Raw genomic sequence first — 123,909 nt, forward strand, 5'->3', positions numbered from 1 at the left:
AGATACTAAAGTATATTATATCTCCATCAGAGGAGTGAAGAGGGATTAACTTGGTTGGAAAATGGATGCGGTACCAGACTGGGAGTTTAAAAAATGGAATCTACAACAAGCCACTGTTAACCTTAATATAAGTAATCTGAAGTCAACCCTGAATTTGGGTGATAGTTAGACAAACCATAATATTGTACAACTATTCTCAGTGTACAGTGTACAGTGTCAGTGCAGTTGTTACTTTAATTATATTTCTAACAGGTTCATCCAGTTGGTCAGTGAGCTTTTTGCAAATAGATTCATTACGTTGAGAGGCGCCTCATTTTGGATAGTGAGATAATGTCTGTGGAATCTGAAGCCATTTATAGGAGGACGCTCTCTTGCATTTCATGAGTCTTACTTCAAATTCTAAGTCAATATGTATCAGAATGTATTATTATTGAAATTGTCACTGGTTGAATTTACAGACTTCCTATCTATTGCATTATACCAAATAGAATCTTATGAGTGAAACACTGCAAAAATTGAAAACTCTGTTCCTAAGGAGATTAGTATATCTGTATACTTCCACTAAACGTACTCAGTAATCTTCTCATCTGTATGAACAGTCTTGTTCCGTATGTGTTTGTATATTGCAGATATTAGCACCCCTTGCAGCCTAAGTCGTTCAGTGATTATTTCATCTGTACTCATCCTTTTTCTATTCAAAAGCCGATCCAGTACTTCTCATGCTGTACCTCGCTTTCTAATAGTCAGCCTCCAGAACATATTTTTGCTACAAGTGTTTCTGTCCTTCCAGAAAGACAGTTGTAAAGGTGTCAGTTAGTAGTGCCTGGCAACCATCTTTATCCTCATTTGACTTTTGTAGATCTCTTCAATACCTGCACATCAGTTGTGGGATTCAAATTTTTTTACTACCGGTTCTGTGGGCGTGGCTTGTGGGCATGGTCATGTGACTGGGTGGGTATGGCTTTTTCGTTGCTTTTTTGCTGCCCCCCCCCCCATTTTTGGGAGCTTCCTAGCTTCAGAGGAGGCTCTGGAGGGGCGTTTTTGCTCCCCTAAGGCTCCTCTGAGGCTCAGGAAGGAAAAAAACAGAGCATGGGAGGAGCACGCAGCACCCCTCCAAGCTCCGTTTTGGGAGCTTCCTAGCCTCAACGGAGCCTCTGGGGGGGAATTTTTGCTCCCCCAAGGTTCCTCTGGGGCTCTGGAAGGCAAAAAATGGAGGGTGGGGGGGCTGAGTTCCTCCCTCCATTTTTTGCTTTCCTGGGCCTCAGCAAGGGGAATCCCAGCACAGCTGATCTTATCTACAGCTGATTATCGTGAGGGAAAAAAAAGAAATACCTTAGGCGAATGTCAGGTGGGCGGGGAGCAAGCATCGGGCGGACGGGCAACCGGATCAGGGCGTGGCCAGCCAGAACTTACTACCGGTTCGGCGACCCATGCCAAATTTTTGCTACCTACACCAAATTCTTGCCCGATCTGGTGCCAACCGGCTGATTACCATCACTGCTGCATATATTCCTACTATAAGTGTAAATTTTCCTGTGACTTACCTGATCTTTTAAAAACATTTTTCCCTGTTTTTCATTGTGTTGTAACATTCTTAAAAATACTAAAAATAACATTTTTTCCTGGAAAACTATACCAACAAACCATTGTCCAGCCCAAATCTTCTGGAAATTCAAGGTTTCATATTCCAGGTTTCATTTCAATCACCTATTACTTACTCTGGAGTTTGAATTGAGAAACCTCAATGTTTTCTGACAAATTAAAAATGGATATATTTCAGTTATTTCATAATAGTGTGAGACAGATCCTTAACAGTATCATTGCTATTCCAATTCTTAATGTGGTTTTATGCCATGAATCATTTCTCCAATTACTAATTATTTCTCAGGAAACCTGACCTATTTATACCATCTAAATTCTCTTATTCCTAAACATCAAATTTAGAACGGTTTATTTTATTTTGACAATTTTAGGTTTTCCTTGGTTCAGAATCATAACAGATTGGGGAAGGCCTGTGGAATATAGATAAATACTTCTCATATTTCATCTCCCAGTTGTACTGGTCCTCATAAAATGTGGATATGCTCTTCCAATATGAGCACTGACTACATATCCTTATGGCTTCCGTTTGGCCATATCAACTTCCAAGTATATGAAAGTTCAACATCTTTTCCCAATAAACCTTAAAATATTCCAAGTTTACTGGTAAGGATGACTTGACTAGGAGCTCTCAGTCTTGCCAGCATTATACTCAATGAAGATACTGGGTCCTCCCAAAATTGCAAATGTTAACACATAGTCAGGTTTCATTGGTTGAAGACGGTCCTCCTGTTTGGATAACGATAGGCAACTACCATCCACCCCTCCTTTCTTTTCTTTGAGTATTATTCTAACTTTTATAGAATTCAGAAGGCAAATACTTTGGAGGGCAGACTGTTATTTTATCCTATTGAGCAAATGCTACAACTTTGACGTTATAGGGCTAGCCAGCAGCATATTGAATTACTATTAAGCTGCTGAATCCAACTTCCTTAAATAGTTTTGTTGATTTATAAAGCTTTCATCGTTGTATGTAAAAGATTATGTGGAAGAAGTTTTGCTCTTGGCAAAGATTCTAATAGGGCCGCTCAGTAATGACTGAATTTACTAGGCATTTTAGATGGCTCAGTTGAGTCTACAAAAATCCTGTAAGTTTGTTGCAGATTCTTTGAGAACTTCACAAACCAACAAGTTAAAAGTGCAATAAAACATATCTTGACTGTTGAGGAATGATTCTATAGGGACATGACAAAACAATATTCAGATGGAAAAATAATCCACATAACATGTAAGCATTAAAATAAATGAGCCACATTTAGTAGACATACACCGTTTTATAAGACACACACAGTATTCATTAAAATCATACCAAAATTAGAGCATTCATAACTAAAACGAATAAGCACATTGTTTAATATTAATGGCAATACTTAGAATAAAAGTTCTCTAGACATTGCAACCAATTATTTAAAAATTATAGACATCCTCCAGAAATAAAATCAAGTCTACAAAATATAATCCAGTTTCCTAGTATCATTTGATTGCTGATTTTATCCTATGACTATCATTAAGTGTTGTACATTATGATTCTTGATTCTTAACGAATGTATCTTTTCTTTTATGTATACTGAGAGTATTTACACCAAGACAAATTCCTTGTATGTCCAATCACACTTGACCAATAAAGTATTCAATTCAATTCTCCAACCATGTGATGGTTCCATCTACCATTCCACTTCAAAAGTTTTTCTCCTAAAAGGAAAAGAACATTGCCTGCCTTTTTAAATACAAAGTGCTGCCATAATACTTTATAAAATCTGAGCCTTGTTCATAATTGAGATTGTGGGACATCTTTTTGCTCATTTCTCCCCCTTGTTTTCATTGGATGGGTATTCAGAAATTGAAATCATACAAGACTCCCCTTAGAAGCAGTCATGGTTCTGGCTATCAAAAGATCAGAATCTTGCAGCACAAATAAGAGTCGCAACACCACTTAGGGTTATAAAAATAAACACCAGGTATGCCTGTATTGGCATATCTGATTTGACCTGATGGATGTCTATTTTTGTTTGAAACATATAAGTTAAAGTACTCTTGTTAGTGAAATGTTGGAAAGGCGCCATTTGAAAAAAGAGCTATAAAAGCCACAAAATTGGACTTTTTGTTAAATAAGGTTTACTGCCATGTTTTTATTTAAAAGTCTCCCTTTACTTCTTTACTATGCATTTACACTGTGTAATTCGGGATATAACATGTATATTCTCTAAGGCAAGGACGGAAGTACACTTAGGTTTCGATTATGATAAAGTGATAATTTTATTAACGACATAATTTATCTCAGTGAGTAGCACCGCACCAACCAACTGCATTTACAGACAGTTACTCATCATTCAGTACAATTCCACATTACAACATGCTAAAATAGCAGATTCTTTCGCCGGGAAGGAATCGTTCCGGCCTCCCCCTGCAGGTATCAGCGGTATTTACTTGCTCGGGTCCTTTTGCGCGGGTGCCTTAGAATCCCCAGCCGTGTTACACAGCTCCTCCGAAGTCCGTCCCGCTGACCGCACCTCGGTTATGGTTGCCATGACGTCGCGAGGTCCGTAGCTTTGGCTTCGCTGCTGCTGCCGCGTGTAGCTCACCCGTACTCGGCCAAGCACGACTGCGCGAGAGGGCCGTGGGCTTTGGCTAATTGTAGCGCGGGCCCCGGTCACGTGTTGTAGCGCTCGGGGCCGCGCCTCTACCCCTCCTCCCCAGTTGGGCCAAGCCAGGCTCGGGCGCGCGCACTGAGGTCCGAATGTTGTGAGTAAAATGCGCCGTTCGTTACACCCCGGCGGCGCAGGCGGTTCTTAAAGGACCAGAGACCTGGGGTCGCCGGCGCCTCCTTGGACCTCCCCGGCTCTGGGGGCAACTCGGAGGAGGCTGGAGCTCTGTGCGAGCGCGAAGGAAAACAAAGAAGCAACCGGAAACAGCCGTGGGGGGCGCGGGCACGGGGCTGGGAGCCGGCGCCCAGGAACCACGGCAAGAAGGAGGGCTTATGTGGGGTGTAGCTGCACCCAGAGAAGGCAGGCAGGCAGGCAGGTAGGTCGGAGCGAAGAGGGCTCTCGTCGCCTGCATTCACAGCTGCGAGCAGGAGATGCGCGGGGAGGGAGGGAAGGAGGGAGGGGCGCACCGCTTGGACTGCGAAGCTTAACGGTCCTCCGGATGGTTAAGGCCCTTTCAAGCCATCATGAAAAGCGCGTTTTCAAAATGCAATTTGGGTGGTGCTAAAAATGCAATTCGGTTTCTGCTAAAGAAGGTTATGGGTGATGCTGCTGGGGGAGGGTCAAGTGGGCCGGCACTGCAAACTGCGGCTTCCCGACAACAAAAATGCAGTCCGGGGCATTTCCTCCTCCTCCTCCTCGATTGTCACTTGCACCTGGATCGCCTTGGATCGTCTCCTGACCTTTGAGAACAAAAAGCCGAGAGAAATTCCCAGAAAACCGCCTTCTCCTCATGGACCAGAGTGGGGTGGGAAAAGAAAATGCGGGCGACTCCCGGGTTGAAAATGAACGGCCGCTACCTGATCGAAATCGGGTCCGGCGTTTTGCAGCAAACGCAGAGCAATCAAAGTGCGGGATTTATTCCGATTGGCAGTGACCGATTTCGAGACTGAAAATCGGCTGGTGGGGATCTGAGTCGCCGGTTTGTGTTGTGAAACAAATGTCTGAAGGTGACTTGTGAATGCAAAGGACGTGGAGGGAACAGGAACCAGAGTGGTGGTAATAGCTCTTGGTGGGGTCATGGTTGGAAGTAGCTTTCAGGCACTGCCTCCTTTTCTGTCTTGACCAGATGGCTGGGGGGGTCCTTTTTCAGCGTTCATGGCCATGGTGGTTTCCTGTCATGAGTTTCTCTAAAGCTGCTACTGCTTTTCCTTTGCTGCTGCTCTCCAGATGACTTTGACTTGAACTTCAAGAAGTCCAGATAGTATGGCATTGGGGGGTGGTGTGTGATTATGGGAGGCGTGTTCTGAATGAAGGAGCATGCATGTGGGAGATGCAACCTTATCCGGTGTTGTATTTCAAGATGCCAGTTCTGTGACAGTTCTATGAGAACGACCTCTTGAACAGAGCCAGTCTCGTTTTTTGATTCTCCCAAAGTTTGCAAACTTCTCTTCTTACCTGGAAACACAATGCAGGTTGTTCCACAAGAGGGGAACATTTTTCTTCCTTGGTTTCTCCAAATGGATACAGAACTTGAATGGTTTGAATTGAAATGGAGGAGGGATGCAGGAAGTGTGGGCGAAGTTATAGGTTTGGTTTTAGAAAGGAGAGCAAATAAAGTGGGAAATCTCTACAAGAGGAGAAAAATCTTAATATTGCTTTGAAGATTTTATTGGCACTGGTGCTGTTGTTTACTCTAAAAAATTACAGGAGAATATGAGAAGAAACTGGTAGTAACTGGTCTACTGATAATTTCTCACTGATCTACTACTCAGAAAATATGCCTCCTAGATGAATTCATGGATTTTGTACATCTTGATATATCTTGGGAGCAGTAATGAGATTCAATTTTTTTTTTACTACTGGTTCTGTGTGTGTGGCTTGGTGGGTGTTGGCAGGGGAAGGATACTGTAGAATCTCCAGTTAGAGATGGTATTTGCTGGTTCTCTGAACTACTCAAAATTTCTACCGGTTCTCCAGAACTGGTCAGAACCTGCTGAATACCACCTCTGCTTGGGACCCCCTTTTCTTCCTTCCTCTTTGTCTTGTTTCTCTATTTAACTTGGAATGTTTATGCAAAATTCAAAGCATGTCATAGTGACATGCTTCACAAGAAATTTTGGAGAGATGGGGAAGACTCATTATGAGAATTCCCCAATATGTGTACTGCCATGATGATTTGGTTTTTCCTTTTAAAACTACCATTTTATAGGAAGCACAATATTGTTTTCTGTGGCATGCTTGGTGAGGCCTAAAGACAAATATGCATTATATATGTTAGTTGATTGCCAGCCTGTACAGTTAGAGGTCGCGGAACTCATGAGATTTAACGTAATGGAACAGCTAGAAGACTTGGATGATGTCTGAGGAGATACTTGGCTTAGGTGCAGGAAGCTTTCCCCAATCTGTATTTGGATTTCTGTTCCCACAATTCCCAGATAGCTTTCCTTTGAGAATCATGATCCCAGTATACCTGGAGGGCTCCAGGTTGAAAAAAGCTCTTTCACTATAATGCCCTATTATGTTATTCTGAAGATTTTTGCCAGTTGACATAGCAGTGCTGATCAGTGAAAATAATTGCTTTATTGTGTCAGTTAACTCCACTTGAAATGGAAAGCTTTTATAGCAATGGCTAGCCAAGGAATGATTAGATGAATTGACACATTGTTAGTTGCCAGACAGTTTTTATTTGCCATTAGTAGATGCAGTAGAGTAGATAGTTAAGATAATGCCTTCTTCTAACATTTAGGTCTCCTGCTGAGTGTCCAATGATAAAATTATGTGGGTCAGGATCAGTGTGATTGCTATTCCACTCTAAATAGAAAAGTATCTTGGCCTGTTCAGATCTTTTCTTTTGCATTTATATGTGAAATTTAATGTAGAGAAAAGTAAAATCTTACACTTGGGCAAGAAAAAGCAAAACTACACATATAGATTGAGAGAAATCAGACTTAATAGCAGTAACTGTGAGAGGGATTTTGGAGACTTAGTGGGCAACCAGTTACCCTGTTTCCCCAAAAATATGACCCACCCTGAAAGTAAGTCCTAGCTTGATTTCTACATATGCCCCCAATATAAGCCCTACCCTCAAAATGAGCTCTAATTAAAATCCTACCCACTCCAGGTAGTGCACAGGTAAAAAGCTAGGGTGGGGATGGGGGGGGTGGAGCTGCCCTACTACTTACCTTTGGACGGTTGTAGCCAGGCCTCGCACGCCCCAATTCCTGCCTTTCTGGCCCATTTCTTCTGCAGCTAGCAAGGCTTCCCTGAAGGCCTGTGTAGCTGATAACAAAACTCAGGATCGATCTGGAGCTCTGTTGTCGGCTGCAGAGATCTTCAGAAAAGCCTTGTTGGCTGAAGAAGTAGTAGTTCCTGAAGGCCTCTGACAATGAAAAGGAGGCTGAGGACGACGTACACAAGGGAGGTTAATCAGTGGACGACATCCCCCCAAAATAAGACCTGGTGCCTTTTTGGTGGCAAAAAAATAGAAGACAGGGTCTTATTTTGGGGGAACCACGGTAAATATGAGTCAACAATGTGCAGCGGCAGCCCAAAAGCCAATGCAATCCCCTAAGTTGCATTAATGGAGGGATTCAGTCAAAATCAAGTGAGGTACTAATACCATTTATAAAGCCTTAGTAAGATCACACCTAGAATACTGCATCCAGTTTTGGTCATCACACTATAAAAAGATATTGATACTCTAGAAAGTGTGCAGAGAAGAGCAACAAAGATGATTAGGGACTGGAAGCTAAAATATATAAAGAATGGTTACAGGAACTAGGCATGGTTAGTCTAGTGAAGAGAGGGACTAGGGGAGACATAGCAGTGTTCCGAGGCTGTCAACCTATTTTCCAAAACCGATCAAGTAGAGATTCAACCTAGAAATAAAGAGAAATTTTCTGACAGTGAGAACAATCAACCAATGGTACATCTTGCCTTCAGAAGTTGTGGGAGCTTCATCACTGAAGCATCATCACATACATACATTTAAAGAATTTAAATTGAAACTGCTGGATTTTTCATTCAAAAAACCCCAAATTTTCTTTAACATCACATCTGTTCTTGGAATCAAATTGTTTTTAACTTCATCATCTGTTCTTCCAGCCTAGAAAATTTAGAAGCAATAAAATAAATTAGGAGCCAGTTAGAGTCTAATCTCTATGTGTATCTGTTCAAATCAGTGTTGACTCCTAATGACAGACTGGAGAAGTCCTTGTAGCTTTCTTATTAAGTTTTTTGCATTGTTCTGACTTCTAGGGCTGAAAAGCTGTGAGTGCTCATGGTCATGCTGCTGACTTTGTATGTAAGGTGAGACTAGAACTCATAGTCTCCTAATTACTAAGCTATTGCCTTAACTGCTATACCAGATTGGCTCTCCAGATTATTATCTCATTTGTTGAAAATGGTTGAAAATACTAGAGAAAAATAGACGTACCTAGCCATGCAGAAAATTGTCTTGGCTTTTACCAAGATATTTTCTTATGAATATTCCATCCTTTTTGGTGAGTATTAAAAAGCATACCACCTTTATAATAGACACTGTATACCTGGATTTTCAGAAATCCGATGTTGAACAAAAATTCCCTCACCAAAACCCCTGAGGATAGGTGTTCTCATAGAGTGGAAACTAGCTACAAAAAAGGAAATAAGATTACAGATAATTCTCATACTAGGCAAGATATGCAAAATGGATTCATGTTTGGATCTGTTTTTTTAAAATTTGTCTCTAAAATACATCAAGATGAGAATTAAATTGTGAATTCATCAGTTTTGCCCATGACACTAAAAAGGGGAGATTGGGAAGAATTCCTAAAGGCTTCTTCTAATTGTGTGAATAGGCTTCAAAATATTAAATGTGCTTCAGGATCAACAAATGCAAACTGGTCTTGCTGACATAAAAGATCCAAGTTTCACCTATAACTTAACACAGTCTTAACAGGTAGTAACTGATAAAGAGATTGTCATGCCCCTGTTGGAGTCTGAATCTGAGGAGGACGAACAGCTGACAGGGAGCGGGAGTGGGGCTACATTGGCTGTGGAGGAAACTGGGGGGAAGGGCAAAGTCGGGCTGTGCAGAGCAGGGGAGAGGTAGAACAAGGGAGAGGAAGTTCAGAGGAAGACCCAGGCCCCCACCCCCTCTCCCTCCTAGGGCATGCAGGGAAGAACAGAGAAGAGAGCAGCGTGGCTTATGGGGGAGGAAAGGGCCTTGATTCCCTTCACTAGGCACACCTGGGAAGAGTTTAAAGGAGAGGCAGCTGAGAGCTGCGTTTGCTAGGAACAAACATGAGTTTATCTTGTGTTGACTGTGGTTATCTGCGTTCCTGGCATCCTCCCAACTGGTTTGATTTATTGCCATGCTATTTCCCTTCTGGAACTTCTTATCTTGCACTGCCGGATTAATTACCTCATCTTGCCTTGATTGGACTTATAGGTAAAGTTTTCTGTTGTCAACGTTTTGGATTTGAATCTTTGCAGCCAAAGGCTGTTCCTGGGAGAGTTTTTCTCCAGACCAGAAGGTAACCAGGACCTTGGGAGCAAAGTTTGGAGCTAATAAAGGGATTCCTACTTATTATCTGGCTGTGTTGCCTTCGTGCCACACCCCAGGTCATCACAGAGATTTCGGAGTCATGAGGAATAGTTTGAGGAAACTATCAATCCTCTATGCAGGTGCTGTTAAAAAAGATCAAATTTGATGGTTGGAATTATTAATTTGAAAATAAAACTGCCAATATAACAATGTTCTTGCACAAATCTTAAATGAATCTACAGTTGTAATATTGTGTATGGTTCTGATCATCACACATTATGAAAAGAGGCAAAAGCAAATAATTTATTAAGGATTATTACTTATTAAGATGAAGACTGTCTCCTGTTCAGGAAAATCTGTAGCAACTCAATCTTTTGATAGTGCTAGAATTTGAGTGAATATCTAATGAATAAATGCAGGATAATGCAGGAATCACGGAATTAAATGGGTTCTTTTTACACAATGCATGGTTAAAATATAGAATTCACTGCTAGAAGTTGTAATGGTATTTAATTTGAGTAGTTTTTTTTAAAGAAAATCAGGCTATAATATTGCTATTTATTACCTATCATAGGCAACCTTCCCTAAACTGATTGCTGGGTAGTGGCTTTAGAATGTTAGCATATTCTTACTTTTTAAAAAAGAGACTCTGGATGATTTTAATCACAAGTAAAAAGGCTTGATTTAAATCAACTCGATTTAAATCATAATTTTTAAACAGCAACTGTCATCTCTGTCCCACAACGGCTCCTCCTCTGAGCCGCTGTTGACTCACCGACAGTCCCATTCACTTTAATGGTATGGCTGGTGATACAACAAGGTGAGAGACGTGGCGGGCAGCAGGTGAATGGATGCCTGCCAGCAGGCGCTGCCATGATGGATCTGAAATGACAGGTGCTCTTTAAATGTAAGGCGGCGTTCTTGCTGGTAATTACAATCTTTAATATTACTTGCATACAAAACGAAGGCTTCCTATTTAGCTTGCAGAACATGGATTCACTGAATTAGTTGTAAATTTTGCAGAATATACAGCCTCATACTATATAACTAAGCTCCATTTCATGCAGAATAAACTAAATTATTAATGTATCTTAAATAGAAAACTATCTTTAGATAGATTTTTTACTCAATTTTTTTATTAAAATAAATTTGATAAAAATAAAAAAATCTGATTTAAATTAAAACATCCAATTATTTTTACTTTTTTTTAAAAAAATCTATTTTTATCCACCCTGCTTTCTTTGCTAATTTTATTATATAGTCAAACATGATCAATGAATTGTTTTGTTGGGTCTGGACATTCATAGTTTAATTCTCTTTCAGTCACAGGTTTTCTTGGCCCATTTGCTGTCTTATATTTTTAAGTTATGTGTCTTGGTTGTCCTGAGGATTAAGCTGGAGTGCTCTGAACTTCTTAAAAAAAAGGAAGAGATAAAATTGGATTCACAACTAGATTTAATTAAGAGTCATAGAAGAGAATGAAAGATAGGAAACAGAAAAGGCAGAGAAATGAACAAGCAAGTCAAAATTATTATGAGTTACTTATCCCTGAGAACTTTTAAGTGGGGACCACGTAATATGAAAAGAGTCGTAGTCTTATCACTGAAAATGTGGAGATTTTTTTCACCTCTTGCTGTTGTGTTGCAGTCTGCCAGTGATGTCCTGCTAGCATAACTCTTCTAGAGGTTGTTCTGATTTAAAACGTAGAACTCTTTTTATTTCAGAGTTTGTGTTCAATAGCTGTTTAATCACTTTTTGCAGATCCCAAAGAACCAGTGTGGAACTGCGTTTGGAGTGTGAGATCCAGCATCACCTTTTGCCTTGTGAACATCCCCAATGCGACCATGGGAACTGGCAGTGAATAGGTGGCCTCCTGTCCCATTTGACCAGCAACAATTCCCAGGGGAGAGCTGTGGCAGTCTAGCACACCTCAGGAGAAGGTACAGTGCTTCATATCTTTTAATTAATGTTGATAATCAGTGCAAACTAGCATTCCCCCTATGGCCTTCAGGGTATGCGGAGGCTTGGTGTGCCTCCTGAAAACATGTCACAGAGATTGTGTTGCATGACTACAGATGACACCTCTAGTTTTTAAAGAATTCATATGTGGTTTAAAATAGCAACACTCAATTCCATATTAAAATAAATGTCATTTTTGTCTCAATACTTTTTTAAAAAATAAAGTTTTATTGAGTTTTAACAAAACAAATAAAACATCTTATTTGAGTACAGCATGGTTCCGGGTTATCACATTTCCATACAGACACAATTTCATATGCATATTCATCTTATGTATTCAACTTCATATCTTATTACTCTTTTTCCAACTTCTCACTATTTCTCCCTTTACTTCTCTTAATTTTCTTTTATGGTTATCTCATTTTTTTCTTATTCAATTGTATTTCTTTTACCTAAATTTCTATATCTTTTTATTCATTGTACTTATACTTTGATCTGTCTTGATTACAATTTCATATGTTCTCTTCCAACATTCTTTTTTTAAAAAACAAACTTTATTAATTATACAACTAAAATGTCAAACAAACAAATACACAACACACAGAAAAAAAAGAAAAAGGAAAAAAAAAGATTTAAAAAAACCTAGCAATTCTATTATCGACAGTCTATGGTTCCTTGTTTGTTATCAATATTGATGATATATTTACAAATACATCTTATTGCGAATGTGTAATTACTTCCTCTTTTACATTTTACATTATATTCTAATATATTTTCTATTTTTGTTCTATCCATACATACCAGCATTCCCAGCTTCTATAGTATTCTGATGTTTCTTTTTCCTTAAGTGCTAAGGTTAACTTATCCATCTCTGTACAGGCTGTTATTTTCTGAATGACCATTTCCTCTGTCTTTCCAACATTCTTAAGAAGCAAAATTCCCCCTATGATTTCCAATAGAAGCGCAACACCTTTAAATCTTATTGTTATTATCATATGGAATCTCATTAAACTTTGAATTTGTGCATTCTAAAATTATAACATTCAAATTTCTAATATCTATTTTATATCATGTAGATCTCATCATTCAGACTCTGCTTGATCACTTAGTAATGTCCGTCCGTATTAGCTTCTCTGCATGAAGTGGTTTTTTCTCTTCCACTTCTGAGATACTTTTGGATTTCCCAGCCTAGTCAGTAGCTCTAAGATTTCTTCACAATTCCCCATGTCAGTATTAAATAGGTCCACATCTTCCTCTCTCCGGTTGTTTTGAAATAATCTCTGTTCAACTTGCTGTGACTGCCTTCTATATAACAAAGCCAATATAGCACTTGTTCAGTTTCTTGTTAAAAAGTTTTATAGATCTTCAACAAGAAATCTTATAAACTTAGGACAGGTTATTACAGTTTCATTACTATTGATGTGGGACAGATATCAGAAATGGTATGGATGTCCATGGATGAACCCTTCCTAGTAAGCTTGTTTGATGACTATAGCTACTTCTAGATAATGAGACAATTTTGCCTAGTTGCTTGGAATCTCATCATGTCCTGAAGATTATCCATGAAATGGAATGCTTTGTACATTTCTTCTCCTGGTATTATCAGAAATGGTTGGAAATAAAAATTTTCCTCCATGGTATAACATTCATAGTAAGCTTCTGTTTGATGACCATGTCTACTTCTAGTTTAGGGATGTCAAACTCAATTTCATTTAGGGCCACATCAGCATTGTGGCTGCCCTCAGAAAGGGCGTGGTAGGGACGGGCATGGCTGGGTGGTAACAGGCATCTGGGTGGGCATGGCCAGGCTGCGCATGGCCTAGCTCGACACAGCCGTAACTCCTCAGTCCACACAGCACAAGTAGGTCCGATTGATGAGACTGCCAGGCTGACCCTCAAGTCTAGGCAAATGAGACGTGGTAGAGGAGGCATGCGATCCAGCCTGCCAGATGCGCTGCGTGGCTGCGTGGCTACCTGCTCCATCACAGCTGTAGTGGCCGCAAACAAGACAGAAAATGGGACAGAGCAAGTGGGCAGGCGGGTGGGCCAGATAACATGCGTTCCCCCACGCCACTGCCACCACCTGCTGCTTGGAGGGCCAACCCAGTATCGCAGTGTCCCGCTCCCACCTGTGCTGTGCAGACTGAGGAGACCCAGAGCACACTGGCCAGTGCGCTGCTGTTGCTGTACGCTATTGGCCTCCATGCACTCGCTGCTTCTTGTGCATATGCCCACTTGCTGCCTCCTGTGTGTGCACTGGGTGAGCTGTGGTCAGGCAGCAGGGGCTGCCCCGCAGGCCAAATCTGGGTCCATTGCAGGCCTTGTGTTTAACATATCTGTTCTAGATAATGAGATGGTTTTGTACAGTTGCTTAGAAACTTGTCATGTCCAGAAGATTATCTGTGAAATGGAATGAGATTGCAGGAATTTGTGCATTTCTTGTCCTGACATTTTTTCTCTGCAGAGTGAAGGAATGACACATAGCAGAATTCTGTCAGTTATGGTACAGAATCAATGTATTCGAATGCATTAATTACATTTATGGCCTAATTTAAATTTAAAATGTGATGCCTGAAATCCATGAAATCAGCATGAAGGCATTATTTACACTTTTTAAAAGTATGCATCAGAATTCAGCATATTTTTGATAAAAAGCTGAAGTGACCAGAGTGGGGGTAGTGAAATTATAACCAGAATAATGTGCACTCAGTACCTTAGATATTATGGGAAAAGCCACCCAGGCCCTGTAAAATCTGTATTCTTTTAGCAGTGAATCTGGAGTTGTGTGATTCCTATAATTGTGGGAATATTGTTCCTATGGCAACATGTACATGGCTGCTCCTGGAATTCTGAAACTTCCAGCAAGTCCCAAGCATTTGATTTTTGACTTTCCGTTTAGGCTTCTGCCCTCTTAATCTTGCTTGTCCTATGCTTGGTAAGACAGCATCAAACAGTCCTCACAAGGGTAGGTCTCTTTAAGAATCCATTGGTTTGCAGATATTGCGATCAGACACTTCCGTGGTAGCCAATGATTATGAGAGCTGTAATTCAACAACCGCATTTGAAGAAGCTTGTGCTTCTCATCTCTGCTCCAATACCCTATAGACTAAATTTTTTTCACACAAATATGTTTCTGACCTTGCGATCAGAAATGTGTTGACTGATAGTGATTAAGTCTCTTTACTGGCTGGCACCATCTTTCAGGAAGCTGGCAGCATACAGTTGTTGTACACTGGATTATGAATATGTGTTGGTTTAGCTGCGTTAAACTGCCAACAACATCAAACATTTTTTTAAAAAAAACTAGAGATCGTTTCTCTAGCAGCCTGAATCTCTTGCCTTTAGCACGCTTGACAAGAGTTCATTTTCTAAAACACACAGGAAAAGATTTAATATTTTTTAGACTGTGCAGTTAATGCTCCATCCTTTTTAGACAAATGGAATAACATGGGGGAAATATTTTCAAGAAAAAAAAAAGAATGATTCCAGCTTCTGCTGCTGTTTGCTTTTGAGCCTAGTGTCTGAAATATAAACCTTTCATGGGCATTGTCTATACATAAAAGGAAAACAAGTAAATGACTATCTAAGCAACGTATATGGAATAAAGATAAAAAGTACTGCTTTCAGGGAAAGTAACAAAGCACCCTGGAGATGGATTGTTATTAGGACACTTTAGCTTGTTAAAGAATAGTGAAATGCAGGATATACAGTTTACAAATGGAAAAAAAACTGGACTGTTGATCACTAGAGGAAGCTAGTGTGGTTGTTTAGACTCAGGAATATGCATGGCAATTTGGGAAGAGAGATTTTCTCAATTTTTGGATCGTGAACACCTAGCTTGAATTGTTTATGATTCTGTGTTGTTATCTAAAACTTTTGTCACCAGGCTGTTATAAATCTCCACTGGATTAAAATCTGTTCGGGACTTCCGGTGGTGACGTCTCTGCAGTGCAGAGGGAAAAGGATGATGTCCGTCCTTAAACTCTGGTTTCTTCATGATTGGGGACCCTTTGAAGGTGCAGAGAGCCACGCAAAACAGAGGGGAAGCCTGAGGATGGTGAGGTGGAAGGCGACCACCCGCCACAACAAAAGGATCCCTTTTTAACCTGGTGCGACAAGCATCCTGTCATGTCATTCTGACATGGTGGACTCGAGGCCATGACAAGCCACAGCAGACAAGGAAGAAAAGACACTATCAACAGACAGTGACATTCTAACTGTCGAGAAATTCCCAGTTTTGCAATGTGTTGAACTGTCAAAGTAAGTAAATCCCAGAAGATTTGGTAAACAAGCTCCGAGAGGGGGATGTAACCCCGAAAATTCTAGTGGCAATTTGAAAGGAAGAGCTGTAATTTATAGAACTAAAAACCGAAAGAGCGGAAGAAAATTGAAGTTTAGAGTGATGGAGAGAGGTACACCAAAGTGGATGGAAAGGAGCAAGAAAGAGTGAAAGTGAGAGTGGGAGAGTGGAAGGCACCAGTCGAAAGAGAGGCGAAAGAAGAAACCCATGACCTGAAATTCACCGAAAGTAACAGAGTAATGGCAGGTTGATCTGAGCCTGAAGGAGAATGGAAGGATCCGGAACAGATTGAAAGCTGAAGGAGAGAGGATCAGAGGAGGTGGCAAGATGGTGAAATAGGTGGTGAGGACGGCATGTGGCAGGGACGACTTGCAGGGAGCGGTGGAGAGAAAGGTGGCTGTTTTTGGTGTCCCAGAGATTAATGAGAAAAGTGGACAGAAAGAGAGTGTGAGAGAACGGAGAAGTTAAACTTAGAAGGATGTGGACTATACGAGACTTGGGCAACAATGAACAATAAATCAGAAATACTGGCAGAGATGGAGTTGGCAGTGAAGGCAACACTATCAGGGGTCTGTGCCTAAATCTGATGCTAAGACTATTTAAGGAGTGGTTATAGAATTAACTTGATTATTATAGTGATTGTTGTGATTGTTTTGTTCATATTACTTATAGTACACTGCTCAAAAAAATAAAGGGAACACAAAAATAAGACATCCTAGATCTGAATGAATGAAATATTCTCATTAAATACTTTGTTCATTACATAGTTGAATGTGCTGACAACAAAATCACACAAAAATTATCAATGGAAATCAGATTTAGCAACCTATGGAGGTCTGGATTTGGAGTTACACTCAAAATTAAAGTGGAAAAAAACACTACAGGCTGATCCAACTTTGATGTAATGTCCATAAAACAAGTCAAAATGAGGCTCAGTAGTGTGTGTGGCCTCCACGTGCCTGGATGACCTCCCTACAATGCTTGGGCATGCTCCTGATGAGGTGGCAGATGGTCTCCTGAGGGATCTCCTCCCACACCTGGACTAAAACATCCCCCAACTCCTGGACAACGTGGTGCAATGTGGCGTTGGTAGATGGAGCAAGACATGATGTCCCAGATATGCTCAATTGGATTCAGGTCTGTGGAACGGGCGTGCCAGTCCATAGTATCAATGCCTTCGTCTTGCAGGAACTACTGACACACTCCAGCTACATGAGGTCTAGCATTGCTTGCATTAGGAGGAACCCAGGGCCAATCGCACCAGCATATGGTCTCACAAGGGGTCTGAGGATCTAATCTCAGTACCTAATGGCAGTCAGGCTACCTCTGGTGAGCACATGGAGGGCTGTGCGGCCCCCTAAAGAAATACCACCCCATACCATTAATGACCCATTGCCAAACCGGTCATGCTGGAGGATGTTGCAGGCAGCAAAACGTTCTCACGGCGTCTCCAGACCCTGTCACATCTGTCACATGTGCTCAGTGTGAACCTGCTTTCATCTGTGAAGAGCACAGGGTGCCAGTGGCAAATTTGCCAATCTTGGTGTTCTCTGGCAAATGCCAAACATCCTGCACGGTGTTGGGCTGTAAGCACAACCCCCACCTGTGGACGTTGGGCCCCCATACCACTCTCATGGAGCCTGTTTCTGACCATTTGAGCAGCCACATGCACATTTGTGGCCCACTGGAGGTCATTTTGCAGGGCTCTGGCAGTGCTCCTCCTGTCTCTCCTTGCACAAAGGCGGAGGTAGCGGTCCTGATGCTGGGTTGTTGCCCTCCTACGGCCTCCTCCACGTCCCCTGATGTACTGGCCTGTCTCCTGGTAGCGCCTCCATGCTCTGGACACTACGCTGACAGACACAGCAAACTTTCTTGCCACAGCTCGCGTTGCTGTGCCATCCTGGATGAGCTGCACTACCTGAGCCATTTGTGTGGGTTGTAGACTTCGTCTCATGCTACCACTAGAGTGAAAGCACCGCCAGCATTCAAAAGTGACCAATCCATCAGCCAGACAGCATAGGAACTGAGAAGTGGTCTGTGGTCACCACCTGCAGAACCACTTCTTTATTGGGGATGTCTTGCTAACTGCCTATGCTTTCCACCTGTTGTCTATTCCATTTGCACAACAGCATGTGAAATTGATTGTTAATCAATGTTGCTACCTAATTGGACAGTGTGATTTCACAGAAGTGTGATTGACTTGGAGTTACATTGTGTTGTTCAAGTGTTCCCTTTATTTTTTTGAGCAGTGTATTTATATAATTTATATTTATAGTATTTTTACAGACTACTGATTGAATTATATTTAAGGTACAGTTAAAGTATATTTAATATTTATAGCATTATATTAATAATATCAATTATATACTATATTATAGCTAATTTAGATGAATTATTATTATATTGCAGAAAGTAATAATATTGACTGTATGGTTCATAGAAATAGAAATAGAATAGATAAGTGCCTAAGATAGTGAATATCATATTACGGACGGATAAAGGGGGAATAGTTATTAATTAAGGATAATTGATTTACGGTCCAATCTAATTCAACCTAATTCAAGATATTAAGACATAGAATCAATAAGGTAGAACTATAAAAATTATCACTATTAGCAATAAAACTGTTGGTGGTAATTTGGAAAAGTATCTATAGAATCTTAGGGGAACAGAACAAAATCTTAAAGGTAAAATCTCCACTTTTCTATTACTTAGTGTGCATGTGAGTGAGTGTGTACAGAGAGGAACAAAGAGACAGATACATAAGAAGAAATAAGAGATAAATGAAGGAAATTTAACAAACATTAAAACATCTAAAAAGAAGAGAGATCACAAAAAAACATGGTTTTGAGTTCTGACTTTTTTATACATTTGCTAATTGGTGATACAGAATTTGTAAATACTGAGGTGCCCTAAAAGCCATTTAGGCTCTGATATTGTACCACGCTGCGTACTGTGTTGTTTGTGTGGGTTATTGTTAATTGTAAGACAAAACAAGCCTTTCGGGAGCAGAGCTGGGGGAAATCCATTGTTAAGGGAATAGAATGTTGAGTTCATGAGTGGAAGAGTCCTTGATTGAGGATGGCATTTTCAGTATCTCTATATTGCAATTTCCTTCTTAGGACTGACCTCGGGCTATACTGTACCATGAGGGGAGTAAGAAGGCTTCTATTCTTTGATTTAGATCAAGTATGTCCAAGGTCCAGCACCGGACAGCTAGTAAATAAAATAAAAAAGGAAGTTCTTTATTTATATACATTATATTATGTATTTTATACATGGCCCCTCAAAAATTGTTCTTTATTCAATGTGGCCTAGGCAAGCTAAAAGGTTGCACATCTATGGTTTAGATCAGGTTGGGGAACTATGGCTCTTTTAGGAACTGTGGACTTCAATTCTCAGAATTCCTGAGCCCACCATGTTGAAGTCCACAAGTCATAATGTGACCATAGTTCCCCACCTCTGGTTTAGATGAAACTGCAGGGAGTTTTGTCTGGGAGCACGGAAGATCAGTTTCGGCTTCAAAAGATTAGGCAAAGAGAGGAGCTGGGTTTGACCATGGTCACTTGGAAAAGGCAGAAGGGCAAGGGTTCAGCCTCGTTCTGAGACCTTCATGGTCTCAGAATTTTTTAATTTTAAATACATTTTATTTGTACTTGGACTGTGAAGTTCTGTAAAACAGTTTGTAACAGAACAAAACTGTGGGGTTTTGGGGTCTGATTTTACCTATTGTGGCTCTCTCTTCATTACTATGTACTCCATCCATTCTCCAAAGCTATTCTTTTCCTTCAATATATTATTACTCCAAATCTATTTTATTTTTTTAAAACAATGTAGTTCCCATGTGCTATTTTTCTGAGAGTTCTAGTTTAAAATGGCATGAAAACTTATATTCACAAGAATCTCTTTAAAACTTCCTTACATTTTCTTGCATCTATATCTGTCATTTGAATAGGGAAGGAGTTTATGAATATGACTTTCATGGCTATCCATCATTTATTTCCTTTAATGACAGGAATTATTGATCCTTGCAGTACTTAAATGTGTACCAGTGTTATGAACAACTATAGTTTTAAAATAAATGTTTCAATTGGCGTTCCTGTAAAGATCAGAACATTTGGCGGGGCCCAGCTAATCTTGATGGATCTTGAAAAAAAGCTAAATTGAACCTGATTAATACTTGGATGGAAGACCATCAAAAAAGAAACACTATAGAATAGAATAAGATGTTTTTTAAAAAGTCCAAGGTCCAGAAGAAAGAAGTGGCAAATCACTTTTATGTTTTTTGCCAAAATGTTTTTTTAAAACATCTTTACAAGGTACTTTATGATTTATTGTATGTTTATTTTACTTCAATGTAAATTGTACTGTTTGCAATATACAGAATTGTAGTGCTTGTTGTAATTCTCATTTGAAGATGTTCTTCCATGCCGTGCCAAGCCTCAGTAATGTCTCAGCAGACATGAAATGCCATAGAAGTAGGGGAGGAATTTTTCCACAAAAAACTTTACCTAATGTCAGAAATGGAGAGAAAACTACCCATGAAAGCCAGAGCATTCTGCTGAGGTGAGGAGATCCCCAAATACAACAAAAAGGAAGGATTAACTATCTCGAATATGAAACTGCTCATCCTGTCCAGGGCCTGGTTGTTTCGTAAGATCACATTTATTGCTGAGAATGGCTGTCCTTGGAAAGCAGGAATCATGTTTCTTTAAAAAATTTATCACAATAAAAAGGCAACAGAGAATTGTGCGCAATGTAAATTTACTCATATGCCGTGTTTTATGTCTTTATTATGCCTCTGAAGTACTATATAAAATACATATGTTTTCTCGGTGTAGTGGCTAAATAAATGCTAAATTTCATTAGCAACAAAAACTTCTATCTTACAAGCATGGGAGTTTATGTTTATCACAGAATGTCAATATGCCCTCTTATCAAGCTGCCCAACATAACCAGAAGAAAAATATATGACATAAGGAACATATTGTGCAAGCCAAAGAGAGAAAACTAATTTACAAACTTATCCATATAGACCCAGAAGAAATGGGATGGTAAAGGGAAAAACTCAAATGGTAAAAGTAAAAATAGAACACAGAGGAAATTTTGTTTGTTGCAATGTATTCAAGAAATAACTTCCAGAAAAATAGAGCATTAATGAAGTACTTCTGAAGCAGTGGAAATTTGGAGTTAAATTTTTACTCACTGCGGGATTAGAATATTGGCTACCAGTTTGTTAGGTTTCCAGGAATGCTAGAGATGACAGTTAACTCTTATTAAAGTAAAGAAGCCTGGAAGGTTCCTGAAAGGACATTCAGCTCCTGGCTCCTCCTATTTCTCAAGCAAAGCTTTGAGAATTTGGGTATCACCCTAAAGCATGGGTGTCAAACTCAAGGCCTGTGGGCCGTAACTGGAAACCGTGAAAGACCGGCCTGCAGTGCCTCTGCCAGCAAAAACAGCTCAGGAGGGCTGCACACAGTGACCCTTTTCACTGGCAGAGGGTTACAGGAAGCAGTCACAGCTGAAAATGGAGACAGGGGGTCCATGCAGCCCCCCCCGAGCTCCATTTCTCTGACAGAATATTAACAAAACGAACTACTAGCAAAAGTGGATCCTTCCCCCAGCCCGGTCCAAATCACCACAGATGCCCCTGATATGAGTGACGTCGAGCTTTGCCATGCTCATCTGGACATGCTCCCTCAAGGTCAAACACAACCCTGATGTGGCCCTCAAGGAATTGAACTTTGACTCTCCCTGCCCTAGAACATCAGTATGATTGCAAGGCCACTCCAACAAGACCATGAATGAAATGCAAGCACATTGTACCCACAGTTAGTTCACACTTCCTTAATCCAATCTTTGAGTAAGGTAACCTAGCACAAAAACTGACTGAGCTTCTGCATCTTTAATAGCTGGGTACAAGAGAGAAGAACACAGAACAGTTCGCTAGGCAAGCCTACTTGTTGAAAAGTCAGTGTATTTCATTAAGGGACAAAAGGGGCAGGAATGCAGGCTTTTTTGCATCTGGCTATCCTTGTCACGCGTCAGCCTACACTTCCTAGTTAAGAAATTAACTAGTAATGCTTTGATGTATTGCATACTGAAAGAAAAATTTTACAGAACTGGAACAAAACAAACAGAGGATCTGGCATGGTCACATATACTTGGTGCTGATGGGATCTTTTCAAACTGTTGATGAACATTGTCAAGCCTAGGAACTCCTAGGGTTAGGCAGAAGGATGAAAAGGTCAGAAGGATGAAACGGTATTCCAGCTAGGCATGGACTCTGGTCTGCTATAAAACTACTATGGACATTTATTTATGGTATCATAGAAAAGACTGATCTAGCCTGCTAGGTGCAGATGCTAACTGATCTGTGCTGGAATCTAGTTCCTTATGCAGCTAACTAATGAATTTGAGAGAGAGGAGGTGCAATACTTTATTTGTGGTATAAAAGAAGTACACCTCTAGAATCTGTGAGACAGTTCCTCGACTGAAAATAACAATCCTACACACTATTTTACACCTCATCTTTCTAAAATGCCTGAACAACATGCCATTTCTCATTACTTTTAATTAAAATGTTATTGTTAAATAAAAGCAAGCAAACTTTAAATATGGATTAGGAACAATAATGGTTTGAGACTGGGTACAACAAGTTAGTGTTAATTTAATGTTTATTATTATAGCTGTCATAGGAAAATAGTCTTTCTCACAATATACTGAAGTGAGAAAATAAGTAAATGGAAACAAGAGGTAGTCATATACACTACAAAATATTTAATAAAATAGAATAGGAAATTCAATTTTTCTAAAAATTGAGATAATATAATGCTGCATATTTTTTCCTGGAAAGTATCTACATGGTGAAATCTAAATTCACAAAAATTTGATTTGAACCTTTAACAATTACCAGAATGACAGGGCCTGCGAAAGGAAGAGTTTCAGATCCAAGAAATCCACATTTCTGCTCTGAAACCACACTTTATCCCTGACCTGTTTCTTTTCTAGAAGAGAGTTCCCTATGGTGTTTTACTTTCTCTATACTTAGAAAAACTGAAGGATTGTTTGGCTTCTAAGAAGATAATACAAAGACTGAAGGATTAATTTACTTAGTGACCATAAATCAAATAATCAAATAATCAAAAAATCAAATAATCAATTGAATCAGAACAAATCCAAGTATCAAAACAATAATAGCAATATAAACAGGAATAGAAAATTCCTAAAATGATTTCTCACTTTAGTATATTGTGAGAAAGACTAATAGGATACTTTAAGAATGACACTGGAACAGGCTAAAGGTCTTGTCTAGTCTAGTACTGTTTTCAACTGGGATCAATTTCCTTAAGAATAAATGGGAGATGATATAAATGTCACTTATCGTTTTCCTTCAACATCCATTGATCACGGATATACTACCTCAAGATCAAGGTGGCTTCATATAGCCATAGACTTATCTTCTATAAAGACGCTTCAATATACTAAAACAATCACTTAAGATAATAGCTATCATGTTTTATATTAAATAACAGATGGTAGAAAACACTGTCCTGAATTTGTTTAAAGTAAATTCTATTAAAGTACATAATTATTAAAATACATAAAGATGAACTACTATAAGGTGGGATGGGGTGGAGAAGTTACAATCAGGCACCTTCAACACGTGTGCTGGATAATATAATCTAAGCCATAGAAATATTAGCAATTCTGTTGGAAGAATAGAATTTTTCAGAATAGAATATTGGCCAAGTGTGATTGGACACACAAGGAATTTGTCTTGGTGTAAATACTCTCAGTATACATAAAGAAAAGGTACATTTGTTAAGAATCAAGAATCATAATGTACAACACTTAATGATAGTCATAGGGTACAATCAACAATCATATCATACTAGGAAACAGTCAAGTGGGAGGGGATGGGTGATAAGGGGTGGTGAGAAGATTAACAGTAATAGTAGTGTACACTTTGTAAATAGTTGAACAGTGTTGAGGGAATTATTTGTTTAGCAGAGTGATGGCTTTCGGGGAAAAACCTATTCTTGTGTCTAGTTGTTCTGGTGTGCAGTGCTCTATAGCGTCGTTTTGAGGGAAGGAGTTGAAACAGTTTATGTCCAGGATGTGAGGGGTCTGTAAATACATAGAATTAGGGAAGGCTGATTTGGATCTCTATGACTAAAGATAAATGTGGTTTTGAAATGATGCAGAAAGCTTACTTTGAAAAAAATATGTTGGATTAAATCAGCATCAGGAATTAAAAGAGAATATTGTACATGCTAGTATTTATTGATTGAAATATATGCATCTAATCTCCCCAATAAAGCAACGTCATGGATTGTATGGCTAGTATACTTGTTGCCAATATGTTTATGTTACAAGTGCTCCTTAAGAACTTCAGCTCATGTTGTAACAGCGGTGAGGATTATATTCGCACAACATTCGAAAAATGAAGAAACACCATGAGGTGAAGAGATAATTAAGAAGATACTAGACTGCAGAAATTGATAGATTTACATTGAAAATTAAGCAGAAAGGCACAGGATAGTTAGCTAGTTTACTTTATTGTCATTGCACCTCGTACAATGAAATCAAACACCATCTTCAGTGTACATCATGACCATGAAAATAAACAAACACACATCCTTCACACTCCACACATTGAACCTAAAACCCCCAACACGGCACCAACACTGCACTATACAGTAGAATTCAAAAGAGCTATTGCCCTAGGATAGAAGCTGTTTTTCAGCCTATTTGTGCTTGTTTTTATTGTTCTGTATCGTCTGCCAGATGGAAAAAGTTCAAAAAAAGGCTGCCCAGGATGAGATGGATCTTTGACAATGTTTTGAACTTTCTTAAGGTAGCGGGAGCTATAAAGCTCTTCCAAAGAGGGGAGAGGGCAACCAATGATCTTCTGGGCAATACTATCAAACATGGAATTTATTCTACCAGTGGTTGGAAAAAGGTGGTGGAGATTAAGAATATAATGAGTATTGTTAAGCAAATTAAATACCCAGAAAACACTATGTTTCTTTAGCACTAAGAAATGTAATTAATAAAAAATCAATAAAAAAGAACCTCTGCTCTTTTACAAGCAAGAATCCATACAAGATCTACAGTAACTCAGGCAGGCCTACCACAAACTCGGCATACAGTACATACCATCCATTGACCCTGAAGGATTTTGCAAGTTAGCACTTGCCCTTTATGCAGAGTGTATTTCTTAGAGGGGTGAGGAGCCATGGTCCCCTTCATGTTGTAGTAGGGCTGCCTAGGGTCATTCTCATCCAACTTTCCCTAAGCACAGCTCTGACGGATAACCAACAGCTCTCAAGTCTTACCTTGAATTGTGCAGGCTCATGGGGCATTGCCCAGTTCTGTTGCTGGTGATGGAGGTCTGAGTGCTTTATGCAGACTTTGGCTCCTGTTATAAATTAACTGATCAATCATTAACTGAAATGAGTAGATAGAAAAATTCAAATCTCCTTCCTTGAAAAACCTTCCTTTTTCAGAATTTGTCAGTGCTGAAGTCTTATTTATGCATTAAATTGTCCTTTATGATTGGGAAGGGAAGCTTGAAACTCCTGAGACTACATGACTTCCACTCCTATTCTTATGGTGACGATTTCTCTATTTTTGCACAATGTATGCTCTGTGTCCTCCTTTCTGGTTAGTCTGACCACCATGAGACACTGAGTGCTCGGTTTCATCTTTTATTGGGACTCTTATTTGAGGTTCAGATCCTGTACCTGGAATTGAACTCACAGACCTCTGCACTTCAGACGACTACATACAAAGCATTCCTTAAGAGCTATCCAGGTTCTGGCCCTCAGTGGTTGTAGAAGGAATGTATAGAAGTGCCATCAGAAAGGTATACATGTAGTTAACAACTATTTGTTTAGTTACCATTCAAAGTTAGAACTGAAAAAAGTGACATGACCATTTTTCACATTTATGTTGTAGCATCACCATGGTCAAGTGATAAAAATCTGTACACTTGGCAACTGGTATGTGTTTATGACAGTTTCATTAAACCATTATATACAAAATTCTTTGCCTACTGGATCATACAGTGCTTCACATACTCATTCTCGAAGTTCAATTTTAATAACAATTTATTAACCTTAGCAATAATATATTCATCATTACCACAGAATAGTTTCCAATTCATTTTTTGCAAAAGCAAATCCATAACTTTTTAAAAAATCTAATTTAAACCTTTCTTTGAATTGTAAATGGGCAAACCAATGGCAAACATCTCCTTCTAATTCCAACTATTCTTTAGATTTGATTATAGGATCCCCATAACTGAAAAAGATTATTTGACTATAAGTCCATTAATCTTGGTTTCACCGCAATTTCTTTTCTTAAATAGCTTCCTGGCGTGACACCCAAAGAGGCATTTTTTCAGAAAACACTTCATATTTATTCCAAATTCTTAGGATGGCATGTCTAATAAAGTTGTTGAAATCAACATTTAGTTTAACCTTAGAAAATTGCTAGGTGCTTTGTGTCATCCTATCTTAAATGGGAGGGAGGGAATGGCATATTTGCCAAGAGCAGTCACTGCAGCGGGAGAATTATCCAAAATGAAGTCCCACTGTCAAGCAAAAGAGGAGGAGAAAAAGGTGCATGCACTTTTTACCACCATAAGTGAGAAGCTTCCACAAAAACACTTTGGAAGGCAAGACACAGTTAGTCTAATTTCAAAGGTCATTGCAAGGAATCAGTATAGATTCCCCAAGGACTGCAGTCTGTCCATTCCTTATTGTGGGGTTATGGAGAGAAAGAGAACAGGGTATCAGAAAGTATACCAGATATTCCAAAATATAAAGAATATATGGCTTCAACCTCTCTTGGTTCTGACCATCCCCTTAGTGCTTGCTACCTTCACCACTGCCATGGGATGCAGCTTTCAGATGATTATGGCTGACAAAATGTTGTCTTCCACAGACTTGACTTTCTCTGTGTCACCAAGTCTTTTTTCTGCCTGCCTTACTTCCTCTCCCTTTCTTTTCATTGCACATGAGCTCCCAAGAAGAAGATGAATCACTGGCTTCCTTGGTTATTTCAAACATAACCACCTGAAGTACAGTATATTTCACAGGATTGCCTTTCCAGCTGAAATGCAGCTTCTTACACAGTGCAGGTTGCTATTGATGGGCAAAACCAACTCTTATTTTCAAGTGTTTCCATCCTTTTGTCTGCTCTATAGCAATAGCATTTAGGTACTGCTTCACAGTACTTTACAATCCTCTCTAAGCACTTTACAGAGTCAGCATATTGCCCCCAACAATCAGGATCCTCATTTTACCGACCTCGGAAGGATGGAAGGCTGAGTCAACCTTGGGCCTGGTAAAATTAGAACTGCCAAATTGCAATCAACAGGCAGTCAGCAGAAGTAGCCTGCAGTACTGCATTCTAACCTCTGCACCACCTAGCTTTCCTTAGTCCCCCCCTTTGGCAGCTGCACCCTTTCTCTGACTACTATTAATAGACTCCGCCACCCATCCCAAATGATGGCCTTCTCTGCCAGTGCAGCACTTTCACATTTCCTGTTTTTTTCACCTGCTGTCTCCTCCTCTTCCTTCACTGTGCCCTTAAGCCCTCATTTAAATTTTTTAATATGACTGTAAATTATAGATGGCGTATAAACCATTTTGATTTTTTAAAAAAATCTGTTGCCCTTTCCTATAGGTGTGTGGAAAGAGACTGTCAATAACTCTCGTTTTCCTTGTAAGAGGATCTACAGCATGTACCCAAACACAGTTTTTCTTGTCACAGCACAGGTCAAAGGATGTCAAGGTGACATCTCTACCTGTAGAATTGACTGGAAAAATGACTACCTTAGCCCAGACTTCTGTGTTTCTGCCTCATGGTTCTTCTCAGCCATTGGCCTTGAACTCTGAGCCTCCCCTAGGCCAGAGACACCAGCAAAGTGGCAAGGCAGATTTCCTCAATTTGCTGGTTTGTTATGCTTTTGACTACATGCTGAAGTAACTGACAAGAGGATTTGTCAGGCGGGGCCTTGTCCTGTTGTGCAGTGGCGGCAGGGGGGCGTTTAGCATAGCTTCCCCAGTGACCTACTTTCAGGAACAAATGCAGATTGTGCAGTTTCCATTCAGGCATAAATTGAAGGAGGCGTGAGCAAATGAGGGGATGATGAATGTATATTCCTAGCTTCTAATCACTAATATTCTAGCATGATATTAGCCACACATCAAACCAAATAAGATTCCTTAGAAGTTTGGATTTCCTTTTGCCTTACTGTAGAAGTTGCAAAGCCTTACAAAGTGAATAAGTAAATCATAATGAAATTTAAAAAGACTGCTAAACATATAATGGCTAAAGTAAAAACGAGCCTTAGGCTGCAATGTCTGCTTATGTAGGTGGAAACAACCCTGCTTTTGAGTGACATGACTACTGCTCCGCTAGTTATTTTAAGATGAGGAGCAAACACATTATGATACTTGACTATGATTAATAAGTTTTTTTAAAAAAAAAATTGGTTTGGTTTTGGTTTTAAATATCAAAGGGCTATTTTCTTCCATTTCTTAATCCAAGTGGGAAAGGCTTCAAATTCTTCCAGCTATTGTAGGCCTTCTTTTCCCTAACCACAACATGTTGGCAGAGCCTAACATTATCTGGAATCTTTTTGTCATAATGTCTAAGCTTGTGTGACACAATTCCCAACCTGTTCGAATGGCATCTTTATTATTTCCTTCTGAGCAGTTTTGTGATGTTTTTGTTTCTTATTCTGTCACTATGGGAAAGAATGTGAGGTGAGAAAGTTATATACTGTTGTTCCTCTTGACGAACCTTTCATCTTCACCTTTGATGGGGTAGCTCATTGGAGGGAAATAGGAAATTGTCCCTACTGTTATCATTCAGGCTTGGAAGATTGACCATTTATTTTTTTTGACACACTTCATGCCCAGCTAAGCTATAGCAGAGTTGGGAAGACTGCTCTTTAAAAATCTGCAAACAAAAAAGAAACACCTATGTTTGCTCTGACAAGTTACTAAGGGTGTTAAATCAGTGTTCTTTCCACTGGAAAGGCAGAGGTTTTTTTTCAACATTAAAAGGTGAGGATAGCTATTAAGGACATCTTTTAAGTATTCTTAAGGATGAGAAAGGAGACCAAAGCATTTACAAGAGTCAAAGAGTTCCAGAATTCCAGAGCAGCCGAGAGATCCAAAAGCAAGACCAGCCTTCACATTGGTACATAATTAACAAGGTACACCTGGCTGCCAAAGGCCATGTCTTGTTTTCCATTATTTCTCTGAGGTTGATTGAGTTTCCTGTGTTTGTCCTTCTGCACTGCACATTCCCTTGGAGAGAGTGAAAAATCAGGTGATGAAGTGAAAAACTGTTTTGAAAGTGAGTGAAGTGGGCAAAAGAAGGAGTCCTCAGCAGGGTGAACGGAATGAAAGATAAAAGCTATGATGTGATCTGAGATGCAACTGAAGCTAGGAAGGAGAGTTTTAAACACTTGTACGTGAATGAAAGGGATCTGTCAAGGAATGGAATAGAAAAATACATAAAATGTTAGTATCCAAGTAAAAATGATGACAATAAAGTCTTAGTTGGCTGCATGTGTACTGCAGTTGGAGAAATATTAAAATGTGATTGGTGCAAAAGCAAAGTCCATTGGGGAAGCCAACAGAAAATCAGAAGCTGCAATCTCTTGAGGTTCCTACTGAACCAGAGTCTGCTGGAACAGCTAGTGTTGAGCAGCATGGTTATGTGATGTCATGCTTCACAACTGCATTCCTTGCAATGGAAATACTGGTCCCAATTACTGTTGTTCAGTGATTTATATGATAATTCGTATAACTGGGACACTGTTTACTAAAGACTTGGAAATGGAGAAATTTTGATATGCAAATGCTGGTGGAAAAATAGTGGGTAGTACGTGGATTGATAGAAAGAATATTTATAGAAAAAAAGTGAAAATGTCTATATACTGTAAAAGTATCCTTCAACCTCCTTTATTATATAGAAATAAAAGCTGGAGAAGTATAACAGTAAGTTGAATGCAGTGGGAATGGAAACTTAAGATGTGCATGTGGTGAGAAATAGGCTCAAGAATGAAGGGATGCTGAGTTAATGTGGGTGGAATACAAAAGTGAGGGACCAGTATGAAAAAAGTAGGTGGAGGTTATTTGGTCATACAAAGAGAAGGAGCAAGCATTGAATTACAGAACAGATTAAGTATCGATTATGTGCCACCAAGGCTTTTTTGACTCCTAATCATATAGATTTTCTCCATGACCATCTATTCTTTTAGGTCTTCCCATAGGGCACCATAACTGATTGTCTTCTTCTGCTTTTTCCTTCTACCATTCTCAGCATTAGAATGACCTAAATCTTCATTTAATGGGTCTGAAGGTAGGATAATTTGAACCAGGTCATTTCTGCTTCTAGCGAAAATTCTGGATTGATTTGTTCAATAATCCATATTTTTTTTACTATCCATAATATTCCCAGGTGTCTTCTCTAACACTAAAGTTCAAATGTCAATACTTTTCCAATCCTGCTTCTTCAAAAATCCAACTTGAGCTTCCAGATAATATCATAGGTAAATAGCTTTGCTTTCACAGTTCTGGTCTTTGTAGGCATAAAGGTATGACATTTGAATACAGGGTAGGTCTTGATTAATACAGATAATGAATCCCACGAAAGGGTAGCATTATTCAAATCTGTACTACAAGCAAGTGATATATCCATGGAAAATATGGTAATTGGTTCCAGCTTGACATAAATAGGCAATGAAAAATTGTAAACATAAATTTTATACATATATGAATAAAATATGAAAGTTAAGGGTAAAAGGAATATATATATTTAATTTAAATTTATGGTTTACAAAGTTACAGTATTGTTATAGAAAGCAAAATAAAATTTAAAACATCAACCATAGAGCCAGGCATTCCATCATCTTATTCCGTAGCCATAGTGTGGCTATGACCACGTTCAGGTTGTTCAATTACATCAATTTTTTGCTCTAATGTAATAATAAGCCTCTTTTTATGAAACTTGTCTGGATTCAGTTTCAATCTGCTAACTAGAGAAGGCTACAGTCTAGTCCAGGCAGGGAGAAATGCGGGAGTTAAGTAGACCTATTGGAAGGATGGGAAAAGGGAAGCAACCTTGGATTGCTTGGTAACAGGATAATATTCTGCTTCACTATCACTCACAGCCTCCGTCCGCAATCAGCTGCATAGCTGGACCTCTCAGAAAATGTTCACCAAACAGCTTGTTTGAGGAGCTTCACATTAAATGGGGCAAGTTGCCAGATTGGAGAGAGCCAACAGCTGTTTGGCAGGCAGAGGGAAAGGGGGCTGCCAAGGTTTTGAGACACTGGACTCGCCGGCCTTATCACTCAGCTCCTTGTTTCAACTGATGCATGCTCCTGTTTAATGTGCTCCATAAAGTGGGCCAGATGACCCGCCTGTCAGAACTGACCACCTCCCCAAGCCTCCTTCCTGTACCTACATCACTGTTGTAATTGGTGGCAGATGGTTTCTGACTGGCTGATGACACTCCTAATGAGGGAGAACAGCAAAACCAACAGCTTTGCTCGACCCTGTCCTTCACATATAAACTCAGGACACACCACCATTTGGTGGCAAGCCAAAACAGAGACAATGGGGAAAGCACATATTATGCCTGTAGTTTCCCCTCAAATCAAGAACAGGTTTGCATTTTTACTCAGCAGCAGAAATAGGCAGGCCCTTGGAGTCTGCTGCATGTACCAGAGGGAGGGGAGAGCTGATTTGCACAATTATCTTGCAGCCCTAAGACTTCTTGCTTCTTCTGGAGAAGGTAATATAGTTCCTCACCTCACACCCATTTTTCCACCCGTAGATCATCCTTTTATGAAACAACTGAAAAATTACTGCTAGGAACACTGCTCTTAAAAACCAGATGGAGGACACCACTAGAATCTTGATTGGAGTGGAGATGTTGCACTACATAAGCATATTTAAGTGAGAGCGATTTCATAAGCCTGTTGACTTCTCTCTCCTCAGTTTAAGGACCACATGAAGTGTCTTTTTATAAGCATTGCAGGCTTGTCTGCCTGCTTGAGTTCTCTCTCTTAAGCACGGGATGTCCAGTCTGGATCCAGAAGAAAATCTATGCCAGTTACGAGTTTGAGAGGTGCTTGTTCTTGGCTCATTACTGGCACTATGGTGTGAGGTTCTCTATGCGGCCCAAAGGACCCAACCCAAGCCTTTGGAGCAATACGGTCTTTTGCTTGATCCTCGTGCTCTCTTCTGTAGGTGCAGTTGAAGCCAGTGAGAAAAGATTGTGTTCCCCTTCTCACTTCCTCTACCTCTAACGTGCCTGTGTTGTGCAGCTGTAATGTAACTAAGATGAACCCCTGGCAGGCTCTTTTGTCTTGCAGGGAGGGGTTGGGGTTCAAACGGAGATGTTTATTTTCAGTCTAAATTCTTCCCTTCCACTCCCCACTCTGTATGATCCAATCACTTTAATGTTGGTTGATTACTTAAAACACCATAGGTTAAAAAAAGTGAGAGATCTGCTTTGCAGACTGGTTGTACTGCAGAGGCTGCCTGCGTACTTAAGGCCATCAAAGAATATTCACGCCATGACTATCTGGGTGGAAGGCTCTTCCTGGCTTTAGGAGAAGCAGCTGCATTTGTTGTTTGGGTGTGGGAACTTAGGCAGTGGTAGAAAGCAATTGGCTGTGACTGCTAGCCTCAAGTATTCCTCCTCTGTTGTGTTCCACAAACCTCCTTAACAACAATTGTGAAACGGGCCCCTGCTTTTGTGGGGCCTTCAGTGTAAAATGCCCCCCCACACCCCCTACGCATGTGTGCACAATCCCCTGCTTCCCCTCCCTTACTTGCACTGCGCCTCACAGCTGGAAAACAGGAAGTGAAAAAATGGGCCTAGTTTTCAGCCTGAAAAGCCCGCAGAAGCCTTCCTGAAGCCTCTGGGAGGCTGAAAAAGGCCTCAAACCGGCCAAAAATCAGCTGTGAGGCACGCACATGCGCAGTAAGGTAAGTTTGCCTGCAGCTTGCGTGCCAGCACAAATGGCTCTGTGTGCCACCTGTGGCACGCGTGCCATAGGTTCGCCATCATGGCCCTATACCATTTCAGATAGGTGGTTGTCCAGTCTTTTCTTAAAAACCTCCAATAATGGGGCATCTACAACATCTGAATGCAAGCTGTTCTACTGGTTACTTGTCCTTACAAGTAACCAGTAGAAATTTCTCTTAATTCCAAGTTGCTTTTCTCCTTGATTAGTTTCCATCCATTGCTTGTCTTGCCTTCTGGTGCTTTGGAAAATAAATTGACCCCCTCTTCTTTGTGGCAGCACCTCAAATACTGGAAAATTACTATTGTGTCACGCCTAATCCTTCTTTCCTTTAGACTGGCCATACCAATTTCTGCAACCATTTTTCATCATACGTTTTTGTCTGTAAGCTTTTAATCATCTTAGTTGCTCTTCTTTGCACTTTTTCTAAAATCTCAACATCTTTTTTATAACATAGTGACCAAAACTGGATGCAGTATTCCAGGTGTGGTCTTAGTAAGGATTTATCAAGCAATACTAATAGTTCACGTGGTTTTGATTATGTTTCTGTTGATACAACCAAAGATTGCATTAGCTTTTTTTGGCTGGTGCCGCACACTGCTGGCTCATGTTTAAGGTCAGTGGATGCCAACAAAGTTTTTGTACCCCAATGTCTTTGGAGGTGTTTGAAGGGGGTTGATGCGTATTCAGGGTGTTAGAGTGACTTATGAATTGTGTCCTTTTGCAATTTGAAAAAGATTTGGCTTTCTTGATTTTGCCTGGTACAGGAGATGGGATGGATGATGACAGAACAAAGGCTTTGATTCTGTCAGTTAAGGCTGTACAGAGATTCAGCCTCCATTTTTTTTTTGTCTAGGCCCACTTACCCAACCGCTTTTATTCTGTATTTTGCTTAGCTCCACCCTTCGTGTGCATTCTTTTTTAACATGGCTTGTGTCTTTTTGAAAACAAGGCATATACAAATGTAGGGAGTATGGCATGAGTTTTGAGATAATACAAGATGGGTGACAATTTATAGATAAGGTAACATATTCTGTGACTTGATTAATTGAATGTCTTTTGAATATTGAAAAGTTTCCAACTTTGGCAGGGCAGCATATAAACCAGCATTTGTCAAATTCAACAACTTTAAGATGGGACAATTTCAAATCCCAGAATTCCTCAGCCAGCCATGTTGTATAGGAATTTGGAGAGTTGAAATCCATCCATCTTAAAATTGCCAAGGTTGAGAAACACTGATTTAGACCGTGTCCCATTAATATGGCTACATCTATGAAAATAAATTGCAGCACAAATGTGTATGTGTATGTAGATATTATAATTTTGTCATATCTTACAGAAACAATATGAAAAGAAATCCTGTTTGGGCTCACTGAAATTAAATTCCAAGTCATGAATGTTATATAATTTCATCTACAAAGACGTTCAGTGGGCAGGAGCCGCGGTAGAAAAGGCTTTTCTTCTGGATTTAAATTTAGATGTGATCTGTGACTTTATTGTTTTGGTAACACTAATTTCCTCTTTGAGTTGTAACTATTTTTCTCCTTCGGTATGCCCATTCAGAATAAAAAGAGTTGACAATGGAAAAGCTTGTGAACCAGATCCACAAAATGATTTGTGATTAAGAATCCTGCTGTACATGATTTTATTACAACACAATTGGGTGACTACAGCAGAGAGAGTCAGATGGGAGTTAAGGCACAAAGCTAGAAACGAGGAGGATTCTAATTCTAATGATTCTAATCATCTGCAGAAAGGCAGCTGAGTGACTTTGAGCTAGTCACTTTCTCTCGGCTCGGAAAGCTGGCAATGGCATACCAGTTCTGAAAATCTTGTCAAGACAACTGCAGGGACTAGTCTAGGCAGTTGAGTGTCAAGACTGATTTGAAGGTGCACACACACATGCACATACACAACACCAAAGTAAACCTTGTAATGCATTTGATGTCAAGGAGTTGTAACTGTGAACCAAATAAATGAGATGGGGAGGAGAGGCGCATGCAGTCTAAAGACTACCTACAACCCAGGTGGGCTTTCCACACACGCATACTCCCTTCACATGGTGAATGAGTGCCTTATTTTCACCATATAAAGGCTCTTCTCTGATGCTATCCTAAAGACAACGTTACCAGCCTGAGGCCAAATCCTTTCTCAGGCACTTGGTAGCTATTTTTAAACTAAATAAGAAATATATTTTCCCAGTCCCCAATAAAATGGACTGCGAACAAGTGATGCTACTGCTCCTTGTGATGAAGTGAAGTCATCAACTTGGTGCCCTCCAAATTGCAATCGCCAAAGTTGCCAGCCAGCATGTCTAGAGGTTGCATTGGCTGGGATTTTCAGGAACTGCAATTTCACCATAACTGGAAGGCATCAATTTAGGTGATTTGCTTTGATATTTTGTAGAACAAATATATGTCTGTATCCTTACATTCATAATTTGTAGCAAACAAATGAATGCTTTCTATAAGGATATCAATGGAGAGATGATGGAACTGTTGAGGTCTTTGTTTGCATGTTGTTTTATAGTACTTTTTTAAACAGTTATGGTATTTAATGATTTTTGTTATCCTTTTCTACTGATGATCAAGTAAAGAACAACAGCTGCAAATCTGTTCTTTTCCACCTTTACTCAGAGGCTGGATTTCAAATTTGTGGTGTCTTTCTAGTATCATGCCTGTAATTACTAAATAATACATTTTATTTTCTAACAGCAGCTAAAATATGAATAATTTCAAAAGCTATTTTGAGCTTTTCTGTAAAGTTTTTGGCTATTAATTTCAAGATGATCTTCTGAAATGCAAAATTTTTAGATCTTCAGTAGTTATGAAGTGATGTGTTTTGGCTTTTTGTTTCACAAACTATTTTATCTGGATTAGAGCATATACCACAATAGGATTTGCTTGGTTTATGGCTTAATTTATGTGCTAACTAATATGATTTATTCAGTAAATTGTAACAATGAAAAGTGTGAATATGGCCTTTTTTCTTCATGTAGCTTTGAGCATCGATTTAATTCATAATTTATTAAGTGTTTATCCTGCAATAAAACAGTCTTTTAAGTGCTATTTGACTTAATTTTGTCTATGTATGTATATTTGAATATTACTGCTTTTTAAAAATTAAGAAAATGGTGCTTTAAGGAAAGCATACATCAATTATCCATTTATGTATCTAAATCTTATCATTAAAGGATGTGGAATAGACAGCAATATTTCCGTTCTAATTCTTAATGCTAAGACAGCCTCTGTCACATTGGTTGTGGAATAGGGTTTGTTAGTGATTTAGGTTAAATTCCAAAAAGGTGCTTCAGAGTACATAGAGGCGTTCTGTTCACATTTTTACACACTTTAAAGGACCTTTTCAGAACTGAATTCAAACTAATGCATTGATCTATTGTGCAACTATTAGTTTCTGTCCAGTTTAAGGAAGTAGATTATATATAACAGTTTCTAGCTCTTTTGTAAAATAAGGTCTAACTACTAAGTATGATTGTGATCCAGGTGTTGCAGAGGAAGCTACTTCTCTTTTCCAATTCCACTAGGTGAGGTAGTAAGGAACTCTATATTTTGAGACCTCTTAGGACAAATGGCAAATGAAAGAGTTTGTAGTTGTATTTACTATTCATGTTCTGATTCCGTAAGAGATATTTTGGAAACATCTTTAGTAATTCATTTATCTTTCAGCTATAATAAGCCTGTGCAAAGAAAAAAATCCTTTTTCTCAACATACACAGTGGGGATGAAAACTTAATATCTATTGGCTGTGGTAAAACAAAAAGCACCACTCAGATAAAGCACAATACATGGGATTTTCGGTATTCTCTATTTTAAAAGTAATGTGTATAAATGCACACTGTATTTTCCTAGGTATATCTAGATGCTGGCTTTGAGGTGGCCTCTGGGTAATGACAGTGGTCCTTTGTCTTCGTCTTCTATATTGCCTCTATGAACATCTAGTGGTATAACACTAGGACAGCTAATGAATGTGAGAGCAGATGCTTGATGTAAGATGAACTGAAGGGCATTAGTAGAAAGTATTGTTTTTCAACCACATCTCTTCCATTGTTTTTAGACGGCAGCTTTTGTCATACCCAGGCAATGCGCTCTTGCCAACTGATCATTACTTTGTAGTTCAATACATGTAAAAGACATCTAGAAGTTGTCTGCCCCACTGAGTAGTCTCTAGATAATATTTCATTTGGGTTTAACTTCATAACCTATTTTTCACAAAGAACTTAGCATTGCATAATATCCCTTTAACAACCCCATGAAGAAATTTGGGTTGGATTATATACACGAATATGAAACATAGACATGCGACAAACTGTAGCTACCTGCCCATTGTGTATAAAGCATGCAGCCTGAACTAGGACAGAGCAAGGCAGAAAATACATTAGATCCTAAAAGTAGATTTATAGACAGAAGCTCAGAAAAGGGTTCCAACTACCAGTTAACAACATCAGTTAAAATAGTGCAGCCTCTCCTATACCACTGATTAGATTGCTAGAGAAAAACACACTCAACAGTGTGATAAAGAACAGGAAAGGAGGTTTTATTTATGAAACTACTTGCAAACATTCTGATCCTAATCACCAATTCCTGGGCAAAGTAATCTTATTGCATGGCCGCTGGTTATGCTGCTTGGAATTTGGGGAATTGTAGATAGTCAACTAGGGATGCTAGGGCTAGATTACTATCAGAATTTTAAACAGTTATTTGACAAGGGTATCAAAAACAAGGCATAACATATTTCTTCTAGTTCTAATACATTGGATGGAGAGGGCATCTATTTCAAAAAGTCCACTGGGTCAGGTAAAGCATTGCTATGATGCAGATGATGCAAATTATATTATTTGCAATATATGATGCTATGCAAATTATGTATGACACAAATGTTGTAAATCTGTGATGACATCAATATGCAGATTATAACATTATGATAGTACCTATATAGAGTTCAGAAAACCAAAGGAGGGAGGGATATATTGATACATTGTTTATATTAGGGTTAATATATTTCAGATATATTATGAATTTCTCCTTATAATGATAATTTAGTAACACCCATAGATAACAGCAACAAAAAGACACTCAGTTAAGTGCTTTTTAAAATAGCTCTAAAACTTGTGACTGTACTGTATTTGTCCTTCAAAAATATTTTGTCAAGAGGATAGTTGATTTGTGCTACCAGTTAAAACTTCAATATGTGGCACATGTTGTATGCATGCTCTTATGCAAAATTTAAAAATAATGGATGGTTGTTAGGGTTGGACCCTGACATTAACCATTTGCTCCTAAATAAGATAATCAGGCCTCCTGTTTGCCACGGAGGAAAAATGATTATTTTATCACTTTTTCAAAAAAGTAGGCTTGAGGAACACTTTAGCAAAAGCATGCCTGTGCTTCTGAATCAGCTCAAGAACTGTGCTGGCAGAGATTGTTAGAATTTGAGGGAGGCTGAGACAGAAGGTTTTATTTCAACTTCATCTTTCCTATTCCTAGGACATTTGTTCAAGAGCCGCATCCAGAAACACCTTTCCCACAATCTTCATCTCAATCTTACCTATGCTGTTTAGCATTTGGTATATTTGTGATTCATTTTCTGACTTCAGCAGGGCTGGGGCTGTGAAAAACAACCTCAAATCTTACAAGTGCCTTTGGACATTTGTCTGGGCCACTTGCCTGCAGTTCCTTTAATCAAGCGCATCCTGAAGTGCAGTTCTGGTTTCAAATCTGAAATGCTGCATAGCTCTAATGCCTGTTGCAGCCAAGGGGAGTCCTAAACAGAGTTACAGGAGAAAGCTGCTTCCTGTTTTCTCCTTCAGTGCAAGAGTCTGATAAAGCATAAATAGCATGGTCTCTCTCTAAACTGAATGTGGCTTAATAAAAAAATAATGGTAGAAGTAATGATTCCTTCAGCAGCTGCTACTGCTGAATAACTTTTGTGGTTCTTATTTACAGACAGTTCCAATAACAAGTAAGAGCAAAGGATAACATAGTTTAAAATATTTGCAGCTTGCAAAGGTGGTAGTGCTTTATAATCTCTAGTTCCTGGATCAGATGAGGGAATTGATTTAGTCAACAAAGAGAGAAGGGTTGCTGGAGTAAGATCTATGGATTTCTTGGTCAAAGTAAAAGGGGTTTTTAAAAAGAGGTTTAATTAGCTCAGTTTATGAACATTAAGAAAACACCATGAAAAGTATGCCTATATAGGAGGGTTAAAGGAGCTGGGACAGGAGTCTCCAACCCAGGTCCATGGACTGCAGCATGCCAGAAACGGGGCCACTCAAAGATGCGAAGTGAAGCCCCATCCATGGGATGCAGGCAGCACATGAAACCAGCCTCCGTCTGCTCTGTGGAAAAACCTCTCTCCATGGAACCGGTTGGGGACCACTGAGCTAGGAGGCCATATACAGCTAACAACATCAGCAGATGCTGCTCTGTTGAGGCCATTGAGTGATGAAACCAATTTGTTGATTTCCCTCATTATTCTTCCATATCAGAGTTTTGCTGTGAAAAGCACTAGTAGGCTTTAACAAGATTCTTGGTTAAATAAGCTATGATAAAATTCCTTTCTCTGAACTAGCGGCGATTCCGGCTCAGTGTTCACATTTCCCTGCCTAAATTGTTTGCGTTTTTAAAACATTTGTAAGTTCTTCAAACAGGTCCTATATTATTAGAAAAACTCAGCATGGAGAAGTAGCTGGTTTGAAAATAAAGAAAAAAAACAAAAATCATAACTAAGAATATGACCAGCAAACAAAGAGAAAACCTGGTTAAGCTATTAGATATTCAAATAGTGCAAAAAATTAAATACCTAGGAATTAATATTTTGGCATGCTGTTCAACAATTAAGGAGGATAATTATGAGAACTTATTGAGAAAAATTAAAACAGATTTAGAAAATTGGAATAATCTTCAACTATCATTAATAGGCAGAATTTCAGCCATTAAAATGAACATACTACCCGAAATTTTATTTTAATTCCAAAATATACCAATTAAATTAGGGATTTTTTTTTAAAGATCTGAATAAAATAACAGTAAATTTTGTGTGGCAGGGTAAAAAACCAAGAATTAAATTAAAACATTTACAAGACGCTAAAGAAAGAGGGGGATTAGGCTTTCCAGATTGGGAACTATATTATCAAGCAGCCGTCTTAAGGATTGGATAAACTTGGAAAATAAAAACTTTTACTTTTAGAAGAGCATGATTTACAACAGGGATGGCATGCTTATCTGTGACCAAGTAGACATATGACACACCAATATTTTTTGAGACATAAAATTCAACAAACCCTAATCTCAATTTGGAATAAAATAAGATTGCAAAACTATATGGAAACTCCAAACTGGCTTTCTCCCTTAGAAGCCATATCATATCCGAACTTTTACAACCAGATATCCTAACAGAAGATTGGAACTTAACCATCAAGGCTTAACATTGGAATGGTAGGCATATCTCCAAGTACAATCCAGATATGAAAGGGATAAAAAAGAATGGGGAATAAATTGTCAAGATACAATATTAGATAAAATATTATTAGGATCAGAGAAGAAAAAATAAAAAAAATGTATAACTATTTACTAGATTATAAAATGTATGAGGAGCAGGTGAAAGAACCAGTTAACTTGGGCCAGAAATTTCAGCTATAACATAAATTTGGATCAATGGCAGAAAATTTGAGATCGGAATAAAAAGATTACATTAGCCACATCCTACAAAGAAAACCTGTTTAAGATGTTTTACAGATGGCATCTCCCACCTACCAGGTTAGCCAAAATGTATAGCTCTCAATCACCTATATGCCGGAAATGCTTGAAAGAACGGGGCACCTAATATCATTTGTGGTAGGAGTGCAAGAAGATACAAGAATTTTGGCACAAAATAGGGCAATGGTGAAGAAGTGTTGGACCTAAAAATAAATTATACACCAGAAATGTGTCAGCTTTGAAATTCAGCTGCCACATTTTTAAAAGAGAGTTGGAGGAGTTGAAAACTTCAAGGTTATTCTGTATGGCGTATTAGGAAATTCCAGTGGAGGTTAATTGGTTCTCGTAATTTATAAAATGTAGAAGTGGGAGAGAAGGGAGGAGAGAAGGTGGATTCTGTGTAACGTGCGAAAAATTTTCACTTTGGGAAATTGCCTTTGACATGCCAGATCTGTTTCTAAACAAATCAATTGGAGAGAAAATGTCTCGGAGTGATTGATATCATGGATACTTTCTGGATGCCTTACATTTATTTCCCATTTTTTTTATTTTTGCAAGGGTTGGCTGATACCCTGAAGTTCTTTTCCCAGAAATGGAGAGAGATCAACAATCAGCCAAAGTTGGAGATTTGCAGGGGGAGTGTGTGGGGGGCCTCCCTCCAGAGCATTAATTGAACCTGCCAGCCCTTGTTTGGAGGAGATGATGGATGCTTTCAGGATGGCAGTTGGAGAAAGAGATTTGGGAGCTATACCAAAGTGTTTCAACTCAAGAAGTTGTTATAACCCAGATGTAACCCAGCTGTCTGAAGAGAAATCTTTCTCTAGCCCCAGGCATATGGCTATTCTGTCAGATTGGAGGGAAGAGAGACAATTGGGGTCAGATTTCTCTCAAGAAGACAACCCCCAGATTATTCCTGGAAGTCCATCAAGGACAGATTTACATCAACAGTTCCAGAATTTAAAGGTGACAGGTTTGGCCTCACAGTCTGTCTGGACGGATGGAAGCTTGAGACCACCCATATTCACTTACCAAGTATCATGAGGAACGAGGAGACTATACAGATGCCAGTTGGTGGAAGCCAGAAAGAAGCATCAACTGACAGAGGTAGGTTGCAGCCCCCCAGGCAGTCCCCTCATTTTCCAGAAGGAATTTTGCCCCCTGCAGAGAGTATCCCTCCAGGGTGGGGATTTTATCCAGGCTGGGGTGGATTCAATGCCAATGGCAGCCAGCACCTAATACAACTGTTAGAGATCGGAAGAATCAAGGAAGACCTCCAGGTAGGGGCTGGTTCACCAAACACAGCTGGGAAAGCCCCCTCTGTGCAGATGGGAGCAGTGGACCACTGGACCGACACCACATCCCCAAGCACCAAACCTGCGAAGACGACCCAATGGTGTGTGATCCCATCATACCTTTTACAGTTAAGGTCAAGTTAGTGGTACCAAATACGGGGGAAGCTGGGGAGTTAGAAGCTGTCATTGATACTGGGTGTTCTAGATGTCTTATCAGACTCCCCATCATTGAACAATTGGGCATAAAGACTAACCTGCTAAAACGCCCAATCAGATTTGAGCAAGTGGATAGAACCTTAATTGGGTGACCCCAGCCACACAAATGACAGAATTGATCAAGATGGAATTAGGGCCCCATCACAAACTCATATGCTTCATAGTGGCCCCCAAGATGTCAGAATCAATCATACTGGGACTTGCTTGGTTAGACAAATGGGCCCCAACGATCAAATGGGAGGATGGATTCAGGAAATTCCTCATTGGACCGGGCCCATTGCCCCCTCTTCCACCTACTACAAAGCCACCAGTCAGCTTGAACCCAGAGCCTGAGCCAGCATCCATGGCATCCCACCTTCTCCCAGATAACCCCCAGGTACCCGACCAATACAAAGACTTGGCTGAAGCATTCAGTGAAGAAGAATGTAATGTTTTACCTTCCCATCGAGCCACTAATTGCGCCACAGAATTAGAGCCCGAGGCGAAATTACCAAAACCAAAGATGTATTCCATGATGCCTGCTGAAATGACCGAATTAAGGAAATACATCGACAGCAATTTGGAACGAGGTTTTATTGAGCATACCAAATCAAGATTAGCTGCCCCCGTATTGTTCAAGGAGAAGAAAGATGGCAGGTTGAGATTGTGTGTTGACTTTAGAGGCGTGAACGCTGTATGCGTCAGAAACATGTATCCTCTCCCTCTTATGAAGGACTTATTGAACCACCTGTCGAAGGGCAAAGTATTCACCAAGCTAGATCTCAGGGAAGCTTACTACCGGGTCCACATCAAAGAGGGAGATGAGTGGAAAACTGCTTTTAACTGCCCTCTGGGTAGCTTCCAATTCAAAGTCATGCCTTTCGGACTTCAGGGGGGTCCTGCAGAGTTTATGCAGCTCATCAATGAGGTGCTGCACCCGCACCTTTACCGGGGAGTCCTTGTGTACCTGAAAGTCATCCTTATCTTCAGCAAAACCATGGAAGAACATGTTCAATTGGTCCGACAGGTTCTAGAAAAACTTCTAGCCGGAAAATTATATGTGAAACTCTCAAAATGTGAATTCCACAAGGAGTCGCTGGACTACTTAAACTACCGAATATCCAACCTGGGGATTGAAATAGACCCCAGAAAGGTGAAAGTGGTGCTGGACTGGCAACCCCTCAGAACCCGAAAACAACTTCAAAGTTTCTTGAGGTTTGCCAACTTCTATAGACAATTCACTCAATCCTTTACTGAAGTTGCCCTCCCGCTGACAAAGCTATTAAAAACAGGCCCGTCACCCACCAAACCAAAGCCAAATCAACCCCTGGCTTGGACTATGGACTGTCAGAAAGCTTTCAAGACTTTAAAATGCCTCTTTGCAGCTGAGCCCATCCTCCAGCACCCAGATGCGACCAAGCCTTTTATTGTCCAAACAGATGCAAGTGATGTAGCGGTGGCAGCTGTTTTGCTGCAAAAGGCCTCTCAAGGCCGACTGGTGCCTTGCGCTTATGTGTCCAAAAAGCTGACAGACACAGAGCAAAGGTAGGCGGTCTGGGAGAAAGAAGCATTCACTGTACGATCGGCTTTGTCGACTTGGAGGCATTTTCTAGAAGGGGTGCCAGAGACCTTTGAGGTATGGACTGATCCTAAGAACCTCGAGGCTCTAAAGACCCCTAGGAGATTATTGCCCAAAAACAGACCCAAGCGATTCAATTTCAAGATTAAATATATCCTCGGAGGGAAAAACGTACTGGCGGACACTCTGTCCAGGAAACCTCAGTTTGACAGCCACCGAGAGGAAATAGTGCAAGCCTTAATTTCAGATGCTCAATCGGCAGGCCAAGTGACCACTTGCGCCCAAGCCAACCACAACCCCAAACACCTGGAAGCTGACTGCAGAATTGAAAACGGCCCTATTGACTGATCCTTGGTTCCGGGACCATCAAACCAAGTTGACAATGAATTATGGACTAGCTGGGAAAGGGACTAAGCTTTATGTACCCACAACCTAAGACTACTGGTACTAAAGCATAGCCATGACTCCCGGCTGGGAGGCCACTTCGGATTCCTAAAAACCCTACATTTACTGAGAAGACAGTTCTGGTGGCCAAAAATGAAACCTGATGTCGAGGAATATGTAAAAAGTTGCTCAATTTGTGCCACAATGAAACACCGAACTGGAAAACCCCCTGGCCTCCTGCAACAAGTCGCTGAACCAACCCAACCTTGGGAAGAGATTGCAATGGACTTTATTGTTGAATTACCTAAGAGTGAAGGGAATAAGATCATTTGGACTAAAATTATTCTCTAAGCAGGCCCATTTTATAGCCTGCAAAGGATTTCCCATCTGCAAAAAAACTTGCAAAGCTGTTCGTGAAACATATCTATAGACTACATGGAGTACCTTGTAGAATAATGTCAGACAGAGGGGTACAATTTACCGCAAAATTTTCAAAACCTCAAATAAATGATTCTAAAGTCACTTTGGAAAGTATTAATCTGGCAGCAACTCTTTGCTAAGATTGCTATGGTGAATTCCTGAAAGTTGCTGCTGTTGAGAGGAGTGGAAGATAGGTGTCCTATGTGTTATATTGTGCTATATTTGTGCTTATCTGAGAGTTGGTACAGGGATGAGCATTAGGAATGTTGATGTAATTAGGTCTAGATTTAATCTAATAAAGGTCTCCTTAGGCTATTAAGTAAAAGGGAGTCATTAAAATCATTGGACACAGAATAGTTATGCCTGTTGTGTAAATTTATACTCGAGCTTTTGAAATGGAAAACATCATAGCAAATACTAAAAATACAGTTCATTGTCTCTATGATGGGAGGTTTTAACTGATTGCATTATATCATTCATTCACCTAGAATGGTTCTGGGAAAACAAAGCTCTCTACTGCCATGAAGCTTATATATCAGTACTGGCTAACCTTTTAGGGCTCCTGTGCCAAAAACTGTGCACGTGTTAGTACGCACGCACTCACGTGCCAGCACCCAGAATGCAATGCACACCCATGTCCTCTGCGCATGCACACACAATCCTCCCCCGCCACTTTCTTACCTGCACTGCACTTCACCGCTGATTTTTCGGCTGGTTTCAGGCCTTTTTTGGCCTCCCAGAGGCTTAGAAAAAGTTCTAGATCTTCAGATTATGTCACAGATGTTGAGAGCATTCACACAACATATTTACCTAATGAACACTTATCATCCTGTTTTTTTTTTAATAAAAGTTTTATTTAAGTTTTCACAAAACATACAAATACAAATAAAATATCTTTTTTTGAGAACAGCGTGGCCCCGGGTTATCACTTCTCCATACAGACATGAACTCAATACATATTTATCTTATATATTCTAATCCATATCTTATAACTATTTTCACAATTTTTTCAATAGCTTTTCCCTTTCTTTACTTCCTATAGCCTTATTTTAGATTATTTCATTCCTTTCTTAATTCAATTACATATCTTTTTCTAATTTTTAAAATCTTTCTAATCAATGTTTTTATACTTTCGTCTGTCCTGTTTCCAATTTCATATTATCTTTTCTCATAAAACAAATTTTCCCCTGTAATTACTAGACTGGAGTGTATCTTTGTATCTTTTTTCAAATCTTATTTAAAAATTTAAGTTACATCCTTATAGTATATTTCATATTTTATTTGTTACTGTCTTTAAATAAAAAACCAAACAATAGTTATTAACAGTAGTCAATAAAGTTATTATTATTATTCAAGTTCACCTTATCAACTGATAAAAATCTTCCATATTTCTTTTCAGTTTTTTTTAAACATTCTTTTTAAATCATTGAAAGCCTTACTCTCTTTACAAATATTCAATAGAACACATCAATAGAATTTTTTTCTATCACTTTAATCATCTAACATATTATATAACAGTGTTATCCCATGCACCTTCGCAGAATCCTTTCAAGTTAAATTTTAACCATTGTCTCTGTACAGGTCTTTTAAATAGGTTTATATCTTTAATTCTTGTATGCTTTGTAGCTTCTTTTCCTTTCCCTCTTCCCTCTCTTCTTCTCCCTCACCTTTTTATTCCCTTTTCTATCTGATTCTCCCTTCTGCTTCTTCCTGATATTATGATTACTTTTCAAATTACTCTTTTTTTGGGTTGTTGCTTCAGTACTTAAATTTTTAACTTCCTTTCCCCCCTTTCCCCTTTTTACCCTGCTTAAAATTGCTTGGTCATTGAAGATGGCTTCTTCGTTCTCCCGCCCTTCTTGTTCTGCCAGCGTTTCTTGTTGTTTTTCATAGTTCAAGATCTCCATTTCTCAAAATTGAAATATGAAGCCAAAAGATCCTCTTCCGTCTTGTGCTTCTTCTTTTTGTTCTTTAAGTCTCATTTTTAACTCTTAAAGAAGTGATGCCATTTTAAAAAAAATTTAAACAACCCCCAATTGATTTTATTGTATTTCATTAGGATCCTCCATCCAAAGTTCCAGGAATCATCCAATAATCCAAAACTTTTTCTTGCTTCTTTTCTCACTTTCTCTTTCCAGGGGCTTTGTTCTCCTGTAACAAAGTTTCAGCTACAATGTATCATTTGCAAGCCTTGTTAAAATTCCACTATCAATTTTTTTTAAAGTTCCAGGTGGTCTCCTCCATTTTCCAGTTTCCACCCTCTTTTTTCCTTTTTCCCCTCCACTTTCTTTCTTTCTTGTTTTTTTTTTTTGAAGAAAGTTTTTAAATTATCCAAGAATCCTTTCCCTTTGACACTTTATTTTCAGCTAGAAATAGCCTATTAATGTCAAAGTGGATTAGTATCAATGTCTTATTCGAATCTCTTCTTAATGTTCCAAGTCAGTTAAAACTGTCGATGTTAGAGGAAAAAAAGCCAATTCCATTTCCTTTCCCTTTCTCAGGTTAAAATCTTTTTTTAGGAATGGTATTAGTCTTTAAAATTCAGGTTCCAGGTACCTTAAATAGATGTTCTCCATTCAACCCGGTCAGTCAAACTTTCTCCTTTAAACTTCCTCCTGCACAATCTGGTCCGGTCGGGTTCTTCGAGGTGGCCATTTCTGACCACTGCTGCAATGGGAAAGGGAGTAATGGCCAGCTGAGGAGGAGATGCGGCTCTCCTCAACTCTGCTGACAGCTCCCCCTTCTTCACCACCTCTACGGGGTGGCTTCAGCCACGAATCTGGGTGGCTTGAGGTTCTCCAGTGGCAAGCACAGTCCAAAACTGCGGATGATCGCGATTTTGGTCCATCACCGAAGCCCAAACCGGAAGTCCCATCATCCTGGTTTTTTTAATTTGTTCAGTAACTTTTTGGGTCTCATGGGCTCCATTTCCTTATAAAATACCTCAAAAACCAAGAAGGCAAATGGTACCCAAAATACACAAAAGTAGGAGATGCCAGAGTATATTATATCTCCATCTGAGGAGTAAAGAGGAATTAACTTGTTTGGAAATGGATGCTGTACAAGACTGGGAGTTAAAACAACAGAATCTACAAGAAGCCACTATTAACTTTAATATATATAGTATAATCTGAAGTCAAATCTGGGTTTGGGTGATATACTAAGCCAAACCATAATAGTGTCAGTGCAATTGTTATTTTAATTATATTTCTAACAGTAGTTCATCCAGTTGGTCAGTGTGCTTCTTGCAGATAGATCCATTATGTTGAGAAGTGCCTCGTTTTGGACAGTGAGATAATGTCTGTGCAATCTGAAGCAATTTATGGGAGGAAGCTCTCTTGCATTTCATGAATCTTACTTCTAAGTCATTATGCATCAGAATGTATTATTATTGAAATTGTCACTGGATGAATTTACAGACTAACATTCATATCTATTGCATTATGCCAAATAGAATCTTAAAAGAGTGAAAAACTTACCTACTAAAATGTTGAGAACACTGCAAAATTGAAAATGCTGTTCCTGGCTAAAGAGATTAATATGTTATCTGTATATTTCCACTGTGTATTCACCAATCATTTCCAGTCTGTATGAACAGTCTTTTCCATATGTGTTTTTATGTTGCTTAGATTAGCACCTCTTGCAGCCTAAGTCGTTCAGTGATTATTTCATCTGTACTCATCCTTTTTCTATTCAAAAGCCTATTATGTCATTTTCTAATGGAGTCAGCTCCTGAACATATTCTTGCTACAAATGTTTCTGTCCTTGTAGAACAGGGGTGTCAAACTCGATTTCATTGAGGACTGCATCAGGGGTGTGTTTAACCTCGGGGGCCCTTGAGTTTGACATCCCTGTTCTAGAATGACATTTGTAAAGCAATCAGTTAGTAGTGCCTGTCAAACACCTTTATCCTCCTTTGCCTTTTGTAGATCTCTTCAATACCTGCACTTCCATTTTCCTACTATAACTGTAAATTTTCCTGTGACTTACCTGATCTTTTAAAAGCATCTTTCCTTGTTTTTCATTATGTTGTAACATTCTTAAAAGATTTTTTGTCCTTTCTTACTTGATAGTTTGGCTGTCATATTTTCTTGTACATCGGTTTTATCCTATTAGTTTTCCTTTCTATCAGGATAGCTTATTCTGAAAGCCATTGTCATTTATTTTTTATTTTTATGGACTTCATTTTTTCTTTTTCTAATTCTTATCATGTGGCTAATCTGAATTTGATCTCATCTGTCCAATGGGTTTCCCTGTGGAATTTGTGAAAAAGTGCTAAAAATAAACATTTTTTTCCGGTAAAACTCTACAACTAACCATTGCAATTATCCAATCCAAATCTTCTGGTAATTCCATCTTTCAAACATTCACCTTTCCTTCCAATCACCCATTACTTACCCTTTCTGGGCTTTGAATTGAGAATCTTCAATGTTTTCCATATAATTTATATATAACTAACATGACAAATTATTTCAGTTATTCCATTATAAAGTGGGACAGATCCATAACAATATCCTGGTCATAGTATTACTGCTATTCCAGTTCTTAATGTGGTTTTATGCCATAAATCATTTCTCAAGTAACTCTATCTGCTTATACCATCCAAGTTCTCTTATTCTTAAACATCAAATTTAGAATAGTTTATTTTATTTTGGCAATTTTAGGTTTTCCTTGGTTCAGAATCATAACAGATTGGGGAAGGCCTGTGCAATATATATAAATGCTTCTCATATTTCATCTCCAATTGTACTGGTCCTCATAAAATGTGGATATGCTCTTTCAATATGAAGGCTTCAATTTGGCCACATCAGCTTTTAGATATAACTATGAAAGTTCAACATTCCCCAATAAACTAATTTTCGAAGTTTACAGGGAAGGATGACTTGACTAGGAGCTCATAGTCTTGCCAGCATCATTCTCAATGAAGATACTGGGCCCTCCCAAAATTGTAGATTTTAACATATAGTCAAATTTTAATATTTGCAGAAGTTGGTTGAAGATGGCCCTCCTGTTTGGATGATAAGCAGCTACCATCCTACCCCTCATGTCTTTGAGTATTTAAATTGAAAATTCTCCAAGCACTGCAACAAATATTTGAAAATTATAGACATCCTCCAGAAATAAAATTAAGTCTACAAAATATAATCCAGTTCTCCAACATGTGGTGGTTCCATCTACCCTTCCACTTCAAAAGTTTTTCTCCTAAAGGAAAAAGAGCATTGCCTGCCTTTGTTAATCCAAAGTGCTGTAATAATACTTTATAAAATCAGAGCCTTGCTCATAATTGAGATTGTGGCACATTTTTTTGCTTATTTCTCTCCCTTGTTTTCATTGGATGGGTATTCAGAAATTGAAAATATACAAGATTCCCCTTAGAAGCAACTATGGTTCTAAAGACCAGAATCCTACAGCACAAATAATAATGGCAATAGCACTTAGACTTATATATTTATATACTGCCCCACATTGATTTACAAATTAATTAAAACACTTAAAAAAAAAAAAGAATAGCGTCAGTGCTTCAGAGGGCATTGGTTATTATAATCCAAAAGTTATACTTTAACTTTTTAAAGTACCTCAGTCTGTGACATTGCACATTGTTTTGGAGACCTATCCGTAACAGCACAGAACTACAAGAACTACTACTACTACTCGCAATGCCAGATGTACACTTTTCAGGTTTTGAATTTGCTTATCAAAGCTACCCCTAGTGAAGGAGTCACTGAAGCAAACTATTACCTCTTTGCCTTAAAGAGGAAAAAAATCACTTCATCTCTACGTGACAAAGTGCCTTGTTAAGACATAACAAAGCCATTTCTCGTAGCTCAAGTAAATTATTAGAAAAACAGTGTCCTCTTTTCAAAGCTGTCAGATTAATTAACATCACATACATTTCTGGGTTTTTTTCTCACTTCCTCTTCAAATCAGATGAAAAAAACCTGATTTTATACGGTGAAATCAGCATTTTAAAAAATCTTTTACATTTGCAACAATCTTTTAAAATAAGAGATTTGGTGTAGTGAATCTGAAGACACTCAATTTTTCTAATGTGTATATGTCACTATTTAGACCAGGGACAGTATGACAATAAATGTGGTTTTATGCAAGACTTACTACAATATTCTTGGTTAATTGTTGACATGAAATATGTGATAAGAATTTCTTGCTCATCAGAAAAATTGTTTTGGATATTAAATTATCAATCCTTAATGGAAGTCAAACGGTAGTGTTTAAATACTAACGTTGTTCCTAGAAGTTGAACTTAAATCTTGTCTACTTTGTAGACATTAGCATTTAGGGAGGTGACCAACATATCTGATCAGTATTATACAGATGAATAATCTATTAAAAACTGAATGTCACAAAAACATTCTTATTCAGTCACAGAAAATAATTTGATTAATAGAGGAAATTGTCAAGTATGCTCTGCTATTAATAGGTAAAGTCTAGCAAAGCTCATTAGTGCTTTGTGTGATTTTGTGTTTTCAATTCTTCCAAAATTCTTGATATGCAGGCAGACCTGTAATATGTGATGTTTGGTCAACTGAATTTGATCATGGTTTGCTTTTCTTGCTTCCTTTGCTGTGAAGAAAAATTTTCATTTTATAAATTTCATTTTTGTCTGTAGTTGCACTTACAAAATCCAAACATTTTAATGAGATACTTTAATGAGATACTTGATTCTTGTGACAGAATTATTGGTTCCACCTCTTCTTCCATAGGAGCAATCCAAGGCTTTGCTGATGATAGAGCAAGCTGAGACTTATTCTGAACTTACAAGAAACATTGATATGGATCCTGCCTCTTAGGCCAAAGATGGGATCAGTGCAGACAAGTCTAAATGGTTATTTGTCTCCTCTTGACTGTGTGTGTGTGTGTGTGTGTGTGTGTGTGTGTCTGGGGAGTTACTAGAGTGGAAGTACTATAACATGACTGTTGATAACTGACACAACTGGAGGCAACACAAATCCTTTTGATACCAAGACAGAAAAGCAAAATATTTCTTTTGCTGATAAAAATATAATAAAATAGGTAGCTTGTCATCCCCCCACCTCCCCGTTTGGTAAGGGGGTAGTTTTCTAAACTAGAGAATGGTTTACCTCACATAATAGTAAGGATAGCTCTGGTCAATGTTTTCCTTCCCCCTTTCTACGAACTTGGGAAGAGAATGTGTTATAATAAATGGGAGAACTCCTACTGGTAGACAGATATAATGTATATGCCTAGCTTTGTAAGGCTGTTAAGGATTCTGGAAAACCCACTGTTCTCTTAAAGCTTATTTAATTATAAGGAAATAAAGGGAAATTAAACCGTACATTATAATTCCTTGGATATTTTCTTAAAATGAAGAGACATACAGTATGTTTGCCTGGAATTTTTAAAAAATTAGCTTTAGGAATGTCCAAATGCTGTTCAGTTTGGTTAGGTAGAAGCATTTCTAAACCACTCAGAATGTGGGAAAGCACTGTGGAGTGGTTGGTATTTAAGTGCTATTTCAATCTCTAGCTTATTTGCTTGCTGTTTCTTAAGTGGCAGATGACTTTGTCTCAGTGATTTGGACAAGATGACTAGCAAAGTGAAGTCACAATTGGCTTTTCTCCCCTCCTTTTTATTTATTTATATTCTGCTTTTATTATTTTTACAAACATCCCAAGGCTGCTGACATATCCAATTCATCTTCCCCCTCCTATGTTCCCCTGTGAAATGGGTTGGGCTGAGAGAGACTGATTTGCCCAAAGTCACTCAGCTAGTTTTTATGTTCCAAGGTGGGACTTGAACTCACGGTTTGAACTTTAATCATTAAAGCCACTGTGAAGCTTTTAAAGAGCAGGCATTTTTAGTTTTCCAAGAGTATTTTTGGTTAAAGAGATGGATAAAAAATGCTTTATGCTTTTGAATCAGCAATGCAGGAGGAGTAAAGTTGTCTTATGAACCACAAATACGATCATCCTTGATCAGTTCCTCCCTTTCCCCAGGTTATTTGAAAAAATAACCAGCAGGTGTGCCTGTATTGGCATATCTGGTTTGTCCTGATGGATGTCTTGAAATAATAAGTTAAAGTACTTTAGTGAAGTTTCAGAAATAGGCTATTATTGAAAGAGCTATAAATGGAGGCATCTTCTCCACAAAATAGGACTTATTAAATAAGTTGCATTGCCATGTTTTTATTTATTTAAAACTTTCCCTCTTTACCATGCATTTACAATGTATAATTCGGGTTATGCATTTATAATATATTTTCTAAAGTGACGATGGGATTATAATAAGTTTTGATTATGTCCAAGGCTAGAGAGAAAGAAACGTATTAATGATGTAATTTATCTCATTGAGCTGCACCGCACCAACCGCCTGTATATACACTTACTTATCATTCAGTACCATTTCACATTGCAACATGCTAAAATAACACGGGGGGGGGGGCAACAATTATTTCGCCCGGAGAGGAAAACAAGAGTTCATGCTCGAGATATACGAATTTTTCCCGCCTCCCCCTGCAGGTATCAGCAATATTTACTTGCTCGGGTCCTTTTGCGCGGGTGCCTTAGAATCCCCAGCCGTGTTACACAGCTCCTGCGAGGTCCGTCCCGCTGACCGCACCTCGGTTATGGTTGCCATGACATCGCCCTGCTAACACCCCCTCGGTAGGCTTTGGCTTCGCAGCTGCCGCGTGCAGCTCACCCGGACGCGGCCAAGCACGACTGCGCGAGAGGGCCGCGGGCTTTGGCTAATTGTAGCGCCGGCCCCGGTCACGTGTTGTAGCGCTCGGGGCCGCGCCTCTACCCCTCCTCCCCAGTTGGGCCAAGCCAGGCTCGGGCGCGCGCACTGAGGTCCGAATGTTGTGAGTAAAATGCGCCGTTCGTTACACCCCGGCGGCGCAGGCGGTTCTTAAAGGACCAGAGACCTGGGGTCGCCGGCGCCTCCTTGGACCTCCCCGGCTCTGGGGGCAACTCGGAGGAGGCTGGAGCTCTGTGCGAGCGCGAAGGAAAACAAAGAAGCAACCGGAAACAGCCGTGGGGGGCGCGGGCACGGGGCTGGGAGCCGGCGCCCAGGAACCACGGCAAGAAGGAGGGCTTATGTGGGGTGTAGCTGCACCCAGAGAAGGCAGGCAGGCAGGTAGGTCGGAGCGAAGAGGGCTCTCGTCGCCTGCATTCACAGCTGCGAGCAGGAGATGCGCGGGGAGGGAGGGAAGGAGGGAGGGGCGCGCCGCTTGGACTGCGAAGCTTAACGGTCATCCGGATGGTTAAGGCCCTTTCAAGCCATCATGAAAAGCGCGTTTTCAAAATGCAATTTGGGTGGTGCTAAAAATGCAACTCGGTTTCTGCTAAAGAAGGTTATGGGTGATGCTGCTGGGGGAGGGTCAAGTGGGCCGGCACTGCAAACTGCGGCTTCCCGACAACAAAAATGCAGTCCGGGGCATTTCCTCCTCCTCCTCCTCCTCCTCGATTGTCGCTTGCACCTGCAGCTCGTTGACAGCTTAACAGAGACCGTTTATCATGTCTTCTCCTTTCTTTTGCAAAATGGGCCGCTTCTGAGTTTTTCTACCCTAGAAAACCCCTCTCGTCGAGAACCTGGTCTCCTTCCTGTTCGCTTTAGCTAAGGGTGAGGCGGCTGCAGCCCCAGAAAGGGACTGAAAAAGGGGGTGGGGGGGAAGGGCTGAGGAGGGGGTATAAAGGAGGATCCGGCTGGTGGGTTTGTTCAGCGCGCGGTCAGGGAAGGGGGCAGCTTCCTGCTTGACTGACACGTGCTGCTGCTGCCTTTCTGCTGTTGTTGACGCCTTTGTCTTGGAGCGCGAAGGAGGCTCATCCCTTCCCGCGGGGCTCGAGGCTCGGCTAGCGAGGGTTGGGCGAGAGCCGCCCTCTTCTGCTTTTCTCTGGCTGGCGTTTCCGTTTTGGCTGGGCAGGCCGGAGGACGAGGCGGTCTCCGCTCTCTTTGTTATTGCTTTTGTTTCGCGCGGAGCACGTGGCCTGTGATCTCGCGGTTCTTAAAGTTACAGACCCCCCAACCCTGCTGGCTTCAACAATCCATTTTGACGCCTTGGGTCCATTCTCTTGGCCTTTGGGAGCAAAGGAAAGGAAAAAAGCAAGCCGAGAGGAATTCCCAGAAAACCGCCTTCTCCTCATGGACCAGAGTGGGGTGGGAAAAGAAATGGAAAATGAATGGCCGCTACCTGATCGAAATCGGGTCGGGCGTTTTGCAGCAAACGCAGAGCAATCAAAGTGCGGGATTTATTCAGATTGGGATTGACGAGCAGTGACCGATTTCGAGACTGAAAATCGGCTGGTGGGGATCTGAGTCGCCGGTTTGTGTTGTGAAACAAATGTCTGAAGGTGACTTGTGAATGCAAAGGACGTGGAGGGAACAGGAACCAGAGTGGTGGTAATAGCTCTTGGTGGGGTCATGGTTGGAAGTAGCTTTCAGGCACTGCCTCCTTTTCTGTCTTGACCAGATGGGTGGCGGGGTCCTTTTTGAGCGTTCATGGCCATGGTGGTTTCCTGTCATGAGTTTCTCTAAAGCTGCTACTGCTTTTCCTTTGCTGCTGCTCTCCAGATGTCTTTGACTTGAACTTCAAGAAGTCCAGATAGTATGGCATTGGGGGTGTGTGTGTGATTGTGGGAGGCGTGTTCTGAATGATGGAGCATGCATGTGGGAGATGCAACCTTATCCGGTGTTGTATTTCAAGATGCCAGTTCTGTGACGGTTCTATGAGAACGACCTCTTGAACAGAGCCAGTCTCGTTTTTTGATTCTCCCAAAGTTTGCAAACTTCTCTTCTTACCTGGAAACACAATGCAGGTTGTTCCACAAGAGGGGAACATTTTTCTTCCTTGGTTTCTCCAAATGGATACAGTACTTGAATGGTTTGAATTGAAATGGAGGAGGGATGCAGGAAGTGTGGGCGAAGTTATAGGTTTGGTTTTAGAGAGGAGAGCAAATAAAGTGGGAAATCTCTACAAGAGGAGAAAAATCTTAATATTGCTTTGAAGAGTTTGTTACTCTAAAAATATTACAGGAGAATATGAGGAGAAATCAAAGTTGTTCTTTAATTTTATGACATAGTAACTGGTCTGCTGATAATTTCTGACTGATCTACTTAGATCAGCGGCCCCAAACCTTTTGGGCATCAGGGACCAGTTCTGTGGAGAGAAGTTTTTCTATGGACCAGAGAGAGCCTGGTTTCGCATGCTGCCTGCATCCCTTGGATGGGGCTTTGCTTGTTTGCTTGGCCCTGTTTCTGGCATGCTGTGGATTGGTGGCAGTCCATGGACCGGTGCCTGGAAAACTCTCCTAGATGAATTTATCTGTCTTGGAGTTTGCATATATTGATATATCTTGGGACCCCCTTTTCTTCATACTTCTCTGTCTTCTTTGTTTCTCTATTTAACTTGGAATGTTTATGCAAAATTTGAAGCATGTGATAGTGACATGCTTCACAAGAAATTTTGGAGAGATAGGGCTGGCTCATTATGAGAATTCCCCAATATGTGTACTGCCATGATGATTTGGTACATTTTCCCTTTTAAAACTAGCATTTTATAGGAAGCACAATATTGTTTTCTGTGGCATGCCTGGTGAGGCCTAAAGGCAAATATGCATTATATATGTTAGTTGATTGGTTATTTTTTTAGAAATACCAATTAATACTGATGACTTCAAAATGAAAAATAAAATCTCCTTCAAGTTAGCTTCTCTCCTCATCAGTCCATGGCTACATGTATATAGTTCCTCTGATAACAGTGTGGAAATATGCCATTATACCCAGGCATGGAAACAGCCTGAGCAGACCATACTCACCCTGGCTCTGCAAGGGTAAAAAAGCTTCCTGATACATTACAATACTACCCATGATGTGATCGGGTTTGACACCCATGATTATACCAGTATAAAATGGTAGAATTTGTTCGGAGGTGACAGGGAATTTGTCTTTTTGAGGTATACAACTCCTTGTATCCTTGTATATTGCAATTCTACATCCCAACTCACTCAGCATTGGCTTCAGCTGGCAGAGGTGGGGAAGTGCAGCAGCAAATTGCTTTGTGTTTCTCCAAGAGCTTTTATAAGTAATTCTAGCCATTTTACAAATATAGTTACTGACTGTTCCACTGTGCCTGTTTCCCTAAAGCAGGGCTGTCAAACTCGCAGCCTGCGGGGTGGATGTGTCACGTGCTAGCCACGCCCATACCCGGTTTAGCGAAGGGGGAGGGGAAGTCTCAATATGTCACGTGACACCTCCGTGACGACGTGAGTTTGACACTCCTGCCCTAAAGGTAGATGCTGTGTAGAATGGTCCTCTCTAAAATAATTTTTTCTTCAACAAGCTAGGTAAACAGATGACTGTGGAGAAATGAACATTGGAAAAGAACAGGAGGACAATTCTGATCGGTAACATAGGCCATTATCCTCATATACCAAATGCCTTGATGGTCTGCTCTTGCTGAGCCAGAAGTTACATTAGAAAAAAATTTACTGGAAAAAGATGATTTTATGTTTTCTAAACCAAGTGTCTTGACCTTTCTTGAATTTAATATTTGATTATGAGATGTTCATTTAGGACATCACAATCTTCCATTGGAATAATGTGGCATGTTCTAGATCACTATTGAAAAGGATAGTTCATTAATTTGCTTTGTGTTGTCTGTTTTTAATACTAATATGGTATTGTGGTACTGCTTGGGCATTGTTCTGCTTTTTATGCAGTTAAACAAGGTCATTCCAAATTTGCTGTTGCTTGTCTATTTTTTTCTTTCAGAAATAAACATAAACGAATTTCTAACACCAGACATTGGGGGTGTGTGGAGATTAATTCATGGAGAGCAATGGGAATCAGTTATCCCTTGAAGTATAAAGTCTCACATTGCCAACAATATTGGATATTTTTTTGTATGAGAAGGTAGATGGGCTTGTTGGCTACCATTTTTGTGTTAATATATGTGTTTAATTATAAATTACATTATAGTGTTCTTAGGAGGGGAATTTATTTAGAAAAATATACAAGTTCATCTATAAGATTAATGAATTGGTAGAAAATCGTGATGCTTCAACATATAAAGAACTGAATAACTGCTTCTAAAATGAAATTGTAGGCAAATTAGAAAAATGACCATACATAGCCATAGTGAGAAGATTTGAGAAATATTATTTGTTCAATCTTAGAAATAAATTTGCAACTAATGATACTGATAGTCCTCAGGTTATGATGGCAATTGAGTCTGGAATTTCCTTTGCAAAGGTATGACATCATGGGACTGCATCAGTTAGCAGTCCTGGTTGCCGTTGTAACCTCAGTACGATGTGGATTGTTAAGTGGGGAGTGATGAAAGTCCCATGCTAGGATTGCCATGTGCATATTTGTGTGCCATGGTTAGTGCTATAATATATGTTATGGAGAATTGGGCAGGTGATGAGGTCCTACTTTGTAGTGGGGTTCTTCAGTGGAGAGAAAAGAGGCAGGAGTGACTTATAACTTTTCCAGATTTCCCATTGACTCTGCTTGTGGGAGGCTGGCAGAAAAGGTTGCAAATGATCCCTTGACTGGCTTGCTGTGATATCATAATTGCAAGCTGGACCCTCAAACAGTTTATGTCCGGGATATTAGGGGTCTGTAAATATTTTCACAGCCTTTTTGACTCATGCAGTATACAGGTCCTCGATTGAAGGCAGATTGGTAGCAATTGGTTTATTCTGCAGTCCTAATTATCCTCTGAAGTCTGTGTCTGTCCTTTTGGGTTGCAGAACCAAACCAGACAGATATAGAGGTGCAGATGACGGACTCAATAATTCCTCTGTAGAACTGGATCAGCAGCTCCTTGGGCAGTTTGAGCTTTCCGAGTTGGCGCAGAAAGAACACTCTTTGTTGTGCTTTTTTGATGATGTTTTTGATGTCCGTTTTAGGTCATGTGATATAGTAGAACCTAGAAATTTGAAAGTCTGATAGGATGGTGTGTTCTGGGTCTCTTTCATTAAATGAATCTGATTGGAAACGCACCTTTTCTGTAATGGCCCATGCTTTCCCCCTGAGATCTAGTTCTAGCCTTCTGGATGACCTTGAAGCACTGACTCTTCTCATCGATGCTGCATCAAGAGTCCAGGATGGGTAGACTCCTCTCCATGACATCATAGAGCTGAGTCTGCCAGAATATAAAAGCCAGCCCCTTGCTGGCTCCCCAGCTTTGACTCAGCTCCGTGGATTGAGCTCGTGTCTAGAAAGCAGTGTTGGATATTTCGCACATTCAGCAGCAACAGGAAAAAATATCACCTTTTAAAAAAACTGCTCCTGGGGCTCCAGTAGAGCAATACACATGGAGAGCGGGGATCCATTCTCCTGCAGCGCCAAGGACTCAGCCCTGCCATCAAAAGTCTGCTGGCGAGGGGAGTGATTGGAATCCTCCCATGCAGTTGTTCACGGCTAATTTGCTGGCCACTTGACTCCAAATCTACAGCAATCGATCGCAGCGCCTCTCAGCTAACTGGAGAGAGGCAGAAGGTAGAACGTGGCTCTCTATAGCCTAAGGATCCATTGCAGCCCTGTGGTTTTCCCCCTGGGATTCACACATATGCGGGCAACCATTTTGTGAGGATCAGCCACTATGCACATGGAGGGTAGCCATTTTGAATTGGGCCTTTTTCAGGAACTCCTAAGAACTTTTTACTGTTCCCAAGTGCCTGGCCCAGGATAGGAGGCACATAAACGAGGGTTGCTTCTAGCCCGTTGTGTCCTTCCTATGTCCAGTACGGAGTCAGACAGAGCCTGGAAGATCAGGGCCCTCAGGCCCACAAGCAAAAGAGGCAGAGAGGCCAGTCTGCTGAGAGAGAGGCTGCTGCAAAAATCGGCCAAGGCACTGGCACCCAAGAAAACTTCCAAGGCAGAGAAGAGGCAGAGAAGAGAAGACATGCAGCCCTGGAAAAGGCAATTTCAAAAAACCCTGGAGCAAATGAGAGGTAGTTTACAACAGGCTTCTTACCCATTGGATGTTCAGGTTGGCCCAGGGGTTGGTCCCAGGGAAGGGGTGGCTGAAGCCAGCACCTCTACTTATCTCCATGCCTGATCGCCTGAAAGAGTAGAAGAAGAATTTTGTCCCCAAGATTTAAGTGGATTTGGGCCTAATTTTAGGCAAGCTCCTCTGAGTCTCCCCCTTGGCCAGGTCTCCTAAGGTGCCCATAGGCCTAGACCTGAAGCTACCTTTACTCCTTCAGTGGCAGGTCTACGCCCGGCTGATCCCCCCTCTGGCAGCAGGGCCCAGCAGAAGGCTTCCAGCAGCTCCTTCGTCCTTTAGGGAGGGGTCAGTCCTTGTTCCAGCTTATTCCCAAGGGGCTCCCCTTCTACATAAAGGCATCAGGAGCTCAGTGTTCCTTCGCCCAGTCTGACTGGGGGACTATGATGATAGGGGTTACACCAATCCCTCGGAGCATAGTAGATCCTCAGGATCCGAGGAAGAAGAGGGGGAGATCATAGACCCTAACAGGTCTAAGGAAGAGGGGATTCGCTTTCAGCAGCCCCCTTCTACGGCTGTGTTCAAGCCGGCTTTATTTAAGCCCCTCCTTCAAAAAGCCTTGGTCACCATCCAGTTGACCCCAGAAGAGGTGGCTCCTGAACCACAAGGGGATTCATCTGGTCCTAGGGATTCCCTCTTCTCCAAACCAATGATTCACTCTGAGGCTCTCCCATCTCTATTTTTCCTGGACCTGTTTAAAGAGCAGGGGGCCTCCCCTGCTGCTGGGCCCTGACCTTCGTCCCACGACAGGCAATTTTATAATGTGGGTTCTTCATTGGCCAATGCCCTTGTAGTGCCCTCTGTGGATGCCCCAGTGGTAGCCTCGTTTTCTTCTGGCACCCCCACTGAATCAGAGGACCTGCTCAAGGCGGAAGATAGGAAGTTGAAACAAACGCTCAAGTGTACCCACCAGGCCTCAGCCTGGGCGGTCCAGAACTCCACAGCAGCATCTTTTTTTTCACTAGGGCCTCACTCTGCTGGCTGCATCAATTACAAGATCGCTTTCCGCTAACTGACTTCAGGTCATGCCAAGATCTGAACAAGATTATTGCAGTGGCTGAATTTATGGCGGACGCCCTTTAAATTCTTTCAAGTTTGCCTCTAAAGCCATGGCCTTCTTGGTGACTGCGAGATGGCTCCTCTAGCTGCGTAACTGGCAGTCTGTCTCCTGCCAAAAGTGAAAGTTGGCATTGGCTCCTTGCGCTGGAGAGAAGCTCTTCAGAGAGGCCCTGGACCCGTACCTGGTCGAGACCAGGGACAAGAGAAAGGCCCTCTCTTCAACGGGAAAGAGGGCGGATTATTGTCCAACTTTGTACTTCCGTCGCTCCTCATTTCGGGCCGAGTCCACATCTCGCTTCTCCCGTAATCAGAGGGCGTTCCCTCAGCGCCAGGAACAACAACCAGAGGTAGCGGTGCAGGCAGCAACAGGCAGCTACAGGTAAATGGCCCTTTCGAGGAGGCCGTTCCTTCCAATGCTCCAGTAAATGCTCATTCTCCCCCCCCATCAGAGGCCGTTTGGCATTCTTTGCCTCCAGATGGGAGGAGTCTACATCGGGTACTTAGTACAGTGAGGTCATGTCTGCAACTGGAATTCCTCTTGCCCTTCCCCCATGTTTTTGGGTGAAATGTCCCGTTTCTCAGGCTAGTGCCAAACGCGCCCTTGTGGAATTGGCCATTCAACACCTTGTGGACATAAGGGCCATACAGCTGGTCTCGACAGATCAACAAGGCCTTGGGTTTTACTCTAGGCTCTTCGTGGTCCCCAAGGCATCGGGGTGGTGGTGAGCCATTCTCGACCTCAAGTTTTTGAACAAGTTTATCCCGTATAGGCATTTTAAAATGCAGACATTGCATTCGATCCTAGAGAGTGTTCAGGATGGCAACCTCCTCTCTTCCATTGACCTCACAGAGGCTTACCTCCATATCTCCATCTGGCACCATCACTGCCACTTTCTTCATTTTTGTTACCAGAACGTGCATTTTCAGTACCTGTCCCTTCCCTTTGGGCTTTCATCTGCTCCCAGAGTCTTCACCAAGGTGTTGGCGGCTTTGGTGGCTTCGCTTCGATCAGTTCCTATGAGACTTCAATGTTACCTGGACGACAACTTGATTCAGTTGATGTCACTCCAGTCTACGCAGCGAGACCTCCACACTACGTTGCAGTTTCTGCAGGACCACAGCTTTTCGATCAACTTCAAGAAAAGTCATCTCTCTCCCACGACCAGGTTACTCCATTTGGGCGCGATCATTGATACGTCTTTTTGTGAGGTTTCCCTCTCCCCGGATCAAGGAGAAAGCCTCATTGAGATGATCCTTCAGATTCAAGGCCAATGTGCAGTCCCTTTGTCTCATCTTCCCAGACATCTTGGGAAAATGATTTCCTGTATTGGTATCATCCCTTGGGCAAGACTGCATTCCCAGACCCTTCAATGGTTCCTGCTATCTTTTCAACGAGCAGGAACCAGTCACTCTTCCTTCAGAGGGCAGGTCCCTCCACATTCTTCTCTGGTTCCGGTGGTGGCAATCCCCAGCCATCTGGAGAGGATAGCTGTTCAAGGTACCAGACAGAATCCTGCTCACCACAGATGCCAGTCTCCAGGGTTGAGGGACCCATTTGACTGGTCAGATGGCCCAAGGCAGGTGGTCTCAAGTAGACAGGACTTGCCCCATAAACTGGTTAGAACTCAGGACCATCTTCCTGGCATTGAAACATTTCTGAGCCAGGGTGATGATGGACAACATGGCCACAAAGGCACATATCAACCATCAGTGAGGTACGAGATCCAGAGCTCTGATGAGGGAGCTCGCGCCTAGGGTGGTGGGTGGAGAGCTAGTGCCTAGGGCGGTGGATGGAGAGGCATCTGCTATCCATCAGGGCAGATCACATTTCAGGAGTCGACAATTCTCAGGCCGACTGGCTGAGTCGGAGCACTGTCTACCACTCAGAGTGGAGTCTCCATCCCTCTCTGTTCAGGGATCTCTTCCTCAGATTCGGGGCTTCCTCAGTAGACTTTTTCGCCACTCCCCTGAATGCTCAGATGAGCAGATATTTCACCAGGTTCCTTTCTCAGGGAGTGGAGGGGACCAATGCCCTTCGGAACAGATGCCCCCCAGGTCTCCTCTACGCCTTTTCCCCTTTTCCTATTATTCTAGCAGTCATTCGGAAGATGTTGGAGAAAAAGGCAGAGCTGATTCTCCTAGCACCTCATTGGCCCAGGAGATCCTGGTTTGCCGATCTGTGAACATATCTGTAATTCAGCCGTGGAGGATCCCGACCCACAGGATCTCCCTTCATTAAGGGCCTTGATGCACCCGGATTCTCAGTAGTTCCACTTGACCATGTGGTGCTTGAGTGGCAACATCTGAGAGACTCGAGCCTTTCCGATAGGGTTATTCACATTCAGGCTTCCCGTAAACCTTTCACAATACGCATATACGATGCCACATGGAAAGTTTTCTGCAATTGGTGCTTGACGGGGAACCACGTTCCCACCTTGGCATCAGCAGCGGATGTATTGCTATTCTTTCAGGATGGATTAGATAAGGAGCTCTTGTCCAACATCCTCCGCCGCCAACTTGTGACTGTGTCATCGGTTCTGCACTCGGAAAACTTCTCTTCCCTGTCCCACCATCTATCCATGCATAGGTTTTTAAGAGGGGCCTCTAATCTCTGTTCCCCCAGTGGTTCACAGGTACCCCATGTGGGAGCTGCCTAAGGTGCTTCAAGCCCTTATGGGGTCTCCTTTCGAACCCCTCAGATCGGTGTCACTTCAGTTCATGACCTTCAAGGTGGCCTTTCTAGTGGCTATTACTTCAGCCTAGAGAGTGTCAGAACTGGTGGTACTGTCAGTTACACAGGACCTCTGAACCTTTCATGAGAAGAGGGTGGTCTTATGTTTAGATCCTACTTTTGTCCCGAAAATCAATACCTGGTTCCATCGGGCCTAAGAAATTATGTTACCTGATTTCTGTCCCAACCCAAGCCATGAGTTGGAGCATAAGTGACATATGTTGGATGTAAGAAGAGCTTTCCACATCTACATCAAACTTACAGCTGTTTTTCGGAAGACTGAGGCCTTGTTCATGTCTTTCTCTCCAAACTCCTTGGGGTGCAAGGCTTCTCCTACCCTGAGCAGATGGATCAGGGCATGTATTTACAAGGCCTATCTGACTTTGTCCCTTCTGGTACCCAGAAATCTAATTGCGCACTCCACCAGAAGCGGGGCTACTTCAGCTGCTTGGCCTACACAGGCATCTCTCGCAGAGATCTGTAGGGCGGCTACCTGGACAACTCCGTCTCCTTTCATACAACATTATCGTCTGGACTCATTTTTTTCAGCAGATGCAGCATTTGGTAGACGGGTACTTCAAAGGGTTGTTCCACAAACAGAGTAAGCTAATTGGACGAGATCCCTCCCGAGGACATGCAGGCTTTGGTAGGTCCCATCCTGGATTATCGACGCAGCGTCAATGAGAATGAGCATTGGTATAATTACCTGAGAATGCCCTTTCTATCTACACTGCAAGAGAGTCCAGCCCCCACCCTTGGTTTGTCTGGTTTTGGATATCCGGGGGTGGGGTGGGGTTGTTTTCTATTTTTTTATTTTTTTTGCTTCCATAGACACTTGACGTCTGTCACGTACCTTCGCCTAAAGCTGGGGGAGCCAGCAAGGGGCCAGCTTTTATATACTGACAGACTCAGCTCTGTGATGTCACAGGGAGGAGTCTACCCATCCTGGACTCTCTTGCAGCATAGATAGAAAAGGCGTTCTCAGGTAATTATACCAACGCCCATTCCCAGAAACATTGTAATAGAGTATCCCTAGAGCCTAGTGTTAGGAATATAAGTTACCTAACAGTTATTTGGGTTGGAAATATATAAACTAGGATAGACATTTTAATACTATATCTTTAAGAGAATCCTAAAACTGTAATTGGGTGTGGTTTCTCAGATGGCCATAAGATGGAGGCAGAAACCTGGGTTGTTTAGTCTCAGAATGAAGTCTCAGTGAGTCTCTGTTAACTTCTGTTGGAGAGAGTTGCTGTTCCTCCTATTGACTGTTATTCTTGGATTTGATGTAAGTCTGTTACTAAACTGTTTCTGATAATGGACTTAGATATTTGGATTATCCCTGAACTGAAAACTGACTGCTTTACCTGTGAATGACTTGGAATGCTTGTCTTGGACTTTGCTTAAACGTTTATCAGAAGTAAAACCTACATTTACTGTACAGTGTGTCTGTGTGCCGTGTGTGTGTCTTCACTAGTCTCACTGTATGCGCTCATTCTCCTAATGGGGAATTACCTCAACACTCAGTAAAGTGAAAGGTTGATGTTTGAAACATCTGCCTTTGGAATACCAGTCATGTTGGTTATGGTTTCTATGAGGTTTAGGTATTTTTATTGCTATCCTGGGAATCTCTCAGTGTTATGGTACATAGGGTGGGCAGCCATATAACTTTTTAAAAATAAATAATTGGGATAATAAATAACAATTGACCTAAATCAGAATTCTGGGTTGCTTACTCTATATTCTGTGCACTGAATTTTTATATTCTCTGCATATTTATTATCAAACCTTGGCTACAGATATTGCCATGATTTTTAGGTATAAAACTAACATTCTATGTTGATGGGGTTAATAATAATAATGACATGATATGTGGAATTTCAGAATAATGCTGGGGTCGTGCCTGTACTCATTAAAGACAAAACAAAATTGCAGGAAGATGAGTACATTAGAACAAGTATACAAGTATTGTAATAAGAATGTATTTGTATTGTGTTATTCAATGAAGATATATTTATGTCTGCAAGAAAATGAAGATACGGAGGTTACATTTTAAGAGAAAGAGAACCATTTTGTCATTGGATCAAGAAATGAGAGTATAGAATTCAGCAGCAGTCTTGGAATTTCCCAATTCTAATCCTAATTGGACTCTTAACTATTGCATCACAATATTCAGAAAACCAGATTTTCTTTAATGTCATCATTTGTTTTTGCAACCAAATTTTCTTTAACATCAATATCTGTTCTTTAAGCATAGAAAATTATTCTTGTTTTAAAAAGAAGAGTGGAGCAATATAGGATTAAAATCTCTACGTATATGCTTTGAAGTCAGTGTTGACTCCTGGTGATTGTCTGAACAAGTCCTTGTAATTTTCGTGGCAAGTTTTGCATTGTTCTGGCCTTTAGGGCTGAAAGGCTATGATTACTGCTCATGATCACTCAGCTGACTTTGTTTATAAGGTGGGACTAGAATTCACAGTCTCCCAATTTCTAGGCTGTTGTCTTAACCCCTACACCAGATTGGCTCTCCAGATTATTAGAATTGGTTGAAAATGCTAGAATAAAATAGGCAAATACATAGCCTTGCAGAAAACTGTCTTGGCTTCTACCAAGATGTTTCCTTATGAACATTCTATACTTTTTGAAGAGTAGTATCAGAGTCTTAGTCTTATCACTGAAAATGTGGAGATTTTTTTTTCCACCTCTTCCTGTTGTATTCCTGCAAGTGATGTCCTGCTAGCATAACTGTTCTGTCTTTAACTTCCTTGGCTGAATATAAAGACAGTTAGGTAAACTCTACAAAGGCTTCCATGCAAAAAATTTTTTATTGGATTGTAATAGGCATCCTCAAGGTATAACTCACAGTTACGTTGGGATTCTTCTAATGTCCAGTCTGCATAGTCGTCTTCATAGTGTGAAAATATAGTCGTCTTCATCCCATAACGATGGAGCAAAGGGAAAGACCAGCAAGATGCTGGGGTCCAAGCAAGAATAAAGGAAACTCCCCCAACCCAACCAAGGGTCAATTCAGTGACCAGTCAGGATTACAGATGTGATCACATGATATGAACTACATTTACCATGAGGCATTACTTTAAGGGGACAGCTCCCAATTCCCAATTAACTATATACTGTCTGAACAGCACAATAACTCTTCTAGAAGTTGTTCTGATTTAAAACGTAGAACTCTTTTTATTTCAGAGTTTGTGTTCAATAGCTGTTTAATCACTTTTTGCAGATCCCAAAGAACCAGTGTGGAACTGCGTTTGGAGTGTGAGATCCAGCATCACCTTTTGCCTTGTGAACATCCCCAATGCGACCATGGGAACTGGCAGTGAATAGGTGGCCTCCTGTCCCATTTGACCAGCAACAATTCCCAGGGGAGAGCTGTGGCAGTCCAGCACACCTCAGGAGAAGGTACAGTGCTTCATATCTTTTAATTAATGTTGATAATCAGTGCAAACTAGCATTCCCCCTATGGCCTTCAGGGTATGCGGAGGCTTGATGTGCCTCCTTAAAACATGTCACAGAGATTGTGTTGCATGACTACAGATGACACCTCTAGTTTTTAAAGAATTCATATGTGGTTTAAAATAGCAACACTCAATTCCATATTAAATGTAAATTTTGTCTCAATTCTTGATCACTTAGTAATGTCCGTATTAACTTCTCTGCAACTTCATGGAAGTGGTTTTTTCACTACCACTTTTGACATATTTTTGGATTTCCCAGCCTAGTCAGTGGCTCTAAGATTTCTTCACAAACCCCCAAGTCAGTATTAAACAGGTCCACATCTTCCTCTCTCCGGCTGTTTTGAAATAATCTCTGTTCAACTTGCTGTGACTGCCTTCTATAACAAAGCCAATATAGCACTTGTTCAGTTTCTTGGTGAAAAGCTTTATAGATCTTCAACAAGAAAACTTTTATAAACTTATGGACAGGTTATTACAGTTTCATTACTATTGATGTGGGACAGATATCAGAAATGGTATGGATGTCCGTGGATGAACCCTTCCTAGTAAGCTTGTTTGATGACTATAGCTACTTCTAGATAATGAGGTGATTTTGCCCAGTTGCTTGGTATCTCCTCATGTCCAGAAGATTATCCATGAAATGGAGTGCTTTGTGCATTTCTTCTTGTGGCATTATCTCTCCGCAGACTGAAGGAATGACACGTAGCAGAATCCTGGCAGTTATGCTACAGAATCAGTGTATTTGAATGCGCTAATTGCATTTATGGCCTAATTTGCTGCATGAGCAGCTAGACCTGCCTCCACCCCACATATTACTATGTTGACCTAACCTTGACATTAAAAATGGGTGTATTCATAGCTAAGAGGTCATTACAGATAAATGGCCAGCCCCTAGGGTCACCCCTTTATATTTCTCTCCCCGCAACTGGCACCACAGCCCTCCTTTCTGGCACCACTGGGGCCGACGTGAGCGACCTCTACAAACTCACCTAGCCCAGGATGAGAACTACTTGCACCCGGCTTTTTTCCAGCAGCAGCAGCCACAGCCACAAGTCTCTGTAGATGAGCACCCAGTGTACGTTCTGGCCACCACGCCACCACGAATGCTTCACCCAGCGGCACACACATCCCACCAGCATCCATTCATGGTGGATCTCCATGACCAGGTAAGATGGATGTTGTGTTATACATATATTTAGAAACCTATAGCTGGGATATTGTCCTGCCTACATTTGGAAGACCCTGTATTGGCCAAGAATAGGAAAACCATAAGAAGTTTCCCTTCTTATACGCTGAAAAGGAAAATGGTGGTGTTGGATGTAACCAAGACTTGAGCATCCTTTGAAAGCTTTTGGCTGCGAAGGGCTATATAACCAATAGTATGAACCATCCTTTAAATCTGTTAAAAGATATAGCAGTTATTATATCCAGTTGCTGACTGAAAGAATGGCAATGCAAGACCATGTGTGGGAATATATAGCTGCTCGTAAGTACAGCACATGCTGTTTAGTTGCCTGGTTATTTTACTTACAGGGGATGAGAGAACTTATAACTTCATAAGAAAAAGCATGCTTTTGTATGGGTAACAAACTAAGCTGATTCGTTAATATCTTCAGTTGAAAGATTCATATCTTTTGGTTGGGAAGCACTTCTGCTTGAAACCCTGAGGTACATTTTCCTCATTTCATTCACAGAATTTCCCCTTTTTGCTGCTAGTGATGGAATGCAAAAAGCAATGAAAGTTTCTGTATCGGCCATTAGGACCATTGTGAAGTCAAACTTATCCTGCTTTTGAGATTGAATTTTTCTTCGCACAAAGAGGAATATACAAACATTTTATAATTCTTTGGATATTTGCCAGGTATCATATGATGGTATCTTAAAACAATATATGTAAGGGTGATTAAATAGTTTTGTTCCTCTCATTTTTATTGTTTCATGTAATATTGTAGCAATTTAAAATGTGATGCCTGAAATCAATTTTTCAGCATGAAGACATTGTTAACACTTTTTAAAAGTATGCATCAGAATTCAGCATATTTTTGATAAAAGCTGAAACGACCAGAGTGGGAGTAGTGAAATCATAACCAGAATAAAGTGCACTCAGTACCTTAGATATTATGGGAAAAGCCACCCAGGCCCTTTAAAATCTGTATTCTTTTAGCAATGAATCTGCAGTTGTATGGCTGCTATAATTGTGGGAATGTTGTTCCTATGGCAACATGTACATAGCTGCTCCTGGAATTCTGAAACTTCCAGCAGGTCCAAGCATTTGATTTTTGGCTTTCCATTTAGGCTTCTGCCCTCTTTAATCTTCCTTGTCCAACGCTTGGTAAGACAGCATCAAACAGTCCTTGAGTAGAGTTAGAGGGAAGGTCTCTTAAGAATCGATTTGCAGATATTGCTGGACTGAGATCAGACACTTCCACAGTAGCCAATAATTATGGGAGCTGTAATCCAACAACCGCATGTGAAGAACCTTGTGCTTCTCATCTCTGCTCCAATACTCATTATAGACTAAATTTATTCCACACAAATATGTTTCTGGCCTTGCTACCAGAAATGTGTTGACTGATACTGATTAGTCTCTTTGCTGGCTGGCACCATCTTTTAGCAAGTTGGCAGCATACAGTTGTACACTGGGTTATGAATGTGTGTTGGTTTAGCTACATTAAGCTCCCAACAACATCAAATTTTCTAGCAGCTTGAATCTCTAGGCCAGTAATATGTCTGACAAGAGTTCATCTTCCAACAATACAATTGAGCCTCTGTGGCGCAGTGGTTAGAGTGTAGTCCTGCAAGCTACTTCTGCAGCCAGCTGCCTACAATTTGGCAGTTCAAATCCCACCAGGCTTCAAGGTTGACTCAGCCTTCCATCCTTCTGAGGTGGGTAAAATGGGGACCCAAATTGTTGGGGGCGATATGCTGACTCTATAAACCGCTTAGAGAAGGCTGTAAAGCACTATAAAGTGGTATATAAGTTTAAGTGCTCTTGCTAATACACAGGAAAAGATTTAACACTTTTTAGACTATGCAGTTACAGTTCCATCATAAAAATGTGTTAGACTGATGGAATAACATAGGGAAAATGTTTTCAAGAAAAAAAAGAAGAATGATTCCTGGTTGTGCTGCTGTTAGCTTTTGAGCCTAATTTGAGATATAAGCTAATGTAATATAGTGAAATATAAACCTATCATAGGCATTGTCTGTACATAAAAGAAAACTGAATAAACGAGCTAAGCAACACATATGAAATAAAGATAAAAAGCACTGCTTTCAGGAAAGGTAACAAAATGGATTATTATTAGAAAACTTTAGCTTCTTACGGAATAGTGAAAATGCAGAATATACAATTTATAAATAGAGAAAAAAACTTGACTATTAGATTATTAGACAAAGCTGGGGTGGTGGTTTAGCAATATATGCATGAGAATCTGGGAAGAGAGTATTTTTCAGGAGAAATTTTCCCATTATTTCAATTTTTAGATCATGAACACTCAATGAATTGTTTATAATACTATGTTCTGGTTATCTCAAACTTTTATCACCAGGTTTATATGCCTTTGTTACCCCAATCTTTATTCTTTGGTGTTTGTGCTGGTTTGAAATCACTTCCTTTTATGGTTTGCATCTGACTAGCATTTCCTTTTTTTATTATTGCTTAGGGTCAATTCTACACTCATATATTAAAAAGATTAGTGGGAGAATATAAAATACTTTGGATGTGATTTGATTATGCTTTTATCTCCCCTTACCTTCCAGGTGCATCAGGGAGCTGTCCCTCTCTCCTACACGGTGACCACAGTAACAACACAAGGCTTCCCCATTCACACTGGCCAGCACATACCTGGCTGTAGTGCGCAGCAGCTCCCAGCATGCTCAGTGATGTTCAGTGGACAGCACTATCCACTCTGCTGCCTCCCACCCCCTGTGAGTCCTTTGGTTTAAAAAGAGCAGGAATTGATTAATGAGAGGATGACCTGGCATGAATTACCAATACTTGTTTGTACATGTGGTGGGGGTTCATGACAGCTATGAACTTGACCCAAATAATTAAGGGCCTGACGTGCAGAAGAAGTCACATGCTTGATTCATCTTGGGACACTGGCAATATGATACGGATGGTCAAATCAGATCCCTAACATAGTCTGATCACAATGTGGTTGCAGATTGGATGTGGGTCCTCTGAATTTGACTGAGACATATTCATGTGCTTCCTGGGAAAGGTTTGATCCTGGAGAATTATACAGAGTTCTTGGAATTATAAACTCTTGATGTCCTTTTGTCTGGTTATGATTATATGGGAGTCGTGATTAATTCATCTTTGAATGAAAGGGTGGTCTTGTTTGTATTTAATTAAGCAGTGGTTCTCCCACCCCCAGCTACCCAAGAACCATTACTCAACCCAGCAATACTGAATATTTCCAGTTGAGTTTCCAACTTCCTCCCTTTGGGAGAAAGATTGTGAAAAGGTGGCTGGGGTGATAGCCATTGCCAGGAGAAGTTTGGCCCAAATTCATCTTGTGTATCAATTGTGCCTCTGAAATGTGAGGTTTTGCTTAATCAGTTGGGTCTTACGGGACCCTTGAAGAGCACATAGAAGCTGCAGTTAGTCCAGAATTTGGCACTGCTGGTACTTACGGACATGCCTTGGTACCACCATGATGCACCGTTACTTCAGCATTACTTTGTGAGCTGCACTGACTTCTGGGTATAAATTGAGGTGCTGATCATTATCTTAATGGATAGAGCTGGATTTTGAGGATGTCTGTTCCCAATTTTCTATGCTTATCCTATGAGATTCAGTTAAATTAACTAAAGAAACCAACTAAACCCTCCAAGACATCTTAAGTTACCAACATACTAAGTAAACCCAAAAGAAAAAAAAACAGGAAGCAGATATAACATACAGCGTAAGTCCTTGAACAGGCAGAGCTTTCAGCCAGCCCCCTGAGAGAAAAAAGGGAGTCATCGTGGCTAGAAGGAGCAGCATCAGCTTGCAATCTTCCCCGCTGGCTTCCTCATTGACTTTCTGGGGAAGCCAGCAGAGAAGATTGCAAATGATGTTCATATGATTGTGGGGTGCTTGGCAACCGATTGTAAGTGGTGAACAGGTTACCAAGGAGCAGGGTTGTGATCATGTGAGTGTATGTGGGAGAGGGGGGCTTCCAGTATCCTGGTAAGCAGGGACTAACTTCAGAGAAATAAGCACAGAACCATGCTCAAGGAACTACCAAAAAGAAAACAACACCCCATCAAGCTGGAAAGGCAAGGAGGATGAAAAAGGAGGAAATACCATGCTCGTATTGATGATGTTACTTAGTAGTGTAATGAAACATCTGCAATATAATCTTTGGAGATGGCATTCTGCTGCCAAATGGATTCTTCCCTTTTTATTGCTAGGCTGAGCTCAATTGTTTTTCAGGTGGACATGTTGATCCTAAATGCACTGAAGGTAGCTTTCTTTTGAGGACGCTTTCTGTTTTTGTCTTACAGCTGATCCAGGCCTGTGCCATGCAACAGCTCCATGTCTCTTATCAAACATTCCCACCGCTCATTTCCAGTGATCATTATATCCTGCACCCTCCGCCACCTGTGCCACCACACCAGCCTCCGCATATGGCAGCCCTTGGCCAGTTTGTCCCGCTCCAGCCACAACATCCTCGCATGGTAAGTTTCTTGAGATGGCATAAATTGGATCAGAAGGAAGACGTATCAGTGCTCTTATTTACCCACACCTGCATCTACTATTGTGCAGAAACTTGTAGCATATCCCATCCAGAGGTATTCAACCAGTTCGCACCAGTTCAGGCGAACCGGTAGCAGTGATGTGGTGTGGGTCGCCGAACTGATGGTGACCCCTGGTTAGCCACGGCCTTGGCCCGTTTGCCCACTTGCCCTGGTTGCTCTCCTAGCTTTCCCTACCACGTGATGGCCGTGGCGCAGCTCAGGCAGATGTCCCAGGGCTGCTGCACATGTGCACTGCCTGTTCTATGTGCCAGGCCTGGCAAATCAGAGTAGCCGGCGCATAGAACAGTGCGGCACCAGACCATTGGAGAAGCGGAGTGAAGCTGGAGATCAGTAGCTGCCTCTTTCGCAGCGCAAGAATCCTCCCCGAATCGGCCAGCTGGTCTCCTTCTCTGCCTATTCGTTCTGTATGGCCGAGGAGGAAGAGACCAGCTGGCAAATTCAGGGAGGATTTCTGCCTGAAAGAGACCAAAAAAGGGTCACCTCCAGCAGCCCCCCCCTTTTGGCCGGCTGATCTCCTCCCCGTCGGCCATACAAAACAAACAGGTGGAGAAAGAGAAGACCAGCCAGCCGATTCGGGGAGGATTTCTGCATTGCGAAAGAGGCAGCTACTGATCTCTGGCTTCGCTCCCCTTCTCCAACGGTCCAGCGCAGCCCTTTTCTATGCGCCGGCTGCTCGGACTTGCCGGGCCTGGCATATAGAACAGGGTGTGCTTTTTTCAGTGTGGCTGCTGGACTACAGCTGCACCGAAAAAAGCACGCAGCAGCTGCAGGCATCTTACAATAAGGGGAGCGAGAAGCCCCGGGACATGTGGTCACTTGCTGGCTGGCTGGTCCAGTGTGGAAGAAGTGCATCCGCCAGGAGAAGGAAGAAAGCATGCTCCGGGTGGGCGCCAGGCAGGCTGGCGGATGTCCCAGCACCACTTAAAGGTCAACTTTAAGAGCACCCCCATGGAAGAAGCCGAGAACTGAGCAAAAGCAGCAGCGGCGGGAGTGATGGGCGTGTGTGTCCCTCCACAAGGAGTGTTAAGGGAGGCAGACACTGCGCCTCTGGGGAAAAGAGGTGCCAAAGCCGTGGCTGTCACCCAGGAGGGGATTGCAGTGGGACCTATCACACGCCTCTGTCACCCCCACCACCACTACTTTTGCTCTCATTCTCGGCTTCTTCCGTGGGGGCGCTCTTAAACTCGATCTTTTAAGAGCTGGAAGATATTTCATTAGATCGCCGCCAACTCATCATTGGGAGAGGTATAACCCCTGAATTCACGAGAAGTCTTCCTTCACGTTCCTTGTGCATGCCGGGAGTGCCTAACCAGAGAGAGCGAGTGAAGTTGACTGCTATGAGGTGAGTGCCTTGGCTTCCCCTCTTGCTCCTCACAGTCGCCCTGAGCCGGTGCGCTTCTTTACTTGGGCAGCCAGCCGGCCGTAGCAGCAACAGGCAGCGCTGCAACAATGAGGTACAGTAAGATTTGGCGGTGCAAATTTATCTCCGAGAGGCTTCTGGCAAAAAAACAAAACAAAAAAACACCCCAAAACAAAACCAATTCGGCAGGCAGGCAGTCGTGATCTTTAGTTGGACTTTTTTTTTTTTTTTGTCATCCCAAGGGCGGGGGGAAGGTACGTAGGAAATCACCCTATCTCTGCAGCATCGGTCATGTGACTGAGTGGGAATGGCCAACTCAACGTCACTCGCAGCAAGGCGCAGCACCACCTTGCCCAGTTGGCCACGCCCACCCAGTCACATGACCACCAGCCACACCCACCAAACAAGCCACGCCCACAGAACCAGAAGTAAAAAAAAAATGAATCCCAGCACTGATCCCATCTACTGATTTCCTAAAATCTTGGAATCAAAGAAAGTACCTTGTAGCATAGAAGAAGAAACTTGCACATGGTCACTCGTGCCATAGTCATTTCCTGTCTAAAGGACTGCAAAGTCCTCGACCTGGAGCTACTCTTGAAAACCAAAAGTAGAAATTGTTCAGAATGCAGAAGCACTAATAATGATGGAAACACTTCAGTGTGCCCACACCACACCATGCTTTGCAAGTTACACTGACTCCCTAAAAGCTTCTTGATGCAATTCAGAGTGTTGTTATATGTAAAGCTCTTGGTGGCACAAAGCAGGGCTACTTGGAGAACTGCCTGCCTCCCAATTGTCTGTGCTTATCCTGTGAGATCCAGCAAAGTGGAAATGCTTTGGGTCCCTTTCACAAAATAGTGTCGCTACTGGGGTCCAGGGATGTGTCTTTATTTTTTGTACTTCTTGAACATCATTTCTCTTGAGGCTTAGATGGCCCTTATGTACTCTCACAAGACCCTAAAAGCCTGGTCCTTCCCCTAAGCATTGGGCCAGTATAATGTCAGACCATTGAATAAGGTATGTGCTCCTTAGGTTCTTCTGTTGTTACTGTCATTAACAATACTATATCCTGTTATTTTATGTTGCAGTGTATTGTTTTATTTCATATTATATTCTATCCAATAATTAATTCCGTGGAATTGTAAATTGCCCAGAATCTGTCTGGTGAATTGGGTGGCCGTATAAATCTAGAAGGAGGGGAGAGAAAAAGGGAGGGAGGGAGGGAGGGAGGAAGGAAGGAAAGAAAGAAAGAAAGAAAGAAAGAAAGAAAGAAAGAAAGAAAGAAAGAAAGAAAGAAAGAAAGAAAGAAAGAAAGAAAGAAAGAGAGAAAAAAAGAAAACTTGGAGCAAGGCTTGAAGAAAGTGTCAGATGATGCAGCAGTGAGTAGCCATAGTTTGGCTAATGAGAAAGATGAAAAAGATACTAGAACCTCACAGAATAAACCTTGTTCCCTAAGGAAGATAATCCAAGGAGGCAGCCAAGAGTAAAAAGCAGATTTGGAAGATGTTTTTCATCCTGCAACTCAGAAGCGGCTTTCAGATCTTAGTGCAGAAAGAAGCCGTGAGCCTTCAGAGAAGAAAGCAAGTCCTATGGAAGACAGTGGCCAATCCCTAAAGAATAGAGTTGGTCTTTCCTGGAAATATGACTTACTTTGTTGATTGCTTTTTCCTACAGATAATAGAGCAAGGCACAAAAAAATCAGCTGTTTTTGGCTCTTTCTTTCTAACCACTGGATCAAACTTAGTTGAGCAAGGGATAGTAGAAGAACTGGGGGTGGGGGGGGAGTGAATCAAGACCTGTTCCCTCTCATTCCAGAGTATGGCACATGGCACGATAGACTTACGAGAAAAATTCATTCCAATTTAATATTAGGAAAAGCTTCCTGAGTAGAGAGTTAGACTCAATTAAATGGCTTTTCCCCTGATTCTACATACTGTATTAGTTCAACAAATTAATCTTGTGGAGGTACAGTACATGGTAAATTATTGATGGTAACGCAAAAGTTAGCCATCTCTTGGTTCCAGTTCTAGTTGCTTTTCACTCTTCAGACACATTGGGGAGCATTTGCCAATGCAGAATGTGTATATCCTTTTCCCACAGCCACTTCAGAGGATAGAAAACGAGGTGGAGCTTCGGGGTGAACAGCACTCAATGGGGGGCTTCTCGTATTCTCCTTCCCACCATACTCCTGCCTTATCGCCCTCTGTACCATTGTATCTTCCACACACGCACGACCCACTTCACCAAGAACTGCCGTTTGGAGTGGTAAGTGCCCAGTTAAAGCAAAAACTGCTCTCTGTGGCCTCCGAACCAGGCAGAAGAGGCTGTCTTTAAAAATAAAACAAAACCCTTTTGTTTGGCCACCTAGAGCCATCATACCCTGGAGGGGTGGGGTGGGGTGGTAGCTGTGTGGTGATTGGGTGATGGAACCTGTTGAAGGATAGAAATTGGGTACCTCCTGCCAGGTTATATTCCAGCAAAGAAAGGAAGGTTAGGGATTTAGAAGATGCAGCTGGATAGGCAAGTCTAAGGGAGGCTCAGGTTAAGACCTGAGAGTATTTCCCCTTGACAGAGAAAAATGGTTAGGAATAACGTTAGGCTAGGAAAGTCAGTTGATGCAATAGAGATTCTAGTTTATAGAAATAGGGGAAGCCACTGAAAACCTTAAGGTACAAGTAGTCCTCGGTTTACAACAGTTTAGTGATCGTTCAAAGTTACAACAGCACTGAAAAATGTGGCTTATGACTGTTTTTCAGAGTTACGACCTTTGCAGCATCCCCGTGGTCATGAATAATCCAAATTCAGATGCTTGGCAACTGGTTCTTATTTATGACTGTTGCTATGACCCCAAGGTCATGTTGATCCTCTTTTGCGACATTCAGAGAAGCAAAATCAATGGGGAAGCCAGATTCACGGGTTACTAACTTAGCAACTGCAGTGGTTCACTTAACAACTGTGGCAAGAAAGGTCATAAAAATGGATCACAGAACTCACTTAAATGTCTCTGCCAGAAATTTTGGGCTCAGTTGTGGTTGTGTGTCAAGGACTGTCTATTCAATAAAGACTCATTTGTTCCTATGTTAACCTAAGTGCCTATGTTGTCTTCGGTCTGTCTTATGTTCTCTCCATGTTATACTACAAGACAATAATGGATAAACATAAGGATAACAAAGGAAAAGACGCTCATTCCCTTCAAGAGGGTATATGACAGGCACCCCAGTGGATGGGCTGGTGTCCTTTCTTAAAGGCAGTCCAGAACTGCCGTTGCTAGGTGATGCAGCCACGCAGCACAATGTCACATGACTGCATCACATAGCAATGACACTCCCAGCTAAAATGGCAGTCTTGGTTGCCATCATAACCCCAAGACCCGTGGGGTCATTAGGTGGAAATCTGGGGGTTGCAAGTAAGGATTGTGAGGATGTTACAGAGGGAGAAATACTGCAATATTCTACATGTGAGAGAGGTAGCCAACTAAGATTCCAGTGACAGAGAAATGTGGCTTCCAGTGCTTTGCATAACTTCTTTCTGTTACTTAGGACAACAGGAATAAATGATGCAACATAGTAAAAACAAAAAAAAGAAGAACATGTTCTCTTTTTTTGGTTTGCAAAACGGTTCACGGTAAAGGACCCAGCTTTTCTCTGTGCAAACTTTGCTTGGATAGAATATGTTAATTCTTTTTTTTTTTCACGTGGCATGGAATGGATGCAGAGCTTACAGATTAGGCAGCATTGACGAAGCTTGTGATGTTCCCACAGCCATATCCACATATGATGCCCCGGCGGCTGAACTCCCAGCGATACAGATTACAGCAACCACTGCCTCCTCCGCCACCTCCTCCTCCGCCATACTATCCAAGCTTCCTGCCATACTTTCTGTGAGTATCTGTGATAACAATGAGAAGAACCCCGAATATCCTTCCTTCGTTGGAATAAAGCATGCAAAATTAAAAACTCAGCTTTCCCTAAGAGCTACGCTGGGAGTATGGACCACCATCTTTCCCCAGCAATATCCTCCATCAAAACATAGATTTGGGTGTGCCAAGAGTGCATGTGTTACTGCCCCCTCTGTTCACTGCTATCTATTTCTTTAAAATTGCAGTTCAATGCTTCCTGTGTCGCCAACAGCTGTGGGGCCCACAATAAGTTTGGACTTGGATGTGGATGATGTAGAGATGGAAAACTATGAGGTAAGTTTGCTTCTGTGTGTTGATTGTTAGAATGGAGAAGGGCTCTTGGGCAGAAAGATTTGGATGTGGGGAGGTTGTTTACAACAGACCATGGGTGTTAACTCCTGAAAGACTGGGAAGGACGAAATGTTTTTCTACCAGGAGTGGAAGAAGTATGAGCTCCTATCTGTTCTGGTCCTCAGATTTCTTTAATTGTGACTTTTAGTACTTGCTGGTGGCGAGAGTATGTGTGGAAGAAGTTCTTATATACATTGATCTTGAGTTGTAGTAGTAGATCCAAGAAACTTCACTCCTGTCAGCTCTGCCTTGACACCCACAATTGAGAGTAGACCTCTGAGATTATACTTAAGGAGTGGCAGTAATTGGAGAACGCAATTGTGCAGCAGATACTGTTCCTTTGTTGGACCATTTCTTATGGCAGAGGAATACAAATCTGATGGAAGGTTCATTTAACGTTTATATGGCATTGAGGACCAAGGGTGACATGTTAAAAAGTGGACAAGGAAGGCCAGACAAAGATGTAAAGGATAAAGCTAATTAAAGTGGATGGATAATCAGAATAAAAATGAGTTGTCAGGAAAGCTATGAATGCTTTCCGAGTGCTAAACTTCAGCAAAGACAATTCACTGTCTTTTATTTCTTCCAAGTTTTGATGGCAAAAGATTTGTTCCTCTGTCTTTCCTGAGGTTATAGATCGCATTGTTTATAAAGGATTAAGATTCTGAGCAATGGAATCACTTGCTTTGTTATTCCTTTCTTTTCTTTTCTATCAGGCATTACTGAATTTAGCTGAAAGATTAGGGGAGGCCAAGCCACGGGGACTCACCAAAGCAGATATTGAGCACCTTCCATCCTACCGCTTTAACCCAGAGAGCCATCAGTCTGAGCAAACCTTGTAAGTTCTCGAAGAAGCTGCTTTCCTGTGAAGTATCTCTGTATGCCATTCTCTCCTGCAACCTTACTGGTTGGATTTTTCACCCTTCCCAGGTGTGTGGTGTGCTTCAGTGACTTTGAAATCAGGCAGCTGCTGCGAGTTCTGCCCTGCAACCACGAGTTCCATGCTAAATGCATCGACAAATGGTTAAAGGTAAAATTGGCTGGTTTGACAGTCTTCTCTAATCAATCTCCAATAAAAATTATTCAAATAGTACCTGTCTTCTTGGGGGGGTGGGAGGGGGCGTCCGGTTGGTTTCTAAAGTAACCCTAAAGGCAAAGGCTTCCCTGGTTTCACAACATAGATACACCCATATCATTTTTCTGGCAGTCATAGAGTAGTGGTTCCATTAATCCAGCTACTTCCACTTTCTAGAATGTGAATATTATCTAAGAAACTGATTATACACAATGTATATTAGACATTGTCTATTAGCAGCTTCGGCTAATCTTTACTGGTTTCCAAAGGTGGTGGGTGGGGAGCAAAGCTTGATTGGATGGACTAGTACTTAAGTGGGCAATATGAAAAGCGGTCCAGAATGAAGACAATATTGTAAAAGTACTCTGGCATATCAATGCAATCAACAGAAGAACTCTGCAATAATGCTAATTTGGTATCTGAGCAAAGAGGAGACAGCTGGGGATAGCTTTTAAAGCAATTAGGGGAGCCTTTAATTCTTCCAGGGCAGGTCATTCATTCTCATTCCATGTGTTGCAAAGTACATCTCTTTTCAATGCTTTGCACAGCCCCATTGGACGTTATTTTATTCTGATGGAACCTAATTGTGCTGCTAGCTTCATTACATGACCATGACTTCCAGGATTACGTGAAAAGGAGAAATATTCAACAGCATATATGATACTTCTTAAATATCTGTAGAGTTTACCCTTCATTGTCATTTTTCTTTCACTAATAAAAAAAACTCAAAATCCTTTCACCTTTCTTGCTCTCATTCTCATTTTTCTCCTCCACGATTTCCTTTCCTAGAGTGACTAAAATTACACAGGTTGCTCCAAATGCAATAATTTAGCAACTTAGATCTGGAAAAAATTGTTCCAGTTCCTAACTGGTTACCTCTGTTGCGGTAGATCCCATGGTCATACAATCAAAGTGTGGTTGTTTGACAGCCTACTCGTATTTATGACCCCAGCATTCGCTCCACCTGCCTCTCCTCCCCTCTCATCGCTGCCCTTTGGCTGCCTTGCATGCTGCCATTGCAACCTGCCTCTGCTGCTGAGGTGCACTTAACCAATGGCAGTGCAGCTTCTGACTCCTGGCGAGGCCTTGTGCTTCTGCAGGATGACCAGAAGGGCAAAGATGGGAGGGATATAGGCGGGTGGGGAGAAGCGGGAGGCAAGTATGGTATGGTAACAGCATCCTCTGCCAAAAAGGGAATTTGCCGGGCACAGCGAGGGAAGACACAGCAGGTCAGAACTGGAAGTCTGTATAGGGTAGGAGAAGCATGAGGTCCTTACCTAATAACAGTACAATCCTCATCTCATGACAGCAACTAGAAATATCGGAACTGCCATTGCTAAGTGGTGCAATCACATGTTTCACAACCACTTTGCTTAGCCACAGAAATTCTGGTCAATGACTGACTATACATATAATGCATAATTCTTTGAGTGCCAGTACCACTTTGAGGAATTAATTGAATTCATTCCATTCATTGTAGGTTGAATATTTTGATAAACACTATTGACTTGCTTAGGGATGCGGTGGCTCAGTGGCTAAGACGCTAAGCTTGTTGATCTGAAAGGTCGGTAGTTCGGCAGTTCAAATTCCTAGCGCCACGTAATGGAGTGAGCTCCCGTTACTTGTCCCAGCTTCTGCCAACCTAGCAGTTCAAAAGCACGTAAAAAATGCAAGTAGAAAAATAGGGACCACTTTGGTGGGAAGGTAACAGCGTTTCATGCGCCTTTGGCGTTTAGTCATGCTGGTCACATGACCACGGAGACGTCTTTGGACAGCGCTGGCTCTTCAGCTTTGTAACGGAGATGAGCACTGCCCCCTAGAGCCAGAAACAGCTAGCACTTATGTGCGAGGGGAACCTTTACCTATTGAGTTGCTTATTGAATTGCTTGGACTTTGTGACTTCCCCTTCAGAAGGGATGTGACAACATTTCAGTTTAGTAGTTCTGAAACAGGCAGCCCTCAAAGCAGAGAAGTCCTTGTAGTGGAATTGCTGGAAATTCTCCAGTCGGTGAGCTTGGCCCGAAGGCCATATCCAAAGTCATGCTTTCATTGATCGTTGCAGGCAAACCGCACATGCCCCATCTGCCGAGCAGATGCTTCAGAAGTGCATCGGGAGGCCGAATGAGGTTCGTCAATGCACTGCTGCACAAATTTACTCCAGGATACGGACCTTGGACCAGAGGCCTGGGCCAGCCTGTATGCTTAGCCTCTGGGGCCTCTCCTGGGATGCGGTGAGAATATAAGCAATGTATGACACGCCCTCCCCCCTCACCCCATGGCATGGACTGGGCCTGGTGGTTGAGCCAGCTCTGCGGTGTCATGCTTTGTAGGGGGAGGCATCCCCACGTGCTCTGCACTCCAAAGACTCGCCCTCCTTGCACCATTGTTTTCCAGGTGTTTGCATTCCTTCTTGGTTTTGGGGTTTTTCCTTTCCTGTTTGGTTTTGTGGCTGTCTGAACCTAGATTTTTATCCGAGTTCATTTCTTTCTGGCAGAGCCAGATTTGGGGGCCTTGAAAGCAGAACAGCTCCAAGGGAGAGGGGGAAGAAGTGCCTGCTTCGACCCCACCACCTGCTTGCCTAGAGTACAGTGTTGCAAGATAGTAGCGGGGGGAGTATGTTGGTTGCAACACTGATGTAAGCCACTTGAGGCCTTGCCAAAAACAAACAAACATCTGTGGCTGTCTCCACGCTAATCATGGCCCACCGGCCCAGGACCACCCTGTGTTTTTCCCTACATATGCACAGAATAGTCCCACCAGCGTCTCAGACTCTCCCTCCCTTTGCATGCCCTGCAATGTTGGGTGGAGTTCAGGGTTGTTCTCACAAGTTGCACAGTGAGGTAAAGAAAAAAAAAAAATGGGCCTAAACCTTTAAGTCCAGCAATATTCTGCTGCAAGGCAGTTTTGGGGGAAAGACCCATTTTCCCCCCAGAAAGTTGGAAAGAGAGGAGGAGTATGCAAGTGAAAATCCCTACAATAAAACAGCCGGCTCTGTTTATTACATACTTAAATGAAATGAAGGCTTGTGGCTTGTGTTTTGAGATAACAGAATCATGTAATAATTGATGTGTCTTCCTTTTATTTTCCCTTTGCACACTCAGACCCCTAGATGATTGTCCTAGTAATATATCTGGGTTGCTATTCCTTCTCGGCACCCATCTCTAGAGAGCGCCCCTCCTCCATCCAGTTTTTGAGTTCTCCCAGGCAGACTGCCTGCCTATATGCTCTCTCCCCACCCCCACCCCCCGGCGTAGGGGAGAGAGAGCGACGCTCAGCAGACGGAGGCAAAAGCCTTCAGCTACTACCTTTCCTCAGTTCTCTGTCCCGCTGACTCCTGGCTAAGGCCCGAGAGTTGTTGGGCAGCTCCGGAAGACTCCCTGATAGGATCCTGAGCCGAGAGAGCAGGCAGGAGTTATTTAGCTTATTATTTACCCTTGCACTAGCCGTTACGGAGAAAGCCTTTCTGGCGACCCTCCCTCCCAAGGCTGCATGCAGTGCTGTGCATCGGCTTTCACAGGGCCAGGAAGGCCTTTACCTATCCTATCTTTTCCCCATCTCTTCCCTTCAGCAACCTCCCTTCCCCCCTTCTTCCTCTTCCCGTTTGGCCCTACGGATGAGCTTTTCTGTATGGCCTGATGCTTGTGCGCTCGGTCGGGAACTGTGGCTGATTTGGCCATGACACTCAAGCTGTGTGCCTTCTTGTGTCTGCACACACACACACACACACACACTCCTACCTAAAATACCTGCTGATTTGAAGCAAGAAAACAACCAACCTGCCACCCTGTTACAGAAAACCTGTTATCGTAAAAGTAATAAATTTAAAAATTGTCTTGCATGATTATATCATGGAATAAGAGAGAAGCTCTCGCCGTTTAGTTGGTTTGTGTCTGAAGCCTGGAAGAATCAAGAGAAGATGATAAAAATCTAATGTAAATGTTCACAAATTATGCATGCATGTTATGACCAGCTTGGAACTTGGTATTGGCTATCTCTCTTAGCCAGCTGTGGGGTGATGGGGTGGGTGGGAATGAGGGGGTTCTTTGTGCTCAGCTGATTACTGCCATGCACTGTACTGCACATGTCCGCAACGCCTCACGAGGACCGTTAACGCTTTTCAGGGCATTTCTCTCTCCCTCCCTCCCCTCCAAATTTAGGAGATTGGTTTGAAACCAGGTTGGGCTAGGAGGCAGCATAGTTTTAGTAGAGAGCCAGTTTGGTGTAGTGGTTAAGGCATCCGGCTAGAAACTGGGAGACACTGAGTTCTGGTCCTGCTTTATATACAAAGCCAGGTTGCAATCTTGGGCCAGTCAGACTCCTCAGCCCAAGGAAGGAGGCAACGGCAAACAACTTCTGAAATCGTAACTTGAAAACGGGAGGGCCTTGCCCAGCCATTCGTCGGGAGTCCACCCTGACTTTAAAGATGCATGCACATAAACACACGAGACAGTTTTAGTGGACTTAATTTGAGGTAGAGTTGCAAAGCTTAGGGGCAGATCTCTTCTGTATTAATAGCTGCCTTGGAAGGAGGACTCTGGCAGGGTCACTTTCTCCTTCATGGTGCTGCAGAAGTAGGAGAAAGGGGACCTGCTGACCACTCCTCCTCCCTTCTTTCTCCCTTGCCTGGTTTATCTTGTCCTGTGTCGATTAGTAAGGCTCCAGGGTAAATCCGGCAGTATCGTAATCGATCTCTGCCTCTCCGCAGCAAGTGTAGTTCGTGCTCTCTTTCAGTTTGATGGCATCTTCTGCCCTCCCTCCGTGACCCTCCTCCAAATGGTAGACCCAGACCGATGGTTAGATCTCGCCTCTTTCCCTTCAAAGTGGGGGCAACCGATAGGAAGAGGGGACTGCAAGGGAGCCTAAGGCCAAGGCCAGGAAGCATCCCCCGGGCCTTTCTGCCATCTTCTTTGTGTGCTGACCTCCAGTTGGTCTTGGTAAGAGGGCCTGGTGAATTTATGGAACAGCTAAGCAGGGCTCTACTTAGGGCCACGGGGATAAAAGGGAACAGTGACAAATAGATTAGGCAACGCGTGAAGTCCCACAAGTCTGAGAGGGCTCAGTCAGCCAAGAGGAGAGAAGGGCTACTAGTAATGGGAAGAGCGGCTTGTGTCCCATTTTTTCCTGTGAAGAAGGATAAAGACTGGAGGGGCGTGGCTCTGGTGCCATCTAGTTGTCATTTTTTTTTTCTGAACATGCCAGCTCTCAGCAATATTTTACCTCTAAAAGTAGGAGAGAAACTTTGGGATGTGGCTACGGCCAGTTGGCCTTTTGCCACTTGTCCCGCTAGCCATGTCTGGTGAGGCGACCAGCTTCTTCCCCCAGCCCTTGTTGAGATTCTTCACCCAGCTGAGGAGAGGCCATCCTCCCGGTGCGAGGAGGAGGAAAACGAGAAGGAGGCACGCAAACTTTAGTTTTGTGGCTTCTTTTTTTTGTCATAAGTGACAGTAGTAATGCTTAATAATACAGTTCGTCCCTGACTCGCAACCATTTGTTTAACGATCGTTTGAAATTACGTCGAAGCTGGAAAAAAAATGGGGCTTTATGACAGGTCCTTATGCTCAGTGATTGTTGGGGTACCCCAGCAGTTGCTAAGCACAATTTGTATGCTTGGCAATCAGCATGTATTTACGATGATTGCAGTGTTCCTGGGGGTCACTCGCAACCTTCCCAGCGGGCTTCCGACAAGCAAAGTCAATGGAGAAAGCCAGTTTCGCTTAAGGTCAGTGGCAAAAAGGCTGTAAAAGCGGGTGTGACTCAGTGACCTCACTGCTTAGCAACGGAAATTCAGTCCCAATTATGGTCATAAGTCAAGGGCTGCTGTAAAGATCCTCGGATCTTTAGTTCCTGCAAAGACACATCAAGGCAGGGTGGATGGACTGGCAGCCCTTGATTTGAAAGCAGCAGCTGGTTTGCAGATTGATAATTGAATTAGAAGCTCTGGGCAGGTCCCAGGTTTTTTTCCTTGAATAACAATCAATTGTTTCCAATTGTTAAGATGAAGATGAGTGCTACTTTTTAGAAGTCTCTCTCTCTCTCTCTCCTGCTCCGCTTACTCCATTTACGTTTTGGGGATGCAAGTTGCGGTGCATCCGCTCTTGGACCCCCCCCCCAGTAAAGAATTTCCTCTTTCCCCTCCTCCTTTTCAGAGGGGGAGACTAGCTGCAGGGGGACATCTAAGCCAGGTCTTGGCCCGGGCACAGGCAAACACACCAAGGAACGGGCCGCTTGCCATCGTCTCCAACTGCAGACACCAGCAGCTTCCTTCCCAGTCCTCCCGTGACGTGTCCCGTTCCCTCTCTCCTGCCATGTCAAGCCAGTGCCTTGTGTCAGACCCGCCTCTTTCCCCCCAGCCTTTTCCCCCTTGTTCCACAGCTTTTGAAGGGAGAGAGAGGGAACCAACCCCTTATTCCACGTGTTACAAATAACCAAAGGTCTTTACTGTAGATATATATATATATTAAAAAGTTTAAGAGCAAACACACACGGGAGGTGTTTCTATATTTATAGCCAATCAGAATAGTGCCGATGCCCATCTGTTTTCAGTGTCTCTTCTCCTTCCCCCGCCATCTTTTCAGAAAGGTTATTTGGGGGTGGGGAGGGAAGGAAAGCCTTACGGTTCTTCTGACGGTGACTCGAAAGCTCACAGCTCGTGTGCTGCAGAATTTATTCCAAGGAGCAGCTAAAAGTTATCATGAAAAAAACAAAAAAATATTACTAAAACATTTATTTAGGATGTTTGTGATTGCTGATTGCGCTGTAGATGCCACTGTTTACCAATGATTTCCTGTGGTGGGATAGTGGGCTGTTTACTGTTCTTTTATACCAGTCCCGTGCCCTCCAGGAGGATAGCTCAGCTTCACCCTACAAGGAGAGGGGCCTCCCTGTAGGGCACCAGGGCATTTGTTCTGTGTTAGAAAGTTTATATATATATTATATATATTATAATATATATATATATATAATTTTTTTTGCTCTGTTACTTGCACATTTACAGTTACCTCATTTTTCCCATGTATGTATTTGGAAAAAAAAGGCTAATATATAGAGAAGAAAAAAATATCTTAAATCTCTAAAGTGTTTTGTTTTATTCCATTCCATTGGAATCATATTGGTTTGTAGCATTTAACATAACTAGTATGTTGTATTATATATGTGTATTATACTGATTGAAATTTTTAACAGATTTGTACTTTTTTTAAAATGAAAGTTGCTAGTTCTGCTTGACCAAGTAGTGCAATCATTATTTTTTTTAATGTTGTGGCTGATTTTGAGAGGGATATTCACTAATAAATGTATGATGTATACCAGAGGGCAGAATGGTCTCTTCTTTTGGCAAAGACAGTAATCTCAGAAAGGCATATTTTCCCCACAAGCTGTACAAACACACACACCCCTTAAATTGGTGGGAATATCTTCAGCTTACCCAAAGAAGTAAGAATGAATAACTTTACAATAATCGGAACATGAAGCTCATATAGTTGAGAAAGGTTTTTATGCAGTAATTACAAACCATATAACTAAAGAAGATTACAAAATAATCACAGAGATGACCAAGTTCTTAAAGTTGATGATGAAAAATTAATGAATTCCATATAACCACAAATGGCTCCCTAACAAATTTTCTCTGCGATGTGAAGATTAGACGTGAGGTGGGGGAAGATACTGTGAAATTGAGATCCAGTTTTTAAAGCGATTGAACAATAAAACTAGAGCATGAGCAATATCTTCATATAGTTTTTTTTTAAACTAGCACAGAGTGTGAAAGTAATGAAATTCCAGCAGCCATTTGGCAGACGAAACAAAGTGCAATTGAAGATTGTGGATATTAGTATACTTTATGCAAATATCTTCACACACTGTTTTCAGTGCTGTTTGAAGCAGTTCTTTTCTAAAACTACTCAAACAACAGTGGGTATTTATATAGGATCTCTGGAACGTTAAATATCAGGGTTAGATATTTAGCCCTAGAAAGCAGCATGCATGCTAAGGAAAAAAAAATGCCTGAAGGAGCGTCTTTGAACAAATCCAGGAAGCTTTAACTAAGATTTAAGTATTCATTTGACTGCAATGCTTTCTTTCCTCCCTAGAAAGTGCACTTGCTTCTCAAGAGTATTATAGGAGTGAAAGGAGGGTGGGATACTGTACCTATGTAGCCTATCCTGAACTTTAAGGCTGGAAATAGTAAAAACCAATATTATAATCTACTTTTCAATGTTTTTAGATAGATGATATAGATTTTCTGTTATTTCTCACATCTTTTTGATCATAATTGTACTTGACACATCCCCAGGCACACTTAAAAATAATACTGCTCTGATTTTTTCATACAGTCTTGCATTCAGCTACATTTCCCTATTGGGGGCGGGGGGGGACAGTATTGCAGACAGAAAATGTTTCACATACAATCAAGCCTCATAAGCATTTTATATTCAGAGTTTAATGTAACTTTGATTATATGATCTGTCTTACCATTTTCCAATGATCTCACAACATTGTATCACTATCGTTCTAATGCAGATCTTTAAAATACTCCTAGCCGGTCTTCATTTCAGCTTTTTACCCACTTTCAAAACAAATTTTAATTTCCAATAATTGCTTTTGCATATTCTTTACTTCTTAACTTGAAATTGCTTGCAGTTATTTTTTTCTGTGTACATATTAAGCAATCAATATCTTTCACCCCTGTTTATTTTTCATTCATTTTGTTGGACAGATAACCTGTAATTTAATACTTTTCCCTACAGGACTCCTTTTTTTGCAGTTTTTGTTAACTCTCATTTCTTTCATGTTTTCTTTTCCTTCATTTTCTTGCCAAGATCCATTCTTGATACAACCTAAACATGGTTTCACATTCAGAACTTCTCATCACTCTTGCAACCTTCACCAATTCTCTCAGCCACCCATCCTATACAATCAAATCAATGTGCCTTTAGAAACAAATTTATTCTTTTGCCACGACACATGCATGAATAGTCCACTTACTGAAAAGCCTTTTTCTAAACGTATTCACCAGCTACATTCTCATCCTTTCTTGGGTCTCAGAGTGGCCCAATCATTTTTCCATACTCCCTCATCTTGCTTTCATTCATCCATTCAAGATAATAGCTGTCCAACTGCCATTTTCAACTTTGCTGCCATCCTGTCACAAATCGCTAGGGAGGGGGAGGCGGAAATTGGCAATTGGCATGTAGGTAGAGATGGGCAAAGGGGCCAGTGACAGGCATGATGGAAGCCAGGTGGGAAAACCAGCCTGTTCCAGTCTTCAAGGCCATGGAGCCTGGGAAAGGAAGGCAAATTACACCAAACATCTGAGTTATTCCCAAAACACCTATGCCAAAGCTCATTGGACAAAGATGGACTTGTCCGGGGAGGGCAGGGAGCAAGGGGAAAATTTGTAACACTTCACACACAAAAGTTTAATTCTAGCCTTGCTTTGTTTGCAACCATTAATCCTTAGTAAAAGAACCTATCACTTCAACCAAATGGAGCAGAGGGTCTTTCTTTGCTAGGTCTTTCTTCTCACCTAGTTGGGGCAAGCCTGACATTAAATTAGATTGCCTTGGTGACCTGCATCATTCATTTGTAATGTTGCACCATTTTTTTCAAAGATTTAATTTCTGGTTCTTCCTATATCACTGGAGTTTTAAGATGCAACTGCCACCAACCTGAAGATAGATTTTGATATATTTTATCTGCTTCATCCATTGTTAAACCTGGATTTTCACTTCCTGGGCTATATACATCAATACCAGACCACTTTATTCAGATTTATTACACTTTTCTCCTTTCTTTGAGTTTCACAGAACTACATTGTGCATATTTTTCTTCAATTTATAGTTTATGGTTTACGTCTTAGAATTGTCATTATATTGTGAATATCACCATAACTATTGACATCTATCCCTCATGACTTTTGTTAAGTGAGATGTTCACTTTTTTTAAAAAAACTAGAGGAGATAAAAAATTACTTACTGGTCCTAATCATTCCTGTGCCACGTGCTGTATTCTCTGCTAGCAAGGAGGATGATACTGACCAATTTGAACACAATCTGGCCAGTATGCCACAATACAGCCAAAGCTATTTTACAGCTGGCATGGTCATAATATTCCATGTAATCTAACACTGAATCTAGAAAGACTACCTTGAAAACCAAAATGTTGCTTCTATCCCCCAAACATACACACTTAAAATGCATATTTATTTGTTTTCAAATTGTGAGCTGTAAAACTTCAACTATGCAACCTTTATTTGCTCAAGCTCTTCCTGCAAATACAAAACAATTTCCTTAAAATTTCTATAGTGAAAGTGAAGACATTAGAAAATAATTTAGGCTCTCTGGAAACTTAGCTTTCTTTAATTTTCTTTTTCATCTAGTCCATATGCCGGTCTAGGAATTTGTTAACTTCCAATGTACATAAAAGATTATCTTTTCACATTTGAATATCACTGTACATTTTCATTAGCTTTATGCAATTTTTTGTCTCTTGTTTAAGCACCATTTCCGCCACTTAAAAGCAGTTTAATTTCCTGTAGTTGTCACTGCTCATCATTACCTAAGTTGGTGACTTGAGAAAACATATCCCCCTTAATTCTGCAGCATATTAAACTCAGAGTACATAAAATATAAAAGGTTCTAAGCACTATTCTTAGTATATGTATTTACAAAACTCCCCAAAGGCCTATACATGGGAAATATGCACATAGATATAACATCAAGGAAGATGGCAACTGGAACTAGTCACTTGGCCCCAGTTTGACATTCAGAACCTCAGGATTTATGAAATTTGTTATGCTTCAAGGTAACCTTTTTGCTACCCAAACACAGCTACTTTTCAACAGTGGAACAGCTTGCTTCCTGAAGTTCTAGGTGCTCTTACCAATGAAGGTTTTCAACAAGACTGAACTGCCTTATGTTGAGAATGTATGTGTGAGAATGTATGTATGAGGATTTCTGTACTGACTTTAACAGTTGGACTAAAAGAACTCCAAAGTCCCTTCCAATCCTAGAATTCTATAAACCTGGTTTCTCAGATTGAATTAAAATATTTTCTTCAGACCAAAATTTTGGAAACGGTATTGTGAATGTCCTCAGTCCAGCCTTCTTAAAGGTTGTTTCTAAAAGCTGCTACTTTAGCTACTCAGTGAGGGCACATCTATTTCACAAATCTCATGAACGGATTTTCAGTCATCAACAGTTAAAAACCTATTCAGTCAACAGAGAAAAATATTTGAATTGGGCATAATAGAAAACCTATCTGTACTGGCAAATGATTAATATGAATGATCCCAGAAATTTTGTGGTTGAACTAACCAGGACAATACTGTTGATGAATAGAAATTGTCCAGGAATGTATTTTAGTACAATGATGAACGCCTGTGAATATTATTCTCATTTATACTTTTAATTCATAAGGAGAAAATATCAGGGCTCCTTTAGACGAGAAGCCCTCAAGTACCTACCTTTACAAAACTGAAACTCTCCATAGATTGTGGGTCTTTGAGAAGGAGCTTAAAGATGTGCATGAGTTTTGTGGACAAATGTTTACCTCAAAGCACAGCCACTTACTTGCTTTTGTTATGTCAGAATTACCAGACGAGCTAGATTCAAGTAAATTTAGGACTACTGGAAGGTTTTAAACTCTACTACACACATGCTGCCAATAAAAACAGAGATTATATCCAGACACCTCCTTTCTGGTACTAAGAAGTTCTAAGTCCTCAATGTTATTTTCATGTTTGAGAGATACTAAGCAAATGAAGCCATCCACTTTTTGCTCAAGGTATAGTAAGTTTTACTCTTAACAGTTCTTGTTGGCCTTCATTCCTAATTAACTCCTAAAGCAGGTCAGGTTTTAGAAGCCCATACAATTAGCTCCAAAGAAGCCTACTACCGCCAGGCTTTTTCTTGAAGTGAGATGGTGGCCCATACAATGATATGTGGAAGGCAATGCTAGTCAACTTTTCTGCAGAAAAATGTTAAGATTCTAATGGTTAAAATACACTAGGACTGTGAAGTAGGGATCCTTCTCTTTCCACATCTAGTTTGTTAAAGCACCACTGTATTTTGTAGACTTCCATGGTTTTTTTTTTTACTTTAACCAGTCAGTTCATAAAAGTTAATCCAACTCTTAGAGCAGCCACATCTTTTATAAGGATCACAGAATCCAGGAGAGAAGATCCAAAGTACTTCCAAATAATTTTTAAGTGTTCAGTCCTAGTGTTGATGTTCTATTCCTTTACACAATAGATTTCAAAGAAAGATTAGTCATTTAGTCCCAAGAAAATATTAGCCTTAATTATTTCATATGCTTCCCACAAATGCCTCTACAAAAATATATGAGCTGGAAAAGCAATTAAATCTTTCACACAGTTAACCACATCTTTTAAATATCACCCAGGACTACTGGATCTGCAAAATCCAGATGACCACTAAGTGATGGGGTAAAGTGCTCTACTGCCACCTATTGGTCATCCAGATTCCTGCAATAGAGTTTTGGAGAACTCATAGGAGTTGTTTGGGTTTTGGTTCCTAAATAACGTTTGCATGTTTGGAAGATAAAATTAGTAATAGATACATCACATTACATGGTAGATAATTTTAAGATGCAGTTTACCAACATTTTTGCTTTCTTGAAAGACTGCATTTTCCCCCTTAAATAATCTAGGGCAGGGATCCCCAGACTTGGCAACGTATGTCCCAGGTTTGCTATCACTGGACTAGACTCTAGAGAAAAAGGCTGAGAGGAATGTAAATGTACTTATAAGTGGTAAGATAGGAAGTCATTAATTTTTTTCTTTTCATTTTTGGGGCTCTAATTCTTTTCCACTTTATTACTTTTCCTTATTCTTTTCCTCTTCTATTCAACATTTGTATTGTTTGTTTTGTTGCAATTAATAAAAAAGTTAAACTTTTATTACTTGGCAGTGCCAAGTGACAGCAACATCATGGTGGCATATGAGAAGCTGGAGAGGTATCAGGGCCCGAAGGAGGAACTGGAGAGGATGTGGAAAGTAAAGGCCAAAGTGGTTCCAGTGGTGGAAGGAGCACTTGCGGGTGTGACACCTAAGTGGCTCCAGCAGATCCCAGGAACAACATCAGCCAACTTTCTCTGTTTAGAGTAGCACAGTGCTAGAAACAGCTAAGATACTGTGCACATCCACCCACCCAAACTTCCAGGCCTCTGGTAAAGGATCCGAGATTGAGGAAGATCCATATCATCCACAGGGGTAAGGGGAACTTTTTAAAAAAAAATGCTCACCAATTTTGTGCTGTACTGGTGTTCTATCCAAATATTCAGCAATCCCATTTCTCCTTTATATCATCATTATCAAAAAAAAGTGGGGTGGGGGAATGAAGCATAAAATCCCCAGCTAAGAATGTGATGCTTTCAATCTTTAGCAGTAGCTCAATCAACATTTAGTCCGTGACTATCATCAGGTCTTTTAATGCATATGGAGAAAAATGTATATATATTTTAGTACATGTGCACATTTAAGATCACCCAAACTCAATATACATATCCATACACATTCAGAAAGTAAGTTCCTACTTCATAGGTTTCCTTTTAATTCCAAGTTATTTAATTGCTTTCCCCTCTTAATTGATGGTAAGACATAGGAGAAGACCAGTAGATTTCTGCTTCTGTTCAAGTCAAACTGAACATAGAAGGAAAGCCAAGTATAGCAAATGAAAAGTAATACTGCATGAATTCATGCTTGATTCCATCCTACCACTTGCAGGAAACAGTATTATTTGCAAGTTAACATAGAAGCAAGAGGGCTGAAGGTTTCTTAAGGGCAAGAAGGGATCCAAGAACCTAGTGGGTTTTAGGTGCAAGGTTTGTACCTTTAAAGGAAAAACTACAGTCCAAAAAGATTCTCATATCAATTACATTGTTAGCTGAAAAATCAAGGGAAAAGGGTTTTCTGATCATGGGAACCCAAATTGTGAGATGGAATTGACTTAATCTCCCTCCTCTTAGGATTCAGAATGGACTTAACCCCCTATTCATTTGGGTTCATCAGAGCTCATCTAGTAGAAGAGTCAAAAGTTGGTTTCTTTGATTGCCCTTTCTCTCTGAATCTGTTGCTACATATGTTTAGAAGTTGGCAACTGCAAGAAAATTTGGAGAAATTTGCCATCCAGCTCCCTCTATTGGGAAACCTCTGCTAGACCCTAGTTCTTCTTACGGGCAAGAAAATTCTGATCCAACTTTTAAGGCTATAACCTTATTAAAAAGAACTGTCTGCCCTGAACTATGAAGTACTGTAAAATTTGAAAGCACCAACCACAATTCATCATCCCTGCAGCCTTTCAGGCGTTTGTCACACCTATCAACGTTGACAAATGACCTTACTACTCACCTGACTCAGCAAAGGTTATGAGTCCATGCTTCAATGTGGATTTGTCCATTTTTCTTTTTTAGTCACCACTGCAGATTCATCAGATTAAATTGCAAACAACTTACACTAGCACAGAAAAATGCTCATCCCAACTGAGTGAGGCTGTGTTAAGAGTCAAAAATAGAGTCAGTTCCAGAATGATGCTCCGCTACTGTTGTAGGTCTGCACATGGTTGGGGCAAGGCATTATTTCAGATTGGTACACTTGGGCTAGTATTGAAGAGGCAGTAAGACACTGACAGGTGTTAGCACAGGCACACTAGAGGCAGAGTTTATTACACTATGCAGCTAACAACCCTGGAGAAGAAAAACCTCTGTTGTTAAGAATATCAACAACTCCATATTTAGAAAAAAAAAATCATTATTAACCCATTCTCCTTTGGTCATTACAAAGCAAAAGATATATTTAAGGTATTTTTTACAGAGTGAGAAGCTGGAAGAAAATAACCTTCTATCTGTCTCTCCCCAGTGGGGGGCAGATCTCAACCTGGCTCACAGGTACATTTCTTTCGCTGTCAAAAGCAGCAGAACGTCAAATTTTCTAATGTCAAAACGATGGTGTAAATTATTTCCAATAAAAGCAGCGTTTACCAAAAGCTGCATTTCTGACCATCTCTTGGGACGCCAATTATGGCTCTTCCCGTCTGCCCTCTCAATGTAAAAGAGGCTGAGTGTGTGCGAGTGAACTCTTTCTCCGGCCAGTGCAGTCACATGACATGGCTGGCCAGGCCGTATAGTCTCTGATCCCTCATTTGTATGCAGCAGTCTTTAAAAAAAATATTGTATTATAATAGGAATTTCTCTTTCCATCTCTATATTTTGGATAAATGTCAATCGTCCGTAAGGTCTTGCACAAAGAGAACTTCCGTGTGGCTGAGTCCGGCTTCCTGCAGCGTGGGTGGATTAGGCCATTCCTCTGTAGGCAGGCAGGGCAGGACACGGCGGGGAAAATTGGCCTCGATCTGGAACTTTTCCGGACTCTCTTTCAAAGAGAATAGGAAATCATGGATCACCTGCGAAAATTATACAAAATGTCAGTCAAAGGATTGCAACATTACAACAACAACACTGAAGACTGTTACTGTGCAATGAGTAGGAAGCTTTAAATGTCAAGGCACAGACTTCCAAGAAATCACACCGTTCTTTAAATAAAGCATTCACTTCAGGCAACATAGCTCCATCAATAAGTCCTGCTGGAGAAATGGGGAAGTGATCCCCCCCACCCCCCCTAATTTCTAGCATCCCCTGAAAATTCTTCCAAATATTTGGTGGTACAGCACAGGGGTGGCATGAAAAGATATTCCATGTCCAATCCATTCGCTTTCTTGGGAGCCCTATATCTCTCTCTCTTTCTCCCTCCCTCTCCCTCCCTCTTCCTCCTTCTCTCACTCCTCTCTTCTTTCCCTCTCTCTTTCTCTCCCTCTCTTCTCCCTCTATCCCTCCCTGCCAAGAAATAAACACTGGATGTCCTGTGGGAAACTGAGGTACAATTCCCTAATAAGTGCCTCTTCATAGCTTAGCCTATTTGGGCACAATTCAAGGTCAAATGAGACCTGAAAGAGTTGTGCTTTGCTTCACACTTTGACTGAGCCCCACAATTCCCACACTGCTGTTTTAGCTTGCTTGGTGTGGCAGCTTAAGGGTGCACATTTTTGAAGGTCATATAAAAACATTCATTGCTCATACGATTAGGATTTCCCCCCCTCCTTTTCTTACAGTTAAAGATTGTGTAAAGTGAAACCTCCTTTCCACCCTGGAGTCATTGGGCATCTTGAAGATGATCTTAACACTTTCAGGATCATCAGGATGTGGCTCGGGAGGCAGGCATTCAGATTTCCGTTCCTTCTCCTCTTGCAAAGTCTGGAGGGTTAATTGGAGAGATGAACAACAAGCAACAATTCAAAGAACATAGCAAAATCTAAATCTAAATACATGCATCAGGGCACCGTAGCAGCAATCATTAGCTTCAAACAGATTCTCAAATCTCAATCCCTCTACCGTGTTTCTCACATAATAAGGCCGGGCCTTATTTTTTTTTGACCCCGGAAAAAACAGCTAGGCCGTCTTTTTAGGGGTGACATAAGGAGGGTCCATCAGGGAGGCGCTTGCTGCCCACCAGGGCCGCGCCAGAGCCATGCGGGCTGGGCAGAGCCGGGAAAGCGAGCCGCGGGTGCGTGTGTGCCGCCTCCTGCCCCTCGTTCCCAAATCTCGCCCGGGTGAGCAGCGCTTCGCTTGCTCTACAAAGCTGCGGCTTCCTCACCTCTCAGCAAGCAGGAGGAATCTGCTGCAGCCTCCTCCTCCTCAGCCACAGCGCAGACGTTGACCTTGCGGGGAGAGAGAGGGAGAGATCCTCTCGGGCGAGCGCCTTCCCCCGCAGCCCTCCACACGAAAGGAGGACCTGCCGGTAGGGGAAACCAAGCCGCGAAGACTTCCTCGACGGATGCTCCCGAAGGGGTCGGTCGGAAGCGGCGTGGCTAGGCTGGCCGCGGAGGCGCTCGGTGCAGGTGCCTCCAAAGGCGGGAAGGACGGGCTGGCGGGCGCTAACCTCGGTTGTTCTCCCCGCATTGGGCTAAGGGTGGTGGCTGTTTCCGCTGCGAGCGGCTCGGACCCACTGCTGCTGCTCCGCAGCTGCCCACCTGGCCTTTCTTTGAGGTGGAAGAGCTCGCTGGGCTGAAGGGACCGGCGCGTCAGAGGCGCTCAGTGTAGGGAGGTTGGGGAGGAACCGAAGAGGCCCCGGGAGATTCGCCTCCCCACGTGGGGTTGGGCTACCCTCTCAGGCAGGGGAGGCTTTGTTGTAGTAGGATGTCGTTTTTAAAAGAATTCGCTTTACCTTCGAAAGCAAAGGGAAGGTGGCGATGGGAGTGCCTGAAGCCAAGTGTCTCCTCAGGGCTCCGGTTGCAGGGAGGAGCCCTGACTGGCCGCACGTGGCTGTGCCAAACGCCGCGGCGTTGCTCTAACGCCGTGGCAGCAAGGGAGAAGGGAAAGCAACGGTGGAAGGTCTCCAGATATGAAGTGCCCCACCAACGCAGGCAACACCATATCCGGGCATGCAACAAAAGTACTTCCTAATGGCAAGCCCCCTACCACCACCACCCCATTTCGCATGTTTAATATGGGCCTTAATTTGGGGGGAGGGACTTAATTTGATTTTATGCCAATAAAACATGGTGGGGCTTCGTATTGGTGGAGGCCGTATTGTTGGAGAAACATGGTAGATGAGGGGATCCCAAGCTTTCTCTGGTTCATGGTGCCCTCAGCATCTCAGCAATGTTGCTATAGCACCTCTAGAGGTTCCTAAACTGTGCATCCAGATGGTGAGGCACCAAAGTAAGATCACTAACAGTTCTGTTTATTAATTAGTGAGCCATGGTGGCGCAGTGGTTAGAGTGCAGTATTGCAGGCTACTTCCACTGACTGCTGGCTGCCTACAATTTGGCAGTTTGAATCTCACCATGCTCAAGGTCGACTTAGCCTTCCATCCTTCCGAGGTGGGTAAAATGAGGAGCCAAATTGTTGGGGGCAATATGCCGACTCTGTAAAACCTCTTAGAGAGGGCTGTAAAGCACTGTGAAGCGGTATATAAGTCTAAGTACTATTGCTATTGCTACCGTGTTTCTCCAACAATACGCCCCCCTCAATAGGAAGACCCAGCATGTTTTCTAGGCACAAAATGAAATTAAGCCCCTCCTCCCAAATTTAGGCCTAGTTTAAACCAGGCAAAATTGGGGGGGAAGGTGGGGGAAAACTTGCCATTAGGAGTGCCCCGCAGGCAGCTATGCCTCACCATCAGCCGCTCCTAACAGCCAATCATGGTGGAGCACAGAGGGGCTCCCTTACCCCCACCATGCACCTTTGCTGCAGACCCGGGTCAGCAGGCGGACGGCGTCGGCGTGGATGTCTAGCAGCATTTCAGCCACTTCTCAGGCCTTTGAAGCTTCCACGGTTCCCACCGATGCTGGTCCCTCTCTCGCCAGCGCCGTCTCCAAGAACAGCGCCTGAATCATTCCCACTTTTCCCGTCCCCGTAACAGGAAAAAAAAAAAACATTTTGAGGTACCTGGGAGCGCTGCGTGCTGCATTTTGGTTTAATCTCAAGTGGCTGGGTGGGCGTGAAAAGACCTGAGCAAGCGTCTCTGCTGCTGCTACCCTTGATGCTCCAGCCTCGGGCTCTGCAAGTTTGCAAAAGTCCCGGTGCGCAGCCCGTTCCTGCATTGGCAAGCGCCCAGGCCAAGCTGCAGCTGTTCCTCTCTCGCCAGCGCCGTCTCCAACAACAGCGGCAGCAGAAACCGTGGAAGCGTTTCAGCCACTTCTCGGGTGGGGGAGCCGCCTCCATAACTTCCACAGTTCCCGCCGCTGCTGCCACTATTATTGGAGACAGTGCTGGAGAGAGAGGGACAGCTGCAGCTCGGCCTGGGCGGTTGGAATGCAGGAACGGGCTGCGCACTGGGACTTTTGCAAAGTTGCAGAGCCCGAGGATGGAGCACCAAGGGTAGCAGCAGCAGAGACGCTCGCTCGGCTCTTTTCACACCCACCCAGCCGCTCGGGATTAAATGAAAACGCAGCGCGTGGCGCTCCCAGGTACCTCAAAATGTTTTTTTTTCCTGTTGTTATGGGGACGGGGGAAAAGTGGGAGTGATTCAGACGCTGTTGTTGGAGACGGTGCTGGTGAGAGAGGCACCAGCACCGGTTGAAACCGTGGAAGCTATGGAGGCCTGAGAAGCGGCTGAAACGCTGCCGGCAGACATCCCCACCCGCCCGCTGACCCGGGTCTTCAGCGCTTGGTGGGGATAAAGGAGCCCTCTGTGCTCCACCATGATTGGCCGTTAGGAGTGGCTGGTGACAAGGCATAGCTGCCAGCCGGGCACCCTAGGCGAGGGTGCGCAGGGGGGCGGGGAGAAATTAATTCACCCCCAGAAAGATGTCCTTGCCATTTTGGGGGGGCTCAAAAAAAAAAAAAAAAAAAGACCCAGCCTTATTATATGAGAAACACAGTAGTAAAATATCCTGTCTGGAATAGCTTGGAAACTGAAGCTCTAGATACAAGATGAGGATTCAAATGTGGAAATGCAACATTTCAAGCAAGAGATTTTTAACATCAATAATATCCAGAGAAACTCCTTAATAATCAAATCTGACAGGCATTAAAATCTGCAGTTAAATTTTTCTAATATATTCAGTGAAATTGTTAAAAAGTTCTATTGCAAAGAGGACTTTAGTAAACTTGTAAAAGAAAGTGTAACATGCATACCAGTTCCTGCACCTGTCTCCCCTTCTTGGGTAAAAACAAATTTGAAAAATTTGAGCCTTTCTATATATATTTCAGAACTTCACACCTTATCACATCAGATTACAGGTAGTGTTTTTAATCTTTATGAATTAATCTATTATGTTAGAAGTTTTTACATACTTTCTCATTACAAAAAAAACTACAATACTGAGTGAAATACAAATTAAAACATCTGATTTCTAACTCAATTCCATTTTGCATGCTGAATCTTGATGGGTTAGAACACTTGGTATTCGGTCTACTACAGTATTCCTTAAACCTTTTGCTCAGGACTCCTTCCTCCCCTTTAAAAATTATGGGGGGGCCCAAACCAGCTTTTGTTCATATGGGTTATACTTATTTATTGGCATTCACCAGATTAAAAATTAAAATTGATGCATTTGTAGATATTTACTGTATCTGGTAAAAATAGCAGTATTAAATCTATTAGATATTAACATACATATTTTCTGAAAAACTTTAACAAATAATAATTTGATAATAATGAGACGAGTGAAAATATTTGCAAACATTTTCAATAGGTGGCAAAGAAAAATACTGATTTTGTGTCCTTTAAGAGGGAGTTGGGGGACCCCAAGGGTGCTCAGACCACATCTAATATATAGGCTAATCAACTAGAAAAGCTATTTCCTCTACTCCACAATTTACTCCTAAGGCAACCAATATCCCTTCTTACCTGCCGCCTTCTCTCCTCTGCCATCTTCTGCTGTTGCACCTCTTCCTCCTTTCTCCTCTTCTTCTCTCGCTCTTCCTTTTTCTTACGTTCTTTCTCCTGATCTGCCCGTAAGGAAGCCAGGTATGCCTCATCCTGTTGCTGCCTCAGGACCTGAGTTTGGTTTCGTTCTTCTCTAATATAGAAAGGGAAATTTGTTCTAATTAACCAAAGTGTTTTTTTTTTAATTAGAAATTCTAGAATACCAATTTCTGACTTTTTAAAATAAGAACCATTTAGAATTAGGACCGTTGACCACTTTTCTATCACAATTTGAGTACATATATGGCTGCCCTAGACAGCAATATGTCCCAAAGACTTTTTCCCAAAGGCAACTGGACTTTCTTGTGTCAGGATTCCAAGTAACATGTCCATAACAAACAAAGCTCCAAGGCAAGTGGGTTCCTCAAAGAATTGGTTCATTCGATGTATCATATTGGCATAAGCTGGTGAAAACCCACTCTGAATATTCCTGTGATTTTCACCTAATTAAAAGTGTCTCCCTTTTCCCAAACACTCACTCACATGGTCCAATCAAGGTCCCATCCAGTTGTCAGGTGACATTGCTCCTTTTCTCCCCAGCCACCTGTGGGAATGTCCTTGGTTCCCAGGAGAAAGTATTTTGTTTTCACTACAAACCCACACTATCTCTATCTCTCCCCCCCATCTCTCAGCTCCAATGTGGCAACACTGAACCCTCAAAATGGCCTTGGTCGGATCAGCTTCAGCTTTTGGTTATTTCTATGAGAACGTTTTGCTTCTCGTCCAAGAAGCTTCTTCAGTTCACTGAAGAAGGTTCTTGGATAAGAAGCAAAATGGAAATAACCAAGGAAGTTCAGTTGCCTTTTGGAGAAAGCACATTTGGAACAATCATGACCTGGATGATTGAAAATCTCCACACACATTTAGACAACGACATTTTCAAATTGAACATCCCGAGTGGCAGCATTTTTTTTCCCATTAAAAATGAAGAGCACTCCAAAAAGAGGTGAAACTTCAAACCTGTAATCTAGATATATTAAAGAACTTATCAAGAGGAGAAGTGTTTTATCCTTCTCTTCAACCAAATTTGTATTTTGTCAATATATGAATGCACAAATTGCTGAGACTACAATTTGTTTAGGTTAATATGAATTGTAGTTCCAAAAAATCTACAGTCCCACTGAATGTGATACCTAGAGCCTACCTTTGAGGCTGGAAGAGATTAAAAATATGAGAAGGAGTATGTAACTTTTCAACAGCAGAAGGCAACGCTGCCACACCTTCCCATTCTCCCATTTCAAGTAGCAACGGCCAAAGTGGCAATACTATGATTTTACTGTTGGGGGATATATGTTAAAATGTAATGGATTGTAGCTCACTTATTTTCAATTTGGTGTAAATATACAATAGCAGTAAATCATGCTCCTGGTTCTCTCTCCTATGCTGCCAAATTTTCTGTTAACTTTTTTACCTCCTGTAGTTATTTATTTAGCATATGGCATGTGTTAGCCAGGGTGACTGTGAAAGGAAATTTTTTGGGTGGTGTTATCTTTACTGTCTAAATGCCGATCGGCATTCGGGAGAGGCTTTCTTGTCCCTGCGCAGTTTATTCACTCAAAGGAATTGAACCGCTGAGCTGCCAACATCAGCGGTGCACAAGCCCAGTGTTTTACGTGAGCCACCGCAGTCCCACGATCTGCTGTAGTATTTCTGGTCATAGCATGTAATCTACCAGTTATGTGCGTAGTTATTAATTTGATCACGAAGTAGATAAATACAAGTTGAATAGTGTAATTTTTGATATCGTGAGTCATGAGATATGTTCCTGGTTCCCATTGAGCAAGGTCCTCAAAGTTCACAATGCCTGAGCTCATACAACACTTCACATGATTTGCCAGTTTTCTTACACGATGCTGAGCTAATCCAATTCAGCAGATTATGATTTATAACTTAGTGTGTTGTATGTATCAAACTGTGTCTTATTAAGCAAGCTATAATTAAAACAATTGTAGGCCATATGTGATCTATGAATCTAGTTAATCTCAGATTTTTGGTGACTGAGGGCAAACTAAATGAGAAAAGGATGTAATATGAAACAGATATCCATACAAACTGCCTTGAGTTTTTGAAGAGATACCGGCATATTATTTGTTAGAAACATTATAATTATCATTCTCCATGTTTTATTCAATATTAAAATATTTTGGAATAAAACAAAGGAACAAAATGGTGTTATTTTTCTGCTTAATACCTTTCCAGACGCTCAGACACAAGGTATGTCTGATTGGAATCCATAATGAATGTCAACTGGTTAATGAGATCATCAGGTTGGATAAGTCCTTCTAACCTTCCAACCACAGTCATTCTACGATCTTTCAGCATGATCACTGCCAGGAAAGGGTAGGTGTTCTCACGCAAAGCCTGAGACACTGAGGAAAATAAAGCACCGTCACTATCTGCAGCTTTAGAATGCAAGCCAATATTTAACATTTAAACTGAACTACATTATTTTGTCTCTCAATTCTTATTAAGAGCCACTCTGGCAGTTTTCAGAGAAAAGCATTTCCTATTTCTGTTATTATAAGTATCTTGTAATTCAAGATGGCAGAGGTTCAGATGTGATCTCTAATCAAATATTCCTTATCACAGAGCTGTGATTTTATTCCATAATTAACTGTAAAAAACTTGTTCAAGCTGCCGTGTTTATTTCCACTCTATGATGTTCTAAATTATGCGTGGATTAATTTAAAAATCTCTGGTAATAATATAAACTTTTACAATTACCCACTATTTATATACTTTTATTGTTGAAATGCCCATGGAGCTCCCTTCAACTACGTTTATCCACATCAGTTGTAAATTCTTCACATTCCAAGAATACCTTTTTCCAAATTACCAAGTTCCCTATTGAAGGTTTAAAGTTTCTAAAAAACTTCAAAAGTTATTTAAAAATTTAGAACACACCAACATTTAATGGGATTTCTTTCCCAGGAAATATGTATAACACAGCAGCTAAGACTATTCCAGTGTACTTTTACTCTGGCCATAAGCACCAATGAATACACTCAATGTTGCTTCTGAAGATATATTACAAGAAGAGATACCTCTGTATCCTTCTGGTTTATTGGTAGAACATGCCCAAAACAGCATCCTGGTGTTTATCAGGGAAATCACTTCTGGTACACAGAGTGTACTGCTATAAGAGGAGAACAAACAACATACTTGAAGCTATATACAAAACATATTATTCATTTATTTGATATATTTATATCCAGCCTTTCGTTCAGGAGTTCACAGCAGTCTTCATAGTGCTTCCTCCTTTCTCCCCGCCCCACCCCAATAAAAGCTTTTAAAGTAGATTCAAGCTGATAGTTCCCGCGACTTAAAGTGATTTATACGCAGATAATTTGATGACATAGTAACACCTACCGACAGAATTCATCAGTATCTTGATGATCATCTCCATGCAGGTAAACAAGGAGGAAGCGCAACTCCCTCTTGGCATCATTCAGCGCCTTGAAAGACAGCATTTGAAAAACAGGATTAGAGAAGATAATACAAAAAGGTTCAGTTTGCAGAACAGAAAGGTTCTGGTGATCTATGCCTAACAAAGGGCTACAATTTGGGTGTTCTGATCTGAGCACGGAATGAAAAAAGTCTGCTTTGTCCTAGGAGAAATGGCTGGGCCACAGGGGGAAAACCCAGGACAAAAGCAACTGAGAGGAGGCAGGAGAGGGGTGGTATGGGAATACACCACTTGGTTAGGAGTGGAGAAATGGTATAGAGTTGCTTTAGAACTAATAGGCCTAAACCCGAATACAGGTAATTCTCAACTTATGACCACAATTGAGCCCAAAATGTCTATTTCTAAGCAAGACGATTGTTAAGTGAATCTTGTCCCCTTTTGTGACATTTCTTCCCACAGTTGTTAAGTGAATCACTGCAGTGGTAAGTTAGTAACATGGTTGTTAAGTGAATCTGGCTTCCCCATTGACTTTACATTGACAGGAGGTTGCAAAAAATGACTCCGGGACACAGAAACCATCACAAATATGAGTCAGTTGCCAAGCGTCCAAATTTTGATCACATGACCATGGGGATGATGGCAATGGACTCGTATTTATGATGATTGGAATATTCTGAGGTCATGTGACCACTTTTTGCAACCTTCTGACAAGCAAAGTCAATGGGGAAGCCAGATTGTCATGCCCCTGATGGAGACTGACTCTGAGGGAGAGGAGGAACAGCCAACAGGGAGTGGAAGTGTGACTCCGGAGGTTGTGGAGGAGCCTGGGGATAGGCAGAGGCTGGCTGGGTAGTCAGAGGAGGACCCAGGCTCATCCCCTCTCTATCCTAGGGCACACAGGGAGGAGAGGATAAGGGAGAGACGTGGTCTACTGGGGAGGAGAGGGCCTTGATCCTCTTCATGGGATGCAGCTGTGACAACTGGATAAGAGGACGGACATGCATACAGGTGAACGCTGGAAACAAAGCATGGAAATATCTCTGGTTTATTGTTCCTGAGTTTGGCGTCCTTCCCAGTGTGTGTTCTGATATCTGTGGACATCTTCAAGCCCTTATCTTGCCTGGTCTGTGTTGTTTTTTACTCTTTATAATTTAAATGGCATTTCCTCCCTCTTGTAACTGCTTGTATGGGAGTTTTTTTTGTCTGCAGTCAAGGATATTTGGAGCTTGGAAGCAAAGTGAAGGAATAAAAGGGGCTTCACCTGTTTTTTGCGACTGTGTTTATTTTGTATCACACCCTGGATCATCACACAGATTCACTTAACAACCATGTTACTAACTTACCACTGCAGTGTGAAAAACAGTCATAAGTCACTTTTTTCAGTGCCATTATAACTTTGAACAGTCACTAAATGAACTGTTGTAAGTTGAGGACAACTTGCATGGCCTTTGCAATAATTATGAGGATTAATGTGGATTTCTATCTCAAAGACAATTGAAAGGTAATGTCAGAACTGTGTTGGATACCTTGGAATATTTGGAACAATACAACAAAAAACAAGTTTCTCTGACTATGCTTCTGAACAATGCACAACTGAGTTTGAAATAGAACAAATATACAAATGATGAACTTGTAAATGCTAACATGTATAAACTTTTGTTGAAATCTGAGACAAAAGCACAAGTGAAAGTATGATAAAGTGGGCTAAAATTTGGTTATGATATAAAAATGGAACAATGAGAAAATATGTGGCTGAAAGTTTTGAAAACTTATATTATGTTCTGGTCTTCAAAGTTTAAAAAAATAAAATGATATACCATTGTGTGTGACACCAGCAAAACGAAAATGTATAAAGATATTTTGAATGTATGCTGGAAATGTAAACAACATGAAGGGATGTTTTATCATGTTTGGTAGATGTGTAAAAAGCCAAAAAAATGCATTTAAATACATGGACTAATTCAGAAGACCTTAATGACTACAAGTAGTCCTTTACTTACAACAATTGGGATAAAAATTTTCATTACTAAATTATGCAATCATTAAGTAGGTTACATCTGATTTTACAATTTTTTAATGCCATGGTCATTAAGCAAATCATGTACTATTAAGTGAATCTAGCTTCCCACATTGACTTGGCTTGTGGAAAATCCTTGGAAAAGTTGCAAATGGTGATCACTTATCCTGGGGATGCTATCATCACCCTAAATGTTGGTTGGTTGTCAAGCACCCGAACACTGATCTTATGACCATGGGATGCTACACTGCTAAGTGTGAGGACTGGTTATAACTATCTTCAGCATTTTCATAATTTTGAACAGTTGCTAAATGAATGGTTGTAAGATTAGAACTACTTATAATGTACAATTAAAACCAGAGACATTTCTTTTTGGATTAATGGATGGTTAGAAAAACATCATGACATTTTATTTTTATATTTGAGAACTGCAGCAAGAGAATTAGTTTCCCTGAAAATACGTATTCTGAAATTAACTTGATTTTTACATGTCTAAACCCTACACCCAAAATAACCCCTTAAGACCCCACCCACTCCATTCCATTGTATGAGGGGGAGGCAAGACACATGTGTAAAAATCAAGCTAGGGTACGGGTGGGGGATGGAGCTGCTCCCATGGACCCCACACCTACTGTACCTTAGGACCACCACAGCCACACACCCCACACCCCAACACCTGTTGCACCACTGCCTGACTTCTGTGGCTGCTTGCGGTCAGACACGTGATGCATTGAACCGCCACCGGCGCTCACAGGACATCACATGGAGCATCGCACAACTGCTGCCGTGCGTGGATTGGCACAAAGCACCACACTGCCTCCTGCCAAAAGTGGCAGCACCAGCTCAACAAGCCACAAGGCGTCTGACACAAGCGACCAAAGAAGTCAGGCAGCGGCGTAAGAGGTGTCAGATGTGGGAGGCATGGCTGTGATGTTTCTAAGGTAAGCTGGTAAGACATCCCTGAAAATAAGATCTGGTGCCTCTTTTGGAGGCAAATATAAATCTGGTCTTTTATATATATCTGGTGTGTGTGTATACACACACACACACACACACACACACACACACACACACAAAAGACCAGATTTTATTTTTGGAGAAACATGGTATGTATTCAAAAATGGGAAGATATGGTGCTACCCACAAAGGAGGAATGGTTGGTGATGACTACAGAACTTGTAGATATGGCAAAATTGACTTTTTAAATTAGAGATTTACATTTATTGCTGACTGGAAATACCTTATAGACTTTCTTTTTCATTCTTTACTCTTTTCTCCTATCTTTTGTTAAGTTTAAAAAGGAACACTTAATTAAAAATGCAATTACTATCTAATCACAAATAATACTATCAGAATTTCAAATTACATGTTTACATTTTACCAGTATTATTTTTATAAAGAGAAGTAATTGCAATTGTGCTTCAAAGGAAAGCTTAAGAGCGGCTTTCTAAGAGACATAACAAACCAGGATTAGAATAATTCCGTTTATATGAGTCAACATTTACACCAACCTGGCTGTATGTTCCCTGATAGAAGACAGGATGTATTCTTCCATATTTTTCTTCAAACATATGAATAAATGAAACAATGTCCCCTACAGGGTCAGTGACCCGACTACGAGGATCAGGACGGATAAAACGTAAAGCAAACCTGAGACAAAACAGGATCAAAATTTTTGATTACTGGTTATCTAAGAATCTGAAGATATGAATGGTCTGACCACGGTCTTAAATTCTCTAAACTAATTTCTACATGATCAGCAACAAATTGATTTAAGTTTGCAAAACACAAATATGCATTAGGAATCAATCAAGACTGATTATTATATTTCTATTATATTTTTATACTGAAAATGGTAAGAAATGCCTTGTTGAATAAAATCACAATTCATTAACATTTTTATACAATTTCTAATAATGCTTACCAGAAATTTGGCACTTATCCATTAATAACCCAATCTTATTTGTGTGCTTGTGAGAGTATATATGTATGCGTGCCCATGTATGTGACAGATTAAACTAATTAACAAAAATGAAGTTGAGCGTGAACTTTAAGGTTAATATAAACAAATATGAACTCAGCTGGACTTACCTAAATATATCAAGTAATGTGTAATATGTAAATCGGAATGGAAGCATTATCATATAGTATCCCCAACCTAATAAACCCTGAAACAAATAGAAAGTAATTATCAGTTTATTCCTTTTTACACACTCATGTTAATATATTTTCAGGCAGTTATATTAGTGAAAAATTAACAGAATCAGTAAAACTGCTGTTAAGTAAAACCATGAAGAAGACATCAAGCTATCCTAACTAATGCAGTGTGGAAGATATTATAGTATAACAATGACACAAATTTTGGAATCTCATTGCCAGATTTTTTTTTAATATAAACAAGGGATTTATTAGCTCTTCGGGGATTAGTGATCATTTAAAACAGCTATTTAAAATGATCAATGGCTATTTCATGTGACATATTCGTTCTACACAGAAAATAATACACTTCATGAATATACCAAATAAATTAGCACTAACAAAGGTGGGTACCTTTTCTGCTAGAACAGCTTCGTGATTTTGATTGGTAGATGTGAAATGTGTTACTTCACAAAAGAAATAAGCTAAGCCTCCCAGTAGCTTCTAACATACCTATTTTATGGACCAATTCAGCAAAAATAAGCCAAAAATGTCCTACTGGAAATGTAACTGCTGTGTTTACTGTTTACAGTAATGTAACAAAAGGAAAAATGCCAATTGTGGACGCTCACAAGCCAAGTCTTCTATACAAAGGAATTCCCAGTGATTCATGCAGCACATGAACAATCCATAACACAGAAAATACAAAAGGAAAGAACTTTATTTCTGTTCACATTAGCAACAGAGAATCCCACTCTTTTCTTTTTAAACATATTCAGATAAAATAACCTGCCCTTGGCTGTGGCCTTGAAACAACATAGCTGTAGATTCTGTGATCCGCAGTGTTGACCTGCAGGGGCCGAGAAGGTGGTGGGTTGAAGACACTTGGGACGCCCTCTTGTTCATTTAATCGGTCCTGAACAGCTGCCTACAGGGGGAGATCCACAATGTATTATGCTCCTATCGCAGAAAAGATTATACTATTTTGAACAGAGGAGGAGGAGGAGGAACGACCTAATGGACATAGACCTATTGATAGCTTTCGGTCTGAAATACATTATTAAAAAGTTTAAATAAATAGTAACTTCTTTACTAAATGTTCTTGTAGTTTGAAATGCTAAGGAATAGCTGAAAACAAACAAGATGACATACATGCAAATCTTCCCAGTTTCATCCCCATGAAAATAATATTTGAATGAATTAAACTGAAAGACAGTAAGTGGTTCAAAGCCACCTGCTCCAAGGATGAGTGAGTTTTGAATCTGGGTGTCATTCCTTATCCATTAACCACTTATTGGCTCTAGAACTTGAAAATTTCAGAAATCTAGCTAGTTTCCTATATATCTGTTTTCAATAAAAGAACACAGTATTTTTTAGTTCTTATAAATGAGGTAGATTTGAAAGTTGTACAGATACTATATGTGAATTACATTTGTAATAATCAGACAAAAAACAGCAATATTTTGCTGAATTCCATGCTTCTCCCTCTAGTTATAAGAATTCTGCACAGTGAAACAAAGCAGAATTATACAAAATAAAGAAAATATGAGTAGTTATGCTTATTAATGTATTTATAATATGTGAAATAACATTTTAGAATTAAGCACATCTGATTATAAGATACATTAAAGAAGGAACTCATATCAATGTCTTTCACAGATGTAAGACTACAATCAGTGCAATAAGAAAGCCGAGCCAAATGGCACAGTACCTCTATATTCCAGTTGTGTTGCTCTAGAGTATGACGACATTGGTCCATGGACTCTATGCCGGTCAAATCCTAAGGCCAAAGGAAGTGGGGAAACCAATGTCACAAAAGGCACATTTCTTGAATTAATTAACATTTATTTTTAGTCACTTCTCTTAATAATTCAGACATCAGCTAAGCATTCACAAATGTTGTCCAAACACAACCAATAATTAAGCAATGTGTGGTGGTCTGGCACTTGAAATGAGACGCAGGGAAACGTCTGAGCAAATGCCAGCCCCGAGCGAACTCAGGCAGCAGTATTTATTTAAGAAAGAAATCGAAAGTACAGAATTGAAAACAATGACCTCAACAGGATGAGAACATGCAGCCACGGAAAGTCCCATGAGAATATACAGGCACGGAAAGTCCCATGGAAACGTCTCTGCTGTGTACCTTGAACTTTCACCTATATTCCTGTTCCTTCTAAGCCCGCAGATCATAACAGGATGAGACATCCTCACTGTGAAGGTACTCCTACCCCCACCAAGAGTGCCCACACATCCCTAGATCTATGCGAAATAGCTGTACAAAGGACTTACAGAAAATGATTAATAAAATATATTACCACAGCAATGCTGGATTCTAAACAGGGCACAAACAAACTTTACCTTTAATGCTTAGTTTAAAAAAAAACTCTTTGATTCTTAAAAAACCTTGGAGAAAACCAGAATATTGTTTTTTAGATTTCTGTTAGTTGGGAAAAGGCCAGCTCTCCCCAAATGGAAATAGGATGCCAAATGTTGAAATGCTTCGTGGTAATTCTTCTTGCATCAGTGATAGTTTCAATGGATCATGAGTTATTCCCCCTTTGGCATATCAATTTGTATCAAAACTCTTCTTTATATTTAGCTGTATTAGTTATTCATCCATTCTCAGATGTACTATTAAAAACTGATGGTAAAGGTACCAAGGACCGATTTTGTGGGAGACAATTTTTCCACGATTTTTTTTTGGGGGGGAGCACGCAACCTAGATCCCTTGCACGCAGAGTTTACCGTAAGGTTTGCATTCCTATGCGAATCTAATATCTGATGTTCTGAGGTGGAGCTGAGGTGGTGATAACTAACACCGGGGAGCAGATGCAAATACAGATGAAGTTCCTCCAGCTGTGCGGCCTGGTTCCTAACAGTTAGACCAGACATTGATTGATCGTCATATCTCATTAATACTTGGATAGGAAACCAACAGAATTTTTCAAGAGCTATAAGGTAGACTGGGAATTTGAAAAACAACTTAGAAGAAGGCAATGCCAAATAACTACTATGTTGTTGCTGAGAAAACTATATAAACCTGTACATGAATTCACTGGGAGTTAAACTCAAATAAGGCTTTATCTTATTACTTCTGTAAATATCAATTGGGTGATCATAAATGCAAGGCAAAAATGAAACTTCTTAAATCAAGACTATAAAAGTCAGGTTCTTATAACATAATGAGCAAAACCAAATAAACTATCCAACCTCCCAAAACCGGCTCGGTCATTAACATTTTCTACCACTCTTTTGCCTCAATAAGGCAACATTCAACAAAAGGTTATTTTCCTATAGAATCAGAAAATAAGGATTGAAAAGAAACCTGGGGATCATCTGATTCAACTCTCTGCCTGGTACAGGAACCCACAACTATGCATCCTCTCTTGTGAAAGGAGAATCTACCTCCAACCAAGGTAGTCTGTTCCATTGTTGAACACCTCTTATTGTTATGATTTCTTCCTGGATGTCCAACCAAAGCTACTTCTGAACAATTTAAAACCATTTGTTGTTGTTTTTTCATATTTTCTAGAATAATTTTGAACAATCATGTCCTGTTTTCTAGATCAGCGGTTCCCAAACTTTCTGGCTTGGCAGCCCAGTGGGGTGTGTGTGTGTGTATGGTCCTGTGTGAGCAGCAGATGCACACATGTGCGCACAGCTCCATTTGTGTGAGCAGCGGGCATGCCGCCTATGCTCACACAAGGACACACACAGCTTGCATGAGAGGAACTGCGCACACACCCACCTGATGCTTTTGTGGTCCGGTTCAAAACGGTGGGCTGGGAAGTTATTAAGTATTGTTTCAGTCTTCTCTTCTCCAGACTAAATATACCCAATGTTTCCAATCACTCCTCAAAAGTTTTTATTTTCAGGATCCTTGGTCTTGGTTGTTCTTTTCAGAACACATTGCAATTTGTTAAGTGTTTTTTGTAAGCAATGGTATCCAGAATTAGATGCAATATTCTGAGCACTGTCTGACCAATGCAGGAGAGACATGACTTCTCTTGATCTTGACATAATGTCCCTAGCCCTTCAGCTTCTAATCCTTCAAGACACATTTATACTTTTTGCATGAACTGCTCCCTAGTATGGTTTGTAAACCTCTAAAGCTCTACTCCTGTCTTTTGTGTCTGTGTCTAAATGTAGAATGTTTGTCCCTAACAGGCTTAGCCATCAGCTTGCAGGTCCCAAGGGACCAGAGATAAGATGGTTCTGTTTTAATTCAATCTTACATGTACCTGATAGTTTGTATTTCTAAAAGAAAGATTGCTATATATTTTAGCAATGATTATTTTTATATATTAGTTTTATTTTAATATTGTAAGCCACCCACATTGTGTGAGATGGTCTGCTATATAAATTTGATAAATATTAATCTAAACAATGCCTATTGTTTCAATTTGTCAATATTCTCCTGAATCTTGATACTATCCTCTAAAGCACGGGTGTTAAACTTGATCGCGCCGCTTGATGTATTGCAACATTTTTGCCTTTGCGGAGCCAGGGTGGGCATGGCCTATACATGATACATCTGGCCTGTGGGCCGCCAGATCCTATCACCTCTATTTTTGTATCATATCAAGGTATTTCTAAATATGTTCCACATGAAATATAACACTAGACATTTTTCTCCACATTGTCATTAAGACGTATTGACACACACTTATTGCATACTAGATTTGAACCACTCTGTGACCATCTCTTAAATTTTTAAAATCTTCTTTACTAGAATCTTATAGGAGTCTTTGTTGCAGCCAAGTAGAGCCACTGTCCACCAAATTCTCATAAGCAACCAAACAATCACTTTGGCAGCACAGTTCTTTCCCATATATACCATATTTGTCATTGTAGTATCTTTGTAATTATGGCTTATCTATTCAAATAACCAAAATATAAATTTGTTTAATAATAATATTTTAATATCTACCAGTCTTCAAAATGTTTTATTCCTTTTCTAAATTAAAAAAAAAACTATTTAAAAAAAAACTAAAAATTGAGTTATAGGTACTGGAATTGGCTATAATTTATATTTTATGAACTAACTCACTGCTTATTATTACATATCTAATCCATAACTGAGAAGTTTACACTGTTTAGACATTATGTTAAGTATCCTTTGCTTGATAAAAAAACATTCTGATTCCAACTACAAATAAATGTACTGTCTTCAGAGATGCGAGTTTGTACTTCATGATTGAATATAAATAGTAAAACACTGTACCCATTAATTATTTCTCTTTTATCCAGGATGATTTCTGCACATACATCATCAGTACTATATTTTAAAGTCCTTATCATTTGTCCTCTGATATTATTGCTGTTGCTGTTGTTGATTTAATCTTCAATTCGATTCACAGTCTGGGACTGGTAAAAACTTAACTGTTCAAGCGCTAACCAAGGACCTAAGAACTATTAAGGTAGACTCTGAGTATACAGGCAGTTCCGAGTAGGGTGGTGGTGATGATGTCATTATTTCTGTTTTTATACTGTTACATGCTGATCTATTTAGCAATCTCCACATCTCATATTACTATTTAAATTTTATAGTTTACTATCACTACACAAATTTTTATATTGCAAATTCTGGAATTCCCAATGACTACCATCACCATCATGAAAAGAATAATATTTTGCCTAAGAGAAGAAGATCACTAGGTATTTTCTCCAGGAATATACTGTTGTATCCTCAGTGATATACTACACTGAGAGAATGCATGCAAGCACATTGAAAAAATTCAAGAGGAGGCTTCAGGCATTCTAGTTAGCCTGTTAAGCCGGTATTCCTGGTCTTGTTTTATCTCTATTCAAACTTAAAACTTTGTTGAATATGTAGAAGCTCTACAAACCAAAAGATTACCTAATAATATTAGCATATTAAGTTTTCAACAGAACCTCAATTCTCTCTCTCAATATTAAAAATATCTTATAACCCCTCCATGAAATAAGATTTCAATTAAGCTAAAACAAAATCTATACAGATAAACTTCCTCCTAAATCATATACTTGATTGGACAAATGTATCTAATATTTCTGTGCATTTCTAGGCTTCTATTGTCCTTTTCCATGTAGCGTGCCTGTTAGAACTTTCTTTATTAAACTAGCTAAGAGAGGATAGCGGCCTTATGTGAAAGAACTAACAATATCACACATCAACATTTTTATGTAGGTTTCAACATCACAAAGAGGCAGCTTTTAGCAGCATGCACTTTTTAGCTAAAACTAAATTTCCAATATCTTTTCCCTTGACTGTATCACAATGCAAGAGTCACAAACAACTGAATAAAGTTTCTCTGATAAAATTACCATTACAATAAATTTGTTGTGGTCCACCGGCCTGTGGAGCTGGCAGCAGAGTCAGACAGTGGGGAGGAACATGGGCCAGTCCTGGAATCTGGGGAGAACTCGGACGAGAGATCTGCGTCCGACACAGAGATGGGGCTAGGGCCATCTGAGAGTTAATTCCAGAGCTTCCAGAATCTGACATCAGCCAGGCAGAGAAACAGGGGGAGCCTGTTCTCAGTGCGTGCTTGCGCAGAGCTGCCAGAAGGCAAGATCAGTTAAGACAAAAGGGGCGACTTGGGAGTAAGGCTTGGAGATGATTGGATCTTGGATGCCTCCCATAAGACATAAAGGAGGAGCAAAGGGACATGAGCCTTTACAGGAAGCAACCGTTCTGATTGGTTTAAACTCTGAAACTCCGTTTGGCCTTGTGCAGCTAATTGGAAATTTAGTCGTTGGCAGCTTTTCAAGGGAGGTAAAGGTGAGCGCTTATCAGCCTCATCCCGAAAGGACTGTGGCAGACTTCTACTGGACTATTCACAAACTGTTTAGGACTCATTACGGGCTGTGAATGAATATAATTCACAGCCGTTGAAATAAAAAGAGGGTTTGGGGGACTAAACCTGTGATTGTTACTGTCTCAGGAAGCCTTGATCAGAACAGAATTGGAGCATTCAAGTGCCCTATAATTTTGAAAGAACTGAACATCCATAATGACAATTATGTAGTTGTCCCTGTGAAAATATGGAAATATAATTTGTTTGATGTTGGAAGGAGGACAAATGACTATTAATGTACATTTTTCTCAAGGTTATAATCCAGGAACAGCTTAAGATTTGTATAATGGAATATTTTTCTCACAAACTGTAAAAAAAATATCCAACACTCTACTTCAACTTTGGAATATAGGTAGTTCTCAATTTACAACCACAATTGAGTCCAAAGTTTATGTTAAGTGAGAAACTTGTTAAATGAGTTTTGCCCCATTTTACAACTTTCCTTGCCATTTTTCTTAAGAGAATCACTGCAGTTGTTAAATTAGTAACATGGCTATTAAGTAAATCTGATTTCCTCATTGACTTTGCATATCAGAAAGGCGCAAAAGGGGATCACGTGACTCCAGGACACTGCAACCATCATAAATGTGAATAAGTTGTCAAGCATCTGAATGTAAATCACATGACCATGGGGATGCTACAACAGTCATAAGTATGAAAAATGGTAATAAGTTACTTTTTTCAGGACTGTTGTAATGTCAGAGTGTTTGCAGATTATTTGCCTAACAGTGGTTTATATACAAGACTGCTACATACATACATGTGTTAGACAAATACCTGGCAAGCAATCTATCTTCATTACTCTGCACAGAGAACGACAATGGAGATACAATACGAGGAGAGAGAGAGAGGTGCCTTCTCATGGCCTTATATAAACAGCTTCTTAAAGCGGCAATTCCCTGCTGACCCATCCTCAGTCTTAAAATGGCAATATCCTGCTGATTCATTCTCATTTCATCAGCATTTACAGCAGCCTTACAACAGCTGGTCAGCTATTAAATCTCAATACTTTAACATGTAACTTTGAACAGTCACGAAACTGCTGTAAGTCAAGGTGTATCTGTAATTGTGTTTTAGATGAAGGGCAGATTTATTGAGCATTTACTTCTCCAACGACAAGTATTCTTGTGAAACATATTCCATAAAGATACATTTTGAATTTTCTTGCTAAATATAATGTAAAAAGTGTAACATAAAAATACATTTTTACGCAAGAGCAGAGAAACAAATCTTAGCTTAACTCACTTATTTTATTAATACAATACTAGTTGTGAATTATTTTAACTGACCAACATAGAAATGCCAAAAGACTGGCAATAGGCTATTTGTACACATTTCAGCTTTCATTCATTTCTCCCATTTTTCTTATTAGACAAGGAAAGCAAATACACTGCTCAAAAAAATAAAGGGAACACTTAAACAACACAATGTAACTCCAAGTCAATCATACTTCTGTGACATCAAACTGTCCACTTAGGGAGCAACGCTGATTGACAACCAAATTCACATGCTATTGTGCAAATGGAATAGACAATAGGTGGAAAGCATAGGCAGTTAAGAAGACATCCCCAATAAAGGAGTGGTTCTGCAGGTGGTGACCACAGATCACTTCTCAGTTCCTATGCTTTCTGGCTGGTGGTTTGGTCATTTTTGAATGCTGGCGGTGCTTTCACTCTAGTGGTAGCATGAGATGGAGTCTACAACCCACACAAGTGGCTCAGGTAGTGCAGCTCATCCAGGATGGCACTTCAATGCGAGCTGTGGCAAGAAGGTTTGCTGTGTCTGTCAGCGTAGTGTTCAGAGCATGGAGGCGCTACCAGGAGACAGGCCAGTACATCAGGAGACGTGGAGGCCGTAGGAGGGCAACAACCCAGCATTAGGACCGCTACCTCCACCTTTGTGCAAGGAGGGACAGGAGGAGCACTGCCAGAGCCCTGCAAAATGACCTCCAGCGGGCCACAAATGTGCATGTGGCTGCTCAAACGGTCAGAAACAGACTCCATGAGGGTGGTATGAGGGCCCGACGTCCACAGGTGGGGGTTGTGCTTACAGCCCAACACCGTGCAGGATGTTTGGCATTTGCCAGAGGATACCAAGATTGGCAAATTCGCCACTGGGGCCTGTGCTCTTCACAGATGAAAGCAGGTTCACACTGACCATATGTGACAGACGTGACAGGGTCTGGAGACACCATGGAGAACATTCTGCTGCCTGCAACATCCTCCAGCATGACCGGTTTGTCAGTGGGTCAGTAATGGTGTGGGGTAGCATTTCTTTAGGGGGCCGCACAGCCCTCCATGTGCTCACCAGAGGTAGCCTGACTGCCATTAGGTACCAAGATGAGATCCTCAGACCCCTTGTGAGACCATATGCTGGTGCAGTTGGCCCTGGGTTCCTCCTAATGCACAACCATGCTAGACCTCATGTGGCTGGAGTGTGTCAGCAGTTCCTGCAAGATGAAGGCATTAATACTATGGACTGGCCCGCCCGTTCCCCAGACCTGAATCCAATTGAGTACATCTGGGACATCATGTCTTGCTCCATCTACCAACGCCATGTTGCACCACAGACTGTCCAGGAGTTGGGGGATGCTTTAGTCCAGGTGTGGGAGGAGATACCTCAGGAGACCATCTGCCACCTCATCAGGAGCATTGCCAGGCATTGCAGGAAGGTCATATAGGCACATGGAGGCCACACACACTACTGAGCCTCATTTTGACTAGTTTTAAGGACATTACATCAAAGTTGGATCAGCCTGACGTGTTTTCTTCCACTTTAATTTTGAGTGTAACTCCAAATCCAGACCTCCATGGGTTGCTAAATTTGATTTCCATTAATAATTTTTGTGTGATTTTGTTGTCAGCACATTCAACTATGTAATAAACAAAGTATTTAATGAGAATATTTCATTCATTCAGATTTAGAATGTCTTATTTTTGCGTTCCCTTTATTTTTTTGAGCAGTGTAGTAATAGTTGTGTGCTACTACTGTACCATAACGTTATTAGATTCTACAGCAGCGAACAAAAAGTTTAGCACAAAAAGAAGAAAGGATGGACTTTTTATGTCTCTATTAAACCTGATTTTACTAAAATCCAAGCATACTATCAAACCTGTTAACATTTTTATAATTTTAAAAAAGATCCAAACACATTTTAAACTGTTTAGCTGGATCAGACTGTCCCTCAGATATGTGTTTTTATATGGTCAGTTTCTCAATACTTATTACAACTGTAGAAACTGTACATCTTATACTGTGTCTCTTCCAATTTGCTGCTTGCCATTTGGACATGTTGGTATATGACGAAAGCTGGCATCTTATCGCAGGTTTGAAAAAACAACCATAAATATTCTGGCTAATAAAATGGCTACAGTTTTTCTTTTTCTTCCCCACCCCAACTTAACAGCTAATTTTTTTTTGGAAAATATTTAAGAAAAACCTGTCCAAATATAAGCATAAGCTCTAGTTTAGTTCTGCATCTTCTGTCAACCCCCATTTTGAGTCCTTCCAGACCACCTTTAGATCATATCACCAGGTAGTACATTTTTTTATAGTAATAAGGAATAAAGCAGATTATACAACTGTGACGTTGCTGTGTCTATTTTACCTATTAGCTCCTTTTCATCCCCACCAAAAATATAAAAGGGCAAAACTGCAATTGCCCTCAAATGTGGTCTTTTTAAAATAATACCTTGAGAATCCTGTATATTTTTATTTCCTGAATACTATTACTAGTGTCTTCACATATACAAAAAAAATCTGCCATTAGCCTTCACACCCTTTAGATTCTTATACCTGTATTTTATGTAACTAACAGTAAATGTGTCATGTGATGATACAGAATTAAATAAGTCACTGTGCTGAAGTTTATTTATTTGATTTCTATTTGTAATGAAATCTGGAGGGAGGGTAGGTCTCTCACAAGGAAATAAGAAGGAAACCAGTCTTGTGTCTTTGGTATACAGAAAGAGGCCCAGATGGGATCCTCCCTAAATCTTCACAACTCTTTTATATTCTTTGCAATTATCTCATTGTTAACACTCTGAAGGTTGGTGGTTAGTTTTGAGGACTCTGCTTGAGGCCACTTGGGGGTTTTCTGTACTCTCCAGGTCACCTGAATCGAAGTGCAAATGGGTTGTGCACCCTTCTTGGGACTGCTAAGAAGACTGTATTGCAGACAGGAGACAAGTGGTGTCATTTTCAAGGGAAAGCACTCTCAAGGAAAAAAACCAAGAAAGTTTAGTTCCCTCATGGTTGGGACTGGATGATTGAGAATCTCCACAGAATTAATCCTTCACAAGATTTATTTGATAGGATAGTTATGCAGTGTGCTTTAGTATGCTAAAATGTTTCCCTATGGGCAAACAGCTATAAAGAAAATACCCTGAGCAACTGTGTAGTTCTTTGTGCCTGACAATATTCTCCCTTTATTTTCAAAACATTTTATTTTGAAAAATAGTATGCATACTGTAAATTATTTCCTACAGAAAATAATAAATATGAAGTTCAGAAAATAGAGTATAATTGATTTTGGCAGCCCAGTTTAAGTTATAGATGATATGATGATAAAAGATTATGAGTAAAATCTATCTTAGAGAAGGAAAAATTTCAACTCAACTAAAAATAACCTGAGTTTACTAAAATATCAGGGAAGGAGATATGTTAATCTGCAGTAGCCAAAAATCGAAATACATTTGGCAGTTTCTTTTCAAATTAATTAAACACATTAATAAAAGGCACGTTTTGTAAATTACAGCTCAGCTACAACTACAGCTGTGGTTCATGAAAGGCTATGGATTGGTCCTGGTGACCGACCCAGATTGGTTTGGCATGAAAGATTATGTCTATTATTAAAATATATTCGTCTGAAAAGATGCTACCTGGTTCTTTCTAATTTTTGGCAGGGTATCAGAAGATTTTTTTAAAAAGCACAATGTTTTCTTCAATAGATACAGCAAACAAAAAATAAACTTACCATCAAATTTCTTGTCAAAATAACCATAAGAACCTAGCATGCATGGTTGTATCAACTCTGCCTGCAGCACTTTAAGCAACCAGAACAGTGTAACAGTACCAAATAAAATTATGGCTACCTAAAATGCATAGGGAAGAAACAATTCTATCACTTTGGAACATTACCAGTAATTGGTATGATTTATAGTAGTGATTGTGCAGCCTCTATTTGATATAACTGAATCAAAATCTGGACATAAGTATTTAGCTTTCCTCAATGTTCAATATCCAGATGTATTATATCTGTTACTTCCAAAAATATGGATGAAAGCAATACCGGCTAGGCGTTCTCAGAACTGTAGCCTCAACTTACACCAAACTGGGAAACCATTCTGATGTACATAATTATGCAAAACTTAATTTCTGTTCTGTTTAACATTGAAGTGTAATAGAAATCAATAAGGAAAGAAGACCAGACATCTTAATGCCTCAAATCCATTTTAAGGCACCACTTATACTAAACAAATTACTATGCATAACTACTGGTTACAAAATAATATACAGAGGTTTTCTTAATTATATATAATCCAATAGGCTGAATACTTAAAAATGTTAGGGGAGGAAAGGAACAGCTGAGGTTGAAACTGGATCTATATATAATCAGTGGTATTATGGAATAACAAGGGATGGGTAACTGTCAAGTTTCTTCCCTTATGGATCAATGTGGAAGTACTCCCAAGGCAATTGAAATGACAGGGCTTGGAATAAACACTATGTCCCATAAGACCTATCCAAATCCCTCACAATGGTGGGTTGATTTTTAAAGTCATATCAATTTTCTTTTAAGTTTTCAGTTGTAAATATTCCATGTTACACTTCCTTCTCTTTTAAAAACCAAGGATAATAGAACAAAAGTTTCATATGCAGGGGAAAAAACTACCGTTCTCACTGTAGTGTTGTTGGAAATTGCTGTGAAAAGACAAAAGGAACTGAAGGAGGCAGTAGCAGATTTAATTGGCTTTCCTGCATTTATTATAAAAGCTAAATATAAAGCAGTCATAAATTGTAATACATGTAAATGACATACTTAATTAAGTGTGACTTTGTAGGAATATCAATAGTTTAGCTTATGTAGCTAATAGATATATGCCATCAATTAAAACTAATTAGGAATTCCAATTAGTTTTATTAGAATGTATTAGTTTTATTGTAAGAGTTGCCAACTTTTCTACAAGTTGTTGCCAAAACTGTCCAGGGTGATATCCTCCCTAATATTCTTATGGCAGTTAGTAAACATAACATCTTATGCTCTTTACTTACTCTTTCAAGTAAACAATGATTTCTGGGAGCAGCATATAGCTCAGTGTCCTCAAACAAGATAGAACATAGGAATAATGCTACACATCTGTACATTTGGTTAATTAATAATCCATTTAACTCACTACATCTTATTCTAAAGTAAATATTCATGATACTGGGCTCCATGTCAACCAGCCTGGAATGGATCGGAAACTGACTCATTTCCTGTTGTCTTTAATCAGCCTACCGTGCGATGGTTGTTTCTACTAATGAATTTCGAAGGCAATATATAAATACGTACATTTCAAGTAAGCTCAGACTTTACATTACAGATTCTCTCCCCACCAACCCCGTAATTCCCCTTGAAAGAAAGAAAGCCATTCGTTTTACGCAGAGCTTCCTGAAAAAACCGCACACACAAGAGAGAAGCCTTCACAGGGCTCCCCTAAGTCTCGGGTGAGGGGAACTGCCCTTTTCCCAAGCACTACATCCTACACAGCCGTCCCCGCCGCACATGGCCCCGCTGCCATCCCACGGCCAGCAGCAGTGAATGGCCAAGTTGCTCCCGCCTTTCCCTGCACGCTAGAAACCCCCGAGGGACGAATGAGATAGGGCTCTAGCAGGGGTCGTCGGCCTCCCCGCGTTCACCCAGGTCCGCCCACCCGCCGTGCCCCGGGGCCAGCACCTGGAACTGAAGCAGCTTCTCAGTTTGCTCCGCCGACAACTCCCGCTCGTCCGGTGCCGCCATTTTGCCGCCGCCTCTGACCCGCAGCTGCGTCAGTCTACGGATATGACGTGACAATTCGAACCTTCCATTTACGCTCTACCCGCGCGCGTCACCATAGAGATTGGAGATTTACTTCGCCCCCCCCCCTCCGCGCGGAAGCGGCGGTGTTGCGCAATGTCACGCTTCAGAGCGTCCCATTCTGCGTGTAAAAATGGACCTTGTTGCTTGATTTACGAAACGGTGGCTGAAAAAGAAATTCCCCCATTTTATTTTAATAATGATTAGTTAGTAGTATAATTTCCTGTGAAATCGACGGAAGTAATATTTGAGTGTTTTTAATTCGCCTTAATATGGTTGAATACACACCCACATATATCAAAGTTATCCTGCTTAACGCGCAGAGTTTTCAGCATTATAGAGTTGCCAATGGCGTCTCGGAAGTGGAGCCCATTATTGAACACTGCAGGTTAGAAGTGGAACCGAGGCTAGCTTAGATTCGAGACAAAAGCCAAACTATAACACGATTCCGAGACTGCAATAAGTCTACGATCGCACCAGTCGGTCGCATTTGCGAGCGTCCCCCGTAGCTTCCAGTTTTATTTATGAGCCACATCTCACACCCTGAGAACCTCGAGGAACACGTGGTTTTATGCGAATGAATGGAGCGTAAGACTTGGCTGCGTGTATTTCTGTGCTCCGTCGGTATTCGGTTCAATTACATTTTCCCTGGACGCTCTTGTCTAGGAGTGATGGGAATTGGAATCCAACAGCCTTGGAAGACGACCGTTTTCCCCATATGAATCGTCCGCTGTTAACTAACTATATAATTTCAGGTGATCATCGTTATAATCTTATTAAAAAGTGCTAGGAAACAACCACTGGGAGAATAGATCTACATAGGATTGCGCTACTTAAGCCAAACCTTGTGTTTCCAGGAGAGGGCTTTTACTGTACTGGCTACTAGAGCATGAAGATTTAACCTGCAGCTGAAACAGTCAACAGTCAACTCCCTCTCTCAACGATGCTTTCACTATTCAAGTTAGGAGGAAATGGTATGTGCCTATTAAGCAACATCAATAAAAACATATAAGAAAAAAATATATTAAGCCAAGTCTGAAATGTTCTGGTTTCTCCACTGAAATGGCATGATATACGTATTCATCAGACACTAGCCATCTATTGTAAGGGAAGGAAGATGAATCATGCCACTGAAGTTTTGATTATAAGCTGCAGTAAATTTACACCTGGGTAGAATCTTTTCATTTCCAAATGAAAGGAAGATAAGTTACTCGTCCCCTTCCTCTTCTCTTTAATAAGTAGGTGTGGCACTTTGTTCTTCTTTTACATATAATATTTGCAGGGGTGCTTATTTCCATTTTGGAAACACCATAAATTGAATGTCCAATGATTGGCTTATTTCAAACAGATTTCCTGAATAGCAATGATGGAGAAGAAGAAGACAGGAAGTCTGAGCCTGAAGACAAAACCAGACAGAAGCCCAATATTTTTTTAAAAACCACCCCTTTTGTTCTTCCTTTGCCGAGGATAGATCTTCAATATGTGTTTGACTGGTAGCTACTGTACAGTGATTGGTTGAACTCAGCCAGTATAATTTGGTTCAGTGCCTTACGTAAACCTAGAACATGTGAATGGAGGGGAAGGAACTTTGGCTTTACTTTGGAATGGGGAAAATGCTGGGCTTTCGGATTCAGGTTAATGTCAGGGTCCCAAGTAACACCCCCAAAAGAATCAAAACTCCAAGGCAGGCATCTTCCTCAAAGTATCAATGTATTAGAGATGTCATATTGGTACATGGGGGAAAGCCCTGAAAGCCCTGTGTTTTCCCCACCCCAAAATAAAGCCAAAGTTCCTTCCCCTCCATTCACATGTGCATCACATGGTCCAATCCAGTCACTGTCTCAACTCCAGTTAACTTCCAATCACGCTTCCCCCAGGTGCTGGCAAGCCTTCTTTGACTCCCAGGAGAAAGAATGTTGTTATGATTACACACCCCACACTCCCATTTCCACAACTTGCCCAGCCACTGCTGTGGCAGCCCTGAAGACTCCCATTGAAGATGGCTCCAGGGCTGACATCTGGATAAATAAACTAGATGTCCACTGTGTCACCTAAGCATCTTCACCTAAGCTGCTTTATCCTGTTATGGAAGAACAGAACTGGGAAAGGGAATTTTGGAGGCATGATTCAGAAGACAATGCATGAATGTTCCTTCCCATGCCCTGCCTTCAAGGGAGTAGTGATTTCTAGGCAAGATAGGTGGAAATTGTAGAAGATTAGGGGACTTGGGATGGGACTCTGTCCCTTTTAATATTAGCTGTGTAGATAGAGAGAGATCTCTTATCCAATATCTTTTCAAATTATACAGAAAATTCCCACAGCAAAACAAGTACAGTACAAACAAGTGTTAGAAGGGTATAGAAGAGTTTTCCTAGGTTTATGTTTGAACCGGAGACTGCAGTTGTTGCACTGTTTATAGTCAGTGCTGGAGGCAAAAACAGTTATATATATGAACCCTCTTTATGTATTTATTCAAATTACAGTATTTTGGTAGCACAATAAGTATTTGATTGCAATAGTAACTATATTGAAAACCAATAGAAATAAGTGGAAAGTTTAAATTGGATGAATAGATATATATAATAGAATTTATTATAACCATAAATATTTTAAGATTAGGAGGTGGTAGATTAGGGCTAGG

The 123,909-nt window shown here is 40.9% G+C and overlaps 2 protein-coding genes across 4 annotated transcripts; one reads left to right on the plus strand and one right to left on the minus strand.

The window, feature by feature from the left end:
- The first annotated feature begins 4,294 nt into the window (after positions 1 to 4,294).
- On the plus strand, positions 4,295 to 82,040 carry RNF44 (ring finger protein 44). 3 transcript variants are annotated; one of them, XM_087924196.1, is made up of 12 exons: positions 4,295 to 4,620; positions 11,533 to 11,711; positions 66,701 to 66,879; positions 67,873 to 68,101; positions 70,698 to 70,865; positions 72,432 to 72,605; positions 76,147 to 76,311; positions 77,808 to 77,926; positions 78,151 to 78,238; positions 79,012 to 79,133; positions 79,226 to 79,325; positions 81,433 to 82,040. In XM_087924196.1, the coding sequence occupies exons 3-12, from the start codon at positions 66,776 to 66,778 to the stop codon at positions 81,493 to 81,495; spliced, it is 1,332 nt and encodes a 443-aa protein (XP_087780322.1). In that variant the 5' UTR covers positions 4,295 to 4,620; positions 11,533 to 11,711; positions 66,701 to 66,775; the 3' UTR covers positions 81,496 to 82,040. The 3 variants fall into 3 exon arrangements, with proteins under 3 accessions (XP_087780322.1, XP_087780323.1, XP_087780324.1); XM_087924197.1 differs by lacking the exons at positions 4,295 to 4,620; positions 11,533 to 11,711 and adding an exon at positions 53,665 to 53,797; XM_087924198.1 differs by lacking the exons at positions 4,295 to 4,620; positions 11,533 to 11,711 and adding an exon at positions 64,086 to 64,108.
- Positions 82,041 to 94,018: 11,978 nt separating this feature from the next.
- Positions 94,019 to 121,230, minus strand: FAF2 (Fas associated factor family member 2). Its single transcript, XM_026696708.2, has 11 exons — positions 121,149 to 121,230; positions 109,084 to 109,152; positions 108,166 to 108,300; positions 107,328 to 107,404; positions 106,748 to 106,886; positions 103,183 to 103,268; positions 102,858 to 102,949; positions 102,005 to 102,182; positions 99,736 to 99,907; positions 95,490 to 95,633; positions 94,019 to 94,786 (listed from the first exon to the last, which is right to left on the minus strand). Exons 1-11 carry the CDS (start codon positions 121,209 to 121,211, stop codon positions 94,604 to 94,606), a joined length of 1,338 nt encoding a protein of 445 aa, XP_026552493.1. The 5' UTR covers positions 121,212 to 121,230; the 3' UTR covers positions 94,019 to 94,603.
- Positions 121,231 to 123,909: the final 2,679 nt, after the last annotated feature.

This window comes from Pseudonaja textilis, chromosome 2 (assembly GCF_049901715.1).
Source record: "Pseudonaja textilis isolate UNSWEBS1 chromosome 2, rPseTex1.2, whole genome shotgun sequence".
Lineage (NCBI taxonomy): Eukaryota > Metazoa > Chordata > Lepidosauria > Squamata > Elapidae > Pseudonaja > Pseudonaja textilis.

What these genes read in the sequence shown, in the direction of transcription:
- RNF44 (XM_087924196.1), top strand. Translation starts at nt 66,776, where the DNA reads ATGCGACCATGGGAACTGGCAGTGAATAGGTGGCCTCCTGTCCCATTT. An exon ending in CCAGCACACCTCAGGAGAAG is followed by an intron (nt 66,880 to 67,872) that starts GTACAGTGCTTC and finishes CTGGCACCACAG; the next exon opens with CCCTCCTTTCTGGCACCACT. An exon ending in AGCCACAACATCCTCGCATG is followed by an intron (nt 72,606 to 76,146) that starts GTAAGTTTCTTG and finishes CTTTTCCCACAG; the next exon opens with CCACTTCAGAGGATAGAAAA.
- FAF2 (XM_026696708.2), bottom strand. Translation starts at nt 121,211, where the DNA reads ATGGCGGCACCGGACGAGCGGGAGTTGTCGGCGGAGCAAACTGAGAAG. An exon ending in ATCAGGGAACATACAGCCAG is followed by an intron (nt 103,269 to 106,747) that starts GTTGGTGTAAAT and finishes CTGTCTTTCAAG; the next exon opens with GCGCTGAATGATGCCAAGAG. An exon ending in GTGTCTGAGCGTCTGGAAAG is followed by an intron (nt 99,908 to 102,004) that starts GTATTAAGCAGA and finishes TTTCTATATTAG; the next exon opens with AGAAGAACGAAACCAAACTC.